Source organism: Geotrypetes seraphini, chromosome 10 (genome assembly GCF_902459505.1).
Source record: "Geotrypetes seraphini chromosome 10, aGeoSer1.1, whole genome shotgun sequence".
In the NCBI taxonomy this organism is placed as follows: domain Eukaryota; kingdom Metazoa; phylum Chordata; class Amphibia; order Gymnophiona; family Dermophiidae; genus Geotrypetes; species Geotrypetes seraphini.
This window is the reverse complement of record NC_047093.1, coordinates 131,526,092-131,635,557: the sequence shown is the minus strand read 5'-3', so window position 1 is coordinate 131,635,557 and position 109,466 is coordinate 131,526,092. Positions and strand designations below refer to the sequence as shown.

General features: G+C 45.3%; 1 protein-coding gene and 1 pseudogene across 1 annotated transcript; one reads left to right on the top strand and one right to left on the bottom strand.

The window, feature by feature from the left end:
* The first annotated feature begins 7,264 nt into the window (after nucleotides 1–7,264).
* LOC117367670 lies at nucleotides 7,265–99,625 on the top strand (annotated as a pseudogene).
* Nucleotides 39,220–65,772, bottom strand: LOC117367652 (zinc finger protein 2-like). Its single transcript, XM_033960429.1, has 6 exons — nucleotides 65,536–65,772; nucleotides 64,493–64,619; nucleotides 62,574–62,687; nucleotides 62,323–62,436; nucleotides 55,649–55,777; nucleotides 39,220–43,133 (listed from the first exon to the last, which is right to left on the bottom strand). Exons 1-6 carry the CDS (start codon nucleotides 65,557–65,559, stop codon nucleotides 41,740–41,742), a joined length of 1,902 nt encoding a protein of 633 aa, XP_033816320.1. The 5' UTR covers nucleotides 65,560–65,772; the 3' UTR covers nucleotides 39,220–41,739.
* Nucleotides 99,626–109,466: the final 9,841 nt, after the last annotated feature.

Below are 109,466 nucleotides of genomic sequence, written 5' to 3'. Positions count from 1 at the left end.
GATGATCTTAAATTGCATCTCCCTGAGATCCGTAGATCCGGTGAATTGAATCAAGAGCCAGGTCACAGGACCACTGGGCCACAATCTGGGCCAAATAAGAGGTGGGGAGAGCATTCTTAAGGATCCGATACCAAGTGGCTACGGTATTCAACTGAAAGGGTACCAAAGCCAAATGAGCATCCAGCTTTCCAAATGACCACTGCTCGCCCCACCTGAGGGATAAGGAAAGATGATAATGTCACGCTGGCAAGTAAGCCCAAAACTGCGTGGCAGAGAGCTCCCAACGGGACTGTAGTTGTGTAAAGGTGGGGAAAGTCCCCGTGCCCTCATCAGAAAGATGCCTCAGGGACTCCCACAGTTGTAACCCCGAGGAACCCATCCCTGGGAGGAAGTCTACATTACCCACCAGGGGCAAGAATGGGGATGCCTGAGGGGTACGCTGCTGTTTCCTCTGCCACCACCATCACCAACATCTGGAAGGCTGTACACAGTTTTTATGGAGACAGTCCTCGTTCAAATGTTTTCCCACAACTGTTAAGAGATCAAGACAACACAAGTATAAAATGGAGAAAGCTAGAAAAGAAAAATGGAATAGACGTCAGTCGAGAAGGTCTAGCAAAGTACTCAAAGAGAATGGTTGTAGAAAAACAAATGAGACTGTGTTACAATTACAAGAAGAAAAGGAAGAGTGTGTCATGGATTGAAAATAACTTGTCTGAACACAGATTTGTAGGCAAGACAAAAGCAGTGAAAGGAAGACTGCGAAAGAGAACCCCCCCCCCCAAACTCAATAACAAAAGAGATGCATCCAGAAGAAGGAAAGATTTCAATGTGGAAATCCCAAAAAGACTCTGATCTCAAAGGACAGATTGGGTGTTATTTAGAGGAAATTTTTGTTGAAAATAATCTTCTGATATGATAAATTTATGAGATGGAAAAAAATATATATGTAACTATGGTTGGCAATCCAAATGTTTATTGTGAAAAAATGCATGTCTTGAAGAAAGTTATGTGTATATTGAAGAGTATCTACAGTATATGTATTTCTGCTGTTCCTATTTTGTATCCTTGAGACAATTTTAGAAAAGTTTGTTCAGAGGGGAAGTTTTGTAAAAATTTTCTTAGTCTTTGACAGAAAATTTTTCTCTTTTGTGCTGGCAAATGTAACCAGGGTAAAAGTTTAATAGTTACTTGAGTGTGAAAAACAGGGTTTAAAGAAGTATTTAAAGGGTTTAATGAAGCAGAGAGGATCTGGAAGGAAATATCTGTGTTTTTTTATTTTGAGAAGTATGGTTTGTGTATTGTTTGTATTGGTGCAGTTTTGAGGTTTTCTGTTGCTGATTTCCTGCACATGTTTGCTGTCCTCGTGCAGAGATCAGCATCAGCTGCTTGAACATTCGAACTGTCAGATTTGACAGTGGGGAGGGTGACTTGGTTCTGTGAGGAGGTGTTTTGGCTTGTGTGGCTCTTGTGAAGGTAATTATATTTGATTTTATTGAATTTTGAATAAGAATTGTAAGTTGTGGTTGAAGTTGGTTTGATTCATAGATTCTGGTAATTTCCAAGGTTGAAATATTTATTTCTGGCGGATGTGAAGAATTGTTTTATCTGTGAGACTATTGGGTGTTAGAAATAGTCTGTGAGATTTCTGTGTAATGTCATGAGGGAATATTGGTGAAGAAAATTTGATAAATTGTTTTGGAAGTTTAATATCTTCTGTAAAATTTATTGAGACTTTGGGTTTTATTTGTGTTTTGAGATATAGGAAATTTGAGTGATTTTAGAAATAGGAAATTCTGGGGAGGGAAAAAGTATAGGGAACATCAATTATCTATTTTTTTTTCTAGCTTAGAAAGTATATTTAGGCAATTTGGGGGTTATTAGATTAGGATAGGGTTTTCCCTTATTGGTTTGTTTAAGTCAGAGTAGTAGGTTGGTTCCAGCAAGAGAGAGTCTGCTAGCAACAGTGCGCCTACGTGGTACCCCTACATAGCAAAACATAAAGCCTCAAATACCCAAATCTGAGGAAAAAGAACTTTACAGAGGGGAAGTAAAATCTCTTTGTTTAGATTTGATTTACAGCATTTGTTTATTAAATTTTATTCCTATATTCTATTTTGAAACCTTAGTGCTTCTTTATATTTATTATATTATACGTTTAATAACTATTTTTATTTCAAGGTTATACCACATTATTATATATTATTATTTTGTTTATGTAATTCACCCCTTCTCCTGGGGAAAGGTATCAATTTAACCCTCGGTGTGCACGACTACTAAACAAATCTTATTTCAAGAAGGATACCTTTTACCTCAGTCTGAGAAGGAGGGGGTTACATGAAGAGGACAGATGCGAACTCTTGCCCACGGATCACAACTATGGTCGTCACCATGAGACCCAGTACCTGCAGATACTGCCAGGCTGTAGGGGCTGGAGCCACTTACACATCCCAAACTGCACTCTGAAGCTTGATCTTCCTGGATTCCGTCAGAAACACTTGGTTCCTGCCCGTATGGAACCGGACTCCCACGTACTCCAAGTCCTGCGATGGCTCAAGGTGACTCTTCCTATGATGGATCACCCAGCCAAGACTTTCCAGCAAATTCACCACTTGGTGAACCTCTGATCAGCCAGTCGTCGAGGTACCAATGGATCAGCACATCCAGCGAGCACAGATGGGCAGCCACCACTACCATGACTTTGGTGAATGATTTGGGTGCCAACACCAATCCAAAGAGCAGAACCGCGACCTGGACGTGCCTCCCGAGAACATGAAACCTCAGGAACCTCCGATGATCCGGAAAAAAAATTGGGATGTGGAGGTACTCTTTTGAGAGTTCCAAGGAAGCCAAAAACTTCCCGGGCGCCACTGCTGCCACCACTGAATGCACCTTTTCCAGACAAAACGTGAAACTCGCAGGAAGGTGTTCACTGCCTTCAGGTCCAGAAGAGGTCTGCAATCTTTGGAGTCCTTCATTGGCATGATGAAGTAAATCGAGTATCTCCCGGAGCCCAAGTCTCCCTTTGGGACAGGCACTATAGCTGCCAGATCCAGCAACTTGTACATCGTGGCTGATATGGTGGCCCATCTGGATTTCCCACAGGAGGGGGACAGGAAGAATTCCAGTGGCAGTAGGAAAAACTTTAGTCAAAGGCCTTCCCTGAGCACCTCAAGGACTTACTGGGCCAAGGTTACCATTTGCCATTCTGGAAGGAAAGCTGAAAACCGCCCCCTGAATCGGGGGACCACCACCAGAAACCAGGGCATGCAGGGAAACTACCCAAAACCCCGATTTCAGCGCCCTAAAAAATTGCCAAAAACCAGAGGCACATAGCTCCAATACATGTGCTGCAATGCATTACAATGGCAGTCTGCAATACACAGTGCAAGCATAGGGAGATTAGTACTAGAGAATGACACGGTGGTTGTTACCCGCGGCTAGTTGTGAGTAACCCGATGAAACGGTGACAAAAAAAAGGTCACTGCGAGTACAGGGACGAGGCTATTCACCGCCCCATGGAGCAGTGAATGGTCTTGTCTCCACAGTTAAAGGAGTGAGCACAGCGTGGTGAACGAGTGTGCAGTCCAGCAGCCTCCTCTCTCTCGCCAGCCGTCCGGCCATGCATCTCCCTCCCTCCCTTTCCCTTACCATCTCTTCGTGGCGATTTCTATAAGGCTAGTATTGTATTGCAGCCAGAGCCTTGAAGTCGCGTCGCGTGTGGCTGCTGAAAAGGTCTCTTCTGACGTAACTTCCTGTTTCCGGTTGCGTCAGAAACTTTTCCAGCAGCCAACGTGACGCGACTTCAAGGCTCAGGCTGCAATACAATGCATAGCTTTATAGAAAGCGCCACAAAGAGAAGGTAAGGGAAAGGGAGGGAGGGAGGGAGATGCACAGCTGGCCAGCGGGAGGAAGCTGCTGGTCTGCGCGAAGGGTGCTGGGGGTGGGGGGATGGAGAGAAGATGCTGAAGCAGCCTGAAGGGACCGGGGAAGAAAGAGAGGGGAGAAGATGCTGGGAAATGGGGAAAAGAGAATGGGGAGAAGACACTGAAGGGAAATGGGGAACAGAGAGTGGGGAGAAGATGCTGAAGGGAATGGGGAAGAGAGAGTGGGGAGAAAACGCTGGAAGGGAAGAAAACAGAGATGTCAGACTATGGGGGAGTGGAGGGAAGTTGGGTGCTAGACCCAATTGGGAGGGGTGGGGGTGAAGGGAGAGGCACAGATAGAAGACAGACAGTGGATGGAAGCAATTGAATGAGAAGATGAGGGAAGCAGAAACCAGACAACAAAGGTAGAAAAAAATTTTCTATGTATTTATTTTGCTTTAGGATAAAGTAGTATATTAATTGTGTTTATAAAAATTTATAAATAAAGCCCTGCCAGCTGAACATCTCTTTCTCTAGTTCAGCAGCCAGAACTTTTATTTATAAGAAAGGAATAAGCTAAATATTGCAGTACTGAGGCTTGTATGGATGATGCAGGGACGGGGACGGGGCGGTGAAGGGGATGGTGGAGACGGGATGAACATAAGAAGTGCCTCTGCTGGGTCAAACCAGAGGTCCATCGTGCCCAGCAGTCCGCTTGTGCGGCGGCCCAACAGGTCCAGGACCTGTGTAGTAGTCCTCTATCTATACCCCTCTTTCCCCTTTTCCTTCAGAAAATTGTCCAATTCCTTCTTGAACTCTAATACCGTACTCTCTCCTATCACGCCCTCTGGAAGCGCATTCCAGGTGTCCACCACCTGTTGGTGAAGAAAAACTTCCTAGCATTGGATTTGAATCTGTCCCCTTTCAACTTTTCCGAATGCCCTCTCGTTCTTGTAGTTTTCGAGAGTTTGAAGAATCTGTCCCTCTCCACTTTCTCTATGCCCTTCATAATCTTATAGGTCTCAATCATGTCCCCTCTAAGTCTTATCTTCTCCAGGGAAAAGAGCCCCTGTTTTTCCAGTCTCTCAGTATATGAAAGGTTTTCCATACCCTTTATCAAGTGTGTCACTCTCCTCTGAACCCTCTTGAGTATCGCCATATCCTTCTTAAGGTACGGCGACCAATATTGGACACAGTATTCCAGATGCGGATGCTCCATAGCCCGATATAACAGCAGGATAACTTCTTTCGTTCTGTTTGTAATACCCTTCTTGATTATATCTAGCATTCTATTCGCTCTCTTGGCGGCCGCTGTGCACTGTGCCGACGGCTTCATTGTCTTGTCCACTATTTCCCCCAAGTCCCTTTCTTAGGTACTGTCACTCAATAGTATCCCCCCCCCCCCATCATATAGCTGTAACTTGGGTTTTTGCTTCCTACATGCAAAACTTTACTTTTCTCTACATTGAACTTCATCTGCCATCTCGTTGCCCACGCCCCTAGCTTGTTCAGGTCCCTTTGTAATTCTTTGCAGTCCTCTTTAGTCCGAGCATCACTAAATAGTTTGGTGTCATCTGCAAATTTTATTATTTCACACTTCGTCCCTGTTTCTATATCCTATATAATAAAACCTAAGCGCACATGCGCACTTAGGATTTCGTGTTCCCTGCCGCTGTGGTATGTGATCCGTGGCAGCCAACCCAGCAGCAGGGAACATTCTGGCCACTCCCCTCCTCCCGCCCTCACTCACCCTGGAATCCAGGCAAGCTCTCTCCCTGCCCACGTCCTCGGCAGGGAACACACCTCGGCCCTCACTCGCCGCCGCTGCTGATCCTCCTGTAAAGAGCAGCCTGCGATGGTGGCCAGCTTTAGCGAACCTCGCAGGCCGCTCTCCAACTCGGTAGCACACTCCCTCTGACGCGATCCCGTGCTTCAGAGGGAACGTGCTACCGAGGCTGGAGAGCAGCCTGCGAGGTTCGCTAAAGCCGGCCACCATCGCAGGCTGCTCTTTACAGGAGGATCAGCAGCGTGAGAAGAGCCGCCGCCGGCACTTTTAAAACTTGAAACAAAAACCTGCCGCAGCAGGCCAGCCCGCGGGAAGGGAAGGGGAAGGGGCCGAACGGAGCAGGCCAGATCGCATTAAGAGAAGGGAGGGGCTGAACGGAGCAGGACAGCTCACAGTAAGAGAAGGGAATTGCTTCACAGGGACCTGGAGGGGAAGGGAAATACCGCTGCTGCTTCTGCAAAAGAAAGTGGGGGGGGAGAAAGGAGTGGGGGGTGGGGGAAATACTGCTACTACTTCACAGGGACCTGGAGGGGAAGGGAAATACCGCTGCTGCTTCTGCAAAGAAAGTGAGGGGGGAGGGAGGAGAGACAGAAAGAAATACAGATAGACAAAGGAGGCCAGGGAGAGAGACAGACAGAAATAAAGACAGACAGGGGACCAGAGAGACAGACAGACAAAGGGTGCCAGGGAGAGAGAGAGAAAAATAGCAGGAGGGGGAGAGACAGAAAGAAAGGAAGAGACAGGAGCAGGGAGAGAGACATAAATAAAGAAAGACAGACAGGCATATAGTCTAGCACCCGTTAATGTAACGGGCTTAAACACTAGTTATTTATAAATATATTGAATAGTAGCGGTCCAAGCACCGACCCCTGCGGAACACCACTCATGACCCTCCTCCAGTCCGAGTAGTTGCCCTTCAATCATACCCTCTGCTTCCTACCCGCCAACAAATTTCTGATCCTCTGTGTACGTCTCCTTCCACCCCATGGAGCTAGAGATATACTGATGGGCTATGGGGGTGGAGCTCCAGAGGCAAGGTGGCTGCACATACCCAGTAGGAACCCCCCCCCCCAAAAAAAAAAAAAACTACTGTAGCTAGGGGAAAGTTCAGCCAGGCAGGCTAAGCCCAGCAGGGGTGGGCAATGAGGGCTGCAATCCAGTCAGGTTTTCCCCAATGAATATGCATGAGATCTATTTGTATACAATGGAGGCAGAGCATGCAAATAGATTTCATGCATATTCATTGAGAAAATCTTGAAAACCCAACTGGATTGCGGCCCTCGTTGCCCACCCCTGGTCCAGGGGGACTTCATCAACAATTGTGGCTGCATTCCCCTGCTGTCTATGCAGAACATCTGTTACAGGTAAGCAATTTTGCTCTCTGCAGGAAGGGAACTGGGTCTCCCAGGGATTTCTAGTTTCAGGACACAGAACGTTTCTGCTTCTCTTCTGAATCTTGAGACAGCACAGTAGATTCCACACGAATGATCTGCCCTGTATCTGCTATTTCTACAGCTCCACCTTAAGGAGGTGGGATTTCCAGGATGACCTCACTGAAGGGGTGGGGTGTAGAGCTCTGCACAGGCTCAGTTGTTTTCTCTACTTCCAGAGCTGCAAAGAACAGACAAGATTCAGAAGAGAAGCAGAAACTTTCTCTGTCCTGCAACTGCAAATCCCTGGGAGAACCAGTTCCCTTCCTGCATAGGGGTGAGGAGGGATTATATCTAAGACTCAGGGATCAGCCCAATCTGCTCATCTTTCCAGGAAGAGGAAAATCTCCAGCCTGAATCCATCCCAGCAGCTGCAGAATTCAGAGGGAAACAGGAGGGAAATGTTTGCCCTGGGTTCTGACCAGGTAATTTTAAAAAAGTTTTTGGTCTAATAAAAAGGTATTTTCTTTTCTTTGTTTTGATTTCTATGTTTATTGTCTTGTGTCAAGTAAGAAATTCTTCTTTACTCTTGTAAAAGGAAAACTTTTCCCTGTGCATCTCTTCCAGCCTTCCCTTCTCTTTTCTTGTTCATCTGTTTTGGATAAGGTGACCATACGTCCCGTTTTGAGACCTCCTGTCCCGTTGTCCCCACAGACAGCTTCGGGACGCCGAAATGTCCCGTTTTCGGGGACAGCATCCCGAAGCTGTCCCTGAAAACGGGACAGCGTCCCGAAGCTGTGCTCGGGGACAACGGGACAGGCGGTCACTTCCTGTCCCTCCCTGCCGCAAAAAAAAAAAGCCTCCCCATCTTTCCCCCCTGTCTGCTGCTCTTACTGCCCTGCCTGTACAGCTGCTAAACCCGACAGGAAGTCTTCTTTCCGACATCAATTCTGATGTTGGAGAGGACGTTCTGGGCCAGCCAATCGCTGCCTGGCTGGCCCAGAACATCCTCTCTGACGTCAGAATTGACGTCGGAAAGAAGACTTCCTGTTGGGTTTAGCAGCTGTAGCAGCAGGGCAGTAAGAGCAGCAGACAGGGGGGAAAGATGGGGAGGCTTTTTTTTTTTTTTTTTTTGCGGCAGGGAGGGAAGGAGATAGCTAGGCAGGCAAGTAGGCTGGCTTTGCCAGGGAGGGTGGGAGAGAGGTAGACAGGCAGGCAGCCTGGCTTTGGCCAGGGAGGGAGGGAGAGAGGTAGACAGGCAGGCTGGCTGGCTTGGGGGTGGGGGTGGGACAAAATGTGGAAGGCAATGCGAGGGACATAGGAAGGAGGCACTGGGCACTAAAGACATGGGAAGGAGGCACTGTGGGCATTAAAGACATGGGAAGGAGGCACTGGGGGCACTAATGACACAGGATGGAGACACTGGGGGCACTAAGGACATGGGAAGGAGGCTCTGGGGGCATTAAGGACATGGGAAGGAAGGAGGGAGGGAATAGAAAGGGACAATTGTTGGGCCTGAGTGCAGAAAGAAAGAAACAAAAGAAAGGATGCACAGACAGAAGGAAACACAACCAGAGACTCATGAAATCACAAGACAACAAAGGTAGGAAAAATGATTTTATTTTTAATTTAGTGATCAAAACGTGTCAGTTTTGAGAATTTATATCTGCTGTCTATATTTTGCACTATATTTGTCTATTTTTCTTTAGTTACTGAGGTGACATTGCATATTTGAAAGTCATTTGCCTTGACATCTTTGAAAATCCCCCCAAATATAAATGATAATTAACATTTTCTCTGCGTATAGTGTGCTTTGTAGTTTTTTTTAAATTTTATGGTTACCATTATGAATTAATAAGATATGTTACATGAAAAATGAATGGAAGAAATTGGGGATGGGGTTGGGGGTGGGGCTAGGGCAGGGTTGGGGGTGGGGCTAGGGTGGGATTGGGGGCGGGACTGACAATTAATAGATGTCCCCTTTTGATGAAAAAAATAAATGGTCACGTTAGTTTGGGAGGGAAGACTAACCTGTTGGAGGTAGATTGCAGTAGTCTGTATAAGAGGGTTAATGAGATAGGAAGAGGGAAGGAGAACTGCATGACCCCATTAATAGATGGTAGGCTCAGGATTGGGGTCCTCTAGAGTGATGTGGGATTTCCCTGCTGCATTACTGCTTGTAAAGATCTACCATATATGCTAATGTAGCCTGGAGGTAAATTCATACCCCAAGGGATGTGAGATTGGGTGCATGAATCTCCCCAATCTAGGCAAAGAACATTAGCAGTCTCTATTTTATTTAGGGCTGCCTATGTGTTAAAGGTGGTTAGAACAATGTGAACTGGATAGCAGCAGCTCTGGACTGGAGTTCCTGCCTCTTTTTTATAGGCCAATGAAACCTGACATGCACTGTTACTGAACAGGATACAGCTTGTAAAAAGGCAACTTCTAAAAATGTGCAGTACACAAGGCCTCAGGCAGGGCTTGGATCTAATCTAGACTAATCTAATGCTTGGCTTTGTATACCGAGACTTCAATCGAAGAAAGCTCGTCTCGGTTTACAATAGTTAGTTTAGGCAATAAGAACTATAGAGAAGGAGATATCAAAGAGAATTAGTTACCAAAATGCTTAGTGAACAGGATAGTTTTCAAAGACTTACGAAAAAAGGGAAGGGAAACAGAGCTTCTTAAAAAGAGTGGAAGATTGTTCCAAAGTTGAGGGAATTGAAGGTCAAAGATTGACCAAAGATCTTGACTCCTTTGATACCTTTGCTAGAAGGACAGAATAGTTTGAATTGTTGGTCACCCCTTGCAAAAAATAATCTATAAAAATTCCAAGATAAAGAAACTAGGGGAGTGAAAATACCATGAAGAATTTTAAAGATGACACAGGCACATTTGAACTGGACTCTGAAATACACAGGGAGCCAATGAAGATTATGAAGCAATGGTGTCACATGGCCGAATTTATGCTTCCCGAAAATCAATCTAACAGCAGTATTTTGGACCAATTGTAGTCTGGAAAGACAGGTTTTTGTAATACTAAGATAAATGACATTGCAATAATCAAGATGAGATAAAATGATTGATTGAACTAGAATGGAAAAATGGTGTTGATGAAAAAGGTGTCTAACCTTCCTCAACATGCGCAAATTGAAAAGCATTTCTTAATCACAGAGTTAATTTGATCCTTGAAAGAGAGTGAGGAGTCAAAAAGGACTCCTAGGATCTTGGCAGAAAACTCGATTTATAAGGAGGATCCAGAAGCCTGTGTTACAGAACTAGGGAGACAATCCAATTTTGGGCCTAGCCATAATAATTTCATCGTAGACGCATTCAGTTTCATCCAAACGGCCTGGGTCCACACTAGAAGTTTGGAGATTCAGAGATTAACTTTAGATACTAAATCGATGGTATCCGGATCTATCTCTATCAGTATAAAAATGTCATCTGCATAAGTGAGTAAGGTTTCGCAGGTAGACAACTTAAAAATATTAAGGGTAGTATTGTAAAGATTAAATAATATTGGAGAAAGTAGAGATTCCTGAGGGACTCCACAAGGGCACTGCCAGGAAATGGATGTGTTACTTTCAAAATTCACTGAATAAGAGCGATGCAGAAGGAATTTGGAGAACCAATCCAAGACTGCTTGGTGGAGACCTATATCTGAAAGCAGCTGAAGGAGGATGTCATGATGAACCACGTGAAATGCTGCAGATAAATCAAATTGAAGTAAAATGGAATATTTATTTTGAGAATGAATTTGTTGGATTTTAGAAAGAAAATAGATCAATAAAGTTTCAGTACTAAAGTTAGAACAGAATCCGTGTTGAAATAGCTGGAATAGAAAGAATTTTTCCAAGTAATCAGTAAGTTGGCTAGCTACAATTGACTCTAATGGTGGATTCACATCAATATATGAGTGACATCATCAGCGATTTCTTAAGCTCCTGCCTTGGGCTATCTCCACCAATAGATCAGATTCTTAGCACAGGGGATCTCACAATCAGGAGATACTAAAACAACATGCCATCTTTAATATACTTGAATATGTAAATAGTTTGTTGTTTTATTCTGCAACCTACTGTTCAAGAAGAGCCTCTCTCTGGTTCTAGAGAGATGGAATAAAGTTGAAGTTATGTTTACTAAAACCATCTATATGGTTTGGCATTATTGAGAAGAATACTTGCTCTGGCCTTCCAGCAAATGTCTGGTTCTGGTTCATGGCCCACCTAAAGGAGTAAATTGTGAGGATCTCTACCCTACAGCTGGGTACAACAAGGGGACTAAAATATAAATCCATCCAAATATAAACTGTGGTAAACTTTTAAGCCAAAAAGGGGGAAAAAAGTGTTGACTTGAATATAAACCCAACTCATGTCAGTCTTGCAAGGTTACTGTGGGAGCGAGTGACTTGGCGGTTAGAGCTGCTGCCTTAGCACCCTGAGTTTGTGAGTTCAATCCCAGCCTGCTCCTTCTGACTCTAGACAAGTCACTTAATCCCTCCATTGCCCCAGGTACCACAGTTAGATTGTGAGCCTGCAGGGCAGATAGGGAAAATGGAAATGCGAAAGAACTACCGAAGCCTGGAACAGCCACAAAAACGATCAGAAGAAATGTCACAAGGCGATAAGGGATGCCAAAAAGGTCTATGAGGAGACTAAACTCCTTCTTTGCGTCTGTCTTTACGAAGGAGGACATTACATCAATACTTGAAACAGTGAAAGTGTTCAAGGGAGAAATAGAGAACAGCCTCACCACATTAGAAGTGGATTTGGACCAGATATACTACCAGATCGACAAACTTAAAAGCGACAAATCCCCTGGACCGGATGGAATTCACCCTAGAGTTTTAAAGGAGCTGAAGGTAGAAATCGGAGAACTACTGCAAAACCTTGCCAACCTGTCAATTAGAACTGGACAGATACCGGATGACTGGAAGATAGCGAACGTCACCCCAATTTTCAAAAAAGGATCAAGCGGAGAACCGGGTAACTACACACTGGTGAGTCTGTCAGTCCCTGGAAAAATGGTCGAGGCACTGATTAAAGATAGCATAGTCTGGCACTTGGATACACACGACCTGATGAGAGCCAGTCAGCATGGTTTCAGGAAAGGGAAGTCATGCTTGACAAATTTACTACAATTCTTTGAAACAGCAAACAAACAAATCGATAACAGGGAACCAGTGGACATAATATACTTGGACTTCCAGAAAGTGTTTGACAAAGTTCCACACGAAAGACTTCTCAGGAAATTGCAAAGCCACGGAATAGAGGGAGACATACTAAGGTGGATAGGCAAATGGCTGGAAAACAGAATGCAGAGGGTAGGCATAAATGGGAAGCTCTCAGACTTGGAGAAAGTGACTAGCGGTGTGCCCCAGGGCTTGGTTCTTGGGCCCATCTTATTTAATATTTTCATCAACGATCTAGAAGAAGGAACGTCCAGTGAAACCATCAAGTTTGCAGACGACACAAAGCTATGTCGGACAATCAGATCACAAAAGGACAGCGAGGAACTACAGAGAGACTTGAGCCAGTTAGAGAGATGGGCAGAGACATGGCAAATGAAGTTTAATGTGGAAGAATGCAAGGTAATACATTTGGGCAGAAAGAACAAGGAGCACAAATGCAGCATGTCTGGTGCAATTCTGGGTAAGAGTGAACAAGAAAAAGACCTGGGGGTACTGATAGATAGGACACTGAAACTGTCAGCACAATGCATGGCAGCGGCAAAGAAAGCAAATAGAATGTTGGGCATGATAAAGAAGGGAATCACGAGTAGATTGGAGAGGGTCATAATGCCGCTTTATAGAGCAATGGTCAGACCACACTTGGAATACTGTGTCCAACACTGGTCTCCCTACCTAAAGAAGGCTATAAAACTGCTCGAGAGGGTGCAAAGGCGAGCAACGAAGCTGGTAAAATGGAGAACTTGAACTATAAAGAACGACTTAGAAAACTTGGGTGCCGCTCTACACTCCGAAGAGGAACCCGATGTCGAGGGACTCACCTCAATCGGAGCGGAGAGTTTCCGTGGGCGCCTCGTGGTCGGCAGGATTGGACTCGCTGCTACTGAGACCGGAGGACGCTCCAACGGGGAAGGCTCCTTAGCCGGCTTACCTGCGGGGTGCGACGCCGGCGCGGTATCGCGCAGTGTCGACGAAGTAGGTGCCGACTGAGATGGAGCCGACGTCGGTGCCGGTGGTGCGGAATCAGACATCTCGGCGCCGAACAATAACTGCTGCTGTATCTGGCGGTTTTTAAGTGTTCTCTTTTTTAAAGTCGCACAGCGGGAGCAGGTAGACGCTCGATGGTCAGGACCAAGACACTGCAGACACCAGTTGTGTGGGTCTGTCAGTGAAATTGGTTGAGCGCACCGCTGGCACTTTTTAAACCCGGGTTGAGGGGGCATGAAAGTGAATACGGCTTCTGCCAAATCGAAGGCCGAGGCCTCGATGATGGCAATAGGCCCCGCCGGGGCTAACCAAAAACTGAAGAAAAAAATTAAGTTTTTTTTTTTTTTTTTTAAGAAAAGAAAAGAAATAACGGAAATAAAATTTCCAAAAGGGTTTACGCGAGCGGGAAGGCGATATTAAGTAGAAAAAGAACTTTCAACAGCCGTTGAAAGAAACGCGTCTTCTTAGCTCCGCAGAAACTAAGAAACTGGGGACCGCGCGCCTCTGTCGGGCGGGAAGGCACTAGCGCGTGCGCGGTGCGGCCTACCAGAACTTTCCAAGTTCTTAGAGTGCAATCACTCTAAAATTGTCCGTACCGGGGCTCCGTCGGTGCCGTCACCCATCAGTCAAGAATATGCTGCCTGCTTGTCCTGGGATAACTGTCTTCATACTATAATGCACCAGAGATCTGATCTTACTGACAGAAGTCATATAACAAAGTCTACTACAGAAACATGATAAGGAAACTGGCTGACTGTGTCCGTGTCTTGCTTTCCAGACATCTGTCACATTCAAGGATGTTGCTGCTTATTTCTTGGAAATAGAGTGGGATGTTCTGGAAGAATGGCAGAAAGAGTTGTACAAGAAGGTCATCAAGGAGATTCATGACATCCTCATCTCACGAGGTAAATACACCTTCTCTATCTTCTATCACCGGTACGTTATGGAATGGGTGCTGTTATTTTCTGAACCCTAGAGAAATCCCAGGTATTGGGTCCCATCATCATCTGAAATTTAGAACCTGGCTTTTGATGCCATCCAATATCCAATAGGAGCCAATGTAAGAAGCCTCTAGTTTAAGGTCTTTCAACTTTAGCCAGTTTGTCTTCCTTTTCTAAGCTACAAAAATTTGGTACCGAAGGCAAGAGGAAGGATTCAGTTGTCAGATTTCTTGCTGAGAACTACAATATCTGTGTAAGGCCATGACACGTCAGCTGCAGAGTAGTCAACTGCAGTGTATAACCCCCTTTAGATGGTAACAGATGCCACCAAGAAGATAGCAACTGCAGTGTCTCCACCTTGGAGGGCCATGAAGAGAAATATCTGTACTAGCAAATGTCTAAGATTTTTTCTTAATCAACTGGCAGTCTGTAACTGTCTTTTTTCTCTAAGCTTTAAGCTTTGTCAGATATATACAATACTAAAATCCCAATATATATACACATACTAGAAGCTGACTGAATTTTGGTCAGTGCCAAAATTGCCTTAAAATTCTTTTTCTGCCTGGTTTTGGTTTTGTGTTTGTCTCCCTCCCCTCTAACCTGGAGTTGCCTTTACACTCTTCCCACTTGTAGGTGCCCCCAAGGACCTATTTTACAAGTTTTGGCAGTCTATGGGGAGTAGTGAGGGCAAGCGTGATCCTCAGTTGCTCCTCCCCTTGCTCTCAAAATTGCCACAGAGACACAGACACACATGGAAATTTATGGGATTCTACAAATATAATGTAAATATCATTGTCCTACTTCTTATTAACAGGTTATTTAATCATTAATCCTGATGTTATATTCAAGATTAAAAAAGAAGATGAGAAATATTTTCCACAACACTGTGAATTGGAGGAAAAAGGAAACCCAAATGAGCCCACCAAGAGTAAGCAGCTGTATTAGATTTAAAGGGTTTTGCATTTTCAGAGCACAAGATTGACATTAAACATTTAGGGGCCCTTTACTTAAGCTTAGAGTTTGCAAATGAAAGTGGAGGATGCTAAATACTTAGAAGCTCATATTATATGTACTAGTGTTTTAGCCCGTTACATTAATGGGTGCTAGTAGATATAAATATATTAAAGGTTATTTTAGTGTTAGTAACGAAGTGGGACTTGTGCTAAAACTGCAAGAGCTACTGATCAAATCATTTCCTCTAAAGAGGCAATTTTAGTAGTTTTAAACCGATGGAGCGTAAGCTATTCCCTATTGGATGAAGACGGAAACCCGCCAGGGCGCCTGACTGCAACTGTCCCAGTCCACCTCAAAAGCCCACCTCCTTAAAAGCCCACCTCGGCGGCGACAACTCCCGCCCGCATGCCCAGAGGTCAGCGCGCGCAAACCCCAACGGCTCCCTTCGGCCGCGCTCACACCCCGCGTCTCCTCCTCCTCATCGACATGGTGGGCCCGCCGCCACCTCCCCCCCTGATCCCGGCGCCGACCCCCCGCTACCAAGAATGGATCCTAGGCACCATCGACTCGCCGACCTGCAGCACGTCTGAACTTTGTCTGGACATGTGTGGTAAACGCACATGCGCACTCTGCCGGCCACGGAACTACAGATCAGGCAACATGGCGGTGAGAGTGCGCATGTGCGCTTAGCGTTTTATTATAAGAGATGGGCTTCTTAGTATTTAGCATGCGCTAATTCCACTAGCATGCAATAAGCTTTAGTAAAAGGGCCCCTTAGAGACTTAAACTCTGTTTCCTAATTTATTATTATCAGATTCTTGGTGAATCCTAGATGTGTTTTCTTGTAACAGGGTTTCCAATTGTAACATCCGTTTTCTCACTAAGCGTTAAACAAGAGGAAGATCTCCCCTTCATAAATCCTCCTGAATCAGAGACATCTGAACAGACCCATCTTTCTGTACCGAGTAAGTATCAAATTCCTCCTGCACATCTTTATTAAGGTCAGCTGAATCCATGTAGGAACTTGGTAGTGGTGAGAAGCTATCATACTCTCTTCCCCTATTTTGATGAAGTAAGTGCACAGAAAGGCAGAGGGGGTCCTGGAGGTGGGATCAGGTCTATAAGACCCTTAACCTAGAATGTAAAGGGGTTGAGAAAGGGTTGGTGGTGGAGAGGCTTCCCCGTTGTTATGAGGGGGAACCTTACTGATGAACGTGGTGCATTTTGACTTAGGCATGGAGAGTTTTATTTTTATTTAGATAATTTACTTATTTATTGGGATTTATTATCCACCTTGATGAAGAGATTCACCCAAGGCGGTGTATAGCAAAACATATTATAATTTTTTTACAGCATAACAACAGTAAAATGACTGAATATAAGCACAAATGCTATGAATGAGGACACATGTCCTCGTCCCGCCACATGTACCTCGTGAGTCAGCTTCGGATCATGGGGAAGCCCAGGCTTTCCCTGACACCCACGCTAAGGGTTCCCCGGCCGCCGACGGTCAGGGTGAAAAGGATTCCCTTACCGCCGGATCGGCTGGGGATTCCCTTTGTGCGTCAGTTGGTTCCTCAGCCTCAGCGTCAAGAAAGTTCAGGCTTTTCAGATGCAGCAGGCCGCAGGAGCTCCGATTTTGGCAGCTTCAAGTCCAATTTCAGCAGGAACCTCCTCCATTTCATTTACCTCAGGTGACCTTCCCCCTGTTCTGGATATACAGGGGCAAGATATGGCAGGGTCCCCTGCTGGGGTAGGGAGTCCCTTGGGGTCACTGGGGTTTTTCCCCCTGAATTTATGTTAGCAATTTGTAAGGCTTATGTGCTGGTGGCTGGAGGTTCCTTGTCCATTCTGGCAGTCTCGGGGGGGGGAGGGGGGGGGTGTGGCCCCACACAGCGACGGTTTTGCCCACCTACTCCTCTTTCGACCAAGGGTCTCTCGGGATGAGGATTTTTGCCCAGAGGAGGAAGATGTTATTGATGAGGACCTGGACCCTTGGCGAGATTTCTAGGATCCTCTTGGGGGATCAGATTCCGCCAGCAAGGGGTTTGAGCACCCCCCTGCTGGCGAATATGGGTCTCTGGTGTGCATTTTTCAGCGGAAAGAGCTTCATGAGCTAATTCTTCAGGTTTCCTCAGTTACGCACCTTGAGGACACCATGTCGGAGCCCATGCGTATGGTGGACCCCTTGCTTAAGGGGATCTGCTCTGATTCCCACTCTTTTCCTATGCATCAGGATATTTGGGACATTATGCTTGCACAGTGGCAGGTGCCGGAAGCTCCCTTTCGTTTTGCGCACTCCATGGCCCGCCTGTATCCAATTCCTGCAGGGAATAGGGACACTCTGAAGTCGCCTGTTGTGGACGCGGTGGTCTCGGCCATCTCTAAGAGGTATACCGTGCCTGTTGAGGGCGATGCGGCCTTAAAGGACCCGGAGGAGCATAAGTTAGAGTCCCTTCTTAAACAGAGTTTTGATGTGACAATTCTGGTGGTCCAGGCGGCAATTCTGGTGGTCCAGGCGGCAATTCTGGTGGTCCAGGGTACTGAAAAGAGGCAGCCCCTCGACCAGGGCGGAAGTGGCGGAAATCACACCCACGTTTGCTTGAGGATAGGCCTAGGCTGCTGGCTTGAGGTGGTGCTGCTCGTGGGTGTGATTTCCGCCACTTCCGCCCTGGTCGAGGGGCTGCCTCTTTTCAGTACCCTGGGCTCTCTAGAGCCAGGTTATTCCAACACATGCAGTCCTGTTGTGGGGCCCGCTGGGGTGTGGGTAGCACCCCTGCCGGGTCCCCTGCCGCCCATCCTGCCCAATGACTCCTTGCCGGCGCCTGTCTTGGTTCCGGTGGGCGCCCGGCTGAGGGATTTATATTCACAGTGGGCAGATATCATGTCCAATCAGTGGGTTCTGGAGGTGATTCAGGACGGTTATGCTCTGGAGTTTGCCTGTTCCTTGCCACACTGTTTTTTCACTTCTCCATCGCAACTGGCGTGGAAGCAGCAGGCCTTTCGCCAGACCCTTCAAAGATTGTTGGATCGCCATGCAATGGTTCCAGTTCCCTCGCAGGAGTGGGGCACAGATTGGTACTCGATTTACTTTGTTTCGGCCTATCCTGGATTTGAAGGTGGTCAAGAGGGCTGTTCACATGCCTTCCTTCCGCATGGAAACTCTGCGGTCTGTGATTCTGGTGGTTCTGCCAGGGGAGTTTCTGACCTCTCTAGATCTGACTGAGGCCTACTTGCACATTCCTATTCGGGCCTCCCATGAACGCTTCTGCACTTTGTGATCTTGGGGCAACATTATCAATTCTGATCATTTCTCTTTGATCTGGCTACACGGATGTTCTCCAAGTTGATAGTGGTCGTTGCAGCGGCGTTGCGAAAAGAGGGCATTCTAGTTCATCCCTACCTGGATGACTGGTTGATTCCAGTGAAGTTGTTACAGGATAGCACCTGGGTCACGGCTCGAGTGATGGAGTTTCTGCAGTCGCTGAGATGGGTAGTCAACCTTGCCAAGAGCCTTGTCTCCCTCTCAGAGCCTGGAGTATCTAGGCGTGCTATTCGACATCTCTTTGGGGAAGGTCTTCTTTCCGGAGGCCTGGATAAGAAAATTGCAATCTCAGATTTGCCTGCTTATGGCATCCTGTATCCTCGGGCGTAGGACTTCCTCCAAGTCTTGGGGTCGATGGCGGTTTCCCTCGATGTTGTCAGGTGGTCGTCTCAGAGGCACAGTCTGGATCACCCTGTTCCACTTCCGGGCTTAGCTCAGGGAAGTCTTCGTTGGTGGCTCCAGACCTCCCATCTTGTATAAGGGGCGAGCTGGATAAGCTGCAGTGGACGGTGCTGCTCACGGATACCAGTATTCTCAGTTGGGGAGCTCAGTGTCTAGGTCACTCAGCCCAGGGCACCTGGTCCACGGAGGAGGCTTCTTGGTCGATCAATGTCTTGGAGACCAGAGCCATCCGTCTGACGTTGCTAGTCTTCCAGTCCTTTCTGATGGGCAAGTCAGTCAAGGTTTTGTTGGACAATGCCACGGCAGTGGCCTATGTCAATCATCATGGGGGCACCAGGAGCACTTTAGTGGCACAGGAGGCGACTCTGCTAATGGTCTGGGCGGAGTCGCACCTTCAAGAAGTATCAGCATCCCACATAACCGGAGTGGAGAATGTTCAAGCAGACTTCCTAAGTCGTCACATGCTAGATCCCGGAGAGTCGTGTCTCAGCCCGGTGGCTTTACAGTTGATAGTGCAATCTTGGGGTCAGCCCCTCATGAACCTGATGGTCACAAGTGTCAATGCCAAAATACTCCGCTTCTTTAGTTATCACAGAGACGGTCGGGCCGAGGGCCTGGATGCTTTGGTTCAGCCATGGCCAACGGAGGGGCTGTTGTATGTGTTCCCTCCGTGGCCATTAGTGGGCAGAGTTCTTCTCCACATAATTCAACATGTGGGCCTCCTGGTTCTGATGGCTCGGGATTGGCCTCGACGACTATGGTACATGGATCTGGTGATGCATCTGGTGGCGGATCCTCTTCCTCTGCCTATCTTGGATGACCTTCTGACTCAGGGTTCCATTCCAATGTTCGTTCCGGGTCCCTTTTTTCTTATGGCTTGGTTCTTGAAAGGGGTGGCTTAGGTAAGAAGGGGTATTCAGATAAAATGATCTCAACTCTCTTGAGGTCCTGGAGGCTTTCCACATATCGGGCATATGTGAGGGTTTGGCGTCTATTTGAGGAGTGGTGTGATGAGTGTGGAGTGGTCTCTTTTCATGCCTCCCTGCCTAACATCTTAGAGTTCTTGCAGGATAGCCTGGATAGGGCACTGGCTTGGTCTTCTCTCCAGGTTCAGCTTGCGGCTTTGTCAGCCTTTCGTAGGTTATTGAAAGATCAGCGTTTGACTGCCATTCCTGATGTGATTTGCTTCTTGCGGCGGCCAAATTGCTCAAGCCTCCCGTGTGACCCTCTGTTCCATCTTGGGATCTTAATCTGGTTCTGTCAGTTCCTCTGCGCCCTCCTGTTGAACTGTTGGGTGACTGCTCTTTGTAGGTTCTTACTCTTAAAGCGGTCTTCTTGGTGGCCATTGCTTCAGCTGGTCGTGTTTCTGAGCTGCAGGCTTTCTCTTGTAGGGCTTCCTTCTTGGAGTTTTCTAGGGAGTGGGTTGTCTTGAGGCCTGTTCCTTCTTTTCTGCCAAAGGTAGTTTCTCCTTTTCATGTCAATCAGGCAGTGGTCCTCCCGGTGTTGGGCCCGGGAGGGCTCTTCCGAGCAGAGACAGCTGTGCAAGTTGGATGTCAGTCGGGCCTTTCGCTCTTATATGCAGAGGACAGGGGAGATCAGGAAATCAGGTCTTCTCTGTGTCCTTCTCACGGGTCCTCGTAAAGAGGGATGGCGCTTTTAAGGCTACTATTGTGCACTGGCTCAAGAAGAAGCCTGTTCCTGTTTTTCTCAAGGCTCATTCTACTAAGGGTCAGGCAGCTTCTTGGGCTGAGTCTTCTCTAGTGTCTCCAGTAGATATTTGCAAGGCTGCAGTTTGGTCTTGTCTGCATTCCTTTGTCAGACACTACCATGTGGATGTTCAAGTGCGTTGGGACGCAGTATTCAGTGAACGTGTTCTGGGGTCAGCCTTTCGGGAGTCCCACCCTTAATGGATACTGCTTTGGTACGTCCCATTCGTAAGGACTATACCAGTCTACTAGGCGATACATAAGGAGAAATTAGGTTCTTACCTGCTAATTTTCTTTCTGTTAGCCTGTAGACTGGTATAGTCCCCCCCACCCCCCATCTGTCTTTGTGCGGTGATTGCAGATTTTGTTTTTTCTGCGGGTTCTAAAATTTTTCTAGGGCAGGGGAGAAGTAAGAACAGCTGTTGTGGCTCAGCTGGCTTAGATGGTGAGCTGTGGAGATGTTTTCTTCACCAGGAATAAGTTATACACATGTTCCAACAATAGTATTTGTTGGTTTTTCCACTCCTGTTCGGAGTGTGTTATACTGTTTTCAATAGAAGTCTTTCCTAGGTTCTGCTTGGCTATTCGGTAGACTGGATTGCTAGGGGGGATTCTAGCCTGATATACAAGTTTGTGTTCAGTCTCCACCTGCTGGTAGCAGTGAGGCGTATAACCCATTCGTAAGGACTATACCAGTCTACAGGCTAACAGAAAGAAAATTAGCAGGTAAGAACCTGATTTCTCCTTTTAATTGTAAGCCAATCAGATGTTTTTGCAAATTCATCTGTAGCAGGGACTTTCTTCTTCTTTGTGACTTTGTACAGCACTGGTAGCACTATAGAAATAATTGATAATAGTCGTATATCAAGAATAAATGAACTTATTGAGGGCTGAAGACCTCTCCAGCCCCAGTTCGTTAAATCCGAACAATTTAGCAGATCTCCAGGTGGTGGTGTCAGGCAATAGAAGGTGGCAAATTTAAATGCTTCTAAATAAATAAATCTGTTCTTCATCTTGTTGCTATAGATCAGAAACCAAACCAAACAAACCTTCTGTTTGTAGCTCTTGAGGAAAAGACTTGCCCACCTCAGTAATAAGATAATCAGGGTCTGGGGTAACTTTTTTTTGAACATATTGTACTAACGAAGATCATCGTCCCGTAACAGGCTTCCACAACATCAAGCCTGACATTTTAATCCGATTTGAACAAGAGAGATTCAGGACTGAGCCTCCGGGATCTGAGGAAAGAGGAAATCTGACCACCACAGGCTCGTGTGAGGAACTGCATGAAACAGGTGATGACGCTTGAATTAAGATTCCTCCTCTGGATCAGGCACAGTGAGAATGAGATGTTATCATCACAGTCCTTCCTTTAACCTTTGTTGGGAGGATTATGTGTGTGTTCTAGTTACCTTATTTTCTCTTGTCATTTTCAGGTGTTCTTTTCTATTTATTTAAATGTTTTGTTCAAGGGGAGGGGGCTATACCCTCTCTTTTTCTTATTCTCCCTCACCATTTTTCCATGTTTCTTTCCTTTCTCTTCCTCTTCTTTCAACACCTTCTGTCTCTCATCCTATTTGTGTTGAATGTTACGGCTCATTTTCCGAGCTACAGAGGGACCTTAGCTCCTTCCACCAGAACACTTGAATTTTCAGAGCTCATAATATTCCCATCATCTCAGTATTAGCAAAATATTACTTTTCTTAGATTCTAATCTCTCCTTTAAATCTGAAGCTATTTTTCCATTCTTTTTACAGGCAGCCAAAGTTACAGTACTGAGAATACAATAGAGATCCTGAAAATGGAAGAGGATCCCGACAGTGACCACCTGGAGGGAGGAGTTGAGGATACTGATACCAAGAGTGGTAAGCCAAGAATTCCTTTATAATCCAATCCTTGCTAGGTGTTGTGGAGTACAGTGGAACCTTGGTTTGTGAGCATAATTCATTCCAGAAGCATGCTTGTAAACCAAAGTACTCGCATATCAAAGCAACTTACCCCATAGGAATTAATGGAAAAACAGACGATTTGTTCCACATCTCAAAAACTTACCATCAGTGACGCCTCCACCGCTGCTCATGTAGCTCTGGGAACTGGAAAGGGGGCTGTACTGCAGGGCGCTCATGTCGTGATGGTGCATGTTGTAACAGTGGTGATGTCGTGATGATGCATGTTGTAACAGTGGTGATGGTGCGCCCTGGCTCCAGGGTGCTGGCTGCACTTCTTGTATCATGGCCATGGCTACCGCCATCAGCCCCGGATAGCACCATTGGCCCAGTTCATGTGTACGTAGCCCCCAGACGCTATTATTTTTCTGTACATAATTTGGGTTTTTTTTGGTATATAATTCCTTGGAGTATATACAGTGTGCAAAATACTATCAGTAGCAGAAGTTCTGCAAAAAGCAGCTGGTTAGACATTGCATTACATTAGTATTTATTAATCAATAATATGCCCCAAGAGTTCAACGCAATTTACAGTTTAGAATGTAATACAATCCTTGGCCATAGCCAGGGATTGCATTATGTCATTATTGTTTTCTCATGTTCTTTCTTCTACTATTGAACCACAAATGCTTTCTGATCATTCGCTGGTGTTTCTGGATATTGAGGTAGGGGGTTCTAGAGGAAGTGGATGGAGGTTTCCTTCCTATCTTTATGAGGATTCACATTTTCAGCAATATCTTGTAGAACGTTAGGCAGTTTATGTTCACTTCAATGATGAACATATAGTAGAACCGGTTCTTTTTTGGGAAGCTTCTAAAGCAGTTCTTAGAGGTGATATCATTGCTTATGTCGCTTCACGGACATAAAATTACCTCTTTCGAACGTCACTTTCCATGTGCAGAACGTACTTATTTGCGACGTCCTACAGTTTCTCATAAAGAAAATATGCTTGTAGCACAAGTGGCTCTTAATACTCTCTTGCATGAAAGGTATCAACGTAGTGCTATATATATGAAATTTAAATTTTTTTCGTTTTGGAAATCGTCCTGGTCGTTTTTTAGCAAAACTCACTAAAACTTGGAATGGATCAAGGATGGTTCAATCACTTTGCCTTTCAGATGGGATTATTACTAATGTAACTAATAAAATTTCCCAAGCATTTTGTGATTATTTCGCATGGCTTTATACGTCTGATTCTTTTTCCCAACCTTCTCTTGTGCAAGCTTATTTAGAGGATGCTTCTTTGTCTAAGTTAACACCGCAAATATTAACTTCTTTAAATGCACCTATTAGAGGAGTAGAAATCCAAAAAGTTATAAAATCTTTATCTACTTGTAAGGCACCTGGGCCGGATGGATTTACAGGGGAATACAGCACAGTTACTTACCGTAATAGGTGTTATCCAGTGACATCAGGCAGATATTCTCTACATGTGGATGATGTCATCCACAGAGCCCCGTCGCGGACAGTGTTTCAAGCAAACTTGATTGAAGATCTCAAAATTTGCTAGTGCTGCCCACGCATGCGTGCCTTCCTGCTCCACTAGAGGGCGCATCCCCTCCTCGTGGTCTTCAGTTCAGATAGCTAGCAAAGAAGCCAACCTCGGGGAGGTGGGAGGGTTGCGAGAATATCTGCCTGCTGTCCCTGGATAACACCTGTTACGGTAAGTAACTGTGCTTTATCCCAGGACAAGCAGGCAGCATATTCTCTGCATGTGGGTGACCTCCAAGCTAACCAAAAAAGGGATGGAGGGAAAGTTGGCAATTTAGGCAAACAGATTATGCAAAATTGACTGGCCAAACTGGCCGCCGCGCCTGGAAAAGGCATCTAGACAGTAGTGAGAGGTGAAGGTATGAACCGAAGACCAAGTGGCAACCTTGCAGATCTCCTCAATAGGCGTGGCTCGGAGGAAAGCAACAGAAGCCGCCATCGCTCGGACTTTATGCCCCGTGACTCGACCTTGCAGCGAGAGACCAGCCTGAGCGTAGCAAAAAGAAATACAAACAGCTAACCAGTTGGATAAGGTGCGCTTGGAAACCGGATGGCCCAACCAATCAAAAGAGATGAACAGTTGAGGAGCCGTCCGATAAGACTCGGTATGTCGCAGGTAAAAGGCCAACGCCCTTTTACAATCAAGAGTGTGAAGCGCCACCTCCCCAGGATGAGAGTGGGGCTTTGGCAAAAACACCGGAAGAACAATGGACTGATTGATATGAAAGTCCGAAACCACCTTAGGCAAGAATGGGGGGAATCGACGAAAACCTGCGTTTAGAAGTACCCGGGGGGAGGACCCTGGGGTCCAGACCCTCGAGGTCCCGTAACGCCTCCGCGGGGAACCACGTCCCGAAGATAAGCCCCGTGAAAAGGAGGCAGGATCACCCTAGGTTGGCGCCTAGCGAACAGGTGAGCGCAGCAGGCTCGGGTTGGACATGGTGAGGTCCGAGGCTTTAATGGATCTGGTAGTGCGAGGACCCGGGGACCGACCCCACCTCGAGGGGGATGCCCGGGGACACTTCACAAGACGCCACGACTGGTGCCTTGACCGAGGTCGACTCGAAGGAGAAGCGTGCCTCGATGGAAGAGGCGAGGAATCCGACGAGGAGAGCCGCCGAGACCGGCATACCCGTTCCCGAGGAACCTCGACGGGGTACTTAGGCTGGTCAACCGCATGCAAGGTCGAGGCCGGCGCAAGGTGAGCCAACGCCGAGGAGAGCTCCGAGAATATGATCGCCTTCAACACCTCCTTAAACATCGGCACTGTGACCATAGAAGGCCGAGTAGGTGCAGCAGTGCATTCCACCGAGGGCGACCTCGAGGAAGAGTATTCCTGTATGGTGGAAGCACGATTGGAGGATTTGGAGGGAGGTCTCGTCGAGGCCTGCGGGACTACACTCACCACCTGAATGGCCAGAGACTCCGAGGAAGGCTTCTTCGGTAGCTAAACTGAACCTGAGAAGAGGGGACTTACCCGGAGCTGTCTTCGAGGTCGAGGCCGCCGAGGTCTTCGAGGCCGAGGTCAAGGCCGAGACTGGGGCCGAAGTAGGAGCAGCCTCCATGGTGAAGAGCTCCTCAATCCGGGCCCTACGACGATGAACTGCTCGAGGTTGGAGCGTAGCACAGTAAGGACAGGAGTCCGTCGGGTGGTCAGTTCTGAGACAGAGAATACACCAGCGGTGCAGGTCTGTGATTGAAATAACCCGACTGCACTGGGAACACTTTTTAAACCCAGTGAGAGGCCGGGACATAAGTCAAAAAGATGGCCGTGGCCACAGCAAACTGGGAGCCCCCAGTCGCCAAAAGAAAAACAAAAAATTTCACGATCGTGGAAAGAAGATAAATAACAAACTGCACAGCGACTCCCGATAAAAATAAAGAAGCCGCGGTGCTAGAAAGGCACTTAGAGAGCGCAGAGAAGAGAGACAGGGCTTTCCGCGGAAAACTAAGAACTGAAGACCATGAGGAGGGGATGCGCCCTTTAGTGGAGCAGGAAGGCACGCATGGGTGGGCAGTGCTAGCAAACTTTGAGATCTTCAATCACGTTTGCTTGAAACGCTGTCCACGACGGGGCTCCATGCATGACGTCACCCACATGTAGAGAATATGCTGCCTGCTTGTCCTGGGATAATCTAAATTACTTGTTAATCATATTCCAAGTACATTGATGTGTTATTATAATCAATGTGCAGAAGGCAATTCTTTTCCTTTAGGAGCTACTGATGCTCTGATAACATTGATCCCAAAACTGGGTAAAAATCATATCGTCCAATTTCATTACTCAATGTAGATCTTAAGATATTTGCAAGATTATTGGCAGATAGACTGGCAATTCATCTACCTATGCTGATAGAAGAACAAATTGGTTTTATAAGAGGTCGTCAATCAGTTTTGCATGTTAGAAAAGTTTTAATGGCGTTGTGACTGGTCAGACAAAAGCAATTTCTGGTCTGTTGGCTAGTCTGGATGCAGAAAAAGCTATGGTCTTCTTTCTGATATCACCTATTATGAAATGGGTTATAAATTTATTTGTAGAATATATATTGCTCCCTGGCGTGCTTATAGGGCGACTTTTGCTACATTAGGCTCTTGTTTGAAATGTGGTCACCCTAAAGCTAATTTATCATGTTTTGGACATGTGCTTTGATACGCCAATTTTGGAATGTTGGTTTTTCTAAAGTTGAGCAAATGCGGGGAATTGATTGGCATTGCAAGTTATAATATATTTTGGATTTTTGATGTTAAGCGTCCTATTCCAAGAGGCCTAAAAGGCTTTCTTCAAAGAACAATCTTATCAGGTTTGAAAGTCATACTTTATCTTTGGATTGGACCCTTAAGACTAACATACAGTGGTACCTTGGATTACGAGCATAATCCGTTCCAGGAGCATGCTCGTAATCCAAAATGCTCGTTTATCAAAGCGAGTTTCCCCATAGGAAATAATGGAAACTCGCTTTGATACGTTCCCCACCCCCCGAGGCCAGCAGCACTACTCCCCCCCCCACGAGAACCGGCATTGCTCCCCCCGAAGGCCCCCCCGCGATCCGCACCCCCCCTGCCGCCATCGGGCACCTCCCAGCCGTGACCTGAGGTCCCCCCAACCCACCCGAACCCTCTTCTTACTTTGCTGTAGCCTCCGCAGCGGCACCGGCACCAGCATATCCTGTGCGTGGTGCCGGTGCCTGAAGATCTGCTTCCTCTGCTGGGCCTTGAGAGTTCACGTATGACGTGAGAGTTCACGTTTGACGTGAACTCTCAGGCCTTGAGCATGCGCACATGCTCAAGGCCCAGCACAGGAAGCAGATCTTCAGGCACCGGCACCACGCACAGTACATGCTGGTGCTGGTGTCGCTATGGAGGCTACAGCAAAGTAAGAAGAGGGTTCGGGTGGGTTGGGGGGACCTCAGGTCGCGGTGGGGGAGTGCCCGATGGCGGCGGTGGGGGTGCCCGATGGCGGCGGGGGGGTGCGGATCACGGAGGGAGGGTGCCGGTTCGCAGGGGGGGCGCTCGCAAATCGAAGCGCGCTCGGTTTCCGAGGTGCCGATTTTGCGAATGTTTTGCTCGTCTTTCACTGTATAGTCATTGGCATTCTAGAATGGGACACTAGACAGGGAAGACAATTTTTTACTATTTGGCAACCTTATTTAGATACATTAACACCACACACTAGCAATCGCATATTATTTAATTACAGTTCTAAAATGGGGAAAAAGGGAAGGGAATTGGGTATACAGTGGAACCTCGGTTTGCGAGTAACCCGGTTTGCGAGTGTTTTGCAAGACGAGCAAAACACTCAGCAAACTTTTGCCTTGCAAACCAAGCATGTTCCGATATGCGAGCACCTCCCCCCGCTCTAACCGGCATCGCACACCCCCGAACTAGCATCCCCCCCCGCGAAAACCGCATCGCACCTCCGTGCTGAAAGCGGCATCTGCCCGCCCTTCCTCTCAAACATGCTTCTTACCCCTTCTGCTGGTTGTGAGAGTGAAAGTAAGCTCCCGCCTCTTGCCTAGGCTGGGCCTTGAGCATCTGCGCATGCTCAAGGCCTTCTGGCTCTCGTTCTCTCGAGTTTCCATTCATTCCTATGGGGAAACTCGCTTTGATATACGAGTAACTTGATTTACGAGCATGCTTCTGGAATGAACTATGCTCGTAAACCAAGGTTCCACTGTATTTGCTTTTAGTGATATTGTTTCTTATATATTAACTGTAAATTTTGGTTTTTTTCTTGTATTTGAAATGTTTTTTTTTACTATTTTGTTTGTATTTGAAATTTAATAAATATGATTTACATTATATCTTTTAATGTGCCATCGCTCACCTGTCTACAAACAAATGACTTTAAAGACTTCTGAAGGGATATTTGCCTATGTTTGTGTTATTAATGGCTGTATAATTTACGTATATACTTTCATTTTTATCCAACAGATGATGAATTTGGGAATAAGAGAATGAGAGTATGTTATGGACAGCAGAGGGAGGAATGGACACACAAAGACCCTTCAAGAGACAGCCCAGAAGGTATTAGTAGTATAAAACCACCTAGCATGAAAGAAAAGACCCCAAAAGGAGAGAGTTCAAATGTATGTACTGAGCAAAAGAGAAATTCCATCAACTGCCCAAATCTCAGACAAAGTGAGAGAATCGGAAGGCAGAAACTTTGTCAGAGCACTACAAGTAAGGAAATGTTCACTGGGAAGTCAAACTTCAGTCAGGTACTTGAACTGAGAAAACATGACTTAATCAGTATTAGCAAGATACAAATGCATCAAATGAACTCCAAGGGAGCAAAGCTATTTAAATGTTCTGAGTATTATAAAAGCTTCAATCAAAAAAGTAATATTATACCTCATGAAAGAATCAGCACAGGAGAAAAACCATATAAATGTTCTGAATGTGGAAAATCCTTCTATAAAACAAGTAACCTTATAACTCATAAAAGAATTCACACGGGAGAAAAACCATATAAATGTTCTGAATGTGGAAAATCCTTCAATAACAGAAGTAGCTTCAACACTCATAAAAGAATCCACTCTGGAGAAAAACCATATAAATGTTCTGAATGTGGAAAATCCTTCTATAAAACAAGTAACCTCATAACTCACAAAAGAATTCACACGGGAGAAAAACCATATAAATGTTCTGAATGTGGAAAATCCTTCAATAACAGAAGTAGCCTCAACACTCATAAAAGAATTCACACGGGAGAAAAACCATATAAATGTTCTGAATGTGGTAAAGGTTTCATTACTAAATACAAACTCAGAACTCACGAAACAATCCACACAGGAGCAAAACCATATAAATGTTCTGAATGTGAAAAATCCTTCAATAGTAGAAGTAGCCTCAACACTCATAAAAGAATCCACACAGGAGAACAACCATATATATGTTCTAAATGTGGTAAAAGTTTCAATCAACTAGCTCATCTTGAAAATCATGAAAGAATCCACATTGGACAAAAACCATATAAATGCTCAGAATGTGATAAAAGCTTCAATCAAAAATATAATCTCGGACGTCATGAAAGAATCCACACTGGAGCAAAACCATATAAATGTTCAGAATGTGGTAAAAGTTTCAATCAAAAAGCTCATCTTAAAAAACATGAAAGAAACCACACAGCAGAAAAACCTTATAAATGTTCAGAATGTGGAAAATCCTTCAATAATAAAAGTAGCTTCACAATTCATAAAAGAATCCATAAGGGAGAAAAACGATTTAAATGTTCTGAATGTGATAAAAGTTTCAATCGAAAAGCTCATCTTGAAGATCATCAAAGAATCCACACTGGAGAAAAACCATATAAATGTTCTGAATGTGGAAAATCATTCAATAATACAGGTAGCTTCATAACTCATAAAAGAGTCCACACGGGAGAAAAACCATTTAAATGTTCTGAATGTGGAAAATCATTCAATTATACAGGTAGCTTAATTATTCATAAAAGAATCCACACGGGAGAAAAACCATATAAATGTTCTGAATGTGGAAAATCCTTCAATAATACAGGTAGCTTCATAACTCATAAAAGAGTCCACACGGGAGAAAAACCATATAAATGTTCTGAATGTGGAAAATCATTCAATTATACAGGTAGCCTAATTATTCATAAAAGAATCCACACGGGAGAAAAACCATATAAATGTTCCGAATGTGGAAAATCCTTCAAAAATATAAGTAGCCTCATTATTCATAAAAGAATCCATACGGGAGAAAAACCATTTAAATGTTCTGAATGTGATAAAAGTTTCAAACGAAAAGCTCATCTTCACGATCATGAAAGAATCCATACAGGTGAAAAACCATATAAATGTTCTGAATGTGGTAGAGGTTTCAATACTAAATACAAACTCATAACACATGAAAGAATCCACACAGGAGAAAAACCATATAAATGTTCTGAATGTGGAAAATCCTTCAGTAATACAGGTAGTCTCATAACTCATAAAAGAATCCATACAGGAGAAAAACCATATAAATGTTGTGAATGTGGTAAAGGTTTCAATACTAAATACAAACTCAGAATTCACGAAAGAATCCACACTGGAGAAAAACAATATAAATGTTCTGAATGTGGTAAAGCTTTTAATGCTAAATACAAACTTGTAACTCATGAAAGAATCCACACTAGAGAAAAATCATATTAATGTTCTCAATGTGATAATTCCTTCTGTAATAGTTAGACTTATAGGGGATGATTCTATAAATGGGCATCCCGATTTTAGGTGGTGGTACACATTCTACTGCTATCCAGCAGCCAATCAGGACACACATTTTTTTTAAATCAAGAAAAGTCTGAGGTAGGATGCCTACACTGTAACCGTTTGTCGCAAATGAGGGAGACACGTTGGGACACTTAAGTTTGTCCAAGACAGGGCGTGGACATGGAATTGCCCAGAAATGGTCTTGGGTTAGCTTCAGAGGCTCTAGGGCCCGGATTCTATATAGGATGTCGATCCCGGGCATCCTATACAGAATTGGGGCTATACCAGCCCAAAGATAACCCGATTCTGTAACCGACATCCATGTTGCAGATGCCGGTTACACAGGTTATACAGGTTTAACATAGTAACATAGTAGATGACAGCAGATAAAGACCCGAATGGTCCATCCAGTCTGCCCAACCTGATTCAATTTAAATTTTTAAATTTTTTCTTCTTAGCTATTTCTGGGCAAGAATCCAAAGATTTACCCTGTACTGTGCTTGGGTTCCAACTGCCAAAATCTCTGTTAAGATTTACTTTAGCCCATCTACACCCTCCCAGCCATTGAAGCCCTCCCCAGCCCATCCTCCACCAAACGGCTATATACAGACACAGACCGTGCAAGTCTGTCCAGTACTGGCCTTAGTTCAATATTTAATCTTATTTCCTGATTCTAGATCCTTTGTGTTGATCCCACGCTTCTTTGAACTCAGTCACAGTTTTATTCTCCACCACCTCTCTCGGGAGCGCATTCCAGGCATCCACCACCCTCTCCGTAAAGTAGAATTTCCTAACATTGCCCCTGAATCTACCACCCCTCAACCTCAAATTATGTCCTCTGGTTTTACCATTTTCCTTTCTCTGAAAAAGATTTTGTTCTACATTAATACCCTTCGAGTATTTGAACGTCTGAATCATATCTCCCCTGTCTCTCCTTTCCTCTAGGGTATACATATTCAGGGCTTCCAGTCTCTTCTCATACGTCTTCTGGCGCAAGCCTCCTATAATTTTCGTCGCCCTCCTCTGGACTGCCTCAAGTCTTCTTACGTCCTTTGCCAGATACGGTCTCCAAAATTGAACACAATACTCCAAGTGGGGCCTTACCAATGACCTGTACAGGGGCATCAACACCTTCTTCCTTCTACTGACTACGCCTCTCTTTATACAGCCCAGCATCCTTCTGACAGCAGCCACTGCCTTGTCACACTGTTTTTTCACCTTTAGATCTTCGGACACTATCACCCCAAGGTCCCTCTCCCCGTCCGTGCATATCAGCTTCTCTCCTCCCAGCATATACGGTTCCTTCCGATTATTAATCCCCAAATGCATTTCTTTGCATTGAATTTTAGTTGCCAGGCATTAGACCATTCCTCTAACTTTTGCAGATCCTTTTTCATATTTTCCACTCCCTCTTCGGTGTCTACTCTGTTACAAATCTTGGTATCATCTGCAAAAAGGCACACTTTTCCTTCTATCCCTTCAGCAATGTCACTCACAAACATATTGAACAGGATTGGCCCCAGCACTGATCCCTGAGGGACTCCACTACTCACCTTTCCTTCCTTTGAGTGACTTCCATTAACCACCACCCTCTGGCGTCTGTCCGACAGCCAGTTTCTGAACCAGTTCATCACTTTGGGTCCTAACTTCAGCCCTTCAAGTTTGTTCAACAGCCTAATATGAGGAACTGTATCAAAGGCTTTGCTGAAATCCAAGTAAATTACATCTAGCATATGTCCTCGATCCAGCTCTCTGGTCACCCAATCAAAAAATTCAATCAGGTTCGTTTGCCACGATTTACCTTTTGTAAAGCCATGTTGCCTCGGATCCTATAACCCATTAGATTCAAGGAAGTACACTATCCTTTCTTTCAGCAAAACTTCCATTATTTTTCCAACAACTGAAATGCCCAACATCCCTGCATACCAGAAGGCCCAACAAATAGTCCAACAACCGGAAGGTCTAAGACTACACCAAACATTGACGGAGAAAATCCACTCTAAAGGACACACATTAGATGTACTGTTCGGCAGAGAGGAAGATATAGGGGACTGCAACCCCATCTCTATGAAAGTATTAGTACGCTTCGGAATAAGACAACCAGACAGTAGGAAACAATCAAAAACTAGACCAAAAATAGGGAGAGGATTCATAGACAGCATCAAATTCAAAAACAGACTGGAGACACACCTCAGAGAAGTAAAACCCGAGATCAGAGACTGTGTGACGAGGCACTGGGACGTAGCCTAGAGGAGGTGGCTCCATTAAATTACAAAAACCAATCAAAAGAAAAGATGGGTTTACCCCTTGGATGAAATCATGAAGGAAAAGAAAACTCAAAAGGAAATGAAAGAAATCAGATGAAGATGAAAAATCCAGAAAAACCTGGTTTAGAGTCAACAGAATTACTATCAAGAAGAAAAGAAAAGAGGGAATTCCTCTCAAAAAAGATCCTTGAAGCCAGAAACTCCACAAAAACACTATACCAGGTAGTGTAAGGTTTCTTGGGGAAAAACAGAAAGACATTACCAACAAATGTTCCCTAACCAGTAATGAATTCAGCAACTTCTTCACAGAGAAAATATTGAAGCTACAGAAAGACAAAGAGACAAGGGAAAACAGGAAACACAATAGAAGAGTTCAAACCCATTGCAGAGACCCAGGTGAAGAAACTTCAGAGAAGAGTGAAACTGGACCCACCAATCCTAGACATATGCCCGATACACCCTATGAGAGAGCTTCAAATCCCAGGACTCGCTTACCTCAAGGACCTTATCAATGAATCTTTACAGTCCGGACATGTTCCACTTGAAACTCTCAGTCATCAAGAAAAAGACATTCCATTACATTAGTGATTTTTATTCTGTCATTACCTTGCGGTTCGAGGCGGATTACAGCAGAGGATTTCTGGACATGTCCAGAGGTGTTACAGAGTAGAGCGGGTTGCTTCAGAGGATTGAAATGTTTCATACACTGTTAGTTAGTCTTCATGGATTTCTTGAATAGCAGGGTTTTTATTTCTTTTCTGAAAGTTTTGTAGTCTGGGGTCGCGATTAGTAGATTGGAGAGTTGGTGGTCTAGTTTTGCTGCCTGTGTGGCTAGAAAGCGATTGTACAGTTTTTTTCTGTTTGATGTCTCTAATTGGAGGGTATGTGAATGGTGTCTGGGTTCTCCTGTGTCTGATTGTGGTAGTTTGGATTAGGCGGTTCTTCAAGTAGGCTGGGTTGTCACCATTTATGGATTTAAATAATAGACAGTAAAATTGAAATAGTATTCTTGCTTGAATTGGGAGCCAATGTGAGTCGAGGTACGCCTCGGTGATGTGGTCGTGTTTTCTTAGTGAGTAGATTAGTCTCAGAGCTGTGTTTTGTACTGTTTTTGTATTTGTTTTATCATTGTTGCAGGGCAGGGGAGGTATAGGATGTTGCAGTAGTCAAGGAGACCTAGGACTAGGGACGGGACCATGAGCTGGAATTGTTTTCTGTCGAAGAATTTTCAAACTTACCTTAGGTTTCTCATGACTGTGAATGATTTATGTATTGTTTTGTTTATTTGTGGTTGCATGGTGCAGCATCTTTCTATCGTCATTCCCAGAAGGTCTTGTGGGAAAAGGTCATCTGTGAGCATGGTTTGTATCCATTGCATGAGGAGAGTGCGGAATTTTAGGCTGGAGGTTTTTAATAGATATGGAGGGCATTGGTTGAGGTTGCAAGCTGCATGGCTGTATTTTTTATAGAGTTTGTTAAGGTCAGACCACTGAATTGTGGAGAAGTGGGACCAGGTTCTATCTGCTACAGCTGATTCTTTTTCTGTGGGGGACATTGTGATCTCTTCTACGTGGGTTGGGGTTCCTGCGAAGTTTGTCCTGGTAGTTGTAATTTTGTTTTTAAAGTATTCAGCTAAAAGGGTAGTTGAAGGAGGAGGGTTTGGTGTCTGTGAGTTCTTTTAGTAATTGGAATAGTTTTTTTATGTCGTGGGCTTCTATGATTATTTGGTTTGCATAGTATGTCTTTCTTTTTTCTTTTAGTTTGTATTGTTGGTTTAGTTTTTTCCATGCTGCTCTTGTGTGTTCTTGGTTACTTTTTCTCCATTTTCTTTCTAGTCGTCTGCATTGTCTTTTGAGTAGGAGTAGTTCGTTGTCGAACCATTTCTCTGATCATCTGCTGATTCTGGTTTTTGTTTGTATTGGGACTAGCTCATCTAGGGTAGTTGTACTTATATTGCACCATTGTGAGATGAAGTCTTTGGGGTCACATTCTTGGATTGTAGCATCTGTTTTATTCCAGAATTTGGAGGGGTCGATATATGTACGTGATTTGTAGGTTAAGCTTTGGGATTTTGGTTTGGTTTTGCCTTTGGCCCAGTTGATATTGAAGGTGTATGTGTAATGGTCTGAACAGATGGATCTGGACCATTTTCCATTTGAGGTTTGAATCTCTGGTAGAATGGGCTGTTGAGTCATGAAGGCTGCAATGTCTATTTGGTGACCTTTCTCGTGTGTGGTTTGTGGGTCTAAGATCTTGTAGGATCCTGTAAGATCTTTGAGGTAAGATAGTAGGTTTTCTACTTGCTTAGAGGTATGGTCTTCGAGATGGAGGTTTAGATCTCCTAGGATCAGGTTGTAAGTTGCCGTTAGTGAGTTTCGGTATATAAAATCTTCGAATTCTGGTCTTGCTGTGTTCCAATTCCCTGGTGTTATGTAGCAGAGCATGCAGACCTGGAAGATCCCTCCATCTACAGTCCAGTAGCCAACCAACCGTGGATATCTAAACTAATAAACAAACTAGCCTGTCAACAAATATCAAACTTCCTAAAAAAACTCATCAAAGCTAGACCAGGCCCAATCAAGGTTCAGAAGACACCTGAGCATGGAAACGGTGCTAGTAGCAGAACAGGACTCAGTCCTCAAACACCATGCAAACACTGGTTGCGAAATCTTGCTTTTTCTCTTTGCGTTAAGATTAGTTCTATACACTCTTATATTGATACACCTTGTTAAGAATCTCTTATTTATGCTTTAATTACTTCAAAGATTGACTATTGTAATATCATTTACACTGGATTGCTGTCAGTATCTATTAAGAAGTTACAAACTATAGAGAATACAGCTATTAGAGTTCTTGTTAATGCTCATAGGTATGATCATATTTTTCCATTTTTTAAAGAGTATCATTGGCTTTCTGTCAAATATCATCTTATGCATAAGGCTTTAACGCTTGTTTTTAAAGTACTACAATCAGGACAACCTGATTACCTGGGGAAATTATTAGTTCCATACAGGCCAACTTGTAATTTGCATTTTTTTTCTGATCATCAATTAACTTTAACTCTTGTTCAGTTAGTTTGATTGGCTTCAACTCATAATTCTGCTTTTTTTTTGCATCTGTTCCTAGTCTATGGAATTATCTTCCAATTTGGATTTGCTCTCAACTTTCCTAAACAAAATGTTCTCCTAGTGAGTGAGTCAATGACTGTCTTAATTGTAAGGTTGGATTATGGCCTTTCAATGAATTTGCAAGTTGCAAAGACAGTACAAGCATGTTTTGCACAAATACATTTATTGCATCGTGTAAAACCGATGTCACCTTTTGATTTTCACACAGTTGTTTAGGCAATGGTTTTGTCAAGGCTTGACTATTGCAATACCTTGTACCTTGGAATAACTAAGACAAGGTGCCACACAATGCAAGTTGCGCAAAACGCAGCAGCAAGATTGATAATGGGAATATCAAAATATGATCATATCTCACCCTACCTTTAAAAACTATACATTGGCTGTCAGTTGTTTTCAGAATTCAGTATAAAGCAGTAATGATTTGTCATCAATTCTTGTATGGTGTCATACCTGAATTATTTAAGAGTAAAATGTCCAATTATTTATCAAATAGATCTCTGCGTTCTGAAAATTTAGCTTTATTCAAAACAAACGCTAATCCAAAATGTGGTGAGACCCCTGTTGCACAGGGGTTGAATTGTGGAACTCACGTGTCAGCCAATTCCAAAAATGCTGTGAAAAGGGCAGTTTTAGAAAATTACTCAAAACGCAGTTATTTGTAAATGCATTTTTCTAGTTACTGACCTCTGTTGAATAATTTTCACATGATTCCTGTATAAGCCTGGTGTGGCTCTCATTTTTAAAGATTCTCCGAGAATTATTTGATTATGTTTGTTTGATCTTATTTATTTTACAGAATTATGTATATAAAGTTATGTAAACCGTTTAGGTTTAAACGGTATAGAAATTTCTAAAATAAATAAAAATAAACATATCTTTTCTGTTTAGCTTTCTCTTGAAATTATTCAGAGTCCTTTCTTAGGCAACTATTAAAGTTAAATTTTATTTAATTCTCTTTTGCTTTTCTTTGTTAATAACGGTGATCTTTTCCTTTTAGTATTTGTAAAACCATGGTGATGTTAGAACGAAGTACAGTCAAATATTTTAATAAACCTAAACACGCAAAAGGAGATGATGTACAGCTGGGGTTCTGGACCTCTCAGCAGCCTTCGACCTAGTCCCGACACGCACTGCTAAAATCAAGACGCATACAATTCAGTCTCAAAGGAAGTCATGGCATGGATAGAGTCCTTTCTATCCAAAAGACTAACGAGGGTAGAATGGCAGGGGAGTACAAACAACTGGAAAGAAACAGACATGGGGTACCACAAGGATCTGCTATGCTACTCATTCTATTCAACATCTTCTTCCAACCGCTGGGGAAATTCATCAGAAAACTGGAATGAGAATAAGAACATAAGAATAACCTTACTGGGTCAGACCAAGATCCATCAAACCCAGTAGCCTGTTCTCACGGTGGCCAATTTAGGTCACTAGTACCTGGCCAAAACCAAAGAGTAGTAACATTTTATGCTACCAATCCAGGGCAAGCAGTGGCTCGCCCCATGTCTTTCTCAATAACAGACTATGGACTTTTCCTCCAGGAAATTGTCCAAACCCTTCTGAAGACCAGCTATGCTATCTGATCTCACCACAACCTCTGGCAATGCGTTCCAGAGCTTAACTATACTGAGTGAAAAAATATTTCCTCCTATTGGTTTTAAAAGTACTGTATTTTTCACTCTATAAGACGCACCCACCTGTACAGGAAGAAAAACCAAGAAAAAAAAAATTCTGAACCAAATGGTGTGCCCTGTCCCCTCTCTGGTGGTCTAGTGGTAGACAGGGTACAGGGTATGTCTAATGGTAGGCACGTCTAATGGCAGTAAGGCAACCAGCAAGCCCCCCAAACCAGCCAGCCCCTCCCCCCCGGGTACCTTTCTTAAATTTGGCAGGTCAAGCTTCATCGCTAGACCACCAGGTAAGGGTTCGGGGAGGCTTGGATGGCTTAAAAATAGCCAAAAAATGAAAATAGATTTTTTTGCAAAAATATCACAAATAACCGAATCCGCGGATACTAAAGCTGCGGATTCGGAGGGAGAAGTGTAATCTATTTTTCAATTAGCTTTCAGAGGCCAAAACCTCCTTCTTCAGGTCAGTACAGTATACTGCTATTATGGTATCCTGTCTTGACCTGAGGAAGCGGATTTGGACTCCGAAAGCTAGTAAAAAATGTATTAAAATTAGTCCAATAAAAGATTACCTTATTTCCATTTTCTGTTTCTAAACATTTATCTTTATTCTCTTTTGTCGTTTCTGCTTTAATCTTTTCTTCACTCTCTTCTTTCTATCCAGTGTCTGTCCTCTCTCTCCTTTCTAAGCAGTATCTAGCCTTTCTCCACCCTTCCATCCACTGTCTGCCCTCCCCCTTCCATAAGGCATCATCTTCCCTCATTCTATGTCCTTTCTATAAACTGTCTATTCTGTGCCCTTCTCTCTTTTGTACATGATTCATTTCAGCTTCACTCCCTCTCCATTTTGCTGTCTCCACCCCCTCTCCTAAGCTCTGGTATCTCTCTCATCTCATCTCCATTCTTTCCTTCCCTTCTCTCTTTTCATGCCCTGGCAACTCTTTCCTCTTATTCCCTTCCATCTCTCCTTCCCCTCCTGTGCTTTGGAATCTCCTCTCCTTACTTTCCCCTTGGTCAGGCATCTGTTTCCTTCCCTTCCCTCCCCCATGCCCTGGCATCTCTCTTCTCCTTCCATCTCTCCTTTCTTTATGCTCTGGCATCTCCTCTCCTTCCTTAGTCTGGTCTCCTTTCCTTTCCTCTTGGTCTAGTCTGTCCCCTTCCCTCCATGCCCTGGCATCTCTTCCTCCCTCTCCATGGTCTGGCATCTCCTTTCATTTCTTCCTTCATTCCTTCCTATCCCTCCCTCCCACCTACCCTCCCTCCCTTCCTCTCCTATCCCTTCCCTGCTCTTCCTTCAACCTCCCTCTCCCCAGTCAGGTGCAGCAATTCCCATCCTCTCCCTTCCCAGTTAGCAACACAGTATTCACAACTTGCTGCTTTTGTCAGCTTCGGGTCATCCTCTCTGCCAGGTCCTGCCTTCACAGAAACAGGAAGTAGATGGGACCCGGCAGAGAGGAAAGCCTGAAGCCAACAACAGCAGCGAATTGTGAACGCTGCTGCTGCCAGAACAAATTCAGGATGATAATAATAATAACTTAATTTTTATATACCGCAATACCACGAACAGTTCAGAGCAGTTTACAGAAGAGACTGTATACAGACAGCGATAAAACTTTCAAAATTACATTTGCATGTTAAGATTAATCATATTTGTCTGGAAAAGGAGTAAAAGTACATCCAGGCAGAGGTGGAGTCAGAGAAATTTATCAAAGACTGCATTTTAAATAAAGTTGGTTAGACATTTATTCCATTTGCCTGTTTGGAATGATAATGTTCTTTCAAGGAATCTCTTGTAGATACAGCCCTTTAGGGATGGAAACGTGAACAAGTAAGCGCTACATGTGCAAGTTGTGCCTGGAAATTCGAAGTGATGAGACAAATAGATTGGGGGTGAACCTGTTATGGTTTAGGCAGGCGAACTTGAAGATGACCCTTGCTTCCACAGACAGCCAGTGTAGTTTAATGTAGTACGAGCTTACATGATGCCCTTGGAACACCCCCTTGGGAGCTACTGCAGGAAGGTGAGGGGAAGGGAGGAAGGGGGACGGAAGGGGAAAAGATGCATAGGCCACAGGGGGGTCACGTGAGGTCCTAAAACTATTGGGGGTGCTCAGGGCATCCACAGAGCTGGCACCGATGCCCTTACCATCGCCAATTTTCTTTCCCAACCCCATCCCACATTTAAAAGAGCTTGAAATTCAATAATCGAGGAACTTAGCACAGAACCCAGCTCTAGCTCTGTAGATGGTTTATTAGTTTTTACATAGTTTGAAATGATTGTTTTCTTGCAGTCCATGTTCATAAATATTGTTTTTCTTGCTGGATCCTGAGATTAGGAATGAGAATCACCATATTTTTGTGATGAAGTTTAATGTGCTTAATCAATTTAGCATTTAATTTTGCACATTTTAAGGCAATTTATTATAATCAACCCATGCTACACTGAGCTTTCTATTTTTCTTACACCTAGCCATCATGGATTCTAGTCAGTGTTGCATTTAGAACACATATAGATTTATGATTTCTTTTTCTTTTAATTTTTTTCACAATTATAGATTAATTTTCCGAGACAATCATTTTGATACAGAAACAGGAGCGCCAATACAGTAGAATAAGGAAACCAAAAGGAAATATATTTTCACTCATTCAACCTGTACCATGCAATTTAAAAAGACAGTTGTATTACCAAAAAAAAACCCACAATAACTTTAACATCAAGTCTCTATCTGGTTCCAGTTCAAAATTGACAATCCATGCAGGCATGGCTTCTATATCATCTTTTTCTAAAAGCTGAGTAACATTTAAAGTCAGAGGTGATTTCAGAGCATACAGTTCCTAATTATCCCTCTTCCTTTTTCACAAATGGTGGAATATAGTCAACTCTAGACAAGGATGGGGTGGGGTGGGGTGGGGTAGGGGGAAGACTGCTCAGCAATCTCCAAAATCTCCCAAAAATAATGTTTAACTGATGGAATCTTTGGAAAATTAATAAAATACAAGGTTTCCTCCATATAACATTATCCAAATTTTCAATCTTATGATGTAATATTGCAGAATCTGTAATAAAAGCTCCATGATGTTTAGAAACTGCATTTGAAATCATTTAAACAGTAGAAACATTCTCTTCAAGAGAAAGAACTCTCTATTCCAAACTCACATAGTTATCTATTGACTTTTGGGTTAAGGCAATCAATGAGAACTTTTGAGAAAGGGACAATTTAGCAAATGTCTCCCAAAAGGTATCCAAGATAATTAAAGTCAGTTTTAGCACAAAAATAAGTCTCTTTGTGACTTCAAATCTCTCTCCACTGGGCAGTTCATCCTAAAACTCCTCCTTTAGACTAGCTGGTATTGCTGATAAAGTTGTAGCTGCTCTTCCAGTGGTTTCAGGGCCTCCGATGAAAACACTGCCCCTGCCACCAGGCACCTGCCTGCATCATCAGCAAGCACCTGCCTGGACAGTGAACCAAAGAATGATACTGGATCTGAAGGGATAGACTGCTCCTCTGGGTTCAAGGTTGACTTTACTTCCCCTTGACAGTTGGCAGCATGACATTTTCAGCTCCGGTAACTTCACAGCAGATGAGGTGAGAAACTTGTCCATTGGTCCAGGCTATGGAAGGTTCTGATGTGACTGCAGGGTAAGACCGTGCCTTCCCCTTCAATTTCATCAGTAGAGGAAAGGTACACACCCAAAAAGGAAATATAATTCAACACAGTCGGAAAGTAGACTGTTAACACCATCTTGTCCCCTGATTCTTTCATTATTTCTGATTATCCATTCCCCTTAACTGTATCCATGACATCCTGTTTGTCTGTCTTTGTTGTTTAGATTGTAAGCTCTTTCGAGTAGGGACTGTTTTCTTCTTCTTTATGACTCTATGCAGTGCTGCGTGCATCTGGTAGCACTATAGAAATAATTAATAGTAGTAGTAAATTAAAGCTTTCATCGGAATGGATATATGATTTTTTTCTTCAGTGTGGATTATTTTATGAATTCTGAGGCTCTCTAAGTAAGTGAAGATTTTATCACATTTAAAATGTATCTTGTTTTTCTCTAGTATGGATTCTTTCGTGAATTCTAAGGCTACTTGTATAATTGAAGCTTTTATCACATCGAGAACATTTATAAGGTTTTTCTCCAGTGTGGATTCTTTCATGAGTTCTCAGAGTACTTGTTTGATTGAAGCATTTATCACATCGAAAACATTTAAATGGCTTTTCTCCAGTGTGGATTCTTTCATGAGTTCTGAGGTGAGCTTGTTGTTTGAAGCTTTTATCACATTCAGAACATTTATATGGTTTTTCTCCAGTGTGGATTCTTTCATGAACTCTGAGTTTTCGTTTGTCATTGAAATGTTTATTGCATTGAGAACATTTATAAGGCTTTTCTCCAGTATGGATTCTTTCATGACTGCTAAGGTTATTTTTCTGATTAAAGCTTTTATCACAATGAGAACATTTATATGGCTTTTCTCCAGTGTGGATTCTTTCATGACTTCTAAGAATATTTTTTTGATTGAAGCTTTTATCACAATGAGAACATTTATATGGTTTTTCTCTGGTGTGGATTCTTTCATGTATTTTAAGGTTATGTTTTTGATTGAAGCTTTTATCACATTGAAAACATTTATATAATATTTCTCCAGTGTGGATTCTTTCATGACTTCTGAGGATATTTTTTTCATTAAAGCTTTTATCACAATGAGAACATTTATATGGTTTTTCTCCAGTGTGGATTCTTTCATGCTTTCTGAGATTACAATTTTGATTGAAATTTTTATCACAATGAGAACATTTATATGGTTTTTCTCCAGTGTGGATTCTTTCATGAATTCTGAGTTTACATTTTTGTTTGAAGTTTTTTTCACATACTGAACATTTAAAAAGCTTTGCTTCCTGGAGTTTCATTTCATACACTTGTTTCTTTCTAGTATTTGTTAATTCATGACTTTTCAGTTGAAATGTCTGACTGAAGCTTTTATTGCGTACAGAACATTTTGATGGTTTTCGCCCTTTGTGAACTCTCTGATGAATTATAAGTTGTGCTTTATATGTAAAACATTTTTCACATTCAGTACATTGGAAGGACTTGTGTTTGTAAATTTCTTTTTCCTCTGTAAGTTCTGAATTCTCAGACAATCTTTCCTCATTTGCAGTTCTCTGAAACGGTTTCTCTCCATTGAGTCTCTGATTTTGTGCATGATTGGAGAAATAGTTGGAATTTCTCTCTTCTTTAGTACATGCATTTGGTCTGGTTCTATTCTGAAGGTTTTCTTTCTTGCTGGGTGGTGTTACTTTACTCATACCTCCCACACAATCAGCTAAAGGATCTGTGCTGTCTCTGGAAAGATCTTTAAGTTTCCATTCCTTCATCTGCTGCCCATTACCCTTTCTCATTCTCTTACTGTTGTTCCCAAATCCATCATCTGTTGGATAAAACCGAGAATTATGCACATAGATTATACAGTTATTGAGTAATCTTTAAAAACATTTGCTTTGCTTAGTCTTCACATGCCACATAACAAAAAAAGGTGTTACAAGTAGACATGTACAGGTGGACAATAGCACGGGAAGAAAGAGAAAGACTAGCCTGATCTCATTTACTGGTTCTGGACATCTAGTCCTCTCCTCCAGTATCTTCTGTAATTCTCTTCATTCTTTTTTTTTTTTAATTATATTTATTAAAGAACAATGCACAGAAAAAAAATACAGAGTCCAACCAAAAAGCAACAGAGGGCAATATCTCAAGATAACAAGAAACAACAAAAATGTTCAGGTGCTCTGATATGAGTATCTCCCATGCAAATTCCAACTTTTGATTATAAAAAGGTTCTCCCCCCCCCCCCCCGGTGCGTCCCAGGACTCTAACCCGCTCTAAAAGGAACTCCAGCAATCCAGGTAAGCCACAGATTTCCAACTAGTTGCACCCTTTCTATGCTGTCTCTCCCAACTCGCCATCTGAGACATGCTAGCTCGCCACTGTTGGACTGTAGGACACACATCTCCCACCAAGTGTTGTAGGATAAGTTTTTTAGTGATCCCAGAGCCACCAAGAGAAAGTGCCGATGAGGATCTGCAATGCCAGCCTCTATCAGGGGACCTGTGACATCCAACAGCAGAGCCCGTAAGACCATTCTAAGGACTGCCTAATAATACTCTTCAGTACCTGAAGCACATGCTCCCACAATGTCCCCACAAGAGAACATTCCAAAAAGTGATGCACCAATGTGCCCCGGAGAGTTGGGCAATGAGGCAGCAGGCATCAAGCCATAACCCCATCTTATGCCCTTTACAGCGCATAATATAGGCCTTATGCAGGATATTAAGATGTACCTCCTGTAAACCCACATTTGGGGAGGCCCTCGCACACTCCACAAAGCCAGCTCCTCAGCAGTAACCGCCTCTCCCAATTCTGAACGCAAATCCTCCGCCAGCCAGTACAAGATCCATGTAGGCTTCCATGTCTCTCCTAACTTGTACCACCCTGATAGTGTGTTAAATTCAAAGGCAACAGAAAGAAAAGCCTGATCCAAGGGAGAAAAAGTAGGCAACAAACTATCAGATGTCCCAAGCGCCAAACAGTAACTGTGAAGCTGGAGATATGCTAGCACCGACCCCTCATTCCATCCCCAATGGTCCTAATAAGTTTTAAAAGAGGGGACCACCCCCGAACCCAGCTCAACAACCTGCCCTACAAACTTGCATGCGATGAGCCAGCAGGGAACCTAGGGTTGTCCACATACTCCAAAAAGGGTGAGGGGCCCACCGCGCCCCCCAAAGAAAACCACCACCAGCATCACGCAAGGGCCAAAGCATAGAGGCACAAGTCCCGGCTCCATTCAACAAAATATTAAAGATTGACACCGGAGCCACGAAGAGATGCCAAAACCCTACCAGAGTGAACTTAGAAACTCCCGAATGTACCTCATGCACCCATTGCAATAAAGCAGCAATATTGTAAAGACGCAGATCAGGGGGATTTGCGCTGCCCCAATAATGATCCCTGACCAGCTAATTCTCGCCTGACAAGAGCGCCAAATAAAAGAAGAAACAATTCCTTTATAAGCCTGCACATCTGTTTGTTTAATCCAGAGCAGTACCATTTGAAGAGGATAGAGCAGCCTAGGTAGAAGGACCATTTTGATAAGGGCAATACGGCCAAGAAACGATATCGGGAACTCCATCCACGCTTACACAGGGCTCTAATGGCGTCCAATTTATCAAGCACATTCTTCCGGTAAACCACCCGAGGATCCATGTGCAAATATACCCCCAAATACTTAAGCGTACCCTTGGACCACTGCAATGGAAAAGTAGGATCCTACCACAGGACGCAATGAGAGTTGACTGCTAATGCCTCCGATTTATCAAACTTAATCCACAGTACGGAAAAGCATCAAATTGATGAATAAGCTATATCAACTGAGGAACTCCGGTTACCGCATCTCCTAAAAAGATGAGCATAGGTCTGGTGCTTGCAAATTTTTGCTGCCAAAGGCTCCAAGGCCAAAACAAATAACATAGGAGAAAGTGGGCAGCCCTGCAACATACCTCTAGCTAAGGTAAAAAAAGAGGTGAGCTCCCCATTTACCAAAATCTGTGCAGTAGGTTGAGCATTTAAGGAGTGGATCCCAGCCAGAAAACTCCCCAGAATGCCCAACTGGGGCAAAACCCAAAACAGGTAGTCCCACAAAACCTTGTCGAACACTTTTTCAGCATCCAGACTAACAATAAGGGTGTTCTGCTGGCCAGGATTCCCCCCCCAAAAGCTCAGGATTCTGCAACACTGAAAGTGCATGCAGGACATTAGCAGAAGAATAACATCCCAGTAGAAATCCAGCTTGGTCCGGATGTACCAGGCAAGGCAAAACCTGACCTAAACGAGCAGCCATAATAGCCGCGAACAGCTTGATGTCTTCATTGAGCAATGAAATGGGCTGGTAGGACCCCAGCTGGTCTTCCGCCCTACCCAGTTTTGGTAGAACAACAATATGGGCATGGGTAAGCCTATGCGGGGGCAACTCCCCCCTACAGAGAGCCCCACACAGGGCTTAAAAAAAGGACCCACCACCCGAGCCCCCAACAGCTTGTAGTATTCAGAGCCGAGCCCATCAGGCCCAGGTGCTTTAGCTAGCTTCAAGGCCTGAATAGCCTTCTGAATTTCCAGCCCCTGCACAGGAGCGCTCAACACATCCAGTTGGTCTTGCCCCAAAAGTCGGAAGGTGGAGGTCCCGAAAGAAAGCATCCCTCGGTTCTGTGTCACAAGTCCCCCGGTCATACAAAGCCTGGTAAAAGTCAAAAAAACTCTGTCGTCATCTCACTCCCATCCGGGGCCCTGATTTTAGAAATAAGGCGCTTTTGAGCTCTCTTAATAACCAGTGAGGCCAATTTACCTGCCTTATTTCCCCAACAATGCAGGCAGTACTTGTACAGCTGGATATCTTTAAGGGCTCTCTCAGCCAGCAAATCATTAATTTGACATCTTATAGCACCAGATTTGTGGAGGTCCTCCCTCATACTCCCAAACGTTGTGCTAAGTCCAACAGTGCCTGATCTTGAGCCTTCCTTTTCCGCATAGTATACTCAAGTATTTTACTCGTAACACATCTTTATTGGCCTCCCAAAACATCACTTCCGAAACATCAGAAGCAGGATTGTCCTCTACGTAAGAGTCCCATTGCTGACTAAGAAAAACACGGAACTCTTCATCCTCATACAAAATGGGATTCATAAGCCAGCCAATGTGCGACCTTTGTGACACCTGTGAGTTAAGCAGCTCCATCCAGACCAAGTGATGATCAGACAGGACACCATCTTTGATCATCTTTTTACTCCAGGAAAAAAGGGAAGGGGCCACTAATAAATAGTCCAATTGACTACGTACATTATGGGCTAGAGAATGATAAGTGAAATTAGATTTGTCAGGATGGAGCATACGCCACAGATCCACTAGGCCCAGCTGACGTGTAACAAAATTCACCCCTTTGTGTTCTCCTCCTTTCATCCTAGGCTTGGGAGGCTTACAGTCAATGAGGGGGTCGGCGGTAATATTAAAACCCCACCCAGCACCAGCTGATACTCTGGAAAAGGAGTGAGAGCAGCCACTAATACAGAAAAGAATCTATGAGAGTATACGTTAGGAACATAGAGAGAGCAAAAGACATTTTTTCCCCCAAAAAAGACCCCTGCCCAAATCACATAACAACCTTCAGTGTCCTGAACCAAATTTATGTAATGTACAAGGATGTTTTTTTATGAAAGAGAATAATATTGATTAAATAAAGGATCTTTGTACCACATGGAAGGAGCTGCCAGGTGGCCTTGACCAAAATGGTTCTGTTGCCGAAGCTATTGTACCCATTGCAGACTCTCCCTGTTTGGATTACCACCGGGGATGAGAAGGCCTTCCGTTCCATTATATCTACGTTCATTTAGTGCCACAAAAGAGCTTGCATTAACTACAGTAAGCTAGTGTTGGACAGACCCCGGGGCGGGTTGAACCTTCCAAATATCCGACTTTACAATGTAGCGGCTTTATTTTGTTTTCTCCATGAGGGGTGGACGGGTCATTTCAAGTACTCCCCAGGGGTGTGGCTCGCTTCCTTGTGTGCACATTCTTTTTTGGCCTTATTACATATGCAATCATCGGTGGTTCCAGGGGAATCCCCTAAACTGCGTCTCCTGCAACCGCTTTACTTAGCATGGCAGTGGTGGCGGAGAAAGCAGCTGAAAACACCTGATGTGTCGGTAATGCTGCCTTTGTGTGGTAATCTTGCCTTCCTCCCAGGGATGGGTCCTTCCTGGTTCCAGGACTGGGAGCATAGGGGGTGTACGACCTTGCGAGACATGTGGGATGAAGGTGGGGCAGGAGTATTCCCTACCTTTGCCCAGCTTCAGAAGCGGTGGGATATGCCATCGAAACATTTTGGGGCATATAAGAACATAAGAAGTTGCCTCCACTGAGGCAGACCAGAGGTCCATCTCGCCCAGCGGTCCACTCCCGTGGCGGCCCATCAGGCCCATTGCCTGTGCAGTGGTCCCAGACTATCCCTATGACCTACCTCTACTCCTATCTGTACCCCTCAATTCCTTTATCCTCTAGGAATCTATCCAAACCTTCTTTGAAGCCTTGTAACGTGCTCCGGCCTATCACAGCCTCCGGAAGCGCGTTCCATGTATTCACCACCCTCTGGGTGAAAAAGAACTTTCTGGCATTTGTTCTAAACCTGTCCCCTTTTAATTTCTCCAAGTGCCCCCTTGTACTTATGGTTCCCCATAATCTGAAAAATCTGTCCCTGTCTACCTTTTCTATACCCTTCAGGATCTTGAAGGTTTCTATCTTGTCTCCTCTAAGTCTCCGCTTTTCCAGGGAGAACAGCCCCAGCTTTTTCAGTCTGTCAGTATATGAGAGGTTTTCCATACCCTTTATCAGTTTAGTTGCTCTTCTCTGGACTCCCTCAAGTACCGCCATGTCCTTCTTGAGATACGGCGACCAGTACTGGACACAGTATTCCAGATGCGGGCGCCACTACTATCCTTCATTACAGCAGAAATGGGGAGTCGTTTGGCTCTGTGGTCCCCTGGATGCACAATTTTTCTTGATACCACCTGCCATGAATAAACTTTCTACCTGGTATCAGGTGTTGCGGGCGGCTTTGACTATGGGTCCCATCGACACAATTGCCGCTGTTTGGTAGGGGGAGCTAAATTTTCCGGGTGATCAGCAAGAGTTCCTTGCTCTGTTTGGTCATATTCAGGCCATGGGCGGCTCTACAGAGCTGCAATTTAGCACAGTTACTTACCGTAACAGGTGTTATCCAGGGACAGCAGGCAGCTATTCTCACATATGGGTGATGTTATCGACGGAGCCCCGATGCGGAAGCCTCGCAAGCAGACTTGCTTGTAGAAACTAGAAATTTCGAGTCAGCCGCACTGCGCAAGCGCAAGTGCCTTCCCACCCAGCACAAGGCGCGTCTCCTCAGTTCAGATAGCTAGCAGAGAAGCTAACCAGGGGAGGTGGGTGGGTTGTGAGAATAGCTGCCTGCTGTCCCTGGATAACACCTGTTACAGTAAGTAACTGTGCTTTATCCCAGGACAAGCAGGCAGCCTATTCTCACATATGGGTGACCTCCAAGCTAACCAGAATGGGATGTTGGCAAGTTAGGAGAATAAATTTTGTAATACTGTCTGGCCAAAATGGCCATCCTGTCTGGAGAAAACATCCAGACAATAGTGTAACGTAAAAGTATGAACTGAGAACCAAGTAGCAGCCTTGCAAATTTTCTCAATAGGTGTAGATCTGAAGAAAGCTATCGAAGCTGCCATTGCTCTTACCTTATGGGCTGTGATTCTACTCTGTAGGGGTAATCCAGCCTGGGCATAGCAGAAAGAGATACAAGCAGCCATCCAGTTGGAGATGGTATGCTTAAAGCTAGGATGTCGCAACTTATTTGGATCGAAGGAGAAAAAAAATCAAGGAGCAGTTCTGTGCGGTTTGGTGCGTTCCAAATAGAAGGCCAAAGCACGTTTACAGTCCAGAGTATGAAGTGCTGATTCTCCAGGATGAGAATGAGGCTTTGGAAAATACACTGGAAGAATAATGGATTGGTTGAGATGAAATTCCGAAACCACTTTAGGTAGGAATTTAGGATGAGTACGGAGAACCACCTTGTCATGATGGAACACAGTGAAAGGTGGTTCAGTAACTAAAGCTTGCAGCTCACTGACTCTTCGAGCAGAAGTGAGGGCAATGAGAAACACCACTTTCCAAGTGAGATACTTCAGATGAGCCGTAGACATTGGTTCAAATGGATGCTTGATCAATTGAGTAAGAACAACATTGAGGTCCCAAACCACTGGAGGCGGTTTGAGGCCAGAGGTGGATAAGTGCAAAAGGTAGTCTAAAACAGAAGATAAGGAGGAATGTTGAGGCTCCTTATCGTGAGAAAAACACCACGTAGAAAATCTAGTCCATTTTTGGTGATAGCATTGTCTAGTGGTAAGCTTCCTAGAAGCCTCTAAAATGTCTCTCACAGATTGAGAAAACTGAAGAGGAGTTATGTTGAGAGGTACCAAGCTGTCAAGTGTAGAGACTGCAGGTTGGAATGAAGCAGAGATCCCTGACTCTGTGTAAGCAGAGAAGGAAAAACTGGTAGAAGGTATGGCTCCCTGCTGCTGAGTTGAAGTAGAAGGGAGTACCAAGGTTGTCTCCGCTACCGAGAAGCAATCAGAATCATGGTGGCATGTTCATTCTTCAACTTGACAAGAGTCTTGGGAATGCATACAGGAAGAGATTCGTCCATTCCAGAAGAAAAGCATCTGTCTCTAGGCGATGAGGAGAATAGATCCTGGAGCAGAACTGAGGCAGTTTGTGGTTGTAGGGAGCTGCGAAGAGATCTATCTGAGGAGTTCCCCACTGACTGTTTCTACGACAACTGAAGAAGCAGAGTGTTTTGGTGTTGACATTCATGGCCATCAAGTCCATGAGGGGCTGACCCCAAGACCGCATTATCAACTGAAAGGCCACGTGGCTGATACCACTCTCTGGGATCTAGCACGTGACGACTGAGGAAGTTCACTTGAATATTTTCCACCCCGGCTATGTGGGAGGTGGAGATGTACAGAAGGTGAGACTCTGCCTAGATCATGAGCAGAGCTGCCTCCTGCGCCACCTGAGTGCTCTTGGTGCCCCCCCCCCCCGATTATTGACATAGGCCATCGTCGTGGCACAGTCCGACAGAAACCTGACTGACTTGCCTGTCAAGAAGGAACGGAAGGCTAACAGCGCTAGACGGACAGCTCTGGTCTCCAGAACATTGATCAACCAGGATGTCTCCTCCGTGGACCAGGTGCCCTGAGCTGAGTGATCTAGACACTGAACTCCCCAACTGAGGCTACTGGCATCCGTGAGAAGCACCTTCCACTGTGGTTGATCCAGACTCGTCCCTTGAACAAAAGAAGAGGTCTGGAGCCACCAACGGAGACTGCAGCACGTCACGCCCCACAGAGGAACAGGGAAATTCAGACTCTGCCTCTGGGGTGACCACCTCTGAAGCACAGCATACTAAAGAGGACGCTTGTGGGCCTGTGCCCACCTCACCATGTCTAGGGATGCCGCCATCAACCACAAGACTTGGAGGAAATCCTGCGCCCGAGGACACTGGGATGCCATAAGCAGGTGAATCTGAGATTGCAATTTGCTTACCCTGGCTTCTGGGAGGAAGACCTTCCCCAAGGAGGTGTCGAATAGAAACACAAGGTACTCCAGATGCTGAGATGGGGCCAACTGACTTTTGGAAAGGTTGACCACCCATCCCAGCGACTGCAGGAACTCTACCAACCGAGCCGTGACCCGGGTTCTCTCCTGAAACAACTTTGCACAAATCAACCAGTCGTCCAGAATGACCTCTGTCCACAAGGCCTCCGCGAAGACCACCATAACCTTGGTGAACGTCCGGGGTGCCGTGGCCAGACCAAAAGGAAGCGCACAGAACTGATAGTGCTGACCCAAGATCACAGAGCAAAGGAAGCGCTGATGGGAGGCCCGAATTGGAACATGCAAGTAGGCCTCCATCAGATCGTGAGAAGTCAGATACTCCCCTAGCTGAACCGCCAGAATGACAGATCGCAGTGTCTCCATGCAAAAACGGGGAATTTTGAGAGCTTGGTTGGCCCCTTTTAAATCTAAGATGGGCTGAAAGGTTCCGTCCTTCTTGGGCACCACAAAGTAAATTGAGTACCTGTCGGTGCCGCACTCCTGAGGGGGTACTGGACCAACCGCTTTGAGATCTAGCAAGCGTTGAAGGGTCTGGCAAAAGGCCTGCATCTTCCATACCACCCAAAAATGGAGAAGCTAGAAAAAGATCTAGCAGAGAGTGGGCAAACTCCAGAGCATATCTGTCCCGCACCACCTCCAGGATCCACTGATTGGATATGATTGCAACCCATTTGGGGAAAAACTTGCACAGCTGGGCACCCACCGGAACCAGAGGGGGTGCTGGCAAGGAGTCATTGGGCAGGATGGGTAGTGGGGGAACCGGTGGAGGGATTCCCAGCCCCCCGACGGGCCCCCCAAAAGGATTGCATGTACTGATAGAAACGACCCTGGGAAAATCCCTAAGCCGGAAAAATAGCAGCCCCACAGCCAGGGTGTTAGCGGCAGAACTCCAGCAGATACTCCTCGGCAGTGCCACTCCGAGCCGCCGGGTGGGCACAGTCCTCAGGCAGGAGGGGCACTTTAGAGTCCGTCAGAGTCTGAACCAACTTATCTAAATCCTCTCCAAATAAAAAGGACCCCCGAAAGAGAAATTTAGTGAGTTTAGTTTTGGACGCGGCATCCGCCGACCAAGCAAGAGCCACAAGGTACAACGCGCGTCCACTCCAAAAGCCATAGACTTGGCCGATGTCCACACCAAGTCATAAAGGGCATTCTAGAGGAACGAGGCAGCCATCTCAATCTTTGCCACCTCCTGATCCACCAAGGACCAGTCATCAGACTCACGATCCAGGATATGCTCAGCCCACCGAAAAATGGCACAAGCCACCAGCCCCCCACAAATAGCCGCCTGGACCCCCAAGGTCGAGACCTTAAAATTCTGTTTAAGAATGGTCTCCAACTTACCTCCTCAGAGTCCCGCAAGGCAAAACCGCCATCAACAGGTACAGTATGCCGCTTAGCAATCGCCGAGACCACCGCGTCCACCACTGGCGCCTTCAAGGTTGCCCTATCCCCCTCCGGGATGGGATACAAACAAGCCATGGTGTGCGCCAACCAAAACGGCGCCTTCAGCGTATTCCACTGCGTCAGGACAAGATCCCGAATATCCTGATGCATAGGAAAAGAGCAGGAAGCAGCGCAGATCCCCCTAAGAGGGTGCTCCACACACGGGATCTCCGGTGGTACCTCTTTGAAACGCAGCACCGAAGAGACCTGCTGAATCAGGTCTGGCAGCTCATCCCTCTGAAATAGGTGCACCACTGATGCCTCTTCGCCAGAAAGTGGGGAAACCAGATGCCCCACCACCAGTGACCGTCCCCTTGAGAGGATCCTGGAACTCCTCAAAAGGGTCCAGATCCTCATCCAGGCTGACACGCTCCTCTGACCACAAACCCTCGTCCCAAGACACCCTCGGGCGCTTGGACGAGGGAGGAGGAAGAGGGGACATCAAAGGCGTAGAGAGAGGCAAAGCCACAGGGGGTGGGGAGGAGGGGGACCCCCCCGAGTCCCCCTGAAAATAGCCTCTGCAAAAAGCAAAAATTAAATCAGGGGACAAATCCCCCGGGGGTCCCTTGGGACTCCCTGCCACAGCAGGGGACCCAGCAGAAACTTGCCCTTGTTTTTCCATTACAGGGGGAAGGTCACCTGAATTTAAAGACAAAATGGAGGTGCCTGTCTGCAAAAATGGTGAAGATCCCGCAAAAAACAACCCCTCCAGGGCTTGTAGCGGCTGAGAAGCCTGAATTGTCCCAGCCACTAAAGCAGACAAGCTGGCATCAGTTGTTAAAGAAACAGCTGAGAAGGAGTCGCCAGCCGAACCGGCGGTAAGGGAATCCTTTTGACCCTCACCTTCGGCAGACCGGACTTCCCCACTGCTCCCAGCCGACTCGCAAGGCACTAGCGGCGGGGAGCTCTGGACATCTGCAGCGGCTGCCAATGGAGCTCCATTACCACACCGGCCTGTACACCGCTTGCACAGGCTGGCCACAAGTGCCTCACGTCTGGAGCAGAATGAGCACTTTTTCCCCTGCAAAGTGCTCATTGCTCCACACGCGACCTAGCTAAGAAAAAAGTGCCAGTTAGTTGAAAAATACAGTAAAATACAGCAAATTCAAAGGGAAAGCAACCCTTAGGATTTTTTTTTTTTAACAGAACAGACTCCTCTGGCTCTCAAAACAGTATGCCTTGCTTGAATTCGGGGGTAAGGCTTACTGCTGAGGCACCTCTAAAAAAAATGTTGGGGGGGTTGAGGAAAGGGGGAAAGGGACCCAGCACAAGACTTACTGGGTTTGACACCTCCGAGGTCAGACAGACCCCCAAACAGGGCCCACCCAAGCTCAATCCGGCACAAAAACGGGGACCAGGATTCCTAAACAAATTCCAACAGCCCTACCAAGGGAGATGGGTACAGCTCCTCACACCTGCTGAGACTGAAAGAAGACTGATATGAATAGGGGAAGGTACCTATTATATACTATTCCACAGTTTTGTTTCAGTCTCCACCTGCTGGTCATGATGAGATATATACCCGCTTGTAAGATCCTATACCGGTCTGGAGAGTGCTAAAAAAGTTCAATTTAATGGTGTCAGCAGACAATGAGAAGACTTCTCGTTTCTTCAGCTACAAAGTAGAGCCAGGAAGCACTGGCATAGATGCCTTGGTACAACTGTGACCAACACAGAAACAGTTGTACGTATTTCCTTCGTAGCTTATTCAAAGAAATAACAACCCACCAAGGAGTGGTGATTCTCATAGCTCCAGATTGGCCATGCTGCATATGGTATGTGAATCAGGTACGGCTACAGCAGGACAAGTACTTCAGGCTGCCAATTCACCCAGTGCTGCTTTCTTAAAGTCCAGTTGCCCTAGAGAGTTTAAAATTAGAGAATGACACAGGGAAAAAAATTTATCACCGTTTCCACCCTGACCCCGTGAGCTTGTTCCCATCCCTGCCCCGTCCCCACGAGCTCAGTCCCCGTCCTTGCCCAATGCCCTTGAGCTCAATCCCTGTCCCTGCCAGCTCGGTCCCGGTCCCCGTCCTGCAAACTGTCAGATCCCTCCTGCACAAGCCTCGAATAGTTATGATTTTATACTGAACTTATTTTATTAAAGTATAAAAAGAGACTATTCTGTACTATTGTCATTTTATAAACACAAATAATATAGAGCAAGGATCAACAAAACCCCTGTCTCCCTTCCCTTTCACAAATATCCCCTCCACTATTGTGTAAAGTGAACAAACCAAATTACTACAGAATGCTACATAGAAAAATCAAGCTGACAGAATACTTCAGTCACACATGGCAGGAATAGTGTTAGGGGAGAGCAACTGGGGCAACTGCCCCCTGGTCAGAGAGAGAGCCCTAAGCCAGCTGGAAGCTAAAGAAGCACAGCCTGGGCTTTGCAGTTATGTCTAATACCAGCTCTAGCAGGATACATATTTCAAATCTGAAATATTCTAATCACACAATATAAAATAAATTTTTTTTTTCTATCTTTTGTTGTCTGGTAATTTTATTCTTCAAATCACATTGGTTTCAGGCTTTGGTTTTGGGTTCCTTCTGTCTTCATCGTGGCATGGCTGGCTCCTGAAGGTAAAATAGGCCCAAGAGGAGCTGGGAAGGAGATGTAGAGTATGACATGGGCGCAATTTATTTACCACAGGAGCAAGACTTTTCACTGCTTCCACGGGGCGGTGAAAGGTCTTATCCCCATTCCTGCAGTGACCACGGTTTACCGCGGTAAACAGTCCCTGTGTCATTCTCTATTTAGAATGCTTGGAGCTTACGGTATGGTTCTTGAACACACAGACCTAAGCAGGAAAGGTTATTCAGAGGAGGTTATAGCTATCCCCTTATGATCTAAAAAGCCAGCTATGGTCACAGCCTTTGCTAAGGCTTGGAAGATGTTTCACTGCTGGTGTTTGGACCAGAAGCCTTTTTAGGGCTCAAATTTCTCTGATGAGAGACAGTAAGTGTTGATAGAAGATGGGGGAGAACAAGAGAAAGACAAGGAATGAATGGCATAAAGGCAGATCTAATAAGGAAAGGAGAAAAGTAGAATTAAGGGAGCTAGAAGTAACAAATCCTCTTCATAACATAGGTTAGAAGCAGGGGCAGTGATTATAACACCTCATTCTATCAGTGCCTGGGCCAGAGGAGGTGTCTTTCTTGAAGAAAAGGTTTGCATTACCCCATTTCTTGCTTTAATCTAAGTTACATCACCTGCTTCCTGCAGTTCCTCACGTGCACCTGTGATGGTCAGAACTCCTCTTTCTTCAGATTCCTGGGGCTCAGTCTTGAATCTCTCTTGCTCAAATCGAATTAAAATATCAGGCTTGACATTATGGGCACCTGTTATATGAAAAAGATATTATAATATGTTTAGAAAAGTCACCCCGGCCTACATTTTAAGTGCTCAGAATTATGATGTTTTCCTAGGCTCTGCCACCAGGTGGCTGAAGGATGCTGGGCTGTATAGAGAGAGGTGTAACCAGTAGAAGAAAGGAGGTGTGGATGATGCCCCTGTACAGGGCATTGGTGAGGCTCCACTTGGAGAACTATGGGCTAGATTCACTAAGCAAACCGATCGTGTACCGATTGGTTTGCGAGCCCTTTGCAACCAAATTTCCCTCCAACCCCATTTACTAAAGCCTGTAGCGATCCAATCTCGACCCTCCCATGCAAATTAGCAAAACCCCATGCAAAATAGCCACTAACAATTGCTTGGCTATTTTGAATCGGGTTATACTATTGGCAAACCCAAATGCTGCAGACCTGTTGGTAACTGAGCTTTTTTTTTTTTTTTTTTCCTTTTTTTTCCTTTGTGTAGACAAGGGAGCCCGTGGTTTTAACCCGCTTTAACCCATGGGTTAAAACCACGGGCTCCTAGTGCGGGAAGGGCAGGAGATATTCGGGGCGAGAGCAGGGTGGCAGGAGAGATTCAGTGCGAGAGCAGGAGAGTCGGGGCAGAGCTTCAGGGAAGCAGAGAGGAGGCTGCGAGGCCAATTTTTTGTGGGGTTCGGGGAGGAAGGGGGTTCAATTTTTTTTTTTAATCAGGCAGATATTTTGTGTGTGTAAAACACGCAAAATATCTGCCCGATTTAAAAAAAAAAAATTTAAAAAGCCGGCAGGATCCCTGACAGCAGTGACAGGAGGCTGTTTCTCCTGACACTACTGCCGGGCTTTAGCGATCTGTGCAGTTGGCTAGGGGCATGCCAACGATCGTCTTCATTTGCATGCAGGCCTTTAGTGAATTCATCGGTCTGCATGCAAACGGAAACGGATTGCACACGGATCGGAGGGTTAGTGAATCTAGCCCTATGTTCAGTTTTGGAGGTCATTTCTGGCTAAGGATGTAAAAAGATTTGAAGCAGTCAAGAGGAAGGCGATGAAAATGGTATGGGGCTTGCACCAAAAGATGTATGAGAAGGGACTAGAAGACCTAAATATGTATACTCTGGAGGAGAGAAAGGACAGGGGAGATATGATAGAGACGCTTAAATACTTGAAAGGTATTAATCTTGTAGAACCAAATTTTTTCCTGAGAATGGAACATAGTAAAACTAGAGGGCATAAATTATGGTTGTGGGGTGGAAGTCTTACTCTCTACCCCAACTGACCTTTATTTCCGTCTGTTGAGCAGGAACTGGTTAATGTAATGTACAGCACTTCATGTGTCTGGCACCGCCACAGAAATGATAAGTAGTGGTAATAATGTTAGGAAATTCTTTTTCACAGAGAGGGTGGTAGATGCCTGGAACGCCCTCCCAAGGGAGGTGGTGGAGGCTATTCTTATGTTCTTATAATCTACTATTCTTGGTGGTTTACAAAATATGCACAAGATTTCATCAAACATAAACATACAACATCATAAGAACATAAGAACAATGGTCCATCTAGCCCAGCATCCCACCTTCACGGAGGCCAATCCAGGTCACAAGTACCTGGCAAAAACCCTAATAGCACTTTATGGACTCAATAGCACTTTATGGACTTTTCCTCCAGGAACTTGTCCAAACTCTTTTTAAAACCAGCTACATTAACCGCTCTTACCACATCCTCTGGCAACGCATTCCAGAGCTTAACTATTCTCTAAGGAGAAATTAGGTTCTTACCTAATAATTTACTTTCTTTTAGCCTCTGCAGACCAGCATAGGTTAATCTTACAAGCGGGTATATATCTTATCATGACCAGCAGGTGGAGTCTGAGACAAAACTTTGGAATACATATCATGTGACCGCTCCCTAATTACCTCAGTCTGCCGAATAGCCAAGCAGAACTAACAACTAAATACAGAAAACAAACAGGACTCCGAACAGAAGTATCAACAAATAAAAACAGGAACGCTGTTGGAAAATGCAAAGGAACAAATGCAAATAGCAAAAGTCTCAACAGCTTGCCAGCTATGCCAGCCAAGCCACAGCTGCTGTTCTTAATCTCCCCAGCCCTAGAAAAATACTAGAAACCGACCGAAAAATGAATATCTGCACGCAAGAACATGACAATAGACAGGGTGGGATCCTATGCTGGTCTAGAGAGGCTAAAAGAAACTAAATTAGCAGGTAAGAACCTAATTTCTTCTTCTTTAACAACTCTCCAGACCAGTATAGGTTAATATTACAAGCGCAGGATGCACCAAAGCAGTCCCCATCATAAGTGGGACTTCCAAACAGCCGACACCAGAACACGCTCACCGAACACCATGTCCCAACGCGCCTGAACGTCCACATGGCAGTGTCTGACAAAGGAATGTAGAGAAGACCAGACCGCTGCCTTACAAATATCCACTGGAGACATCAGCGAAGACTCAGCCCAAGAAGCTGCCTGACCCCGAGTGGAATCGGCCCTGAGAAATTTTGGAACAGTCTTTTTCTGAAGAAAATAAGCGGAAGCAATAGTCTCCTTGATCCAGCACGCAATGGTAGCTTTGGAAGCACCATCCCCCTACGAGGACCCGCTAGAAGGACAAAAAGATGATTTGATTTCCTGATCTCCCGAGTCCTCTGCAAGTAGATGCGAAAGACCCGACCAACATTCAATTTGCGCAACTGTTTCTGCTCAGAACCTGTCCGACTACCCAGGACTGGGAGCACCACAGACCAATTGACATGAAAATGAGAAACTACCTATCGCAGAAAGGAAGGAATAGGCCTCAACATGACCCTCTCCCTAGAAAACTCGAGGAAGGGAGACCTACAAGAGAGAGCCTGCAGCTCCGAAACACGTCTAGCAGAAGTAATAGCCACCAAAAAGACTGCCTTAAGAATAAGGTCCTTCAAAGAGCAAGCACTCAAAGGCTCAAATGGGGGGTGCACCAGCCTGAATAGAACCAGATTCAAATCCCCAGAGAGAACAGACGGTCACACGGGAGGACCAAGCAACTTGGCTGCCCACAAAAAGCGAACATCAGGAATGGCAGTCAGATGCTGACCCCGTAATAACCCACGAAAGGCTGACAGGGCCACAAGATGAACCCGGAGAGAAGACCAAGCCAGGCCCTTGTCCAGGTCATCCTACAAGAACTCTAAGATGGTAGGCAGGGAAGCGTGAGAAGAGACCACTCCCTGTGTCGTACACCACTCCTCAAATATATGCCGAACACACACATAAGCCCGAGAAGTGGAAAGTCTGCAGGACCCCAAGAGAAAGGTCACTTTATCTGAATACCCCTTTCTACCTAGGCGTTCCCTTTTAAAAGCCAAGAAGTAAGACATAAAAGGGAGCCAGATCGAACAGGGGAATGGGGCCCTGAATCAGAAGATCGGGCGAAAGAGGCAGAGGATATGACACCAGAAGCTGCACCAGATCCGCATACCATGGACGTCAGGACCAATCTGGAGCCACCAGAACCACAAGCCTGGGTGACTACCAATGTGGAGTAGAACTCTGCCCACTAATGGCCATGGAGGGAATACATACAACAGCCCCTCCGCTGGCCATGGTTGACCCAGAGCATCCAGGCCCTCGGCCTGACCGTCTCTGCGATGACTGGAGAAGTGGGGTGTTTTGGTGTTTACCCTCATGGCCATCAGGTTCACAAGGGGCTGACCCCAAGATTGCACTATCAACTGAAAAGCCACATGGCTGAGACAACACTCTCTGGGAGCTAGCACATGACGACTGAGGAAGTCTGCTTGAACATTCTCCACTCCAGCTATGTGGGAGGTCGAGATGAGACTCTGCCCAGACTATGAGCAGAGCCACCTCCTGCACCACCTGAGTGCTGTTGGTGCCCCCCTGACAATTGACATCGGCCACCGCCGTGGCATTGTCCGACAAAATCTGGACCGACTTGTCCATCAAGAAGAAGTGGAGGGCTAACAGCGCCAGACGGAAGGCTCTGGACTCCAGAGCATTGATCAACCAAGACACCACCGTCATGGACCAGGTGCTCTGAGCTGAGTGACCTAGATACTGAGCTCCCCAACCAAGGAGACTGACATCCATGAGAGCACCGTTCACTGTAGCTGATCCAGACTCATCCCTTGAACAATATTGGAGGTCTGGAGCCACCAACGAAGACTGCAGTGAGCCAAGCCCTGCAGAGGAAGAGGGAAAACTAGACTGTGCCTCTGGGGCGACCACCTCCGAAGCAGAGCATACTGAAGAGGACACATGTGGGCCCGATCCCACATTACCACGTTGAGAAAAGCCTCCATCGATCTCAAGACTTGGAGGAAATCCTGTTGCCCGAGGACACTGGGATGCTGTAAGCAGGCGAATCTGAGATTGCAAATTGCTTACCCGTGCCTCTGGGAGGAAAGACCTTCCCCAATGAGGTGTCGAACACAACCAAGATACTCCAGGCGCTGCGAGGGGGCCAACCGGCTCTTGGCAAGGTTGACAACCCATCTCAGAGACTGTAGGAATTCCACTACCCGAGCCATGACCTGGGTGATCTCCTGGAACGACTTTGCATGAATCAACCAGTTGTCCAGGTAGGGAATCACCAGAATGCCCTCTGTCCGCAAGGCCACCGCGATGACCACCAGAACCTTGATGAACGTCCAGGGAGTGGTGGCCAATTCAAAAGGAAGTGCACAGAACTGATAGTGCTGACCCAAGATCGCAAAACGAAGGAGCGCGCTGATGGGAGGCCCAGATTGGAACATGCAAGGCAGCCTCAGTCAGGTCGAGAAAGGCTAAATACTCTCCTGGCTGAACCGCCAGAATCACATATCGCAGTGTCTCTAAGCGAGAAGACAGAACTCTGAGAGCCCTGCAGACCCCCTTCAAATAATAATAATATAGCTTTATTTATATCCCGTCATATCTTTTCAGTTCAAGACGGTATTCAACCGCTATAAGAACAGCGAGGTTACATCCGATTAGAAAGAATTGGGAAGGAGTGGGAAACAGTTGAGTGACCGGAGTGGTAGAGTGTGATCAGGGGGGCGAGTAAGAGGAGGTAAGAGAAGAGCAGGATTGGAGGATCAGATAAATTTGCCAAATAAGTGGGTTTTTAGTGATTTTTCTGAATGAATGGGATGTGGGTGCATTCAGGATTAAGTCGCTTAAGATGCTGTTCCAGGACCCTGCTTGAAAGGTCCTGTTGAAGAATCTTTTAAATTTGCATCCTTTGGGAGTAGGAAATGTGAACAGTAAGGTAGTGCGAGAAAAGCGGAGTTTGTCCTGTAGGGTGAGGTGTTTCAGGAGGTAGGTGGGTGCAGTGCCAAGGAGGGTCTTGAAGCAAAGGCCTCAATAGGTAGCCAGTGGAGTTTCTTGTAGTATGGGGAGATGTGGTTGCTGTGGTTGTTTCTTAGGCGTCAGTCTGGAATAAGATGGCTTTGGTGGATAACACCGCTGATAAGATGTAGAAGGTTTGAAACCCCTAGTCGCAGGGGGTTTAGGTTTTGGATGAATGAGAGCAGTGAATGATTTCTCAAACTTAGATAAGCGAGCGGGGGGGAAGGATGCCGGTTCACAGGGGGGGATGCCGGATCGCGGGGAGGGGTATGAAGCAGCGTTGGTGGCCTCAAGGGGGGGGAAATGGAGCAGCGCCGGTAGCCTCAGGGGGGGGGGAGAAGGTGGAACCAATCAAAGCGAGTTTCCCTTACTTCCTATGGGGAAACTTGCTTTGATATACGAGCAATTTGGTTTACGAGCATGCTTCTGGAACGAATTATGCTCGTAAACCAAGGGTCCACTGTAATTTGTTTTTAATGTATGCCTTTCTATTCTTTGTTTTTATATATTATGTAAAACCGCTTTGAATTTAGAATTAATCTAATCGGTAGACATTGTAAAGATCTCGAAATTAGTGAAATACAATGTAACTCTTTCTCTGTCAGCAATCTTGGGGCCATATTTTGGATAGCTGGGGGCATTTAGGTTGTTTTTTTGGAAGTCCCATACACAAACATCTATAGTAGTTCAACCTATTAGTAGTCAACGGTACCGTACTGCACACAAGCAGTAAGGTGTGAATGGCTTATGGGGCTGCCACAAGTAGGATGGTTGTTTCCACAGCAGGCCACAAATGAGGTGAGATTGCCTGCATCATCCTGGCTATCCCAAGGCACTGGAGGATTAATCGACTTGCCCAAGGCATTAGTGTAAACTGCATTGTGAACTGTGATTTACACTAATCCACCAGCAATACAAAAACGCCTTTGGAACTTCATCCTGTTCATCAGCCATGTTCCCTCCATAACAGAGAAGCCTCCTCCTCACCACCATTTCTTTTAACAACACAGATTTCTCAGCCCCATGACACTAGGATGAAGGGTTGTACAGGTCTGACCCATCTTTATCATCTGCCTCCTCCGTCTCCAAAGTAAGGACACAGACCATGAGAAGAAGAGAGGATGAAGACGTTTTATCCCCCTCAGCATTAAAGTACTGAATGGTCCTGGTTGACCTTAGTGAAGATGTGCAGGAGGAATTTTATACTTACTTGTTATAAGAGAGTGAATCTGTTCAGATGTCTCCGAATCAGGAGGATCCATGAAGGAGAGATCTTCCTCTTGCTTAACACTCAGCGAGAACACAGACGTTACAATCGGAAGGCCTGTGATGAGGAAACACATTTACAAGGATTCACCAAGGATATAATAATAAGTTCACGTCTTCAAATGTTTGATGTCCAGGACTTATCTCCTGTGTTCTGAAAATACAGAGTCCTGTAAATCCAAAACATTTACTTACTCTTCAAGGGGTCATGTGGGTTTCCTTTTCCCTCCCACTCAAAGTGCTGAGTGAAATAGTTCTCATCTTCCTTTTTAATTCTGAATATAACATCAGGATTAACAATTGAATATCCTGTTAATAAGAAATAGGAAAATGACATTTCATTATATAGAGAGACCCTGTGGAGATTCCATCTGTTCCCTGCTCTGAAGAAGCAGTGCATGGAAGTGTGCATGGAGGCATAGGCAGCAGATCGCTTTTTGTTTAGGGGAGGGCCCAAAAGCACCGCCCTACACCCTGCCCCAGACCTGCCCAAGCTCCTCCCCAAACCTCACCCCATAATAATAGTACCAATTGTAAATGCCATTTCTTCCATTCATTTTTCATATACACACAATATAATCTTATTAATAATACACAATGGTAACCACAAAGTGCACTCTTTTTCCCCACCCCACCCCTGCACAACATTTCTTCCACTCTCCTCCACCCCCATGTGTAACATCTCTCTCTCTTTCATACACTCCCATGCTGCAAAGGGAGTGGGAAAAGAGAGAGAGGGATCCAGGGTGACTCTCTCCCACCCCCCTCTACTGCCACATCCAATATTTCTCCCTCTCTTAACCCCTGGACTGTGTGCAGTATCTTTCGCCCCTTCCCACCAGCCCTATGTCCAACATTTCTGCTTCTATCATCCCTCTCCTGCTCCATGCCACATCTCTTCCTCCATTCCCTCCACTACCATGTCCAACATTCCTCCCTCTTGAATCCATTTCCATCTGGGAGAGAGGGAGCGGACGGACAGGCGGGGAGCCGGCGGACGGACAGATGGGCGGGTGCCGGACCAGGAGGGGGGAGGAGGAATCGGCGGTGAGTCGGCTTGGGGGCAGGCAGGCTTCGGCGCAGCTTCGGGGGATGGCGGGAAATAATTAAATGCAGCTGGTACAGGTTGGCTTGGGGGGGAGGAAGGAAGGGGGCACTAAGGACATAGGAATGAGGCACTGGGGGCATAGGAAGGAGACACTGGGGGCATAGGAAGGAGACACTTGGGGCATAGGAAGGAGACACTGGGGGACTGAGGACATAGGAAGGGGCACTAAGGACATAGGAAGGAGGCAATGGGGCACTAAGGACATAGGAAGGAGGCACTGGGGGCATAGGAAGGAGGCAGTGGGGTACTAAGGACATAGAAGGAGGCACTGTGGGCATATGAAGGAGGCACTGGGGCACTAAGGATATAGGAGGGAGACACAATGCACAAAAAGAAAATTTGTGAAGACAGTATACTGGGCTAGATGGATCCATTGTTCTTACGTACAACCTGCCACTTAATTATGCTTAAATCTTGGAGATTTGCTGGTATAGATATTTCTCTGCATTGTCCTCCTAAATGGAGGTATTTCAGATGTCAGCCTTCCAGGTAACCTCTGCTACCATCCGAAGGTGGTTACACATTGTACAGTACAGTTGACATGTCAAATTCTTACACAGGATTTTAGCTCTCAGAAAGAAATCTGAACAGTAATCCTTCCTCCTGGTCTTCTGTAACAAACTTTAAATTCTATAGCAGGGGTTTCTCAAAACAGTCCTCGGGACACACCAAGCCAGCCATGTTTCCAAGATATCCACAATGAATAGGCATGAGATAGATTTCTATACAATGGAGACAGAGCATGCAGATTTATGCCATGCCTATTCATTGTGGGGATCCTGAAAACCTGGCTGGCTTGATATGTCCTGAGGACTGTTCTATAGAAAAGGGAGACAGACTCCTGCTGGCCATGGATGAAGCCTTTCACTGGCTCCTTTTGGATACGGGATGATATCAGAAGTGAGGTTCTAAACTTCAGATGCTCATGGGACATTGTAACTGTGATATTTATCCCACTGATTTCCTAATGGGCCTGTGTGGTAGATGATAGAGAAGATGTATTTACCTCGTGACAGGAGGATCCCATGAACCTCCTTGATGACTTTCTTGTAAAGTTCCTTCTGCCATTCTCCTAGAATGTTCCACTCCACTTCCAAGAAATAAGCAGCGACATCCTTGAATGTGACCAATGTCTGAAATAGCAAATAGGATACCCTCAGCCACAGTTTTATTGTGTTTAATAGAGGTGTCAGTGAGATTAGAGCTCTAGTACGTTATATTACTCAGTGAACTCTGTTCCCTTAAGTCTCCAGCGGTTACCGTATTAGGGCAGGAAGCCACGCTGAATGCTCTGCGCTGCTCCCGACGATCATAGAACTCTATAAGCATCTGGAGCAACGCAGGGCATTCAGTGCGGCTCCCTACGCTAATAACCGCTATCATGGTTTAGTAAAAGGAGGGGAAAAGTGACTGAAATACAGGGGCCATGGAAAAATGACATCTCGTAAGCTTTGGAGTCAGATGGAGGAATTGGACAGAGACCTGGCTGAATGGTGGGAATGATAGGGCTGTTAGTGGGGGACTTTAACCTGCCACAAGTGAATTGCAGTTTCCTGTCTGTAGGTTAGGAAATCCCACATTATTTTTACATGCATTAATGCAGCTGGGAACATCACACAGCCCTGGGCTGCATAAATGCATCAGTGACAGACCCTGTTCCTGAACCTACCATGTATTAATAAGGCCAAGAACAAACAAAATATTCTCATAAATCCCTGGGACTAGATCCCCCAAGGACAGAGTACTGCAACCTACCTCCAAAAGGTTAAGGTTTCTACTCCGGTCTGGGGCGCTAAATGCTGCGATGCTCAGAGGAAATTCTATAAGAGTCGGAGCAGTGTCAGAGCATTTAGCGCGCTGGGCCAGAGCAAAAATATCTACTATGGTTTAGTAAAAAGGGGGGGGGGGGGGGGGTGTGGCACTAGGTTACTGCTCGCTCTAAAATAGACTAACAAGGAAAGAAAAGGGAAGGCTGGAAGAGCTGCACAGGGAAATGTTTTCCTTTTAGTGCTGGCATCCTGTGTACAAGAGGAGAGAGAATAATCTTACCTGATCAGAAACCAGGGCAGACATTTCCCTCTGAATTCTGCAGCTGCTGGGATGGCTCGATACTGGTGATTTCCCTGTTCATGTAAAAAAACAAACAAACAAACAACAGGAGGCTGGGCTGATTTTTCAAGGTTTGGGTTCAAGTCCCTCCACTCCCCCTCTGGCAAAAGGGGACTGGGTCTGGCAAGGTTTTCCAGTTGCTTCTTGTTCTGAATCCTTTCTGTTCTTTGCAGCCCAGTGCAGACAAAGGAAGAGAAAACAGCAGAGCATGCCCAGAGCATTTCACCCCGCCCCCTCCTGCTGAGGTCATCCTGGAATATCCCACCTCCTTAAGGTGGTTCTCTAGTCTAGACCAGTGTTCTTCAACCTTTTTACACCTATGGACCGGCAGAAATAAAATACAGTTGTACCTTGGATTACGAGCATAATCCGTTCCAGGAGCATGCTCGTAATCCAAAATGCTCTTTTATCAAAGCGAGTTTCCCCATAGGAAATAATGGAAACTCGCTTTGATGCGTTCCCCCCCCCCCCCCCCCGGAGAACCGGCATTGCTCCTCCTGTGATCCAGCACCCCCCCCCCCCCCCCCGACGTGATTGGGCATCCTTCCGCCGCTTCTTACCCTCATCTGGGCACCCCGAAGATCAGCCTCCTCGTCTGCTGGGCCTTGAGCATCTGCCCCCCCCCCTTGGTACACCACTGGTAGTAAGCATAATAAATATAAACATAATATAAACTTAATAATAGGACTACCACAAAAGAGTTCAAAAATATACTTATACTAGTCTTTAAGCCCGTTACAATAATGGGTGCTAGAATAGATGTGTATGTGTCTTTCTTTCTCTCTTTCTCCTTGGCTGCTTTCTGTCTGTTTGTCTTTCTTTCTTTCTCTGCTCCCCCTTTCCAGCAGTGGGCCTTCTCCCTTTCTTTTACCTCCCCCTGTCCAGGAGTGGGCCTTCTCCCTTCATTTTATGTCTCCCCTGTCCAGCAGCACTCCTTCACTTCTCCCCCTGTCCATCAGCAGCCCATCTCTCTACCTTTTACCTCCCCCCCTGTCCAGCAGCACCCCTTCTGGCCCACCAGCACGAACCTCATGTCCATCTCTCCCTCTCTTACTTCTTCTGTCCATATCTCTCCCTCCCTCTTCTGTCCCCTCCCTGAATCTCTCTCCCTCTCCCCATCTTACCTCCCCCCCACTTCCTTCATGTTCCCTCTGTAACGTACCCCTGCTGGTATCTACTCCTCCCTCCCGAGTGACGATTGTAATAGAAACACCAAGTCCCATGCCAAATACCCCTCTACGTACTGCCTTCAGTTATGTGCACAAAAGACTACATATATGCAAATGCAGTCAGGGACAGAGGTTGTAGATACATACCAAACCAACGTCTCCCTATTCCTTCCCGCCAAGTCCCGTAGCTTGGGAAAGTTCCCTCTGCCGCATCCCGCACCCCTCCTGACGCGACTTCCTTTTTCCAACCTGACTGTCGCTGCCGAAGATAAATTTGAAGGTGGGACCGGGCGGGACGCTGGACCGGGATGGTGGATCGAGAGTCTCTCTCAATCCCTGCCTGCATGTAAGGGAGCCTGAGCTGGCAAGACTGCGAGAGAGGAGCCGCAGTGGCGGCTTTGAATTTAAAAATAATTTGAATTTAAAAATTTGAATAATTTGAATTTAAAAATAAACTTTGTCTGTGAAGTGGGAGGGGTAGATGGGAGACTCAACAGGGGTTAAGGTGCGGCGGGGAGGGGTGCGGCGGGTAGGGGGTGACAACGATGAACTGCCTTCCTTCCAGTGAGTGGGGGCGGGTGGAAGCGCGCATGCGCACTCCTGCCAACCATGGAACTACAGATCAGGGAACATGCCGGTAAGAGTGCACATGCGCGCTTAGCGTTTTATTATAGTAGATAATACAATGTCAGCATAACACTTATGAAACACCTAATAAGCATACACCCGAACATTCAAATAACATAGATATGTTAATGTTGTTCTATACTACAGCTTATCATATAGCCGAAGGACCAATTGCAGATATTTGATGGGGACAAGATGGGTGGTACAGAGTCCATTGGGATAAACAGATGGGTGGCTAAACTCAAAACAAGTTGTTTGTACAGTTAAAGAAGATACTGAAGAAGGAACTAATCTAAGTTGCATTGTGTGTAGAAAGCTAGTCCAGGTGCAGAATGAGTGTCTAGTCAGTCACCCCAGCCTACGTTGTAAGTGCTCAGAATTATGTTGTTTTCTTAGGCTCTGCCACCAGTACAGAGCCAAAAAGAGAGGGGAGCTGCCGTACTGATTGTCATCAGAAATCTGTTCTACCAACATCCTGATCATTGCAATACTGAAGTGGCAACTCCTTTTCTCAAGATCTACAAACAGTTCTTTTATGGATGCCGCATAATAGAAATTTCTGGTTTTTTTTTAAAACATGGACTGTTCTTTGTGTTGCTACAGATCAGAAATGAGTCTTCCTGAAACCACGCATTAGTAAAGGGCCCTTATGATTCTAAGGCAGAGTGGGAGAAGTCTCAGTCACCAGTAGAGGGCGCTAAAGATAAAGATTATTAGAAAAGAGGTGGGAAATAAGAACAATGATGACGATAAATGTATTATGCAGGATATAAGGGGGGGCATAAGTCTTTATGTAGGTGACACTAGTGTAGACAGCACGCAGAGAACATATTTTTTCTTACCAAGTGAAGAAAAAGGAAAATATTTTGGATTAATGTCTAGAACAAGATGCTGAAGTCATAACATAACTTATAAATAATAGAAAACCGTTCCCTGAAAACAGACTAGAGGTCACATTGACTCAGTAACATATTTTTCACACTGGGATGTCTTGTGATTCAGTAGCATGTGATAATTGAATTATTATTGTTGCTAGGGAAACCATGTGACTTAAAACTAACCAATGGAACATTGCTGGAATACGCAAGTTGTCAATGGATCATAATAAAGCAATTGTAATTTAACTGGAAGATGTACCAACTATATATGTTTAATAATGAATTGATTGATGATATTATTATCCCAATAAAATGGCCACTTGGATTTGGGTGAGACATGGAGGTCGTCCTACCAGTCAGTATGATCCCAAAACACTCCCTAGGCCTTGAATGTTCAAACTACACTTTTGGGCCTGGTAGTTTGTTTTTCTTTGGCCTCCTCTGAAGACAGAGATAAGAACTCAGGTGGGATGGAGCCTGTTAATGTACTTATTTAGACCAAACACAACAATGGCACAAAATGGCTCCTCTCCCCACAGCAGCGAAAGAAGGAGCCTCCTATTCAGGTTATAAGGGCCAGGGAACTGCTGGATCTGAAACACATTTAACTTCTGCACAGGTGTAACACAGTAACATAATAAATGAAGACAGAAAAAGACCCTCACGGTCCATCCAGTCTGCCCAACAAAGTGACCAGAGTCTTGACAATCACTCTCTGTAGGCCCAGGTAACCCATGTTTAAATGCTTATTGTGAAGTCAACACCATGTCAATCTTATAGGCAGCCAAACACGATGGGGAAGATACGTAGTGTACTGCTGACACTATTTAATTTACCAGTCGCCTTCCCCTCCCTCCTAAGCTAAATACTTCCCCCACTCACACTATGTGACAATAAAATGATCAACACACTGGAGTAGTCGAACCTTCACCTGTCTCTCACCGCATGTGGGACACTGATCATACAAGTCTGTCCGGCAACGAACTCCATTCCCCCATGCTGGATTTGGTCACTCCTTTGTTTCTCACTATTTCCAGGACAGACCATTCAAGTCTGTCCAGCATCGGCCTTAGCTGTCACTATTATTGCCCACAGTATAACCTCAAGAGCCAAGTGCTGTCAATTTATCTTCTAGGTCAATGACTCATTTCAATGCCAGAGAGCCACTGGCAGCTCCAATGGACCCCTAAGGTGTCCCCCAATGTCATAGTGAGTTTTGTTTTAGAAACCCTGGGGATCATTAGGAAGATGAAAGCCTGAAATCTCTCTGCAGGAGAGTCTGGCTTGGAGAGGTCCAAATGCTGCAAACGGAGCTCTGGGAGTCATAATTAATTCAACGCTTCATCTCGATTATTATCAGGAACAGCCAAACATGAAGATTCTCTCAGCACAAGTACCTCCGTTCCCAGACCCCTGTCCCATATGGAAGTCAGGAAGGGGCAGAGCTTAGGAGAGAAGAAGCAAACAGTGTGGCGCAGTGGTTAAAGCTACAGCCTCAGCACCTTGAGTTTGTGGGTTCAAACCCATGCTGCTCCTTGCGACCCTGGGCAAGTTACTTAATCCCCTCATTACCCCAGGTACACTAGATAGAGTGTGAGCCCACCGGGACAGGGAAACATGCTTCAGTACCTGAATAAATTCATGTAAACCGTTCTGAGCTCCCCTGGGAAAACGGTATAGAAAATTAAATAAATTCATTTCCCTCCATTTATTCCACAGCTTAATTTAAAGTCCTCAAAGCTTGAGCCAAAATAAGAAGCTTACAATTTCTTTCCTAATCTTTTGCATTCGCGGCCATGTTTAGTCATTCCTCATTTATGGTACAACAGTTTTTATTGGTTTTCAAAATAAAGTACAAACAAGCACTCGGGGCATAGCCCCAGACCAAAGCAAGTCTCATACAGAACTGGAACAGCACGCAAGAGTAAACAGCTTGAACCCCCCACCCGAAGCAGAATGCAGTGCAATGAAACAAAGACAACATCAAGATAGTAGAGCACATCCCACCGGGTAAAGATCCAAAAGTCAAACAAATCAAGAGACACAATAGTGCACTGTATCAGCAATTCCAACATAAAAAAAGAACACCGACATTTCAATGAATCAATAGTCATTCCTCATTTATACATATTCCTCATTTAGGGGTCCTTTTAATAAATTGATGCATTCAAAATGCATCAATTAAATTAATAACTAAATCCAAAAAGTTTGATCATGTAACACCACTCCTCAAAAAGGCTCATTGGCTTCCAGTCATATATAGAATTACTCATAAATTATGTACAATTATTTTTAAAACCTTATATAATAAGACCCCAGCTTTTTTATTTAGATTACTTATCCCTTATTCTGCAAAGAGAATCTTACGATCTAGCGAACAGAATCTTTTATCTATTCCCTCACTAAAAGTTATTAATACGAGGAGACAATTTATCTTCTCTTGTACAGCACCGCAGACTTGGAACGCCCTCCCTATGTTTTTACGGGAGGAGAAGGAGTTTGCGAAATTTAAAAATGAGTTAAAAACTTTTATTTTTAAAGATGCATTCGCAAATTAATCTGTTATCTTATTGCTTTGGTTTATTTTATTCCCCTTATATGTCTTATTACCCTTTTGTATTTTCCCTTGATGTCTCTCCTTTTCTTTACGAATTGTATTTCAGCCCTCCTTACCTATTGTTTAGCAATGTTAATTTTTAGTATATTAATCTTATTTATTAATTTTATGGACTGTTTTGTTCCCTAACATATGTAAATTTTAAGTGTACACCGCTTAGAAATTTGGATTAAGCGGTTAATCAAGTCATCTAATAAACTTGAAACTTGAAGGTGCAGTAGCCAATTTAGCACGTGCTAAATGCATCCATTATATTCTATGGATTCATTAGTATTTAGCACATGTTTAGTAAAAGACCCCCTTATACATTTTATCAAATGAAATCCAAATAGGATACAGGATATGGAAATCCAGAAGAAATAATATAAAAAACTATTAAGTAATAATACAGTCATTCCATCAAGCCCACATCAAGAAAAAGTGATATCGGAATAGGAAATATATTAGGAAATTTGGATAAATCTAACATTTTTATAAACTTTAAAATTAAGCAATTCAGAAAGTTCGGTTAAACAAAAATCCAACATATATTTGGCATAATTATTAAAGACTCCTTTTGAAATCAGTCATCGTTTTTGACTTTCATGTAAGTTAAGAAATTGTTCTTATTACAATGGGTCCAAACATACAAAATCCTTATCCTGAAATTTCAATAAACATTTTCAAGGAAATGTCAAAAAATATATTGCTCCCAAAGTTACAGCTCTAGGTTTTAACACTCGAAATGCCTTACGTCTCAAGTGTGTAGCTTTAGCCACATCTGGAAGAATCAATACTTTAGCTCCAAAAAATTTAGCATCCTTATTTTAAAAAGAAGTTTTCATAATCAAAGCTTGATCACTTTCATTAGAACATATCACCAAAAGAGTGGACCTAGTTTGTATTAAATCTTCCCAAAATCCAGTTAAATCAAACTCTGTTACACCCCTTGTTCAGAAGAAAGCTTCCTTTTTTGAGGAATACGTTTAATAACAATTCAAAATGGATAAAGTGTCAACATTTTGTAACCCTAGAATTTCCTTAATAAGATTTCAGATGAAAGTAAATGAGTCATAGGAAAGTTAACAAAACACAGGTTTTTTTGACCCAACATCTCAAGTTTATAAGTTCAGAAAAGAAATAAAAACGATACTCTTCAAGAAATCCCTTAATAAAGCTTAATACCATGATAAAGCTTAACCCCCCTCTTACCATCCCCTCCCTAACCCCAGATCCTACTTTTCCCTCTCTTGGAAACCTTCTCTGATCTAACATTGTAACCCTTCTTCCATAACTCTTTTTGTAATCCGCTTTGAACCGAAAGGTAATGGCGGAATAGAAATCTGTAATGTAACGTAATGTAATAATGCAAATTATATGAATCTTTAACAGCTGAAGTAGAAACACCTTGCAAGGCAGAAACTTGTGGTTCAGTTGAAGACAAACGCTTATCCAGAATCTTTAAGTTAGAACCCACATAAACTGGGGTTAGCATGACACGTAAAGTAAAGAAGATTACAGATCGATAGAAGGAAAATGGAGTCACAATAAGCGTGGGAGCGAAAGCATAAGACAGGGAAGAGAAGAAAGCGTGTCAAGATGGTGGCAGAAGCACATGTGAGATCCAAACAGCAACGGTTGTAATAACGAACATCAGAAGCAGATCGTAGCATCAGAAAAGCTAAAAAACTAATGTTTAAAGCAGGAGCTTAAGATAAACAGCATAATAGTGAAATATGTTGTGAAATAGGTAGCAGGGTTTGACAACAAAGTCATCAATCAACGCCGTGCGATAACAGCAAGTCGGAAGGAGACCGTTCTTTTTTCCCCTTTTGGATTTTACAAAATATCAATAAATTTTCACGGTAAAAAGAACTCACATAATCCAATTTCGCAACAACTTCCTTTGAAAATACAGAAAATACAGAGTAAGGCGGAAGTCATTATGCCATTGTATAGATCCATGGTGAGGCCCCACCTGGAATACTGTGTGCTATTCTGGAGGCCGCATTATCGCAAGGATGTGCTGAGACTGGAGTCGGTGCAGAGAATGGCCCCCCGGATGGTCTCGGGACTCAAGGATCTACCATACGAAAAACGGCTTGACAAATTACAGCTATACTCGCTCGAGGAGCGCAGAGAGAGGGGGGACATGATCGAGACGTTCAAGTATCTTACGGGCCGCATCGAGGCGGAGGAAGATATCTTCTTTTTCAAGGGTCCCACGACAACAAGAGGGCATCCGTTGAAAATCAGGGGCGGGAAACTACGAGGTGACACCAGGAAATTCTTTTTCACTGAAAGAGTGGTTGATCGCTGGAATAGTCTTCCACTACAGGTGATTGAGGCCAGCAGCGTGCCTGATTTTAAGGCCAAATGGGATCGGCACATGGGATCTATTCACAGGGCAAAGGTAGGGGAGGGACATTAAGGTGGGCAGACTAGATGGGCCGTGGGCCCTTATCTGCCGTCTATTTCTATGTTTCTATGTTTCTATGAGTTTTGATTAATGACTAATTTCAAGAAACCTTCCATTCTACTATTATTAACCATAAATTTTCTAAGAAAATTTCCTGTGGAATCGCCACTGGATTTTGTTCCTCAGTCATATCTTCTTGCCAAGAGAAAACTTTAGGCATTTTCTTATAGGACTTTTTGAAGATGCCTGAGGTTCCAAGTTTTCAGGTGGAGAAACATTAGGACCTCTTTCAGAACTTAAATCACTGTGGAGGAGTTCGATCTAAAGGACTGAGAGATGCCCCTGACATGGAATCAACTCTTACAGTTTGTGGAGAAGTCAAATTAGGAGCAGTCAAGTGACGCTCAATCGGACCGGATAATACAGGAGTACAATTTTTTGTTTTAACCTTCCTTTTCCCCATAATAGAAGAGAAAAATTATTACCTTAGAATTCAAACTTCAAAAATAATATTTTTTTTTTCAAATAAAAGCTTTTATTGAAAAACACATAAGAACATAAGAAGTTGCCTCCACTGGGTCAGACCGAGGTCCATCTCGCCCAGCGGTCCGCTCCCGCGGCGGCCCATCAGGTCTGCGACCTGTGAAGTGGTTTCTGACCACTTTTATAACCTACCTCAAGTTCTATCTGTACCCCTCTATCCCTTTATCCTCCAGGAACCTATCCAAACCCTTCTTGAACCCCTGTACAGAGTTCTGGCCTATCACTTCCTCCGGAAGCGCGTTCCATGTGTCCACCACCCTCTGCGTAAAAAAGAATTTTCTAGCATTTGTTCTAAACCTGTCCCCTTTCAATTTCTCCGAGTGACCCCTAGTGCTTGTGGCTCCCCTCAGTTTGAAGAATCTGTCCTTATTTACTCTCTCTATGCCCTTAAGGATTTTGAAGGTTTCTATCATGTCCCCTCTAAGTCTCCTCTTCTCCAGGGAGAACAGCCCCAGCATTTTTAACCTGTCAGCGTATGGAAAATTTTCCATACCCTTTATCAGCTTAGTCGCCCTCCTCTGCACTCCCTCGAGTACCGCCATGTCCTTCTTGAGGTACGGCGACCAGTATTGAACACAGTACTCCAGGTGCGGGCAATGGCACACAGCAACAGCAAAGTACTAAAGAAAGAATCAACATTGCTGTCAGCAACTGAAACAGTAGTTATAACCCTAACATTTCAAAAATCCCAACCACAAGTCCATCAAAACCACAGCAACCCCCCTTCCACTCCCCCAGGGATAAAGCATAATGTCCACACCACTCCTTTGGGTAAAAGATCTCCTAACCCCACCAAGAAAAACAGGCATGATAAGGTCTCTTCCAGGCCCAGAGTCCCAATTAAACATCCAATCCAACCCCCCACTCCCCCTCCCACTAATCCCTATAGAAGCCCGAAACCTATGCCATATTTGAGCATAGCCATGGTATTTTCCATGTCTTAAAGCCGTCAACTGATAAAGAAGCTGCCAGTTAGTTAAGCGCTGTTCTACCATATGCCAAGTGGGGGGTCGCCCCTGATTCCACAAAGATGCAAGGGCCAGCCGGGCAGCAGTAAAAGCTAACTTGCAGAATAGAGAGTCTCCCCAGTCGAGATCCAATTGGTGCCAAAACAACAGGGCATGTCTTCAGTCCACCGGAATCTGCAAAGTGAGAATCCGGGAAACTCGAGAGAACACCTCAGTCCAGAACCCACGCACCCGCCCACAATGCCACCACATATGCAAGTAGGTGCCAACCTCCCCACAACCCCTCCAACAAAGAGCATTCGCCCCCCCCCGCGCCAAGAGCCAGAACCTGAGGAGTATAGTACCACCTAAATAAAACTTTATACCCATTTTCAACCACCAATGCTGCAATGCCCGCCGAAGCAACTTCTCTCCAAATGTCCCCCCAAGACTCCAGAGAAATAGCAAATGCCCAATCTCCTTCCCAAGCTAACATATAAGGTAAGGGCCGAACCCCCCGACCATTAAGGCACCGATAGATAGCAGATAGAGCACCCTTCCGGAGAGTCGGGCCCAACAACAACTCAAAGGGTGTCTTACCCGCCTGCACGTCCCGTAGGGCTCCTGAGGCCCGCAAGTAGTGAACAGCCTGCAAGTAGGGAAACAAATCCCGAGCCAAAAGATCATAACGGTCCTGAAGTTCAGCAAAAGACCTAACACTGCCGGAGAGCGGATCCCACAGTTGACCCACACACACCAATCCATGAGCCTCCCACCTAGTAAACACCCCCTCACCCCGACCAGGCTCAAAGGCTACATTATGGCGCAACGGCGTATACCAAGAGTGGTGCCTACCCATCAACAAACTACGCCAGGTCATATTCCAGACCCGCAAGGCTGTGTCTACCGATGACAATACTTGCTCAGGTCGTACCCTCCCAGGCACCCAGGGCCGATGCAACAGGGGCACCCCAGCGGATAAGCGTTGTTCAAGCTCCACCCACGGCTTTGGGACTTGCGCTTGCCATTCCAACAGGGTTCGCAGCTGGGCAGCCTGATAATACTTCACTACATTGGGAACAGCTAACCCCCCATCACTCCGACCCAAGCACATAGCCGACCTACTCACGCGAGGCCTCCGACCGGCCCAAATAAAATAAAAAATGTGCCGCTGCACCCCCTCCAACGTACGCCTACCCACCCAAAGCGGTAATACCTGGAATAAGAACAGAAGGCGCGGCAAAATCATCATCTTCACTATTTCCACCCTACCCAACCAGGAGAAAAACTGATCTTTCCAACTTGCCAGATCTCGTTGGATACGACGAAAAAGTGGAGGAAAATTAAGATCATAGAGATCCGTTCCCGGCGGACCAAAATAGACCCCAAGATAGCGCATAGAATGCTGTACCCACCGAAACGGAAACCGAGCCCGAAGAAGATTCACTCTGTCCGGAGGTAGATTAACATTAAGTAGCTCAGATTTACCCACATTAACACGAAACCCTGACACCCGGCCGAACTCCTCTAGCTCTCTCAAAATGGCCGGCAAGGAACTCTCAGGATCCTCCACCCGCAAACAGAGACAACTTATCGTTACGGCCCGGAACCAGAACCCCCCTGATAGCCCGATTCATCCGCATCCGCTGTGCTAAAGGTTCCACCGTCAGTGCAAAAAGGAGCGGGGAAAGAGGGCACCCCTGCCGTGTTCCCCGGCCCAGAGTAAAGGTATCAGAATAACCCCCATTCACTTTAATACAGCCAGGAAACCCTATCAAAAGCCTTCTCGGCGTCAACCGACAAGAAGACCGTCTCCCGACCACCACCCCGAGCCCTCTCGAACAGGTTAAAAACCCGACGAGTATTATCCCCCACCTGCCGCCCCACCACAAAACCCGATTCATCAGGATGTATCAACCGAGGAATCCAACTCATCATTCTATCTGCTAAAATCCATGTAAATATCTTCGTATCTACCCCCAACAAGGATATCGGTCGATAGGAAGCACATTGGAGGGGATCCTTCCCCGCCTTCGCCAACACAGTAACACCCGTCAAGTGCATGAAAAACGGAAGCGCACCGCCGCCCTCCAAAGAGTTAAGAAAGCTGAGCAGGGGAGGCAACAACAGATCCTGAAACCGCTTATAATAGCGAACCATAAAGCCATCCATCCCAGGCAACTTGCCAAGTTTCATGGAGCGCAAAGCTCCCCGAGCCTCAATCAGCATGAGGGGACGATCCAACCGGGTCGCATCTGCCAGTTCAATCCTAGGCAACCCCGCCGAAGTTAAATAGCTATCAAGATTTGGCGATGACCCAACCCCATCCGGAGAATAAAGGTGGGAGTAGAACTCAACAAAACGTGCTCGAATATCATCATCTTTACGCAAGAGCTCTCCCGATGCCGCCCGAATGGACAAAATTTGATTGCGTGTCTGTCTCACTTTCAGTCGGTGAGCTACTAGTCGGCTAGCCTTATTAGAGAACTCAAAATATCTCTGTTGCAATAGCTGCAAATTGAATCGCAAGCGCTCCAAATCCAACGCCTGAAGATCACGGCGTGCCTGGAACAAGCGCCCACGCAGCTCGTCATCCCAAGGTCGGCGCTTATGGAGACTTTCCAACCGCCCAATAGTAAGTAATAAGACCGCCGCAGCCTCCCTACGTTTGCGCTGCCGAGCAGAAGCCAGAGCAATCAACCTACCCCGAAGGGTAGCTTTCAACCCCTCCCACACCGCCTCCATCGAGGCCCCGCACTCCAAATTCAAGTCCAAGTATTCCCTTATCCACCCCTCAATCTGTTCTCCAACCTCTGGGTCATCGAGGAGGCTGTCATTAAAACGCCAAAATTTCTGTCCCGAGCCACCCCCCTCCCCCAGAAACCTAGTCCAAACAGGAGCATGATCCGACTACGTGATCGATTCTATCCCCGCCGACTCAACCCGGCAGAGCAGCCCCCTCTCCACAATATAGCATCAATTCTAGAGTAGGTAGAATGCAACCCCGAGAAATAGGTGTAGTCCCTGTCCGAAGGATGCAGCCAACGCCAACAATCAACCACATTCAGAGCAGCCAGCGCCTCCCTCAGCAGTTTACGCTCCCTCCTCCCATAGTGGTCCGCCCTTCCCGAATTATCCAAACCAGGGGCCACAGTAAGATTGAAGTCCCCGCCCACAATTAAAGCACCCCCCTTAAATCGGAGAACCCGGGCCACCAGATCACGAAAAAAGGCCCCCTGGCCTTCATTAGGGGCATAGACATTAACCAGAGAATATAAACACCCCTCAATGAGGATCTCCAACATAATATACCTACCCTGAGGGTCCCTGACCACCCTTTTCGCTTCGCAACGAAGTCCCTTGCGAAGTAGAATCCCCACTCCTCCCCTCTTGGACGTGCCCACCCTAGAGGCCCAGAAGGTTTGGGGAAAGCGGGAATCCTGGGCTACAGATTCATGAGACGAGAGCAGATGGGTTTCCTGTACAAAGCAAACATCCGCTCGCAGGCGAGTCAACTCCCTATAGAAAGCCCTCCTTTTATTGGGAGAATTAAGACCCCGGACATTATAAGAGACCAGCCTAAACCCCCCCATCTTGGAATGGACACCAAATAAAGGAAGACCCTACCCAGATAGTGACATCCCTGCAGCCCCCTCCCCACCACCCCCCTACATCCCGAGTGAGAGTCCGCAGATCTCCCACCAACGTACAAGGAAGAGAACAGTCCCCGAGGCCCCTATCTCATATCCCCATAATCAAAAATCAGCAATCAACATAACAAAAACTACAATCCCCAATTCGAGCACACTTACCCAACCGCCCCCCACAGCCTAGAATCCATTGCCCCCCTCCTTCCCACTTCCCCACTGCTCCACACCATCCCGCACCCCACACAACACATCCAGTCCAAAAGTGACTCCCCACAGCTCCAAACCAGATCCCAGAATACAGGAGCACCAGCACCAGGGGTAGATACCACCCCAACAGAGGGAAATCCCCCCGATAGCAGGGGAAGGAGACCACAGTCACTCAGATGTTGTCCATCCACCATCACGGAAGACTATTTGAGGAGGAGGCAGCAGTTGGAAGTGAAGGTCCACCACCACGGCGTCCCCTCCCACTCTGGAATCCACGATCCACTCGCTGCCATCTCGAGGCGGGTGGAAGCCCCCCAACGACTGGGCCCCGCACTCACAGGAGGAGCAGGTTCTTCTTCAAAAATAATATTCATACTCCTCGTGGCTACAAGGGGCCTAGCATGCCCCTTAGGCCATGCCCTGCAGTTGCGTGCTGCTGCAGTGGCGGCTTTTCCAAGCAAAACCCTAGGTCCTCAAAGATGTCACCAATTTGTGTTCATGAGTGCTAGATGGAAATCGGCACTTCTAGAAGCAACAGTTCCAGATTAAACTAGTCATTCCTTAATCTTATACCTCTTTTGAAATAGATTCTGATTCCCTTAACTTTAACGAATTACTGTTCTTTATCAGAAAATTTTCCTGCCCAAATTTGCCTCATGGTTCCATTGAATTAATTGTTCACTACCTCTTCTTGTACTGAGGTGCTGAGTATTTCTTATTATTGAGATAAACATTGAGATATTCTCTTTAATAACTTTATTTTATAATCTTCCTTAACTGGTATTTTGATCTGCTCATACTCTTTGGTTCATACTCTGCGTCAGTTCTCATTAACTTTCAGTGAATTAACCAAAAAAGTTAATGAGCTGCATTGCCTGCAAACTCATACAGATCAATCCATTAATATTAAAATGCATTAATATAAACTTCATTATGTACTGTTATATATACTACTCCACCATCAATACAAACATCCAAACTGTATCCTGTTCATCAAGGTGACGGGAGAAAAGCGCGTGAGACTTCAGCGCACTGACAATTCGGCGCAAGACCCCAGCGCACCGCCGAAAAAGTTACTTTTAAAGAGCTCCGGTGGGATGTGTGTGGGGGGGAACCACTTTACTTCATACTCTTCGTGCTGTCATTGGGGGGAGTGGGGGGGTTGCAACCCCCCCCCCATTATAGAGAAAACTTAACTTTTTCCTGCGCACAAATGACTATGAACCGTCCATCAGTCGTGTTCCCTCCATAACAGAGAAGCCTCCTCCTCACCACCATTTCTTTTAACAATACGGATTTCTCAGCCCCATGATATTAGGATTTGCAGATCTGATCTCAGCTCCATCAGCTGCCTCCTCCATCTCCAAGGCAGCCTACTCCATGCAAAGTAGGGGAGAAAAAACCCCCCAAATGGGATGAAGTGAGGATGATGACCTTTTATGCATCTAGCATTAAATGACTGAACGGTCCAGGCTGACCTTAGTAAAAATGTGCAGGATCTTCCTCTTGCTTAACTGTCAGTGATGAAACTCAGACGTTACAATAGGAATTCTGCAGCTACAGAGATGGATTCTGACTGGAGATTTCCTGGAAAGATGAGCAAGAGAGGAACAGACTTGGCAGATATAATCCTTCCTCTCCCCCTCTGCAGGAAGGGAACTGGGTCTCCCAGGGATTTCCAGTTGCAGGACCCAGAACGCTTCTGATTCTCTTCTGAATCTTGAGACAGCAGAGTTGATTCCACCCAAGAACGATCTGCTACCTGTAGCTGCTATTTCTACAGCTCCACCTTAAGGAGGCGGGATATTCCAGGATGACCTCACTGGAGGGGTGGGGTGAAGAGCTTTGAGCATGCTCAGTTGCTTTCTCTACTTCCGCAGAGCAGCAAAGAACAGACAAGATTTAGAAGAGAAGCAGAAACTTTCTGTGTCCTGCAACTGGAAATCCCTGGGAGACCCAGTTCCCTTCCTGCATAGGGGTGAGGAGGGATTATATCTAAGACTCAGGGATCAGCCCAATCTGCTAATCTTTCCAGGAAGAGGGAAATCTCCAGTCTGAATCCATCCCAACAGCTGCAGAATTCAGAGGGAAACAGGAGGGAAATGTCTGCCCTGGGTTGTGATCAGGTAATTCAAAGAAAGTATTTAGTCTAATAAAAAGATGTCTTATTTTATTTGCTTTGATTTCTATGTCTATTGCCTTGTATCACAGGTAAGAAATTCTTCTTTCTATTCTTGAAAAAGGAAAACCTTTCCTTGTGCATCTCTTCCAGCTTTCCCTTCTCTTTCCTTGTTCCTATGAGAGGCTTCTTGGATAAAGGGACTGAGGGGACACTTTTGGGCAAAGGGACCGAGTGGGAACTCTTGGACAAAGGGGCTGAGAGGGACTTTTTGGACAAAGGGACTGAGGGGACACTTTTGGGCAAAGGGACCGAGTGGGAACTCTTGGACAAAGGGGCTGGGAGGGACTTTTTGGACAAAGGGACTGGGAGGGAACTTTTAGACAAAAGGGCTGAGTGGAAATCTCCAGAAAAAAGGCCCACAGATGCAATGCAGGGGCCCAGTGCCCAAACGAACCTTACAGGCATGGTTGAAAGAGAACAATGGGAGCAAGAGGACCATCCAAAAAAGGAGATACTGGATGGGGGCAAAACGGACACGCCACGGGAGGTGGATGACCGAGTAAAGGCAAGCCAGGTGGGAGCGCCGAGCCATGGAAAGAAAACAGCAGGGCGGGCGACAAATCAGGACCTATATTGCCTCTACACAAATGCGAGGAGCCTCAGGGCCAAAATGGGAGAGCTGGAAATTATAGCCAGTCAAAAAGCCCTGGACATAATTGGAATCACAGAAACGTGGTGGGCTGATGACAATAAATGGGATGTGGTCATACCAGGGTACAAACTTTACAGGAGAGACAGGACACACAAGAAGGGTGGAGGAATAGCGCTATACATAAAAGACTCCATACCCTCAACCAAAATGGAAACAGCAGTAAGGTCGGAAGGCTTGGAATCAATATGGGTTAAGCTACCAGGAGGATCTGGAACAGACATCAAATTGGGTCTATACTATCGTCCGCCTGGCCAATCGGAAGAAATCGACCGGGACCTGGAGACGGAACTGCGGCAGGTATGCAAGAATGGAAGTGTGGTGGTGATGGGGGACTTCAACTACCCTGGGATAGACTGGAGTATCGGGCACTCAAGTTGCGAGAGAGAGACCAAATTCCTGGAAGCCACGAGGGACTGCTTCCTGGAACAGCTGGTCACGGAACCTACACGAGGAGGAGCTACTCTTGATCTAATCTTCAGTGGACTGGGGGGACCTGCAAAGGAAGTAGCGGTATCAGACCCACTGGGGAACAGCGATCACAACATGATCCAGTGCAGACTAGAACTGGGATCATCCAGGGTGAAAAGAACCACAACAACAGCGCTCAACTTCAGAAAAGGGAATTATGATGCAATGAGGAAAATGGTGGGGAAGAAACTCAACGGCAGCACAAGGAAGGTAGAGTCCGTAGAAAGCGCCTGGACCCTGCTCAAGCGTACGGTGCACGAAGCACAGAACCTGTACGTCCCCAGGTTCAGAAAAGAGTGCAAGAAAAATCGAATAAAGAACCCAGCATGGATAACGGCAGCTGTAAAAAAGGCAATCAGTAACAAGAAAGCATCGTTCAAAAAATGGAAACAGGACCAAACGCAGGCCAACCAAAAGGAACACAAGGAAAGCCAGAAGGAGTGCCACCGAGTGGTTAGGAGAGCAAAGAGGGAATATGAAGAGAGACTAGCGGGAGAGGCAAAAAATTTCAAATCATTCTTCAGGTACGTAAAGGGAAAGCAACCAGCGAGGGAGGAAGTGGGGCCCTTGGATGATGGGGATAGAAAGGGAGTAGTGAGGGAGGAAAAAGAAATAGCTGACAAGTTAAATGACTTCTTTACGTCGGTCTTCACGAGGGAGGACACATCCAACATTCCGGAACCAGAGGAAATAGAAAATGGAGATCAAGATAGCAGGCTGGTCCAATTAGAGGTGAGCCAGGAGGATGTCCTCAGGCAGATAGACAAGCTAAAGAGCGACAAGTCACCAGGTCCGGACGGCATTCACCCAAGGGTGCTCAAGGAATTAAGGAATGAAATAGCAGAGACACTTCAGCAAATATGCAACCTATCCCTAAAAACTGGAGAGATCCCGGAGGACTGGAAAATAGCTAATGTCACGCCCATCTTCAAGAAGGGTTCGAGGGGCGACCCGGGAAACTATAGGCCGGTAAGCCTCACATCGGTCCCGGGAAAGATGATGGAGGCACTGATTAAGGACAGCATCTGTGACCATATTGAAAAAAATGGACAGCTAAGGTCGAGCCAGCATGGGTTCTGCAAGGGTAAGTCGTGCCTCACAAACTTGTTGTACTTCTTTGAGGGGGTAAATAACCAGGTGGACAAAGGTGAACCCATAGACATAATTTACCTAGACTTCCAGAAAGCCTTCGATAAGGTACCACATGAGCGGTTGCTCAGGAAGCTATGGAATCATGGGGTGCGCGGGGAGGTCCACCGATCAAAAACTGGCTGGCAGACAGGAAGCAGAGGGTTGGTGTAAAGGGCCATTACTCGGACTGGCAAGGGGTCACGAGCGGGGTTCCTCAAGGATCGGTGCTGGGACCGCTCCTGTTTAACATATTCATTGACGACCTGGAGGCGGGAACAAAATGCGAGGTCATCAAATTCGCAGATGACACCAAACTATTCAGCAAGGTTGAAACCACGGTTGACTGCGAGAATCTCCAAAGGGATCTTACGACATTGGAAGAATGGGCGAAAAAGTGGCAAATGAGCTTCAATGTAGGGAAATGCAAGGTCATGCATATAGGGAGAAGGAACCCGATGTTCACTTACAAAATGGGGGGATCAATGCTAGGGGTCAGTAATCTGGAAAGAGACTTGGGAGTGATGGTAGACACGACATTGAAGGCGTCGGCACAATGCGCCACAGCCTCGAGGAAAGCAAACCAAATGTTAGGTATCATTAAGAAGGGTATCTCGACCAGAACGAAGGAAGTCATCCTGCCACTGTACCGGGCTATGGTGCGCCCGCATCTGGAATACTGTGTACAGTACTGGTCACCGTACCTCAAAAAGGACATGGCAATGCTTGAGGGAGTCCAGAGAAGAGCAACTAAACTGATTAAGGGTATGGAAAACCTTACATACACTGACAGACTGAAGAAGTTGGGGCTGTTCTCCCTGGAAAAGCGGAGACTCAGAGGAGATATGATAGAGACCTTCAAGATCCTGAGGGGCATCGAAAAGGTTGACAAAGACAGATTTTTCAATTTGAAAGAAACCACAAGAACAAGGGGTCACTCGATGAAATTGAAGGGGGACAGGTTTAAAACAAACGCAAGGAAGTACTTTTTCACACAGAGGGTGGTGGACACATGGAACACCCTTCCGGAGGCCGTGATAAGAAATAGCACAGTACAGGGTTTCAAGGATGACCTGGATAGGTTCCTGGAAGACAAAGGGATTGAGGGGTACAGATAAGAGCAGTGGAAGGTTTAGAGATAAGTGTAGAGGTAGGCAATAAAATTAGTCAGGGACCGCTGACCAGGCAATATGCCTGATGGGCCGCCGCGTGAGCGGACCGCTGGGCTGGATGGACCTCTGGTCTGCCCCGGCGGAGGCGACTACTTATGTACTTATGTACTATCTGTTTTGGAGGGAAGACTAACCTGTTGGAGGTAGATTACAGTAGTCTGTATAATGGGGTTTATGAGATCGGAAGAATAGATGGTAGGCTCAAGACCAGGGCAGGATTAATTCGTAGAGGGCCCCCCCCTCGCTCTACCCCACCATGCCCCACCCCCATTTAGTTACCCATTTTATTTACTTCTTTATTTCCACTTTATTTCTTTTATTTATTTATTTTTCTCACTTAGCTTTCAGAGGTTAAAACCTTTTTCTTCAGGTAAGTAAACTATACTGCTGTTACAGTTTCCCTGTCCTGACTTGAAGAAAGGAGTTATGGTCTCTGAATTAGTAAAAAATGTATTTAAATTAGTCCAATAAACAGGATCACTTTTTTTTTCATTTTCTATTAATAAACGATTATCAACACAGCTACAATAATACTTTATCCTAAAGCAAAAAGAACTAAAACAAATAGAAATTTTTTCCTATCTTTGTTTGGTTTCTGCATTCCTCATCTTCTCATCATTCTCTTCCTTCTATCCACTGTCTGCCCTCTCTCTGCCTCATCCATATGGCATCTGCTCTCTTTCTATGCCTCTTCCAGAAATTGTCTGCTTCTCCCTTTCATCTCTTGCTCCCTCCCCCCTCATTGGTGTGGCATCCATCTTCTTCCCTTTCCTCCTCCAATGGTCTGGCATCATTCTTCTCTCCTTCCCTTCCCTCTCCTACACACCCTTGGTCTGGCATTTCACTCTCTCCTCTCCCTTCCTCCACTTCCCTCAGCATCTGCCCCCTTTCTTTCCCTCCAACCCAATTCCATCTGGTATCCTTCCCCATTATTTCTCTATCCTTTCCCTTCCCCCCACTTCCATCAGCATCTGTCTCCTTTCTCTCCCTCCACCACCCTTCCATACCACTCTGCCCCTTTTCTCTCCCTCCACCACCCTTCCAAAGAATCCTTCCCACCACCCTTCCATACTACCCTGCCCTCTTTCTCTCCCTCCACCATCCTTCCCACCACCCTTCCATACCACCTGCCCCCTTTCTCTTCCTCAACCACCCTTCCATACCATCCTTCTCACAACCCTTCCATACTACCCTGCCCCCTTTCTCTCGCTCCACCACACTTCCATGCTCCTTTCTCTCTCCCTCCAAATATTGCAGCTGCTGGCTCTGCCCTCTGAGCTCCTTTGCAAAAGGCAGCCCAAAAACAGAAATAGAACAGCTGGTTACGCCAACACCCCCCCACACACACACATCAACGGCAAAGGGCCCCCAGCATCAACTGTAACGTGACTGGTTCTGTTACAGGAAGGTCCCGCGATGACTGTATCTGCCGGTCGATCCCCCTTTGACGTCACTTCTTCTGGAGCAAGTACGTGACATCGGAGGGGGATGGACCAGCAGACGCAGTCATCGCGGGACCTTCCTGTAATAGAGCCGGCCACATTGCCGTCAATGGAGGGGGGCCCGTTAACATTGATGCCGGGAGGTCTGTTGCCTTTGATGGTGGGGGGGTCTGTTGCTGTCGATGGGGCGAGGCCATTGCTGTTTATAAAAAATGGCAAGGTGAGTCGAACTCCTTCAGCGGGCTCCCCTCACAGTTTCGGGCCCTAGGCACATGCCTACTGGGCCTATTCATTAATCTGGCCCTGCTCAGGACTGGGGTCTACTAGAGTGCATTTACTGTATGCAGCAGAGGATGTGGGATTTCCTTGCTGCATTACTGCTTGCAAAGATCTACCATATATGCTAATGTAGCCTGGAGGTAAATTCATATCCCAAAGGATATGAGATTGGGTGCATGAATCTCCCCAGCCTAAGCAAAGAACATTAGCAGTCTCTATTTTAGGGCTACCTATGTGTTAAAGGTGGATTAGAAAAATGGATAACAGCAGCTCTGGACTGGAGTTCCTGCCTCTTAGTATAGGTCAATGAAACCTGACATGCATTGTTACTGAACAGGAAACAGCTTGCAATGTCTAGAAATGTGCAGTGCATAAGACCTCAGGCAGGGCTTGGATCTCTCTGGTGGATTCACATCAATATATGACTGACATCAACAGCGATTTCTTACACTCCTGCCTGCGGAAGAATGTCTTTTGGGCTATGTCCACCAATAGATCAGATTCCTATCAGCACAGGGGATCGCACAATTACGAGATATTAAAACAACATGCCATCTTTAATATACTTGAATATGTAAATAGTTTGTTGTTTTGTCCTGCAACTTGCTGTTCTAGAAGAGCCTCTCTTTGGTTCTAGAGAGATGGAATAAATTTAAAGTTTTGTTCACTAAAACCATCTGTATAGTCTGGCATTATTGAGAAGAATACTTTCTCTGGCCTACCAGCAAATGTCTGGTCCTGGCTCACAGCTCGCCTAAAGGAGTAAATTCTGAGGATCTCTACCCTACTGCTGGGTAAAACAAGGGGACCATCCAAATGTAAACTGAGGTAAACTTTTAACTGAAAAGAAGGTTACAACTGCTGCCTCAGCACCCTGAGGTTGTGAGTTCAATCCCAGCCTGTCCTTGTGACTGGGCAAGTCACTTAATCTCTCCATTGCCCCAAGTACCAAAGTTAGATTGTGAGCCTGCAGGGACAGAGAGGCAAAATACCTATGACTTCCTCATTACTATTCAATGTATTGTAAACCATTTGGGGTGAATCTCTTCATGAAAAGGTAGTAAATAAACATAGTATCCACTGTGGGAACTCGCGTCGGCCATTTTGAATAGTGGGACTGCATGGGGCAGGAGCAAGGAGGATCGCTCTTGCTCCGGACTTGCCACTGGACCAGCAGGGCTTAAAGTGGGCCCAGGGAGAACACTCAAATATAAACCGAGACCCCCATTTTTCGGTCATTTCTTTGGCCCAAATATCTAAGTTTATGTTCAACTATATGCAGTATTCATCCTTCCTTTCTCTGCCATCTCTATCCTTTCTAAACAGATTACAGACTGTTAGTAGCAACAACACAGACAGACAGACTGACCCCAGAACTCTTCTGCACTTTCCTACCTTCAGATATCAACCTACTTGCTTCTCTCTTTTCCTTCTCTTTAACTTTTGCTGAAGTTCCTTTGACCAAAACCAACTACCTTCTTCCAACTACTAAATCAGCCAACATGAGAGATTTACAGACTTTGTCTAAGAACTGTATTCATACTATAATGTACCAGAGATCTGATCTTACTGATAGAAGTTATAAAACAAAGTCTTCTATAATAATAATAATAACTTTATTCTTCTATACCGCCATAGTCAGATGATTTGATGATAAGGAAACTGACTGACTGTGTCCTGTCTGCTTTCCAGACATCCATCACATTCAAGGATGTCGCTGCTTATTTCTTGGAGATGGAGTGGGACATTCTGGGAGAATGGCAGAAAGAGCTGTACAAGAAGGTCATCAAGGAGATTCATGACATCCTCATCTCACGAGGTGAATACACCTTCTTTATCATCTATCACAGGTACGCTATGGAATAGGTGCTGTTATTTTCTGAACCCTGGAGAAATCCCAGGTATTGGGTCCCATCATCATCTTAAATTTAGAACCTGGCTTCTGATGCCATCCCATATCTAATAGGAGTCAATGTAAGAAGCCTCTAGTTTAAGGTCTTTCAACTCAAAATTGCTACAGAGACACAGACACACATGGAAGTAGATGGGATTCTACAAATATAATGTAAATATCATTTTCCTATTTCTTATTAACAGGTTATTTAATCGTTAATCCTGATATTATATTCAGGATTAAAAAAGATGAGGAGAAATATTTTCTACAACACTGTGAAATGGAGGAAAAAGGAAACCCAAATGAGCCCACCAAGAGTAAGCAGGCTTTGCATTTTCAGAGCACGATTGACATTAAACATTTAGGGGCCCTTTACTTAAGCTTAGAGGGTGCTAATGGAAGTGATGGATGCTGAATCCTTAGAAGCTCATTTTATATGTGTGGGCTTCTTAGCAGTGGCATACCAAGGGGGGGTGGAGGTCCGCCCCGGGTGCAGCCTTAGGTGGGGTGCACAGCCAGACAGGTCAGGAAAGTTCCTGGGCTGCGACAGCACTCAGCGGCATCGGCACCCCCCCTGCCCCGCGACAGCACACAAGTTTGGCCTCCTTCTCCCAGGATCAGCAGAACTTCAGATCGGCAACAGGTGCTCAATCAAAAGCTTCCCCTGACTCAGCTTCCTGTTTCCGCCCAGGCAGTTCAGTCAGGGGAAGCTTTTGACTGAGCACCTATTGCCGATCTGAAGTTCTGCTGATGCCGGGAGAAGGAGGCCGAACTTGAGTGCTGTCGCAGGGCATGGGGGGCGCCGATGCCGCTGAGTGCTGTCGCGGGGGGGGGGGGCACCGACACCGCTCAGTGCCGTCGTGGGGGGGGGCCTTGCCGATCTTGTTGCCAAAATCGGAAAGGTAAGGGAGAAAGATGGGCCTGTGGTGGATGGAGAGATTGAGAGAAGGGGACAGATGATGGAAGTGAGGGGGAAAGAGAGAGAAGGGGCAGATGATGAAAGTGGGGAGAGAGAAGAGGGCAGGGGGGGAAGAGAGAGAAGGGGCAGATGATAGAAGGGTAGAGAGAAGAAGGTAGATGATGGAAATGGGGGGAGAGAGAAGGGGCAGATGATGGAAGGGGAGAGAAGAAAGCAGATGATGGAAATGGGGAGAGAGAGAGAGAAGGGGCAGATGATGGAAGAGGAGAGAAGGGGGAGAGAGAAGAGGGCAGATGTTGGAAGTGGGGGAAAGAGAGAAGGGGCAGATGATGGAAGTAGGGAGAGAGAAGAGGGCAGATGATGGAAGGATGGGGGAAAGAGAGAGAAGGGGCAGATGATGGAAGGGGAGAGAAGGGGGAGAGAGAAGAGGGCAGATGATGGAAGTGGGGGGAAAGAGAGAGAAGGGGCAGATGAAAGTGGAGAAAAGGGAGAGAGAAGAGGGCAGAGGATGGAAGGAGGGGATAAATAAAAGGAGGGCACATGATGGGGGAAAAGGATTGAGTTAGGGAAATACTGGGGGTGAGGGAAAGAGGTGGCGAGCTATAGGTAGACAGTAAAAAAGGAAATTGATGAGAGGGTAGTAAGAACGTAATCTAGATGGATGCAGAAAATAAATAGAAAAGGAAAATGAGGGAAGAAAGAGATTGCAGAAGAGAGGTGTGGGAGAGGGAAGGAGAGGAGAGAGATGCCAGACCAATGGGGATGGAAGGAGAAGACATACATTTCTGGAAGGGGCATAGAAGGAGAGAAGATGCCATATAGGGGCAGAGAGATGAGGAAAGCAGAAACCAGAGAAGACAAAGGTAGAACAAAAATTTTCTATTTATTTATTGCTTTAGGAGACATGTGTCACTGTTTCTGTGGTGTTGCATTGTATGCAGAGTCCAGCTTCTTGCTGATTTAATTTAACCTTTGTCTATGTATTTCTATTTTATCCCCCCTTTTACAAAACTGTGGAGCGTTTTTTAGCGCCAGCTGTGGTGGTAGCAACTCTGATGCTTAGAATTCTATGAGCGTCAGAGCTGTTACCACCGTGGCTAAAATCCACACTACAGTTTTGTAAAAGAGGGAGGGGTTAGTTTGTGATGACATATTCCATACTAGGTGAAGGTATTTTCTGTGTTTTGTGTGTTCGAAAGACATGGTTTTCTGTTAGGATTGACGGTGTAGGATTGATCTGTGCTGGTCTGACTTGTTTAGTTTTACAACAGGTGTATTGATGTACTGCTCACTGCAATATGTAAGATGCTGCTTTTTCCTAGGTACTCATGTGTGACGTGTGGCTTGTTACTAAAAATCATGTTTTTCGTACAGATGGGGGGGGGGGGAGTGCCAAAAAATGATGGGTCCCGGGTGTCACATATGCTAGGTACGCCACTGCTTCTTAGTATTTAGCACATGCTAATTCCACTAGCATGCACTAAACTTTAATAAAAGGTCCCAATACAGACTTAAAATCTATTTCCTAATTTATTAGTATCAGATTCTTGGTGAATCCGAGATATGTTTTCTTTTAACAGTGTTTCCGATTGTAACATCCGTTTTCTCGCTGAGCGTTAAACAAGAGGAGGATCTCCCCTTCATAGATCCTCATGAATCAGAGACATCTGAACAGACTCACTTTTCTGTACCGAGTAAGTATCAAATTCCTCCTGCACAGCTTTACTAAGGTCAGCCGAGACCATTGAGGAACTTGGTGGTGGTGAGAGGCCATCATCCTCTTCTCCTTCCAAATTTCCAAGTTCATTGAAAACTTACTATACCGCTGTCCGTTCCCCTATTTTGATGAAGTAAAGTGCCCACAAAGGCAGAGGAGGTGGGTGTCCTGGGGGTGGGATCAGGTCTATAAGACCCTTAAACTAGAATGTAAAGGGGATGAGAAAGGGTTGGTGGTGGAGAGGCTTCTCCATTGTTACAAGGGGGAACCTGACCGATGAACGTGGTGCATTTTGACTTAGGCATGGAGAGTTTTATTGAAGGTGGATCAGTGCAAATCACAGTACATAATGCAGTTTACAATACTGCTTTAGATTATTTAGGGATCTATTGGGATTTATTATCCACCTTTATGAAGAGATTCATCTGAGGCTGTGTACAGGAGGTACAATTTAACATAACACAATTTGGTTAACAGCATAACAATAGTAAAATGACCGAATATATACAGTCAATGAGGTAAACTTGGAAATGGTGAATTGAAACCTAGTGATAAGAGTAACATTAAATAGGATCTGAAATACACACATTTAACTGCTGTAGAAGAATCACATAACAGAAATATAATAAATGTCTGTACGAAACACAGTCCCATAAGAGACAGCAGGGAAGAACGTTCTAATTAATTGACTGATTTGGCCCTGATTCTATAAACTCCGCCTACTTTTAATTGATCTCTAGGCTTAATCAGTGCTGATACTGGCACTCAGCACCTCACAATCGATCTTAATTGGACTTAATTGAAAGTTAGGTGCCTAACTCGAAAAACGCGATTCTATAGAAAGTAGATGCCTAGTCCAAATGCCTACACTAAGATGCGTTAGGGCCTTAACGCGAGGAATAGTGCAGGCTAAATTGCTCCGCGCGCTAGACCTTAATGCCAGCATTGAGCTGGCATTATTCTAGCAGCGTACCGCGCGGTTTAGCGAGCGCTAATTTTGTGTATGCGCTAAAAACGCTAGCGCACCTTAGTAAAAGGAGCCCTAAAAGTTCCCAGGGGGAGATATTCAGGGGCCCTGACCCAGAAAATGCCCCTGAATATCTCCTCTGACGGCTGTAGCACTATCCCAGAGCCAGTCGTGGGGGGTCCCAGAATTAAACCGGGTAGTGGTGTTGTTCAGTCCACTACCCAGTTGCTCATTATTATGATTGTAATTCAATATTTTAATTGTAAGCCCGTGAGATGTTTTGCAGATTCAGCTGTAGCAGGGACTGTCTTCTTCTTTGTGACTTTGTACAGTGCTGTGTACAATAGTAGTAGTCGTATATCAAGAATAAATGAACTTACTGGGGGCTGACGACCTCTCCAGCCCCGTCTCATTAAATCCGAACACTTTAGCAGATCTCCAGTTGGTGATGTCAGGCAACAGAAGGTGGCAAATGTAAATGCTTCTAAATCAATCAATCTGTGTAAAAAGAAATAAAACAAACCTCCTGATGACCAGAGCTGTTTGTAGCTCTTGAGGAAAGGACTTGCCCACTTCAGTAATAAGATAATCGGGGTCTGGGGTAATATTTTTTTAAACATATTGTACTAATGAAAACTATCATCCCGTAATAGGCTCCAACAGTATCAAGCCTGAGATTTTAATCCGGTTTGAGCAAGAGGGATTCAGGACTGACCCTCCAGGATCTGAGGAAACAGAAAATCTGACCACCACAGACTCATGTGAGGAACTTCATGAAACAGGTGATGGAGTTTGAATTAAAACTAGTAATGACGAGATACAAACTTTTCCTATAAGAAAGATTCCTCCTCTGGATCTGGCACAATGAGAACGAGGTGTTATCATCACAGTCCCTCCTTTAATTATATGTGTGTTCTAGTTTCCTTATTTTTACTTTTCTCCTTTCATTGTCAGGTCTGATTTTCTATTTTTTTTTTTTTATTTAAATGTTTTATTCAGGGGGGTATATCTTCTCTTTTTCTTTTTCTCCCTCACCCTTTTCCCATGTTTCTCTCCTTTCTCTTCCTCTTCTTTCAACACCTTCTGTCTCTCATCCTATTTGTGTTGAATGCCACGGTTCATTTTCCTTAACTCCTTCCACCAGGACACTTGAATTTTCAGAGCTCATCTCAATATTAGCAAAATATTACTTTTCTTAGGTTGTAATCTCTCCTTTAAACCTGAAGCTATTTTTCCATTTTTTCCAGGCAGCCAAAGTTACACTGCTGAGAATACAATAGAGAATCTGAAAATGGAAGAGGATCCCGACAGTGACCACCTAGAGGGAGTAGTTGAGGATACTGATACCAAGAGCGGTGAGCCAACAATTCCTTTATAATCAAATCCTTGCTAGTTTTGTGGAGTATTTCTAAATTTTCACTTAGATGCAAATACTAATATTCAAGATCCTACATGGCATTCTTCTTCCCCTAATTCCACTATCCTGGAATTCTTCGAGACCTGACACTACCAGATCCACCCACAAACTCTAACTATCTTTCCCCTTGTTAAAAGGCGTCATGTGTGTAGGTAAATTAGGGAAATCCCTTTTCTTCAAATTCACTGAGCTTTGGAATAACTTCCCTGCCCCGCTGCGGAACCTAGGCTCATTCCAATTATTCCGAAAGCATCTGAAAACCTGGCTTTTCTCCAAAACATATAGCTATCTATTTAAAATGTAAAGCTAGCTATCCTCTTCATATCCTCTAATTTCTTATTATGTCCTTCCCTCATTAAATTTACCTGTATACCGTGCCGAGCTCTATCTTTATGGAGATGATACGGTATACAAATTTAAGGTTTAGTTTAGATCAGGGCACCTAGGAAAGAGGTATAGAGAGAGAAGAGGTCCTAAGATAGAACCCTGGAGTACACCAACCATTATCGGGGTAGTGGAAGAAGAGGATCCACCAACACATACACTAAAGGTGCGTTGGGAAATGTAGGAGGCAAACCAGGAGAGGACAGATTCACAGATTCATAATGAGGACAGCATATCAAGGAGTAAGCTGTAAGCTGTGATTTAGTTTCATATATTGCAAGTGTCAACTGCAGTCTATGCAATTGTCAGAAATAACAGAGATGTTTAAAGATGAGCAGCTGAGGACTGTCACGTAAGGTGTCCCTTCTACGGGACACTCTGCCATTTCAGGCAAGCCAATGCGGAAACAGGCATCTTAGAGACAGTCCCCGCCACTATAGCAAGGTTCAATGTAGATGTCGCCAGTTCTGGAAACAGTTTCAATGCCTCCTGCAAAGTGCACAACCACTGCAATTTACCCTCTCAGTGGAAAGTTAGTGCAAAGGGGTATTGCCATTTATATTTGATACCCCTGTCAGCCAGTAGATGCGTGCAAGGCCGCAGGTCACTCCTGCAGCATACTGTGGTAGCAGCCAGATCCTGAAAGAACTGAATAGGGTATGTGTCCCATGTAAAGGCTTCTACTTTGCGTGCAATTGATAAAATAAACTCCTTCAGCTTAAATTCAGAAAAACATACCACACTATCCCATGGGACATTCATGCGTAATCGACCCAGGGTATAATGAGCCCGCATACTCGATATTCTCTCAGGCACCAGTGGTTTGGACGATTCAGCTAAGAGCACACTCACTAGTCTCTGAGTAGTAAGCTCACAATTGTTATATTCAGATAGCTCTGGTAACCCCTGGATTCGCACATTGTTACTTTGAGACCTATTTTCCAGGTCTTCAATTTTATCCATAAAATATGAATTGGTGGTCTTACATTCATGCCAAGAGGTCTCCAAAGCGGTAATCGTATCTTGATGCTTCTCAAGTCAGTTCTCTGATTCCGCCACGTGGCCGCTCAGTTCCACTATTTCTCCTCATAGGTCTGCTGAGAGAGTAGTTAGTTCCGATCAAACTGCTTTTATATCAGTTTTGATTTCCTCGAAGTTGTCAAAATTCCAGAATTGGATCTGACATCGCCAAAATTAAAGGCTGTGATCCTGCACTGGGCTGCGACCCAGATGATGGGTCTCCCTGCACATTCACAATCTTTGCTGGACAATTCAGCGTGGGTGAAGGTTGATAGGCAAAATGGTCAATTCTGACCAAACCGCGGTCCTGCTGTGCATACTCCCTGAAAGCACCACTATTGAAATGGAGGCTGCTCTCTCGCCGGATGGGGAGAAATGAGGTAAGACGCTAATTATTGCAAAATAGGGCCAGGTCCAGCATGGGCTGTGATGTCACTTCCTCCCCCCTTCGCTAGGTTTTACTTCATGTTATTCATACCATCTGGGGTGACTACTCTATTCTATTGCAGATTTTGGTATCATCCGCAAAGAGGAAAATCTTACCTGACAGCCCTTCAGCAATATCGCTTATAAAAATGTTAAAAAGAACAGAACCTTGAGACACACCACTGGTAACATCCCTTTCCTCAGAGCGATCTCCATTGACCACTACCCTCTGTCTTCCACTCAACCAGTTCCTAACACAGCCTGCCACTTTGGGGCCCATCCCGCCGGCACTCAGTTTATTTACGAGACGTCTGGGTTGAACACTGATTTTGCTAAAATCTAAATACACTACATCTAACACACTCCCTCTATCAATTTCTCTGGTAGCCCAGTAAAAGAAATTGATCAGATTTGTCTGACAAAACCTACCTCTAGTGAATCCATGTTGCCTCTGGTCCTGTAATCCACCAGATTCCAGAAACTTCATCATTCTGTGTTTTAAAAGCGTTTCCATTAATTTGCTTACCACAGAAGTCAGACGTACTGACTTGTAATTCCCTATTGTGGAGAGACCACATCCGCCCTTCTCCAGACCTTCGGTACCACTCCCAAACGTAGAGAAGCATTGAAAAGGTCAGTCAGCGGAGCCACCAGAACTTCCCTAAATTCTATGAGAGCCCTGAGAAAGGGCTGTGAGGTTGCGGCCGCCTGTTCCAGAATGGAATTTTGACCTTGTCCTGGATTCCATGAGCAAAACCCCTTATGAGCCTTTGTAGGATGCTTCGCTTATGGATCTCATGGTCGAGATGTTTTTTCTTGTAGCTAGCTCCTTGACGAGGAGGGTTTCAGAGCTTCAGGCTCTCTTGTGTAGGGAGCGCTTCCTTCGATTCTCCTTGCGCACAGTGCCTTCTTTCCTGCTCAAGTGGTTTCTGCCTTCCATATGAATCAGGAAGTTCGGCTGCCAGCATTTAATCCAACAGATTCAAAGATGTAGGAAGAGGCCTTTGCTCAACTGGATGTCCACAGGGTTCTGCTCCGTAATCTGGAGGAAACAAATGCCTTTCGCATTACAGATCATCTTTTCATGTTGACTAATCCTAGCCATTTGATTTCGAAGGCCACTATTTCCAGGTGGATTCATGCAGCTATTTCCTCAGCATACATCGGATGTGGCAAGCAGCATCCGGTTTCTTTGCAGGCACACTCCACCAGAGAAGTGGCTACTTGGTCCCTGCTTCATAATTTCATCCAAATTTTCCAGAGTGGACGTGGCAGCTTGAATGGACGCAGCAGGCTTATGTGTCCCACCCTAATCTTGAGGGACTGCTTTGGTACATCCCACTGGTACAGACTCGTACGCCCTTTGCACTAGATGGGAATATTAGGTACTTACCTTGAATATTCTTTGTAGTAGAAGGGATCAACAGAAGGAATGAGGAAAGATGGCCAAATTGGTGACTCCAGGAGGGAAAGCTATAGGAAGGACCACACTGATAGCAGTAGAGGGTGTGAGTGGGGCAGAATGACAACATGGTATTAATGGAATGGAGGCATTCTCTGAACTAAGGATCCTTATCTCCTCTTACATTTTCAAAAGTCATAAAAGTCCCATCATCTCAGTTTTAGCCAAGTTTTCACTTTTCTTTTAAATCTTGAAGTGATTTTCTATTCTTATTATAGGCTGCCAAAGTAACCCTGCTGACCCCACAGGAGAGATTCTGAAAATTGAAGAGGATCCTGCCAGTGACCAACTGGAGGGAGGAGAGGAGGATGCTGATATGAAGAGTGGTAAGCCAAGAATTGCTATGTAATGAGATTTTGGTTAGTGAGTATAATCAGAGTAAAGGGAATCATTGCAGATATTGGAGGGGAGGATGAGATGTTCAGAACCAGCAAATGAGATCCGGATGGTCTGTTTATATCTTTTCTTGTGCCATCGCTCACCTGTCTACAAAATGACTTTAAAGATATCTTTGGAGATATTTGCTTATATATGTGTTACTAATAGCTGTATAATTTACGCATATACTTTCATTTTTAACCAACAGATGATGGATTTGGGAATAAGAGAATGAGAGTATGTTATGGGCAGCAGAGGGAGGAACGGACACACAAAGACCCTTCAAGAGATAGCCCAGAAGGTATTAGTGGTATAAGACCACCTAGCATGAAAGAAAAGACCCCAAAAGGAGAGAGTTCAAATGTATGTACTGAGCAAAAGAGAAATGCCACCAACTGCCCAAATTTCAGACAAAGTGAGAGAATTAGCAGACAGAAACTTTGTCAGAGCACTACAAGCAAGGAAATGTTCACTGGGAAGTCAAACTTCAGTCAGGTATTTGAACTGAGAAAACATGAATTAATAAGTATTAGCAAGACACAAAAGCATCAAATGAACCCCAAGGGAGCAAAGCTATTTAAATGTTCTGAGTATTATAACAGCTTCAATCAAAAAAGTAATATTATACCTCATGAAAGAATCAGCACAGGAGAAAAACCATATAAATGTTCTGAATGTGGAAAATCCTTCTATAAAAAAAGGAACCTTATAACTCATAAAATAATTCACACGGGAGAAAAACCATATAAATGTTCTGAATGTGGAAAAGCCTTCAATAACAGAAGTAGCTTCAACACTCATAAAAGAATCCACTCTGGAGAAAAACCATATAAATGTTCTGAATGTGGAAAATCCTTCTATAAAACAAGTAACCTCATAACTCATAAAAGAATTCACACGGGAGAAAAACCATATAAATGTTCTGAATGTGGTAAAGGTTTCATTACTAAATACAAACTCAGAACTCACGAAACAATCCACACAGGAGCAAAACCATATAAATGTTCTGAATGTGGAAAATCCTTCAATAACAGAAGTAGCCTCAACAGTCATAAAAGAATTCACACGGGAGAAAAACCATATAAATGTTCTGAATGTGGTAAAGATTTCATTACTAAATACAAACTCAGAACTCATGAAACAATCCACACAGGAGAAAAACCATATAAATGTTCTGAATGTGGTAAAGGTTTCATTACTAAATACAAACTCGGAACTCATGAATCAATCCACACAGGAGCAAAACCATATAAATGTTCTGAATGTGGTAAAGGTTTCATTACTAAATACAAACTCAGAACTCACGAAACAATCCACACAGGAGCAAAACCATATAAATGTTCTGAATGTGGAAAATCCTTCAATAACAGAAGTAGCCTCAACACTCATAAAAGAATCCACTCTGGAGAAAAAACATATAAATGTTCTGAATGTGGAAACTCCTTCAATAACAGAAGTAGCCTTAACACTCATAAAAGAATCCACTCTGGAGAAAAACCATATAAATGTTCTGAATGTGGAAAATCCTTCTATAAAACAAGTAACCTCATAACTCATGAAAGAATTCACACGGGAGAAAAACCATATAAATGTTCTGAATGTGGTAAAGGTTTCATTACTAAATACAAACTCATAACTCACGAAACAATCCACACAGGAGCAAAACCATATAAATGTTCTGAATGTGGAAAATCCTTCACTAATACAAGTACTCTCAGAACTCATGAAAAAATCCACTCTGGAGAAAAACCATATCAATGTTCTGAATGTGGTAAAAGTTTCAATCAAAAAGCTAATCTTCATGTTCATGAAAGAATCCACACAGGAGAAAAACCATATACATGTTCTGAATGTGGAAAATCCTTCAAACATAGAAGTAGCCTCAACACTCATAAAAGAATCCACACGGGGGAAAAACCATATAAATGTTCTGAATGTGGAAAATCCTTCAATAAAACAAGTAACCTCATAACTCATAAACGAATCCACAAGGGAGAAAAACCATATAAATGTTCTGAATGTGGAAAATCTTTCACTAAAACAAGTAGTCTTATAATTCATAAAAGAATCCACACGGGAGAAAACCCATATAAATGTTCTGAATGTGGAAAATCCTTCAACTATACAAGTAGCCTCATATCTCATGAAAGAATCCACACGGGAGAAAAACCATATAAATGTTCTGAATGTGATAAAAGCTTCAATCAAAAATATAATCTCACAGTTCATGAAAGAATTCACTCTGGAGAAAAACCATATAAATGTTCTGAATGTGGAAAATCTTTCACTAATAGATGGAGCTTCAAAATTCATAAAAGAATCCACTCTGGAGAAAAACCATATAAATGTTCTGAATGTGATAAAAGCTTCAAACGAAAACATAATCTCACAGATCATGAAAGAATTCACTCTGGAGAAAAACCTTTTAAATGTTCTAAATGTGGAAAAGCCTTCAATAATACAAGTAGCCTCAGAATTCATAAAAAAATCCACTCTGGAGAAAACCATACAAATGTTCTGAATGTGGAAAATCCTTCACTAACACAAGTAGCCTCAGAATTCATAAAATAATAGAGGGGCCTCACAATTCATAAAAGAATCCACAAGGGAGAAAAACCTCATCAATTTTCTGAATGTGGAAAATCTTACAATAATTGAGGGAGCTTCACAATTCATAAAAGAATCCACCCTGGTAAAAAACAATATAAATGTTCTGAAAGTGGTAAAGGGTTCAATCGAAAAGATCATCTTGAAGATCATGAAAGAATCCACATGGGAGAAAAACCATATAAATGTTCAGAATGTGAAAAATCATTCAAAAATACAAGTAGCCTCAACATTCATAAAAGAATCCACTTTGGAGAAAACCAAAATAAATGTTCTGAATATGGTAAAAGTTTCAATCAAAAAGATCATCTTGAAGATGGAGAAAAATGATATAAATGTTCTGAATGTGGAAAATCCTTTAATAAAACAAGTAACCTTATAAATCATAAAAGAATCCATATGGGAGAAAAATGAATTTAATCTTCTATTTGCATCGCTCATACCTAGGTAGGCTCAAGGTGACTTAAAGAGGGGTTGAGGAAAGAGAAGGGGGAGGAGAAGTGAAGAGGAGAATGGGGGAGGGAGAGGGGGGAGAAGGGAGGAGAGGATACAGGTGATTAAGTGTCAAATAGATTAGTTTTCAGTTTCTTCCGGAATAGGGTGCAGTTAGGTTCCGTCCTAGTCATTTCAATAAGGTCATTCCAAGTTTTTACACCTAGAAAGGTGAGCATGGAGTGGAAAACACATTTGTCATAAAAGAATCCACTCAAGTAAAATCATATAAATGTTCTGAATGTGGTAAAAGTTTCCATCGAAAAGCTTATCTTGAAGATCATGAAAGAATCCACACGGGAGAAAAACCATATAAATGTTCAGAATGTGAAAAATCTTTCACTAATACAGGTAGCCTCATAACTCATAAAGCACAGTTACTTACCGTAACAGGTGTTATCCAGGGACAGCAGGCAGATATTCTCACATGTGGGTGACGTCATCCACGGAGCCCCGATGCGGACAGCTTTTCAAGCAAACTTGATTGAAGATTTCAAGTTTGCTAGTGCTGCAGCACGCATGTGTGTGCCTTCCTGATCCACTAGAGGGCGCATCCCCTCCTCATGGTCTTCAGTTTAGATAGCTAGCAAAGAAGCCAACCTTGGGGAGGCGGGCGGGTTGTGAGAATATCTGCCTGCTGTCCCTGCATAACACCTATTACGGTAAGTAACTGTGCTTTATCCCAGGACAAGCAGGCAGCATATTCTCACATGTGGGTGACCTCCAAGCTAACCAAAAAGGGACGGAGGGAAGTTGGCAATTCAAGAAAACAGATTACGCAAAACCGGCCGTCGCTCCTGGACAGAGTATCCAGACAGTAGTGGGAGGTGAAAGAATGAACCGAAGACCAAGTGGCAGCCTTGCAAATCTCGATAGGCGTTGACCTGAGGAAAGTTACAGAAGCCGCCATCGCTCAGACTCTATGTCCCGGGACTCGACCATGCAGCGCGAGACCAGCCTGAGCGTAGCAAAAGGAAATACCAGTAGCCAACCAGTTGGACGAGGTGCGCTGGGAAACTAGGCATCCCACCCGAGTAGGGTCGAAGGACAAAAACAATTGAGGAACCGTCCGATGAGACTGAGTGCGTTGAAGATAAAAAGCCAACGCCCTCTTACAGTCAATCGCAGGAAGCGCCACCACGCCAGGATGAGAGTGGGGCTTCGGAAAAAAGACCGGAAGAACAATGGAACGATTGAGATGAAAGTCCGAAACCTTCTTGGGCAAGAACTTGGAATGAGTACGCAGGACCACTGTGTCCTGATAAAATACAGCAGAAGACGGGTCCGCAACCAGAGGTTGCAGCTCACGAACTCTACGAACAGACGTGAGACCAACCAGGTATACCACTCGCCAGGTGAAACAGATCAAAAGAGCGTTATCAATGGGTTCAAACGGAGGTTTCACCAATTGAGCTAGGACTACCCTAAGATCCCAAACCACCGGAGGGGGCTTGAGCGGAGGATGAACATTGAAGAGACCCTTCAGAAAGCGGGAAACCGTCGGATGGACGGAGAGCAGCTTCCCATCCAGCGGCCGAGGAAAGGCAGCAATCGCACAGAGGTGGACTCGGATAGATGTCGATTTGAGACCAGACCGAGACAAGTGGAACAGATAATCCAGCACTGAAGGCAAGGAGGCAGAGAGTGGATCCATGCAGTGCTCAGCACACCACGCAGCAAATTAGGAGCATTTCTGGGAAAAGCATTGCCGACTGGAGCCCATACGAGAAGCCTCGAGAATATCCCCACCGACTGAGAGAAACAGAAGGAGGGAGGCACGATGCGAGGAACCAATCTGATAAGTGTGGAGACTGCAGATTGGGAGGCAACAGAAACCTCAACACTGAGACAGCAGAGAAGGAAACATAGGAAGAAGCAGAGGCTCCCTGACACGCTGAAGGAGCAGGGAGAACCACAGCTGTCAGGGCCACAGAGGAGCCAGCAAGATCATGGTGGCACAGCCCGACAGGAGGTGCATCAAAGATCTGAGAATCAGAGTAAAGGGAGGGAACGCATAGAGGAACCTGCCCATCCAATCGAGAAGGAAAGCATCCACCTTGATGCGAACCCGGGAGAACATCCTCGAGCAATATCGAGGCAACCAGTGAGTGAGGGGCGAAGCGAACAGAACTACCTGTGGGGTTCCCCACCGAACAACCACATGCCGCAGAGTCTGAGAATGGAGCGACCATTCATGCGGCCGAAAAGGGCGACTCAACGTGTCCACCAGACAATGCTGCTCGCCCCGGAAATACACCGCCCGAAGAAAGAAGTAGTGGTGTAATGCCCCCTGCCAATGACGAAGGGCTTCCCTGCAAAATAACAGGGAACCTGTACACCCTGGCTTGGTCACAGAATACATCGCCACCGGGATGTCGGGACGCACCAGGGCCCCGCAATCTTGCAACCAATAATGAAAATCCACCACGGCATTATAAATGGCCCGGAGCTCCAGCAGATTGATGCGACTGCGACGGTCCGCACCCGACCAAAGACCCTGAGTCCGAAGGCCGTCGAGGTGCACCCCTAAGCCCATGCCGAGGAGTCCATCGGCAGAACCTTCTGATGCGGGGATACGAAGAGGTGGCCCACCAACGAAACAAGCGTGTCAAAGAGGGAGGCACCACAATGTGCTGGGAAGCGGGATCCCGATCCTGCCATCACTGAGATGCTCGGGTCCAGCGGGGAACACGAAGATGAAACCAGGCGAACATCGAACCCATAATCCCAAAAGGATCAGCATCAGCTCGGCCGAGGCCGAAGACCGCTGAGACACCAGCTGACTCAAGCGCAGACAGACGGCCTGCCGAGGCAGAAAAGACCGGAGGCGGGCCAAGGACAGAGGGGCCACCTTCCGGCATAAACAAACAAGGGCCTCCCCCTGAGGCCGAGACAAGAAGGATCACAGACAAACTGGGTCCAGGTCCGCCCCGACGGACTCCCGAGACTGGGGCGGGCAGAGTCTGAACCACTCCCGGACTAGAAACTAGTGCAGATCACGAAGGGCCAGGACCAGACGCAGATGGGAGGATGGGAATGCCCAACCGACAGAAGCAAGGCTATACTCCCGGTGCGCAGATACGGAGACAACCCTCCCGAAGAGAGGGGAGGAATCCCCAGAAGGAGAGCAGCCCGGAGGCTATGCGAGAATAGTCATAAAGACGGCCAGGAGTCCATAACCCGGCAGCTATTACGGCTGCTGCGAAGGAGGCCGAGATAACACAAGAAAGGAATCCGGAGGGCCCCTCCGGAGAAGGAGTCCAAACCACCAAGGCAGACGGGATTCAGCTGAAGGCATCCCGATAGGCGAAGGACCGGTCGCGTTCTGAGAGGCGGTTAGTGGCCACTGCAAGAGAGGCCTCAAGAAGCACAGAACTCACGCAAGTAAAAGTGGCGAGACGATCCTGGAGGTTCAGATCCTCAGCCACACTCTGCGCCAAGCGAGATGACGCATGGCAGGAGCAATAGAGCCGGAGCAGGGAGAGAGTCTCCTCCAGGAAACCAAACTCCGTACTACAAGATTCCGTCACGGCTGCCCGGAATGAACCGAAGAGAAAGCGGGGGACCCTTTCGAACAGGAGCCGGAGACGCCGAGGCACAGAGCCCCAGACGACGTCAAGGCACTAAGCCCCCATCGATAACAGGGCGCAAACCCGCAATCGACGCCGAGGCCCAAAGCCCCAGCCGCTGCTGAGGTATAAAGCCCCCAGCGACGTTGCGGCACCAAGCCACAGTCGACATCGAGACACAAGGCCACAGCCAACCAAAGGGCACAAAGCCCCAAGTGACATCAAGTCACAAAGCTCCAGTCGACGGCGAGACACGAAGCCTTGGCAACGACGAGGCACAGAGCTCCAGCCGACAATGAGGCCCCCAGCCTCAGTCGACGATGAGGCACAAGCCTCAGGCGAAGTCGAAGCACCAGCGTCAAGTGACGCGGAGCACACGGCCACAGCCGACGTCAAAGGTACAAAGCATCCATCGACGTCGAGACACCCAGCCTCAGTCGACTTGGAGACACCAAGCCCCAGTCGACGTCGAGGCAGAAAGTCGAAGCACAAAGCCTTAGACGACGTCGAGGCACCAGGCCGCATCCTACGTCGAGGCACAAGCCGGAGTCGAGGTCGAGGCACGAAGCCCCAGTCGAGGTCGAGGCACCAAGCCCCACACGACGTCGAGGCACGAAGCCTCAGTCGACGTGGAGGCACGAAGCCCCAGTCGACGTCAAGGCAGGAAGCCCCAGTCGACGTCGAGGCAGGAAGCCCCAGTCGACGTCGAGGCAGGAAGCCCCAGTCGACGTCGAGGCAGGAAGCCCCAGTCGACGTCGAGGCAGGAAGCCTCAGTCGACGTCGAGGCAGGAAGCCTCAGTCGACGTCGAGGCACGAAGCCCCAGTTCCCTGAAAACAGACTAGAGGTCACATTGACTCAGTAACATATTTTTCACACTGGGATGTCTTGTGATTCAGTAGCATGTGATAATTGAATTATTATTGTTGCTAGGGAAACCATGTGACTTAAAACTAACCAATGGAACATTGCTGGAGTACGCAATTGTAATTTAATTGCTGGAGGAAGCAATTGTAATTTAATTGCTGGAGTAAGCAATTGTAATTTAATTGGAAGATGTACCAACAATGTATGTTTAATAATGAATTGATTGATGATGTTATTATCCCAATAAAATGGCCACTTGTATTTGGGTGAGACATTTTGGAGGTCGTCCTACCAGTCAGTATGATCCCAAAACACTCCCAAGGCCTTGAATGTTCAAACTACACTTTTGGGCCTGGTAGTTAGTTTTTCCTTGGCCTCCTCTGAAGACAGAGATAAGAACTCAGGTGGGATGGAGCCTGTTAATGTACTTATTTAGATCAAACACAACAATGGCACAAAATGGCTCCTCTCCCCACAGCAGCGAAAGAAGGAGCCTCCTATTCAGGTTATAAGGGCCAGGGAACTGCTGGATCTGAAACACATTTAACTTCTGCACAGGTGTAACACAGTAACATAATAAATGAAGACAGAAAAAGACCCTCACGGTCCATCCAGTCTGCCCAACAAAGTGACCAGAGTCTTGACAATAACTCTCTGTAGGCCCAGGTAATCCATGTTTAAATGCTTATTGTGAAGTCAACACCATGTCAATCTTATAGGCAGCCAAACACGATGGGGAAGATACGTAGTGTACTGCTGACACTATTTAATTTACCAGTCGCCTTCCCCTCCCTCCTAAGCTAAATACTTCCCCCACTCACACTATGTGACAATAAAATGATCAACACACTGGAGTAGTCGAACCTTCACCTGTCTCTCACCGCATGTGGGACACTGATCATACAAGTCTGTCTGGCAACGAACTCCATTCACCCATGCTGGATTTGGTCACTCCTTTGTTTCTCACTATTTCCAGGACAGACCATTCAAGTCTGTCCAGCATCGGCCTTAGCTGTCACTATTATTGCCCACAGTATAACCTCAAGAGCCAAGTGCTGTCAATTTATCTTCTAGGTCAATGACTCATTTCAATGCCAGAGAGCCACTGGCAGCTCCAATGGACCCCTAAGGTGTCCCCCAATGTCATAGTGAGTTTTGTTTTAGAAACCCTGGGGATCATTAGGAAGATGAAAGCCTGAAATCTCTCTGCAGGAGAGTCTGGCTTGGAGAGGTCCAAATGCTGCAAACAGAACTCTGGGAGTCATAGTTAATTCAACGCCTCATCTTGGTTATTATCAGGAAAAGCCAAACATGAAGATTCTCTCAGCACAAGTACCTCCGTTCCCAGACCCCTGTCCCATATGGAAGTCAGGAAGGGGCAGAGCTTAGGAGAGAAGAAGCAAACAGTGTGGCGCAGTGGTTAAAGCTACAGCCTCAGCACCTTGAGTTTGTGGGTTCAAACCCATGCTGCTCCTTGCGACCCTGGGCAAGTTACTTAATCCCCTCATTACCCCAGGTACACTAGATAGATTGTGAGCCCACCGGGACAGGGAAACATGCTTCAGTACCTGAATAAATTCATGTAAACCGTTCTGAGCTCCCCTGGGAAAACGGTATAGAAAATTAAATAAATTCATTTCCCTCCATTTATTCCACAGCTTAATTTAAAGTCCTCAAAGCTTGAGCCAAAATAAGAAGCTTACAATTTCTTTCCTAATCTTTTGCATTCGCGGCCATGTTTAGTCATTCCTCATTTATGGTACAACAGTTTTTATTGGTTTTCAAAATAAAGTACAAACAAGCACTCGGGGCATAGCCCCAGACCAAAGCAAGTCTCATACAGAACTGGAACAGCACGCAAGAGTAAACAGCTTGAACCCCCCACCCGAAGCAGAATGCAGTGCAATGAAACAAAGACAACATCAAGATAGTAGAGCAGATCCAAAAGTCAAACAAATCAAGAGACACAATAGTGCACTTTATCAGCAATTCCAACATAAAAAAAGAACACCGACATTTCAATGAATCAATAGTCATTCCTCATTTATACATATTCCTCATTTAGGGGTCCTTTTATTAAGGTGCAGCAGCCGATTTAGCACGTGCTAAATGCGTCCATTATATTCTATGGATGCATTAGTAAAAGACCCCCTTATACATTTTATCAAATGAAATCCAAATAGGATACAGGATATGGAAATCCAGAAGAAATAATATAAAAAACTATTAAGTAATAATACAGTCATTCCATCAAGCCCACATCAAGAAAAAGTGATATCGGAATAGGAAATATATTAGGAAATTTGGATAAATCTAACATTTTTATAAACTTTAAAATTAAGCAATTCAGAAAGTTCGGTTAAACAAAAATCCAACATATATTTGGTATAATTATTAAAGACTCCTTTTGAAATCAGTCATCGTTTTTGACTTTCATGTAAGTTAAGAAATTGTTCTTATTACAATGGGTCCAAGCATACAAAATCCTTATCCTGAAATTTCAATAAACATTTACAAGGAAATGTCAAAAAATATATTGCTCCCAAAGTTACAGCTCTAGGTTTTAACACTCGAAATGCCTTACGTCTCAAGTGTGTAGCTTTAGCCACATCTGGAAGAATCAATACTTTCGCTCCAAAAAATTTAGCATCCTTATTTTAAAAAGAAGTTTTCATAATCAAAGCTTGATCACTTTCATTAGAACATATCACCAAAAGAGTGGACCTAGTTTGTATTAAATCTTCCCAAAATCCAGTTAAATCAAACTCTGTTACACCCCTTGTTCAGAAGAAAGCTTCCTTTTTTGAGGAATACGTTTAATAACAATTCAAAATGGATAAAGTGTCAACATTTTGTAACCCTAGAATTTCCTTAATAAGATTTCAGATGAAAGTAAATGAGTCATAGGAAAGTTAACAAAACACAGGTTTTTTTGACCCAACATCTCAAGTTTATAAGTTCAGAAAGGAAATAAAAACGATACTCTTCAAGAAATCCCTTAATAAAGCTTAATACCATGATAAAGCTTAACCCCCCTCTTACCATCCCCTCCCTAACCCCAGATCCTACTTTTCCCTCTCTTGGAAACCTTCTCTGATCTAACATTGTAACCCTTCTTCCATAACTCTTTTTGTAATCCGCTTTGAACCGAAAGGTAATGGCGGAATAGAAATCTGTAATATAATAATGCAAATTATATGAATCTTTAACAGCTGAAGTAGAAACACCTTGCAAGGCAGAAACTTGTGGTTCAGTTGAAGACAAACGCTTATCCAGAATCTTTAAGTTAGAACCCACATAAACTGGGGTTAGCATGACACGTAAAGTAAAGAAGATTATCCCAGGACAAGCAGGCAGCATATTCTTGACTGATGGGTGACGGCACCGACGGAGCCCCGGTACGGACACTTTTAGAGTGATTGCACTCTAAGAACTTGGAAAGTTCTAGAGACCGCACCGCGCATGCGCGAGTGCCTTCCCGCCCGACCCCGACGCGCGGTCCCTCAGTTTCTTAGTTTCCGCGGAGCTAAGAAGTCGCATTTTCAACGGCTGTTGAAATATTTTTTCATTCGCCTTCCCGCTCGCGTAAACTTTTTCGGGTTCTTTTTGCCCTTCCGTTTTTCTTTCTTTTAAAAAAAAAAAAAAAAAAATTTCTCTTGTTTTTGTCAAGTTTCTTTATTTGACCCGGCGGGGCCTACTGCCATCATCGAGGCCTCGGCCTTCGATTTGGCAGAAGCCGTTTTTACGTTCATGCCCCCCCAGCCCGGGTTCAAGAAGTGCCAGCGGTGTGCACGGCCTATTTCCCTTACAGACCCGCACAACTGGTGCCTTCAGTGTCTGGGTCCGGAACATCAGGCCTCTACCTGCACCCGCTGTGCCACTTTGAAAAAGCGGACTCTCAAAAATCGAGAGATACAGCAGAGACTGCTTTTCGGCACCGACATGTCCGACCCCGCGTCTTCGGCGCCGGTCTCGGTACCTGTTTCGTCGGCACCCACCTCATCGACGCCACGCGATACCGCGTCGGCGTCGCAGCATGCAGGTAAGCCGGCTAAGAAGCCTTCCCCGCTGGAACGTCCTCCGGTCTCCATTGCAGAGAGTCCAATCCTGCCGACCGTGAGGCGCCAGCGGAAGCGCTCCGCCCCTATTGAGGTGAGTCCCTCGACATCGGGCTCCTCATCTCCGGGGCGTCGAGCGGCACCGCAGGTACCGCAGAAGAAAAAAGCGGTACCGGTGCCCTCCCTTGATGATCGCATTGCGGCCATCTTGCAGGTACAGCTGAAGGAACAGCTCAAACAACTCCTTCCAGCTCTCCTGACACCGAGCCCTCCGGTATCGGTCCCCACTGAGCATCCGGTACCGATCGTGGAACAGCCAGTATTGTCACCATCCACTCCTTCGGTACCGGTACACTTGACCTCATCGGCATCGATGCCTGTCCTCGCACCGGAGCCTAGGTCTCATCACCAATCGGTACAGACATCGGCTCCGGTGCGACCGATAACATCGCCCGGTACCGCGTCGGTGAGGTCGGGTAAGTCGGTACAGAAATCCCGACACCGAGAACCATCCACCCCTGAGTCTCGGGACCGTGGTCCCCATGTTCGAGACCCTGATCTGTGGGGCGACTCTGAAGAACCTCTTCAGTCAGAAGGGGAGTGTTCATCAGAGGAGGACGAGCCTGTTCTGCAGGATATTTCCTCCAAACCTGATTCCACCTCTTTCTCTTCTTTTTTAAGAGATATGTGTGAATCTCTTTCCATTCCATTGGAGGCTGAGTCTAAAAAGTCCAAAGCTTTCTTGGACGCTCTTGATTTTGACCAGCCTCCAAAGGAATTCTTGAAACTCCCTTTACATGACATCCTGAGGGAGACCTTTTACAAGAATCTGGAGACTCCTCTTACCATCCCGGGAGCCCCTCGCAAATTGGATTCCCTTTATAAAGTAATCCCTATTCCTGGTTTTGATAAACCACAGCTCTCTCATGAGTCTCTTCTTGTAGAATCCACCCTCAAGAAGTCCTTAGGAGCTAGTGTCTATGCTTCTGTCCCTCCTGGCAGAGAGGGTAAAGCCATGGACAAATTTGGTAAGCGACTTTACCAGAATGCGATGCTTGCTAATCGTTCTGGTAACTATGCTTTTCATTTTTCATTTTATTTAAAGCATCTCCTTACCACCATGGCTTCCTTTGAGCAGTACCTTCCTGTGGGGAATCGTGAGGCTTTCCATCAGTGCTCTTCAGCTCTTTTCCAGCTTCGGAAATTCATGGTAAGGTCTATATACGACACCTTTGAGCTTACCTCCAGAGCAACAGCCATTTCTGTGGCCATGCGCCGCTTGGCTTGGCTCAGAGTCTCTGAGCTTGATGTTAATCATCAAGACCGGTTGGCTAATG

Bases quoted from the DNA above. Each gene is read 5' to 3' on its own strand.
- LOC117367652 (XM_033960429.1), bottom strand. From the start codon at position 65,559: ATGTCTGCCCTGGTTTCTGATCAG. The intron at 64,620-65,535 runs GTAAGATTATTC...TTGCTATTTCAG, and splicing joins CTGCCCTGGTTTCTGATCAG to ACATTGGTCACATTCAAGGA. The intron at 43,134-55,648 runs GTGATGTAACTT...TTTATCCAACAG, and splicing joins TGAGGAACTGCAGGAAGCAG to ATGATGGATTTGGGAACAAC.